Below are 121,896 nucleotides of genomic sequence, written 5' to 3' on the forward strand. Positions count from 1 at the left end.
TAGTTTTCATTTGATTGATAACGTCTCATTGACCTCTAACAGGTCAGCGAGGGGCCGCAAAAGGGCTACATTTCAGTCTGGATTTCTGTGGGTGATGTTATGTAGATGAATTCAAGAAAAAAAATCCTCCCTTAAAATTGTGGTATTTGAGTTTCTCCAAAATAAATTTGTTCCTTCAAATAAGCAGTGTGTGAACATGAGTTTAACAAGTTGGAATTTAAATGGGAGACTGTGGTGGAAGAACAATGACCCTGAATATTAAAGCTGAACTGTGCTATAACGGGTCACTTTTCACGAGATGATAACCCCCAGACCTCCGCAATATTAACCGAGGTGGAAGTACCACTGACACTCGGTACCAATCACCACAAGGGGAGCAATTACCGCAACATTAAATAGTGATAAACACCACTGCACAGTGATCGTCAGAACATCAGAGCTGTCACCGCATCATCCGTCAAAACCACACCTCAGGGTACCAACAGTCAGGTAGTGATACATTACAAGGGACAGAAACAGGTGCTGCTGTAGATTCTAATTACTTTGTTCTATCAATTATGTACAAATCCTTGCATGGCCTGGGGTCCGCCACACACTTCTGTGCCTCCTACACACTCCCTGCACCATCCCAGCTGTGGCGCATGCAGCAGGCAGACTTTCTTTTGGTTCTGGTTTATGTGGATGCCTTCAGGTGACTGAATCAGTTTATTTTTCCAAGACTGAATTCATACAGAGGAAACTGTTCTGGGGAGGGAGGAAAAAAAAAACATAAAGAGGGAGGGGAAAAGATAACATTTTGCATTTCCCACTGACATTTGATTGCATTATGTCCTCTCTAGTAACAAGAGTAGATTCTGTTCTCCTCTACTCAGCGCCGTTCGCATCAGTTTAGACACACAGGTGCTCTGCTGTTTTGTGTTTTCAAGCTGTAACGGTCTTCCAGGCACTTGAGGTTTCTGCCTTTGTTTTGCACACTCCTCAAGTTTTCTCTGCCACTCAGTGCACAACAACATTATGCTAATGAGCGGGTAGACATCTGCTTCCAGCGCAGGTTTTCTCTGGGTGTTTAAGCATGTGTTTGTCACTCATATAGGGGAACTGCCTTTGCCTACAGTAGGTCAAATCTTTCAAATGGATATGTAGGCAAAGGAAGCAGCTGCTACAGTGTATTCACCGCTGGTGAAAAATGATGTTTTGTTTCTCTTTTCCTTTGCCTTCCCTACATGAAGCAGCATCATAGCGGGATAATACATCAGGTTGAGTTTATGGTGTGAATTAATGATTCATGCTCGCGGCATGTCATTCAGCAGCAAACACGAATGTCAAAAGTTTCGCGGAAATGAATAATGTTGCCTCTTTCTTTCTCAAGGTTTCAGAGTTGTTTTTTGTGATGTGTCCAGGGCGTGTGTATGCTTGTTTATGTGTGTATTGGGCAGGCTATACAGTCAAATGTTCAAATATATTTATGAGGACTTGTCAGCAAGCCAGTTGTTGTTTATCAGTATTTAAAGGATCTGAATATTTTGCCAAATAAAAATAAAATGGGGAGGTTTAATCTGAAAGTATGAGAAGAATCTGTGGAATAAGATACTCTGCGGATGCGACAGCAGAGCTTTAATCATGTGAACCTTGCCTGCAGAACGGTGAATACTATACACAACACAATCATAATGTGACAGCAGAGAACCCATGTTGACAGTGCTATTTTGGTGTTTGAAGATGTGGCTGCCAATGATTTATATTTTCATTTTTATGCTCTAAATGACACAATTATTACTACATAGTATATATGAAAAACAAGCTTGATTAATCTCAGTGACAAGCTTGAGGGCATGTTTGTGATTTAGGAACTAAGGGAGGAACTTGGGAGTTATGTTTGACGAGGACTTATCCATTGACCCCCACATTAAACAAGTCTGCAGGACTGCTTTCGCTCACCTGTCATCAGAGTGACGACGAAAAAATAATCCTTGCATTTGTTACTTAAGTAAGCTATTGTAATTCCCTATTATCAGGGTGTTCAAATAACTGCTTAGAAAGTCTTCACTTGATTCAAAATGCTGCAGCGAGAGTACTGGCAGAACCCAGCAGGAGAGATCACGTCGCTCCAATATCTGCTTCTCTTCAATGGCTTCCTGCTAAATCTAGAACAAAATTCACAATCTTTCTTTTAACTTATAAAGCTCTTAACAACCAGCCTCCATCATATCTTAAAGAGCTGTTAGTCCAATATTACCCAAGCAGAACACATCATTCTCAGAATGCTGCTTACCAGATGTTACAAGGTTTTCTAAAAGTAGAAGTATGGAAGCAGCTCCCAGTTTCCGTTAGAGAGGCCAACACAGTCTCTACTTTTAATGTTAGGCTGAAAACGTTCCCATCCAATAAAGCTCACAGGATGGTTCAGGCCATATTCTAATTAATCTGCTACAGGTTTAGACTGCTGAAATACCTTAAGTAAGTGCCCCTGCCCTCATCTTGCCACCATTTCATTTCTATTAAATGGCACTAACATTCTGTCTTTCCCCTGTAATCTGTGCTGTCTCCGTACCTTCCTGTAGGATCTCTGACAGTGGAACTGGAAGTTTGTGATCTGAGCCTCCTGTCCCGATCACATATGTAGGGAGTGGATTATCTTGCCTTCTTATGACAGTCTGTTAGTTTTCTTGTTTCTCTCTGTCTCTGTCATATTCTTTGCTTTCTTTCTAATCTCTGACCACAACCTGCATGTTTCTTCCAGTTAAAAGGGAGGGTTTTTTTTCCTTCTCATCTTTACCCATGCATAATAATGTGCATTATTTGTGTTAGTCTCTGTAAGAATGTCTTCAGATGACTGTGTTGTTATTGATGTTTTGAAATTGAATTGAATCATCTACTTCAGACATTATTATGATGAAGAAAATAGGGCTGAATGGGTAAATGAAGTTGTAAGCTATGAAGTAAGTTGTGTGATAGATACGTTTTCTGCGTGTTGCATTCAGGGGTGCTTTCTGAAATGTATTAGTCATTATTTAGTGTGTCTGGTAAATGTGAAACACACACTGTGTCTCTTCATGATTTGACACATCCGGAATATCATATATGAAGTTTGATTGGGCAGGTGACCATACAGTGTTCGGTCAATTCCTGTTCCTTCAGAATTAATGTCTGTGAATTTATGACAGTCAAAGAATAGAAGATTAAATAGTTTTGTAGAGCATTGAGATGGGAGTTGCTTTTTTATGGGATTTCAAAAAATCCATAAAAGTAAAAATGTGCTTTTTGCAAAAACAAACAACAAAAACATACATGCGACAACATAGAACCATGGGGTATTTTTTTTTTTTTGCAAATCACTGTTGGTGTTTTTTCCTTCTTTTTTTTCTTTTTTTATGCAGATATCCAGTGAGGGAAATATCATATTTACTTAATTTTCCAAGCAAGAAGTGATAATATACAACATTGGTGATATTGTTCACTTTTACATTTTCTATTATAACTTACGTAATGATGATTTTAAACACTGACTGAAAACTTTGGGACCAAAGTATTTTACAACAACACCCTGTGTTACGAAGTGTTTCCATCAGTGAAACACACACACACACACACACACACACACACACACACACACACACACACACACACACACACACACTAGAGGTGTGTCATGTATTTTCTTTTCTTTGTTGAAGGGTGATCTCTCATTTGTCAACATGCATTTCCTGAGTCTTGCTCGTGTTTCATATTCCCATTTGCTTCCAAATACATTTAATCACTTAACTGTAACATGATTTTAATATGGAAACAAGTACTCATTCATCAATTGAATAAAATGCAATCAATAAAATGCTGTTAAGAGAGCAAACTGGTGAATCATTTCTATTTAAATCGGATATGTTCTTGACTACATTATCAAACCACATAAATACATTCAGAAATGTATCAAGGGATTTTAAATCTTGAAATCAGTAGATTCTCTCAAAAGCCTCTTTTGCCTTCCTCAATATAAAGTATAACATCTGATATGATTGATGTGACTTAAGCACAGCAGTCAGTCATCACACCTGCCAGTGAGGAGCAGTCACACACTGTTAACCTCAAGATCTTGAAGTGTTTGTGAGTCAACGGAGCTTCACAAACTCAACCACCGTCTGATTTTGTCAAACTTGAGCTCCATAAAGAGCCCTTTAGTTTCATCATAACGATCGTGCGGCTGACACAAAGGTTATTTCAAGACTTGCTTCGTGTCTGCTTGCTGTAAGGTAAGGGCAATACACATTTTCTACAATATTAAATGAATTAATGATCCAAGAGGTGTTGCAATCATGCCGTGCTTTTCCAGGTCTGGGTGCACAGTTCAGGTCATAATATTATTAATGCTTAAAAAAGATCTTTCTACGAAGAATATTGTCAGTCAAACTTCCCCCTGAATAGCCTTCTTTCTCTATCATAATGTGTTAAAAGGATTGTATTCAAGAGCAGTGAAAAGTGAATAAATGTTAGGTAATATTTTAGGAAGAAAATAGTAAAAACATTTCATGAGTCAAAACATTTGATGTTTTTTTTCCATTGCTGATGTATAACATATTAGATAATGGATAAATTGTTAAGCTGATAAAATTACAAGGAATATAGGTTACTGTATAATAAGGAAAATATTACTGCATGTTACTGACATTCATTTTGGATTACTTTAACAGATGCATTCACATTTACTTGATAAACCATGAAGTATTCAATAGTGTTCATATTCTAGTGTATTCATTTTTCTAAATTGTGACTTGCAGCAAGGATGTATGGCTTAAAGACTTGCACATGATGATTACATGCATTGTGGTCAACCACATGTTACTTGAGCAAACAGGAAGACAAAAATGTGTTCTGAATGACAACAAACAACAGCTGACTTACACATGTTTTTGTGCTTCATTGCTGTTTTGATGCAGGCACCTGCCAGAAAATGACCATGCAACCATTAACTCCAGTGAACTGTGCAGGCCTTCTGCAGCCTGGATGCTCTCTGCTTCAGCTGGATGGGGAAGTTCTCTTGTTTGGCCAGAAAGGTTGGCCTAAGCGCTCATGCCCGACAGGAGTGTTTGGGGTACGGATTAAAGGTGGTGAGATGAAGCTGAGGGCCATCTGCTTTTCCAATGACTCATGCTACCTCCCTCCACTACGCTGTCCGGCTGTCTGCCGCCTGGATCCCTATGACGGGCTTCCAGAGAGTTACCTCATCCATGGCGGCCGCACCCCAAACAATGAAATCTCATCGAGTTTGTACCTGCTTACTATGGATAGTCGTGGCTGCAATCGTAAATTAACGCTGCGCTGCAAAGAGAAAGAACTGGTGGCGGAAGTTCCCGGGGCCCGATACGGGCACACAATGAGCATAGTTCAAAGCCGAGGGAAGACAGCATGTGTGCTGTTTGGGGGAAGGTCCTACATGCCCACAGAAGAGCGGACCACCGAAAACTGGAACAGTGTTGTGGACTGTCTTCCGCAGGTGTTCCTGTTTGACCTGGAGTTTGGATGCTCCTCTGCTCACACTTTACCTGAGCTCAGTGATGGGCTGTCATTCCATGTGGCCCTGTCTCGAGAAGACTGTGTCTACTTCATTGGAGGTCACTCACTCGCCTCTGACTCACGCCCACCTCGGCTGTTTCGCCTGCATGTCGAGCTCCTGCAGGGCAGCCCTTTGCTTTCTTGTGAAACCTTAGAAAATGGTTTGTCCATCTCTAGCGCTATCGTCACTCGCACAGGTCCCTCTCACAAGTACATCATCTTAGGCGGGTATCAATCAGATTCCCAGAAGAGGATGGAGTGTAACACTGTGATTCTGGATGAGAAAGCCATTCGCTTTGAGTGCCTTCAGTCCCCCGAGTGGAGTCCGGATATCATCCATAGTCGTACCTGGTTTGGTGGCAGCGCTGGGGGGGGAAGTGTCCTGTTAGGCGTGCCAACTGAGGGAAGGCCATCTCTGCCTGAAATGCATTACATGTATCAGGTCAGCTTTCAAACTGAGGGAGAACACAAAGAGGAGGAGGGAGCGCAGGCCTGCAGTCAGGAGTCAACAGATTATGATGACTCCACTCCTCTGGAAGACTCTGAGGAGCTCTATTTTGGTCGAGAGCCGCATGAACTCGAGGACAGCAGCGATGATGAAGGGGGCACTTACAATGAAGAGGATGAGGAAGACGAATCCCAAACCGGTTACTGGATCAAATGCTGCCTGGGCTGTCAGCTGGACTCCAACACATGGGAGCCATACTACTCCACTGAGCTCCATCGACCAGCGATGATATTCTGCTCCAGAGGAGAAGGGGGTCACTGGGTGCATGCGCAGTGCATGGAGCTCTCCGAGACTCTGTTGCTCAAACTCTCGCAAGGCAACAAAAGATTCTTCTGCTCGGACCACGGAGGTCTCCCCTACCAAGAAATGACCCCACCCCGACACATTACTCCCCTGAAACGCAGCCCAATGAAGGTTAAAGGCAGAAAAACACTGATGGCTATCAACATGTCCCCAGCCAAAAAGAGCTTTTTCAAAAGACTTTTTGACTAACTCGTGTTTTCATTGTGAAATGTGGATGATAGATGATAGATGATAGATGATGATGTTCAGAATATTTCTGGTTCACATATAAATGAAAAGGATTTCAAATGCACAATGTGGCAATCTGTAAGCAGTGTGAAAAAACTGTGTGAAAAAATGAAACCTTATATTTTATGCATATGAGCTGTATGTTCGCATTTTTCTATTACATTATATAAAGTGTGACTAAAATATGCAAGACTGGGCGTTATTTCTTGTTTTGTTCTTTTATTGGCTTTAAAACTGTCTATTGTTATTTTGTATTCTATTTAACATCACAAGTTTCACCCCCACACGTTCTTTCTGCCATTAAGCCGACAATTACTAAATGATTTGTGATGACAATAATAATAATTAAAAACACAGCACCAAATTAAAGCGTTTTCCTGTCCGGTTTTTAATGTGTTTTTAGTATTTTCATATTACATTTTCAGCATATTTAAATTCACACTCTGGCTGGATCCTTGTGCATAATGTATCTTAAATCATTTTAAAATTCAAAAGTTATAGTAGTTAGATATTAGATGTTAGATATAAGTAGTATTTGTTAAATCTGCTATGAGATTATATATAAAAATGTAATTTATCTATCAAATGTATTTGTTGGAATTCATATGTGGCATTTCAGCAGAGTTCTCTGCGGTGCTTCAGTTTTTTTTATTTGCTGTCTCGCAGTTTATTGTTAGTAATTTATTTATTCCTTGATGACAGTTTCAGATGCAAGTGATGTCTTCTCAAAGAAAATAAACTTCAATTCTGTGCAACTGAACAAATCATACATTTTCTCAACAAACTGAAACATGAGGATCAAGTCAAGTTTTGTCTTTATTTATTCTTTGAGGAAACAGAAACAATGAGTACATACTCTCTTCCACAAGAACAGTTTGTCAAAAAGGAAAATGAAATAAAAAATCTAAGTAAATGTAGAGGAATCTTTGTGTAATATTCTGCTATTATGCAAAACAAATCACCAGAGGAAGTCTTCTGCAACTCCAGGAAACTGTTTACCTGATGTTTACTGTATGTACGGAAGCAGAAAATTGAGACGACACTCAGAAATGTGCACAAGTGGGATTTCGCGAATCATCCATCATCCATCACATAGGAAATCCAATTCATTATGGCAAAAACAAATGTGAGACAAGTTGCAGTATAATGCACAGTAAAACACGGTGTTATTGTAGGACTGTGTCAACTATTCAGTGAAAAATGAATATTTCATAACTGTCATTTGGTTAAACTTATGACAGAAAAATAAAATCAAACATTCAATCAAGTAAGAAAACAAAATTGCCTGTCACAATTCAAAATGGTGAGGGCAGAAAAAGACAATATAATCAATCAATCAAATAAATAAAGTTGCCAGCAAATCAGTTTACATCAGGTCTTTCCGGCTCCTGCCCATCCCTCTCCGCTGTCAGTTGAACCACTAAAGAACTATCCTCAGAGAAAAAGAGGCAGGTTAGACACAGAACTTAAGAAAAATCCCTGCCTGGTAGAGTCCATGGGGTATTAGGCTCTGTAATGGACCATACTGTATTTTTACGATATCAACAAAAAAGGTCAGTATATGCTTTATTTTAGAAGAATTCAAATAAGTATCATCTATCCTCCACTGTGCAAAAACTAAAAGAGATAAAAATTGGTTCAAAGTGACCTAGCATCTATTATGCCCCTCAGGGATCCCACGATAAAGCACTAAAGTAATCTTTTCAGAGGGCACTCATGAAACAAAGAACATTTGGGTCTCTGTGATTGCATTTTGCTTCAGCAGAAGTGATATATTAATACAGTGGCCACAAATGTGGTCTTTTTAACACAATTTTGCACCATGACTTACAGCGCTTTCATCTGTTTCCATAAATATCCCCTCTATATAAATTCATAAATGTGTCATATCCTCGCAATACAATAAAATGCACCATATTTCACAGACGATGAAGATAAATAAAAAAAAAAAGAACTGGGGGGAGGAAAAGCAATGAGAAGATACCTGTGAGTAACTTCCATAGCAGGACCCTTTGCTTGGCCATTTTTGCAGTGCAACTCTATAAGTTGATGTAACAAGGAAAACTGACAACAGGTAAATGGCCAAAACAAATGAAACAGACACGTTGAGTAACCTTATTCCTCATGAAAAGTCAGGGGGCTTATCGCTGTCTGTTGCTGATATTCATCAATAAACGATTACATTTGCCACTTAAATCACAAAAGGAACAGACAGCAATATACACATATATATATACATTGAGGTAAATCCCAAAATTGCAGAACTCTCTTTATTCATCAAATGGTAAAAACCGCCGGATAAAAGGAACAATCAAGTCAAAAATCTAGAACCTCCAGAGACATATTCTCATCATTGTGGTTCTCTACAGGATCAATAGTAGCTTGCAGAGCTCGGGCAGAGTCCTTGTGAGCCTCCATAAATTTCTGCAAGTACTTGGAAGTGTAGAGCCAATGATGTTTGAGCACATCCTCCAGCTCAAAGGCCTTTGACTGACGTGCATTCATCTTTCTGAAGCGCCTGAACAGTTTGTTAGCTGACTCGTTCCCCTCGCTGGCCCAGGCTCCAATGGATCCATCTCTCTCAATGATCTCAGGCACATGAGCAAGGGTCTTGTGTAGATAATTGGTTATCTTTCCGTTGTACCTATATTTGAAGGTAGAGGAGAGGAGGTCAGCAAAGCGCTGAGAGTTGAAGCTGTAGCGGCACAGCTGGTCAGGGCACTCCTTTGCTGGGCAGGTGGCACGCCACACAGGCTTCATCTGTACATACAGCCTCATAAGCTCCCTCAGGGCCTCCCTCCTCTCCTCTGAGGGCACCAGCTCACACACCACCTCCACAGCCTCCTGGGTCATTAGCCTGCGGGCATAGTTCCCATTCATCCTCATTACCGGTTTAAGCTTCATCGTCTTCCTCAGCTGTTTATCTAGGGCTGCCCTCCAGCTGCGACGTTCCTCCCGGCTGGGATTGACCTTTTTGTAAACTTCCCCAATCTCATCCTGGAAGATTTTGTAGAATTCAGTGGCATTGCCAATATCACAGTGCAATGCATCGAGTGTGGGGTGAGTCTCCATAAAGGGTTTGGCAGACACCCCTTTGACTCTGTCTCGCAGCTCATCTACAGACTCAGAGAAGGGGTTCGTTCTCCATATTTCGTAACGTTCAACGTTCTCTTCATGATTACGTGTGACAGAGTGCAGCACCATGTTGTGAGAGGCCTCTGCACGACTGGTGTCGCACAGTGTGCAGACATATGAGGACCCTGAGGCTTCCAGTCCCTCCATCTCCCGCACCATCTTCTCATCATACCCTGTGCCCCGAAAGTGGAAGCGAAAGGAGCGGAGCAAGCCTCCCATGGACAGGATGAGCCGGCTCTCTTTCATTGCATTGCGCTCTGCGACTATGGGCCCAAGGACAGCTGTGAGTGTCTCATGGTCTGACTCATCCACAAACATCAGGCAGAGGGGCTTACAGGACAACTCTGAGTTCGGCTTTGGCTCAGTGAAAATGGAAACCTCCTCCTCCTCCTCGTCTGCCAGGACTGAGACAGACATCACAGTGAAAGAGAAACGTACAGCCTTCTCTGGAACAGCTGGTCCTCCACCATGTTTCTCGCTGACATCACCCATGCCATCACAGCATTCCTTGATCATAACACTAAAGCCTGAGGTGCAAGCACTGTCTTCCATTCCATTCTCTCTCAATCCCTCCATGATGTCCTCCTCCAGATCCTTTAATGCTGACACTAGTGCCACATCATAGCGAAAGCGGCGAGTGATGGTGTCAGCCAGGGCGTCATCCACCGAGGAAGCACATCCAGCGAACCCATTAATAATGCCAACACTGCAAGTTGTCGACACGTTCTTGAGAGCTGGCTGCCATTCAAACTGGTGAAAACCGGGGAGAAGTTCCTTCTCTGCGGCTCGAAGGGTGTGCAAGGGCTGAAATATCTGGCGGCCACTTGTGGCTTTGACAGTGCGGTACATCTTGTGATACTGGCTGCAGCTCAGGAAAGTGTTGACCCGAATGGCCAAGCACACAGCAGGACTCAACCCAAAGCCTCTTCCTGCAGAGAGAGAAAATGAAAGGAGAAAAAGTTTCAGAGAGAGACAGAAAGAGGCAAAATAAAAACATAAAAAGAAAAAAAAAGCAACGGGAAAGGATTGACACATGAAGGGAATTTTTTAACACCAAACCGTGGAAGCCTATTTCTAGTTCTTTGAAAAGAGCTGCAGCATCTAACATTTCCTCATTTGATCCCCCACCCCATTTGGAGTAATTTTTACTATGAGACAGAAAGAATTGCAAATTTAACATCCAAATGTGAATGTATCATTGTCAAAAGCCCACAAGCCCATGATTACAAAATCCAATATTTCCTAATTTCCAAATGTTATAAGGGGACAGAGGGTGAATCAGTGAAGCTGGCAAAAGTGATGTATTGGCTGCAGATGAAAACAGACACCAGCTGGCTTCCATTCCCCAGAGAGGAGGATGGTGCTGTCTGTGTAATTTGCAGATACAAGAGTTGCTGATGTTGTTTTGATTCTAACAGCCCCTTCACAAGAGTTGTTATTGTGCATTAAAGGGAGTGTGAGAATGAGAGACTGACAGACAAGACGTGTGAGAGTGGGAGAGAATCAGGGAGGAGCTGGGCGTCTAACAGCGTGGTTCAATAGACAGAGATGGACAATAATGAAATGCTTTTCAATCAAAAATCTCAGAAAAACTTTCTTCTCCCTCCTCTACAGTGAACTTTTCAACTCATTGTTATTTATGAGATGACTGTTCTCCTCAGAGGTGGGTGGAAATATTAATGAGAAAACACTATCATAATTTTCATTTGTTTATGTCCCTCTGCTGTGGCTATGAAGGGCTGTGATGATTGAACAAAAGGCTTCTAACAGTCTCTTACCTTGCATCATGGCCTCCAGCTCATCTGCCTGTCGATGTTCATTCCCAGATCGCAGTGCCAGCAGGAAGAGAGTCAAACACACAGACTTCAGGTCACCACCTTCCTCTTTGTCTGCAAACATCCTCACTTGGTTCTTCAGATCCTTCAGCCGATGCTTTTGGGCACGCCGGGTCAGCGAGAGCAAGTGCTGGCGGGGTCTTCCACCTTTATTTGCTAGCAGGTAGTTGTCAATTTCTGATGAATGCTGGCTTGCAACTTCCTCCCGCTCGTGGCTCAAACAGTGATCTTTAAATGAATCTAGCTTCACCTGCTTGCAACAGCTTTTGCGGGGGCAGAGCAAAGGCAGGGAATACAGAGCTGATAAAAAGGTTTTGGCAGGCGGGGTGAGATCACCAGGGGCACAGGGCAAGTTACAAGCAGGGCAGTAAGGTCCCAATACGTGGGTAAACTTGGCAATACAGCTGTGGCAGAAGAGGTGCCCACAGGGGGACTGAACTGGATCAGAGAGCAGGTGGTCACATACTAGGCAGGTGAAAGAATTGATGAAGTCCACTGGGAGCTTCTCGAGGATCAGCTTGTTACTCAGGTGGTCATTCTGGCAGTGTGTAATGTTCCTCACCCACTGCTCCCTCTGGACACTGACTTTCCTCCAGGCCTTGTGCACAGAACCGTGATGGTCGCCGAACGGTCTCAGAGCCCTCTTCTCCCCAATAACAATGATGTCACTGGGGTCCCTCCTGGTTCGTTTTACCAAGCTCTGGGCTCGAGGAATGACTTTCCTCCTCTTCCTCCCAGTTTTCTGGAATGAAGTTTTCTTTGGGGAGCAAAGGTAGCAGAGGGAAGAGTGAGGTTTCCACTCAGGGACTTTTGTTCTGGTGAAGCTGCAGAAACCTCCTCCTCGTATAGCCACCATCCAGCAGCGATGACAGAAGGAAAGAGGGTTGATAGCTTCTGTGTCCTCGCTGACGTCTACTTTGAAGACTTTAAGGATGACCTCTGGCCAGCTTGTGAACTTGCAGCCCATTTTACGTAGGGCAAGTTTGCTTGTCTCATCCAGATCTCCATGGACATCATGCACTGGTCCTTTGACCTTTGTTAGGGTCCTTCCGCAAACACGGCATAAACACCTTCAGAAAAGAAATGCAAACTTCAAATTCCCAGTATATTAGGCAAGAACAGAAAAAAATATCAAATATATTCTATTGCTCCAACTCTATTGCACTCTGTTGCAATTTGTACGTCACAGAGAATCTAATGTTAAAGACAAAAATTATATTATATATACTGTATAGAGAGAGAGAGAGAGAGAGAGAGAGAGAGAGAGAGAGAGAGAGAGAGAGAGAGAGAGAGAGAGAGAGAGAGAGAGAGAGAGAGAGAAATACACACACAAACTAAAGTACTGAAGTGAGTAAAATTATACAGGGCTATTTCTACATATATGTAAAATGGCCGATATTTCTATGTGGTATCGTGACATTTGATTACCTGAGGTGGTTCATGTGAGTTTCCATTTCCTGTAGTTTCATGTCCACTCTCTTGCCAGGGCCCTCAACATTTTCCTTGCTTTTTCCCCCAATGCACAGCTTCATAACACTATCTGGACTCACTCTCTGATCTGGATATGAAGCTGCAGGAAGTGAGATCTCTAACGAGAATTCTTTCTCAGGCTGTGCCTCGCTGGGAAGAGGTGCTTTCTCCATGGACTTCACCCTAAACAGTTTAAACTTCCACTGAGAGTACTTAGAGTGGGGATGGCAGAGCTCAGCCGGCATGAGGGATCTGGGACCATCTGTCTCTGGGCTTTCTGCCTCCATGATGTGACTTAGAGTTTAGACCCTAAGGAGGAGAGAAGAGGAGAAGAGAGAAGAGGAGAGGGTACGGGGGTTAGGAGAATGATTTCAGCTGTCCATGAGATAATGGATATAGAGAAAAAGATTTTAAGGTTCAAATCCTCATAGGGGATTTGAACCTAGTGCCTTCTCAGGGTTGAGCCTATGACACAATCTAAAAGCTTTACTTGAATCCAGTTGAATTTATACACCGAGTGCCCTGAAATCCCACAGAGCAGAGAGTAGTGAGCCCTGACCTAGACTGCTGTATTATACCATAAGTGGCATTTAGATCTTGTGTAAAATGCATGAGACAAGCACTGTGGGATCGATACAACACCAAAATCTTCATTTCTTTCATCTTCACACACATCATTCAGAGAACCATTGTGACTTTTTTTTTTCTTTTGACATAGCAAGTTTGCTAAAGGGACAACCTCTTCTATGCAAGGCTGTCAATCATTTATATTAGTCATTTTCTTGGCTGGAGAGAGAATTGGAGCCCTGGGAGCCTCCGACTAGCATTTTAAATGCGAGGCAAAATTGGAGACACCACAAACATAATTCATAATACATAGATATTGACACAACAGAAAGGAAAAAATAAATAAGAAACCATCATATTGAATAAACATCATAAAGAATTATTCCAAACACAACACATTTCACCAGTCAAGTTCCCTTATACAGCACAGCACAGGTTAGATCAATGATTCTGCTGAACAAATGAATCTTATTTCATCTCTTCTCATACGGTCTCCGTCCCATTACCAAGTCTGACAATACAGCAGTCAAACAATCTTCAAGACTATTACATCGAATTTTGGGTCTTACCATTGCACCCCTATAGTGCACACACGGGAGAGTCTTCAATCTAGCCATCTTTCAGCGCGCTCACTATGTATTCTCCCTTGGAGTCTTGAATCTGTCAGTCTCCCTTATTTCTTGGCTCTCTGTGTATACTTCACATGCTGAACTCTCCTTTGAGACAAACAGCTGAGCCTCTGTGCATGTGTGTCAGCTGGGCTCTTACCTTGTTTTTCAGTCTCAGCTGGCGTCAGCTCCCTTGGGGGGCCCTCTCCGCATGAGAGCACAAGGGAAGCCCTGGAGCCAGACCCTGCGCGTTGCATATACTGTATATGTTTGGGTTTGTCGCAGCTTGGAGCCTCTGTTACCAGGAGTTGTGGTTTCACACAGTGGGAATGCTCTTGTCTGCATCCCCGTCTCTTGTATTTATACCCTTCCTTTGATGGGATCCCAACAGTCAATTCCTGCCACCTGAATGAGCCAGCTGCAAAAGAAAACAAAAAAAACAAGGCCAACCCCAAAGCACAGTTGAAACATGTGCATGATGAACAGAATTCAACTGCACACCACAAACAAACAACATTTTCTACAACACACTCGTCCTCAGCTACAAAATCCTAAATGTCATCTTTATATCTCCTTCTTCATATCAATGTGCACTCAGAAAGAAAAAGAGAGGCACTGTTTAACTTTTGGAAGTCCAGAAAGAGCAGAAATATGCTCAAAACAAAGACAAACTGAATAGTGATGTGTGATTTTAACAGCAGAATAAAAATAGTAGGACTTGCTGTTATTATTCTCATTTTAATTAGTGGTCCAACTTTCTTCGTTGTCATCGTTCTGTATTAGCGTGTGATGCATCAGCAAATCCACACTGAGGCTGCTGTGAATCTGAATGATAAAGGCAGCAAAACAAGTGAGTCACATTAGGTTGAATTCTAATTATCGTGTGTGTGCTGTTGTGATGTTTCATTCAGCAGTCACTATTCTGATGAATTAGCGTTCAAAAAAACACAAACAACTTACTGAGGTGTAAAGTAGCAGCAGAGCTTCACAAACCACACAGTATACTGTCTATTGTGATAACTTCTCTTCAGACAATTGCATTGTCATGCATGCTTTTTGCTGCTGCTGTTGCATCCATCCCTGTATTTTTACAAGCATTTCACATAATGTCAGTCCTAAAATAGCACATTTCATTCATCTCTTCAAGTACCGTCTCACTGTCATTATTCTGAATGAGTTTTAATTAGACAGCATTATTTGATGTAATGTCTCAGCAGGTATGGGGAGTATTTGCCCAAGATCATTCTTGTTTGTAATTATCCAGGGGATTAATCTGGTGTATTCACTGCAGGAGCTGGTTGCTGTTGCATTGGATTTGCCCGCCAAGTCATTAGATACACAGTCAGTGGGCACCAAACAACAGTTGGGTCTCTCCCACTCTTGTCAGCTTAACAGGGGAGCCGGATAAAAACTGGCAGGCTATGCAGCTTATATTTCATGCATATGGTCAAGTGTGACCTTAGACCACACTAGCAATTTCTATTTGTTTGGGTCTTTCTTTCTCTCCCTTTGACAAGCATGCCTATTCACAAGAATTGTGAAAGAGCAAACAAGTTGGTGGCAAAACTGCAGTTTTCTTAGCCTATTCAAATCCATCCGCCACAGTTGAGATATCTGAAGTACACAGTGCTTGATTCATTACTTTTCCAAGCACAAGGAAATGATGGATTGTAGCAAGATGTTCTAAGCCTATTTATAGTTGATATTTAGATTTATTATAGCCAAGTAGCCACATGTTTCCAAGGTAAACGACACACCTTGCTCCATGGCAGACAGGGACAGAGCTGCAGATGTCTGTCTGACAAACAAGCACTGACCTCCTGAGACCCTCATCTCTCTATGCCGGCTAATTGACTTGTTATTGATCAACTCAAAGACGGCCTGATTTATGGGAAAGAGGACTTGTGGAGACAGCCACCTGGCATGGAGCGGAGTGTTATGAATGTGAGGAGCAGACCCTGTGGGACTAGAGGCTGCAGTTTAGGAGGACATGCAGGAGTTTGCAATGCACCGGTGAACTGACACCATGCACTGGGAGGGGGTGTTTTTACACCAATATAGTAAATCCCTACAACATGTGTGTTTTTGCATGTGTGTATGCATATGAGCATATAGAAGGTGTGTGCATAAACAAGATGAGTGTGAATAATATCGTGCCCGTGGGGGGGGGGGGGGGGGGGGGGGGGGGGACTGTGAGATTTTAGAGTCTGTGCTTTTCTGTGGGTTATGCATGGCAACATGACCAAATGAATATAAAATAATCCTACGAACCCACGCTTGAGAAACTTCACAGTTACTACTTTTGGTTCTCTTTGTGCAAAACACAGAAAAAGAAGGACAGGGGAACAAGAGTGAAGGTGTACGAGCTGAAAGACAGAGAAGGGGGATATAGTAGTGATCTTGTGTAAAGGAGTTGCACAGGATAACAGGCTAAGCTCAGAATAGAGAACACAAAAGGGCTTAAGGCTGATTGCAAGCTGTGACAAGGAAAGGGGGAAAGAGATCAGCCCTTCCAGGCAGAACTATGTAAGCCAAAGGTCCAAAAGAGATCCTCTGACAGCCGGAGTCACATAGCAGCTTAAGGAAAAGTGTCAATAGCAGAAATGGACAATGAATGAATTCCACAGCAGCACTGGTATCTTTCTCACAGGGAATAAAATGTCAGCGATGTCCACATTTAAATACACCAGCCAAAATTGCGGCATGATATTTAAAAATGTCATGAAGAATGTGGGCATCTTTGTGATTGTATTCAGGGTGAAGGGGACGTTTCGCTCTCATATTCCTGAGATGCGATGTGCAGTATATTGAGCATTTGGTATGCAAATTTCTAATTGAAATTTCATGGCACGTTCAGCAACTTCTTCAGCTTCTCCCAGCCAATCCGCAGTGAGTCGCCTCCTACTGTCCACTACTTCTATCCTTCATCCAGAGACATGATTTGGTAGATTAATACTCAAAGAGGTAGACTTCAGTGCAGAGCTATTCGTCAAAGCTGGCTGCCAGAACAAAACCCCTACCTCACTACTCAAATCTCCCCCCATTCATCGCCCCCGTCTCTCATTCAATGTCTTGTTTCCCCTGTATCACCACTGTCCTTTATAGTGTTTTATTAATAATCAAATATGTGATTATCCCAATGAGGTGATTAATTACTGGCCCTCCCTCCCTCTGTACCACAGGTTGGTGCGCTTACAATCACTCAACAGCCAGTTGAGCGATGCTATCTGGGGGCCTTGCATGACCCCGTATGACTCTGCTGCATTTTTGTCCGCTCATCCTGACTGATGGAGCTTTAACAGAGAGGAGAGACGCAACACAACATCACAGCTTCTCCAAATAACATCCCCCACAAGCTGCTGACAGACTGACACCACAATATCTTCCATGTCCAGTTTTCCAAATATAAATTTTATTGGAAAGTCTAGTCTTGGGATCATATTAGCTCATTCCAAGTCTTGCATTAGCTATAACTTTCCCTGAGGCACTGCAGAGTTGTTTTTGCTTTTTGGACCAGTTCCATTTGGGATATGATAGGATTTAAGTTTATTGTCATTACACATGCACAAGTACAGAGTAACGATAAGTCATTTAGCATACAACCCAGAATTGCATTGTATTAGGCAATGTTCTATACAGAAAGTGCATGATGTCGGTACAGGAAAAGAAAAAGGAACCATAGTTATGATGTGGTTCCTTTTTCTGTACATACATAAAATCACACACTTGTATTTCTATTGCACTGCACTTCTGCAATTATTTAGAAGAAGAAAAATTGTGCTTCATTATACCCCATGGGAAAATTTCTTCAGCAAATTGACCCATCGGTAAGCAAGCACACAACAAAGTGTTCGGGGGGAGCTGATGGGGGCCAAGGATTTTGCCCCTGGTGCAAGTTTGTGGGACGAGACCCATGGGGAGAACATGCAAACCCCACATAGAAAGGCCCTGGGCTGGAATTGAACCCATGATCATCTCACTGTGTGGCGAGAGCATTAACCACTACGCCACCATGGAAGACTTGAAAGGACCTTACCTCTGTCCTGGTGAGTTTGACCAATATAGAGAACAACTTAAGCCAGTTTGTTGTTTCTTTTTGAAGAGCATTTCATATTTACAATTGCAAGATAGGCTATATAGCGGTCAAATAGCATGCAGACATTACAGGGTGAATACATGGCAGCACTGAGCTGGAGTAGAGCCCTCCAAAAAGTGAGACCTGTATCTGAACAGACAATCCAGATGGCTGTTGATCCACTTGAAGTAAACCAAAAGGAATTAAACCCTAAGCCACATTCAGGAGCACTAGAGTAGAATAGGGAATCAAGACCAGTGTCTTTAATCAAAATAACAATGCTGTTTAATTCCGTGTTGATTAAATGCAGATTTCGTGGACTGAAGAGCAGTCCTCTTTATACCAGGGGACCTGCAGTCACGTAAACATCTACTCACTGAATTTGTTTCGTGTTTAACCGTGTATTAGTTCTCTTTTCTCAAACTGTCTGGTGCTGGTTTACACAGAAGGTCTGTCAGCTGAGGGGTAGTATCTTGCAAACAACTCCACAAGATTTCAAGTATTCAACATCCTTGGAGAGGGATTTCTCTGCAAATTGTTAAACACCTTCATAAGTGGGTTACATCCACATTCCTTTTTTAATGAAATGGCAGTAATGCCAAATTCTCAGCTCTAAATTTCACACGGTTTGTCTCCTGACTGGTCATTCTGCTTATTTCTCTTCTCCCTCCTTCCGTTAGTCCCTTTCCATCAATGTAATGAGCAAATCATGGCCACTAGGGAGAGATGTAGAGAGAAAAATTGGTCCCATTATATGTCAAGCAGTGTGAAAAGAGCAGCACTGTTGTCTGTCAACCCTAACCCCCAACTGTTCCCGCTCTTAACTTCCCAGCAAACACAAAGAGGCCTTTTCCCACACATAGATCTGCTTATTATTTCCCTGTCTTTTAACTAAAAAGCCCATTATAGAAAATGCCAGGACAGCCGTGCCCTTTTCTACTCTAGCTCTGCCACTGTTCAGACAAGAGAACAATGGACACAGTAACATGCGCTGATTCAGGACTGATTTAGAGTGACTGGTCTTAAACCTGTCTTATAGACTACAGTAATTATAAGGGGTGAAGGGAGGGGCTGTAAAGGATGCGGTGCATGGGAGGGGGCCTGTGCAGGAAGGTTGTTGTCATTTGGCAGCCAGTCCAGTTGGAGAGAGAAATGACTGCTGAAGCCAGAGCCTGGGTGGTGGAACATTTATCAACCAGTCATCACAATGATTCACATGATGCAGCAGGGAACTATTATTTTACCAGTCCAGGCACTCAAACCAACCTGCTTGTGGAGAGGATGATGATAGCTGTAAGCTTTATGAGCACTGAAAGCGACATATACAGTAATTGTTTGAGAACAATAGTTTGGGAAGGCCTATCTCTTTCCCCAGAATTGTATGGACTCTGTATATTGGACCAGACTGCGAAAGAATTGCACAATTGAGCCCAACACACTAGCATATGGCATTTTTTTCCTCAGCAGCAGAAAGCGGCGGTTCCTCAAGAAGGGGCTGACAAGCATGTTGTCCCTGTACTTGGAGGGTGTAGTAACTGGCGCTGAATACATAAAAGATCACAAATAAATAGACCATCCACCTGCTCTGCAACTGCTGTGGGACCAGGTAGATCAGAAGGTATTGATACAGTTTTGCATTTGCAGGCCTGCCTGTACAAGCAAGTACAGCAGGCTCCGCATAAGCAAATAAACTCCTAACTGAATAGGGAATAAGGGAAATGGACGAGGCAGACTTGTGATAGCCTTCTCATAATAACGATGATAAAAATGCTATTCTTCTATTCATTCTCTCCCCCCACTTCCTTTTTACCAGCTTTCCCTTTTGGCTTCTGCAGGAGGCACATCATTCTAATATACACACATTTTCATCCCATCCTTTTTGTGAGAGAGAGAGAGAGAGAGAGAGAGAGAGAGAGAGAGAGAGAGAGAGAGAGAGAGAGAGAGAGAGAGAGAGAGAGAGAGAGAGAGAGAGAGAGAGAGAGAGAGAGAGAGAGAGAGGAGAGAGAGAGAGAGAGAGAGAGAGAGAGAGAGAGAGAGAGAAATGGGGACTGTTTATTTAGTCAGATGGTCTAACGTGTGTGGAATAGATTTGAGCTGATGAGGAAGCTGTCTGCACAGTGGCAGTTGGCATCAGTAACTGAGTGAATGATGCCGTCTCAGAAGCTGCTTCCTCCTTTCCTCGTTGACCATTTCCTATAGAAGTAAAAAGTAAATCATACTTTATCCAAGGTGGCATATTGACAGTTTGGACACATACGAATCATTATCACCAGTTTGTCTTGCAAAAACAATGTTAGAAGAACACATTTAAATTCAAAATTTTGGTGGAAGGCAACAACACTTTCTGCCAGATTACAGACTGAACTGGTTGTCTGCAGTAATGCAAAAGTAAGATAGTTGTGTAGCAAGTAGTTTTGTAAAGTTTTCAGTCATAAGTCACAAGTATTGGACAGTTACAAATTCTGATCTGATCAGAGGAGGACATCAAGTCGGAGAAATATGAGGCAAAATACAAGGCAAGCCATCCAAAAACTAGACCAACAGACATATGGCTGTCTGCCATATCTGTTCAAAATCTGGTACCAATCCATCAAATAGATGCTGAGATATTTCACAAATTCAGAAACTCTGCCCTGCTGTCACCGAAGGACAAGTAAAAGGATTTCAAGTGGTTATTATTCTGTCACCTAGGACTGTTTGCACAAAATTTCCCTTTGCAAATAAAAACCAGGAGAACAACATGAAGCAATGCACATTGTGGAACACATGCTATGGAAATCCTTTGCGCCATGAAAAGACAAGGCATGGGGCATGAAATTTGCACTTCAAATCAAAATCAAAGTAAATGTAGTGCTCAAGGCCTGGAGTGATTTCAGGCATGGCCTAAGTGAATGTTTGCCTTTTGTCTTTTCAATATCACTAATCTCTTCATTCCCTTTTAGATTATTCACTCATGCTAAAAAATGTTTTCCCAAGATGGCTGCGTTTCATGTCTGTCTTGCGTACATTTTTACCTTCTGCCTCCTCTCGCTTCATTTCCCTGTGCCATTCATTGTCATTGTGAAAGGTGTGTGACTTCCAAGTAGAGCAGAGCCCATTATCGTAAATAGGCCAATAAGTAACTTCACACAACGTGTCCCGAAAGCTGGCGCACTCTATATGCAAAGCAGAGCCACACTGTTAAAGAAACTGGCGCCAAGTGATTATATTTGTAATTTAATTTCCTTGGTCTCACACAGATAAGAGAAGGGAGAGGATACAGTTGGCCAGGAATGAATAGAGTGAAGAGAATGTGACTACAGCTTCATTGTCGGAACTGAGACGTCCAAAAGACACCACTTATGAACAAGGGTCCCGGCAGGGAGATGTAGTAAATACAGAGGGATGTCAAAACCCAATGACACAAAAACAATGTTAATGCCAAGGACTTTAGAGAAAAGTTAAACAAAGCAGAAACACCTGCACTCTGAAATCCAGTGTAGGGATTTAAGTGCAGAGTATACAAGAGACTCTTTTTGTCTGATCCCAAGCTCTGTCGGTATGTTTATCCTCTACACACTCAGTTCTGCTAAACAAATGTAATCAGCAGGGTGGTCTGGGTGGGGTGTCAGTCACAGAGACCATTGGCCCATTTCAGATTCTACCCGCGAGATGAATTGAGTCAGTGCAAGAAAAAAAAAATGAGTGAAGGACACAAAGTGTACTCTCCTGATTCCCCCCGCACCCCCCCCCCCCCCCCTACCCACCACTCCACCCATTTCTACCTCCCTGTCTCTTTTTTTTTTTTTTTTTTTTTCTATTCCTGAGACTGTACTGCAGACATCAAATTTCCTGACTTTTCCATTTTTATAGAGTGTTCACTTATTCTGATGACAATGCAGTGCAGGGTACAATACCGTAGTGGTCAAACTCTGATGCGGCCGACATAAGATCATTCAGGGCTGTGGAGAGTCGTCGGTGAGCGATGGAGAGAAAGAAGAACAGTACAAAGTTCATCAAAATCTGACACTACACGAAGTGCCGCAGAGTACGGGGACAGTGTGAAACTATTTTGTGACATCTCAAATCCTCTCTTCCCCCTTTGTTCTCTTCTCCTCTGATCTTTTTGTCTGTATCTCCCCTGCTGTCTTGTCTTTCTATGTATTTCCTCAGTGCCTTCACTTTGAACCCAATAGCATTAACCTGTCAGGAAATTTACAAATGTTCTGAGTGAATAATGTAAACCACTGAGAAATAAAACTGCAAAAAGCATGGAGTTCTTGCTTTATTTCATAATTCATCATGCTCCCACATGGAGCCAAATAAAACTTGACTTATTAAGTAGTCCAGCACATTCTGGCTCAAAATCCTCTGAAATATGCTTGAGAATATTAATCACACTTTGTCTACCTCACAAATAAAAATCAAACGCAAGCATACACAAACACACACGCATATGCATACAGTACATGCCCAGACTTTTTGTGATTTCATTACTCATCAAATGAGAGCAGTCTCTCCTCCATTTTACCAGACACTGCTGCAGGAGGCACAGCTATAGATGTTACACCAGCACCATCAAAAGGCAAAAGAAGAAACAACAGCTTCTCCAAAATAAAAAAAAACTTTAGGCTCTTAAAATCAGATTAGAAATGCTTTTGCCTTGGCACCTTGCAACTGTTTTTATTCATCTCGCTGAACACAACCACAAACACACATGAGGGTAGTTTATAGAGCAGGAAGGCATCGTGGCAGTGCAGCATAATTAGTAGGACATGGTTGTGTAATTGGTTTCTAATTGAAATGAAGGGCAGTGTTGTAGCCCAGGTTGTGTTCGACACATGCTGCGAGCCACAGCCAGGAAACACTCAATCTTGGTGCCATCTTCTGATTGATGTCTCTGTAGCAAATGCCCTTCAACAATCAGCTGCCACGATCTCTGTGTGTCTATCAGGCCACCGGCCTATCTGTGTGTAACATCTTCCACCATTCATCCGTCATTTCTTCTTTTGTGCCTCACTGTCTCACTATCTCTTTATTTTTTTATCTCCATATTGATTTGGCCCGCCATTCTCTAAAGGCATTCTCAACCTTTGGTCTGCTCCTTTGAGGCAGGTGAAGGAGCAGCGTTTGTGGTCGCCGAAGGTGAATGGGGGAGGGGTTGTTTATGAGATACTGGCAGCCATAAAGAGATGGTGGGAAGGGGGGTGGGGGAGCACTGTGTGCTTTTAAGGGCCCAAACAGAAACTTCCAAGGGAGATAAAGGCAACTTAAGATGAAAAAAGAAAAATCGATTTCAAAACTACTTTTATTTATAAAAGAAAATTAGTTACCAGCGCTCTCATTTTTGACAAATTAGGCTTTCAAACGATTCCTCCGAAAATGACAGTAGGAATCAAATGAGCTGCCGCTGAGAGGCACAGCTGGATGCAAGAGGTCAAAGTCAATGGAATGAATTTGAAGTTTCAATGAGGAAGGTCTTTCGAACAATTGTGTTCATGGATCGCATGCTGATGCAACACGACCTTCAAGGACATTCTCCTCATTTACACAGCAATTAAACACTACCCTGTTGGTAAATTGAAAAAGAGACAAAAATCCTCTGTGGATTTAATAACAAACTCATTACCAGGGCCCAACAGGGCGGAACTACCTTTTAATTAGAGCAACACCTGATTAACGCCCAATTAACAGAGCCAGAGCCACTTAATTCTCCCCCACTTTGGCAGGTTGAGAACATAAACATAAGCAGCCCAGCAACAGAGTGCTTCCTTTTCTCCTGGGAAGGTGTGAGAGAAAAGTAAATAAGGACTTTGGAGACAGTCTGTTGTCTGGTGGTCCACATGCTCCACGGAATAGGCGACTGTATGCTCGGAATGCATGAGGTGAGCTTTTTGAGAAAAGAGACAGATGTAGAACTGGCTGACAAAAACTGTGCTTCAGTACACACACGAGTCCTGGTGGAATGGTGGGAAGCTTTCCAAATAGTGAACAGTGCTCAGCTGCACAATGCGGACTCTTCCAGCAGTTCTGTTTAAAAGATTTGAAACCTTTGTGAGGGAAAACAAAATAGATCCATTAATCGCATTAAAACAATCCTTTTTCACCAGTTAACAAAATTTGAAGTGATTTGCAAAACTGAAATCTGTCTGTGACCCTTCTTTTCTTCTCCGTTTTTGGAGCATTTCTGCAGATAGGTTCCTCCAAATATATCTCAAGTTATCCAGAAACCTTTTAGAGATAAAGGCTTGGTGAATTTCCTGTCACTTCCAGGAAACACAGGACTTCAGACATACAACTGATCCCGTGTTTTTGAGGAAAAGGGAAGTTTCACCCTAACTTGTATGTGTGTTTATTGATTGTGAAAAAAATTATAATTGGTTTAATCTACATGTGTTTTATGTTAGTATATAGATTTCACTTTATATTATGCATTTTCACAACTTCAGCATTCTGAGAAACATACACTCACACACCAGTGCTGGTGGCTGTCATGCAATGTGCTCGACCTCCATTGGAAGCAATATGAGTTTTGGTGTCTTTCTTGAGAACATTGGATGTATTGTTATTGGAAGATGACCCGCGAGAGTATTCTCACTTGGCAGTAAGATGCAAGCTGTTTCCTATTTGGATATGTTTACCTCTCCGGTAATGTCGTCACTTGGATGAACTGCAAGTGAACAATTGAGCAGCGTAAATCCAAAGTTCATGCACTCTAACTAATTCATTCAATTTGACTATTTTCTGCAGTGTTGCAGACCTGAAAAATACATTTTTTTCCAGTGATAAAAAGTTTTGCACACTATTAGCAGCATCCTTAGAATTTTTTTCACGGATATTTTTCATTTATTTTTTAGTCGCGGGGCTGAATGTGGTGCGGTGGTCAGCACTCTCATCTCACAGCAAATGTTCCTCAATCCCGGTCTGTTTAAAAGTATGTATTTGAGGTTACCTGCTCTGTTTAAATAGGTAGAAATATGAGTGCACTGGCAGCTCAGCTAATGGGCCACACTGCAATACTGTGAGTGTATTCATGTACAAATGAGACGGTTTATAGTAGTATGGGAGATACTTTCCATCATTTTAGGTGCGGTAACATAACTGAATAAAAATAACATTTTTATTCACAAGAAACTTATTATTAAAGGTGAACAAATTGAACTGAATTGTAATCAATAGAAGTAAAAGTACTTTGGTTTTCAAAAGTTTTACTGCATTGTCAGGCATTTGGTTCACATCTGCATTTCTCAGACAAATTAAGGATATTAAAAAAAAAATTCTAAAGCTTTTCAAGTTTCTACAAATATGGAAAGAAAAACATAACAAAGCATGACAATGACAATCAGTCTGAAGGACACATGAGCAAATACTGACATCAATAGCAGAGAAGTTCAGAAAAATTAGCAGCAAGACAGTCCATGTGTTGTTGTCTCGAGGACTGAAGTCTCTCATGATCATCACAAGATGGCACTATTTTAACATTCATGAAGTGTACAGTGGTGTCTTCAGAAACACTCAGATAAAGGTAGACACTCAGTGTTTTGTTTTTTCTTATAGTGTTTTCTGTGTTCTTATTCATCAGTTCTCAGCAGAGAATAAAACCAGTCGAAGGGTTTCACATGTTTACAGTTACAACCTCCCATTTGACGCCCACAACCTTCTCACACCACTGTTAGGCCCCATAACATTTTCATTTCAATCTGAAATTGAAAAATAAAGAAGGGAATAACCACAACAGTCAGCCATGCACAAATCTGAGGCCTTTGACTCCTTTGCCCTTTAGGATTCAGTCTGTGTGCATCAGTATGCAACTTGCATCTATACTTTCATTTTCTCCACCATGTCCTTATTTCTGAACACAATTCAAGGTGATGACATATACCTCTTTAAAGCCGAGTCCCTTCCAAGGTTGGCAGAGAAGTAACTGTCGCTGAAAGACCGCTTTGCCGCTCTAAGTTGAGAGGAAATTCTCCATGACTCTACAGCCTTTTCTAAGTCTGGCAGGATGTCCGGTACTATAGTTTGCTCAGCAATGAAGACAGACGGCTCCACGATCAGGAGTAACATCCAACCCAAAGCTCCCAGCCAGTAAGAGGAGCCCAAGCTGGAGAAGTCCTGGCTGATTTCTGTTCTGTGCTGATAGGTGAAGAAAGACCAGCTTAGGAGGAAGAAGAAACCTGGAGAGAGAAGAGGGGAAATGAGTCGAATCATGTATCACTGCTAGGAATTTAAAAAAAAAAAAGTCATTAGGATCAATTATTACATGCCTGCAGCTTTAAAAAAAGTGCTTGCACAATAACGAACTTCAATTCCAAGGGAAGTTAAAAAGTCTCTTGAATAAAATACTGCCCCAGAGGGCCTGTAAATGACTAGGACATGAGGAATTCCTGTGGGCGTGGGATTGACACAAACAATCACACCCTAACGGCTATTTGGATGTCAATTTAGCATTAGAGAATTTTTGCAACTTTAATACGAGAGGACATACTAATTTTGAATTCTTAAGACACTAATTGATATTGCATGTGGTGTGTGTGTGCAGGGTTGTTCCATACCTGTGGAGGCCATGGTGAGCAGCAGCAGAGTGGTGGGGTACAGGGCCTGTCCAGCCATCAGGAGGGAGCGGGTGTTGGAGTAGGATCGCACTGTCTGAGACGTCCAGCAGAGGGCAAACACCAGGCACAGGACGCCAGTGCTCACAGCCAGCAGGAAAGAAACAACTGCAAACACTCGTTCTGCTTCCAGAGCTGCAACATACATACATTAAAAAAAAAATTATAAAAAAAAAAAAAAACTTACATTCACTTTTTGCAGTGTGTATGTGTGACTAATAATCAGCAGCAATACGCCATCACACAGACCAAAGAGTTCATGAACTTGTTGAGCTATTATTTCACTACCTTACATTCTGAAAGTGAAATGAAAGGAACACAAGAAGCAGAGAAACTTTCGATAAGTAATGACCAGGCCAGGGGTTTTCTAAGCATAGGAGGGATTTCCCCCACACCATTTGAACCGTGATGTTATTGTTAACAGTCATTAGGATTCAATACCAATAAAAAGAAAAGCAAGAATTTCCCTGGTTTGAGTCTGAGTTAACATTGGGGGTCTTTCTATGAGGAGTTTGCACAGTTTCATTGTGGATCTCCAATTTCCTCACACAGCCCAAAACCAGCATTTGAACTTAATTAGCCATACATATAAGGATTTGTTGTTGTCTGTCTCATTTTGTTAGCCTTGTATTGGACTGATAACCCTGTCTGCCCATGATCAGCTGTGGTTGACTGATATTAATGAATTCAAATAGAATAAGGATTCATAAATGGACATTCTCTCTTTTACACTTACAACAAATTCAGTTATTTTATTGTGTTTTATTAAATTACTTTAAATTACTACCATGCAATGTTTGTTTTTTCTATTTCTGATGATGTCATTTCACAAAAATGCATTGGTAAAAGATCCTGTTGGTAAAAGGCCTCCATCAGACCCCTAATTGTTTTCTCTGGTGCGCCCCAGGGGAGGCTCGACCCACACTTTGTGACCCAGAAAATATTGGTGAGTATATTTTGTGCATATTTGATATCACAGTTGTATTTTGTGTACAGCCTGAGGATCGTCGTTAGAGCAGAGTCTGCCGATGCGCTTCGTCATCTTTATTCAGCTTGTGATTATTAAGTTAGAGTTTATTGTGTTTATTGCTAACCAACTTGCCCACACGTGTTGGTTTTGATTACTTTTCAACTTACGATTAACTCTGTTGGATTTTACTATTATGACTGGTGTAAACACTGTGCTGTACTGTGAATCTTTGCAAGATACCAATTTTTTTAATTGATTTTTACCTGGCTTGGTTGGCACAACTTACTTTTGTCCTTTTTCTTGTTAATAATCAGTAAATTCTTGTTGAGTATGTATTCCAATAAACATTTGAGAAAAAAAAGATACCTTCAACACTTTTGCAAGTGAATAGTTATCTTTTCATGTACAGTCCGTCTGCTATTATATAGGGCAGAAGGAGTTATACTTGATTAAATTCATAGTGAACATGAAAGAAAAATATTACCCGGAGACCTACTTTTCAGGGGTTTTAACGATTGCAGTGTATTTGCCTTCAGTGTAAGAGCTTCAACGGAGGAATGCAAATCTGAGAGATGGGAGCAAGCTCAAACTTGTTTACTACTGCTGGGAAGCTCTTCTGCAACCCAGTGTTTTGTCATGTGTTCCTTTTAATATTGATCCTCCCCAGAGATCCGGAGAACTAAACAGTCTGATTCCGAGCAGATCTAGTGCCTCATCAGAACAGCCTTATTAAACACGCTGCCTTCCCTCACACATATTATTCAGTCAAGTGACAGCTTCAGACTGATCACAAGCCTTGTTTGTTGACTGCAGAGAGATGTCGGAGAGATTAATGCAGCTGTTTCCCTCACCACTGAAGACAAAATCCTCCTTGTGGTTCATCTGATCGGTTCTGGTGTTGTTCCACTCAGTCCACAGCCCCCTGCCATTCAGCCAGAACGGTGTCCAGACTGCATAGCACACACACAGGCAACCTGCTAATCCCAGACAGGACTGAGCAAACCTGAAGCGACTGATGGAGTCATCCAGCTCAACAAACTTCATTTCTACACCCCTGGTAGAACAGGACAGAGAGAGCAGCAAAGACTGGAATTAGATGAATGATTTACTGAGGGAAAAATGATCTTCTAACTTTATCATTCAGATAATTAAAATCAGGATTGAGGATATAGAATTGGAATTAAAGTACAATCTTACCTTCTTTTTTTTTTCCACTAAGTGTAGTGAAGCTATGAAGTTACTCCCGGATTAAAGTGTTCAAGTACAACAAAGTCAAGCACTCAAGAACAGCCTGACACAATGCTGGTTGATGACCACAAACACTCCCCTGCTTATCAGACCCTCAGTGTAACTCCGCCTCTGCTGCAATGGAAACTCCCCCAGCTCGGGGCAAATATTTCCCCTGACATTCTCCACTTCGATTCACCAGCAAAAGTGAAAGCTTCAGCAACGGCCAATAAATATTTGAGGAAGCAGAACTTTGTTTTGCAGACAGCAAGTGAAAATTAATAATAACGTATCTCCAACATGAAAGGCAAGTGAAACTGTCAGAAAATGTGTTTAGTTTAGAGCTCCGCTCCAACAGCAATGCATTACAAAGACATTTGTAAATGTCATGTAGGAATTGTGTGTGGGAGAAGGGGTGTCACTGGTTGATTATACGTGACTGAACATTTAAAGAAGTCCCACTCTCAATTTCACACAACGCGTTGTGGGTGACAGCGTCTTCCACCTCGGACATTTCTTCCGTTCGTCACAAACCATAACCACCCATTTTCCCCCCGTGCAACGTAACAGCAGCCCACAGCACAGGACGCCCAAATGAACATCACAAAAAAAAACTCTTTTGGAACAAGTTTCCTACAAAATAACAGTTAGATGATGGGACATCGTCATCTTGTTGTGTAAAACAAAATGAATGAAAGGCAAAGAGAATAATAGACATCTTTATTCACAGATCATTTGAGTAGTACATTCTGAAAAAAACAAACTGCATACGACCGAAGACCCAATAAATCTGTACAATCCATAAGTTTGGCAACCTACAGGATTTCAAAGTACAACAGACTGGTTGACTTATATTTGGCATACAGTTCAAGTAAATAAAGATATTTGTACTGCTACATTCCAAAAATAAGGAAACGACGATAAGGCCTCAGGATGTAGAAAAGTACTTTGCCATGCTCTTAAAAGCTGGCCTTAAATGTTGTATGGTTCTCCGTCTCTCTTTGTGCTACTCTTGGCATTTTCACTGCTCAAAAAACAGATTTCAACTCATGTCAGGTGTTTGTGTTACGCTTTTAACCAGAAATGTAGTGGTGCAAGAGGGATGCTGAAAGTGCCGCCTCTCAGAATCTGGCAGCTGTGTTCATGCCCATTTATCCTACGGTTACTTTCCGGCTCTTTGCAGCAGAACCTTGAATACATCAAGAACTTCTGGGTCCTCCCCAGCAGACAGCTCTGGAGTGTTTTTCTCCAGCCAATCGGAGGAACGTATCTGATGCCTGAGAGTACCAACCAACGAGGCCAGATCCTCTGCAGGCTTAGAGGCTTGGCAGTCCAGCAACACAAACTCCTCAGTGGCCACAGAGTCGGTGTCAGGAACAGGACTCTCCTTCTCTTTCAGCCAGTCGGATGAGTTGCTGCTGGGCGTCGACGTCGCATTGACAAGCGCAGCATTGTCTGAATCTGCACTGTCCTCTTTCGCTGACTTTGAGGCCTCCTCAACTGCTTCTTTCACGGAGAGTGAATCAGAGCCTGTCTTTTTCACTTCAGCGACTTTCAGGGCCTCTTTAATTCGCTTCAGGCCTGAAATCACACAAAACATTACCAAAACACCTCAGGTAACTATCACCCAATCAATACCAGTTTGAAATACACAGTAGAATATACGATGGAACAACGCAAACTATAACTTGAACAAATGGAGTGAATACTTGATCTGATCTGATTCTAATCTAATGCAGGAAATTATAATGAATAGCACAAATTTACAAAAGAGCATCAATTTCTCGGTGCACGAATCCATGTGGAAAAAGCAATGGAAGACTGAATGTCTTTCAACACAAAGAGATATAGGGTGGATATAACAAAAATAAATTATCATACGTCACTCCGTCAAACACATTGATCACTGAGTGTGAGATATCACACACATATATTGCACGTGTCTAAGTGTGAATAGTTTTTTTATGCTTGTATGGCATTTCTCATAAATCAAGTAAACCTTCAACCTTGATTTATGACAAGTATAAACAGCACCATATGTATAAACCCTTATTGATCACTTCAGGTGGTGTACTTCACTAGATTCAAGTATTGGCTGTACCAAAAATGCTGCATTCACACAAAATAACAAAAGTAGTTGGTACTGAAATCATCACGCAGGTTTTAGCTTAGACCATGTAGATTTTTCAGGTTGCAATTCACATTGATCTTAAAGTAGGCTGCACTAACTGAGTGTGATGCTTTGACCACTCCACTAAAATAACAGACAGGGGAAGAATATTACAAACACGCCTAAATATAATGAAGTCAACTTCAACAACACGGACAACTACTACTTCAAAAAAAGAACGTGTTCCTAAATTAAAAGCTCTTCAACAATCTTCAGAAAATGCACATATATTACAGACTGAAGCAGAGCTGCTTCTTATTCAAATCAGAATGTACAAGAGGAACTAATAGAAAGGTCTATGAGTGTACATACAGACGGTCTGTTAAAGGGATCTAAAGAACTGGACACATCAATGCTTTCACATAATGAATTCGAAAGAAGGAACAGAAACCAAAAAAATCACAAACTACGATATGGGAATCATAGATGGCCTGTGAAATGCTTTTAGAGTTAAAAACCAGAGGAATCAAATACAAAAGCTGTCACTTCACATAATCAGCTGATCACCCGATACTATAAACACTGGTGAAACAAGCAGTTAATACATACCAAAGCAATCAAGAGTAGATATTAAAGACCATTAGACTGATCGGTGTAATTTAAGAGTAAAAGAGAGTGTCAAAAAAAGCTTTTTGAATTTACAGGAATTCCATTCTGAGGGGAAATACCACTGAAAATTGCCAGTAAAAATATTGCTGTCTTTAATCTGCTTTTACTGTATGAAGAGTTATAAATAGGTTCCCTAATGTTTGATAATCTACTCTAATTTATTTAAGAGTATTCTATGCCTTTTTCTTATTTTTTTCCCTTTGTTGCAAACCTTTTAAGAACTGGAGATGGACGAGACTCTACGAGCTCTAAAATCCATCTACTCAATAGATGCGGCCTTGCTGCACAGTGTGTGGAGGTTGTTTGTTTTTATTTTTAATACCTTCTGTAAGTCATCCTTAAAAATGTCCTGTGCTTAAGCCCGTTGGAGAAATCAAAGAAAATCTTAAAGTAAACTAATGTTACAAAGTTGGTTTTAGCATTTAATTGGATGTGGTTGAGCATTTTCACACTTTTTTCCACATCATTTAAACACCAGTAGAACACTGGTATGACGGTAAAACAAATTGTGTGCACATTCAAATGAACAACTTACCAAGCTCAAGGCGATGGTGCTGATCTGCAAAGACGATGCGGAACCACCCGGGTGTGGAACAGGAAAAAGCCTGGCCACAGCTCAGCACCACCTTGTGTCTTAGAAAACACCTCCACAAGGACAGCTCTCCTTCAAACGATAACTCTCGCAGATACTGCAGGAACAATTTTAAAGATGTGAGGAAAACACAGAGTTGAGGAGAATTTACTCCCATGTGAGCTGCTTTTAGCTGTACACAAGCTGAAAAGACAAAGTTCTTACCTTTCTAAAGTCAGCCCAGAGGTACATTGTAGCAGGACTGTTCAGGTAAGGGACACCCATTCTGAGCAGCTCCCCAGTCACATAGCTGTGAGCAGCTTTCAGTCTGCGTCTGTTCACTGGCAAAAAGTCCTCGCTGATCCAGGCTACAAGATGAGAATGCAAAGTGGGAATTGCGAAGTGAACCGCTGGTAGGTGCAAATTAAATACTGCACCATCTTTCTGTTACAGAGCCCCGAGCTGGGCTGGTGTCATAAACAGAAGAATATAAAAATAGGGACTGATATCGGTTGGAGATGTGAAAAGCTTATGGGAAGAAACAAAAAAACCACATTTGAATTGGTGGAGAAATAAAGCATAAAAAATTTTTAAAAAAAAAGCAACTCAGCACGTGCCTAAACTGATAGCTTTGTATGAAGACGGCAGTGTTTAACCAAATTGGCATCATATTTGTTTTCTTCCTCAAGTTATGTAAAATACCCAGCAGGGCTCATACGCACCTCTGTCTTTAAGTAGCTGTGCTACCTGGTGCTGGGTGGTGCCAGGGAGCCCATGGAAAGAGCCCAGTTGTGTCAAAGCCTCCACGAGGTCTCTGTTCTCAGTATACAGAGTGCCTATTCGGATTCCTGACATTGCAAAGTCCTAAAAAAAAAAAAAAAAAAAAAAAGTACGATTGAATAAATGTAAAAAAAACAACTGGGAAAGCAAACATTTGGTGCAGGAAAACTCCCGGGTCCCGTCAGCAGGATATAAAAAGATTTGCAGTCTCCGAGCCGAGCTGAGCACAGAACGTACCTTACTCATTCCCCACATTACATGTGTCCTCTGTGGGTCGGGCAACCTGAAATAATGGGGCATCATTAGGAGATGAAAGGGTGTCTTCAGCCGTAATTGTGAAGATGAAGGGTCTAATAGAGTAATCAAGCTGAGGTGAGGTTCATACACTACCTGTCCATACCAAGGACACTGTGAAAGGTGACAGATTCTTCAAAGACCGTCAGCATATACACTTCATCCACAATGACGTGGAGCTCGTTTCTAGAGAAAGGATGAGGAAGGAAAAGATCATATAAATATAGACGAAGCCTCGGTTTATATCTTTAATGAACGATTATGACTAAGAAAGTGTAACATAAATGTAAAATGACTGTTTCGATATCTTATGTCAGTTTAAAAGTGCAGTGGTTCATGGTTACAATCGCTCAGAGCCTGGGGGTGTCTAAAGAGGGAATTACTCGAGCAAGATCATTTAGAAAACAATAGATGATGCAGGGGCCTCCTTGGCACATGGCTGCACTTGACAATATGCTGATGGTTAAGGAGAGGTGATAAAACCCCCGACAAGACCGTTTGATATTCCACACACGGGACGAAGTCCTTGGCGGTAAAATAGAAGAGATCAGTGTAGGAACTACATGCAGTGACTCTGCAAAGTGCTTAAAGGAACCACAGGACTGCACACCAGGAGGATTACAGTGTTAGGCCCCAGCGTGAGATAATAGTGGGGCAGGATACCTTTTGGCAAACTCCAAGAAGGCAGTCATGTCCTCTGGGGTGTAGATCTCAGCCAGGGGGTTGTGGGGGTTCATCAGGATAGCAGCTCGAACATTTAAGCCCTTAAAGAAAGACAGTAGGTAAACTGGCGCACTGTATCCTCCTAGTCTCGACAGATAAAGTTAAACAATAAATCTTAGGGTAAATAGGAGCATTAAAGGAATCTATCTGTACCGAGAACTTTGACATTGATTCTGTCTTGCCTTGAATATTCATTAAGGGCCAGTGCTTAAGAAAACAAAGCTTTTTGCGAAGTACCTCTTGCTTGGCCCTTCTCAGACCGTGTTCTAGTTTCCCTACAGTCAGGCGAAAGGGTCGGCTCTCTTCGCCATCAGCCTACAAATAAACAAGCGACAAACAAAATCGTTGAGAACTCAAAAGTATTCTCCAGGCTTACGAGCTCACGTGATGAACAGGGGGCGTAAAAACAAGCATATTAAAACCAATATTTCCATCTCACGCCAATGCAAGTATACCAGGTGCAGTCTTCTTACCTCGCACTCAAGAGGAACGTGGAAGAGTTTTACATCGCTGTATAAACCCAGATCTTCGGTGATAACGCCATAGAAAGGAGTGGGGATGAGAATGGCATCTACAACACAGAAAAACACATAAACACGTGTATATAAAAACTATCTATCGGTCCACCCTTCCGTGCCTCTTCATCGCAGGGTGCTGAACGCAATCCCAGCTGACCAAAGGCAGGGTGCACCCAGGACGGGTCGTCAGTCCATCGCAGGGCAAACACACCCACTCACATATGTGGCCAATTTAGAATCACCAAATAACCTCGTAATCTAGAAAAATCCATGTACGCGCAAAGAGAAAGTAGACACGTCCCATATTGACGCTCTAAAACAGAAATTAACCATTTATTCTTGCAAGCTAACCACTCATCATGCAGCCCAATAGAGAACAGTTTCTTGTAATTCAGCCCATGAATAAAACACTTCAGCGTAGATATGGAGAAATCGTGAAACCAGCAGAAGACCACACCGAGTGTCACTCCTTTCCTGTTGCTGATCATCCAATAGCACAACTTTTTGAAATAATGGAATATGACATTCATATGAAGGACGTATCCCAACAAATCCTGCTGTCGTGTCAACATGGACCAAAATCTCAGAGGAGTTTTTCCAGCACCTTGTTAAATTAAAGCAATTCATTGAACCCAGAACCAGCTGGGTGGAACTGAATAAAAAAGCAGGTGAGTGTATATTCACAGCATTATCAACAAGCATTGGTGGATATTTTCACTGCCACTGTAGGGGCCGATCTATCATTGAGCAACATTAGTTAATTTAATCTAAGTGACAAACTAACCCAAATGAATAAGTAACTCGGCCTTACTGTTCTCAGTTGGGAGTAAATGGGTGAATATGGGCCTATTTTCTATTCGTTAGTCTGTTACTTATGAAGCAAAACAGACATAAAACATTGTTTAAAACGAAGCCTTTCTTGTAATTGTGCTGAAGAATGTACCTCAGTAATTGTCACTGTCACACCTCTAGGAGATGGGTTTTTTTTTTTCCTTGTTTTTTAGAAAAAGCTGGTTAGATTACCACACACATTTATATTCATACAGTAGAATTATGGGTGTATTGTATGTGTGTGTGAAGTGTATGTCAATGTGTTTATGAACCTACCTTTCGGATCACAAATTACTGCAGCAATACACGAGAAGAGGGAAGAACAGCCATTCATCACCACAACCTGAACAAACATGCACATCCACTGCGTTATTAAAGACCCAATTAGGACGCCCAAGGAGGCCTGATAAATATGCCACAAATTCATCCACCTCGTAAAACAACTATTCATTACCTCTGCAAATTAAGCTGGTCGCCCTTAAAACATTGTTTGTTCACTTGTGGCGTTAGGGCATTTATATAATGGTGAGTTCGTCAAATGGATTATTCGGATCTATTGTCGCCATGTTTGATAATGAAAGGCTGTAATTGAGAGTGCTGTCAGCAGGAGTTAGTGCAACTGTATAAAACTGCAGAAGAAAAGCGATTAACTAATAGGACGGACGTCAGTATCAATCACAAGAGGAGACCTTTCTTTACGCTACTTGGAGATTCAAATACAGAGGGACAATTCATTACTTTTTTTTTTATCTTGTATTCTGTGTTTGATTGTGGCAGAAATCCCATTTAATTCACTATAAACAACCAGCAGACACGATGTAGGCCAATGACAAAAACAAGTTTTGCTTGTCAAAATTATTATTATTTTTTTAATAAAACCCCCACCTGCTATATATAGGTTAATACTCCAAACTCTAAAAAACAGCTGTAAATCTTATCTATCCACTCTGTATTTTATGTCACTTAAATACACTGTTGCCTGCTGTATTAATTCATATTGTAAAATGTAATAAATTCTGGAAATCTTGTAAATACCCCCATGTGAAAGAACTTTACACGTGTGCTTATAACACACACACATCTGAATATGAGCTGCATATATGTGTCAGTCCTATCACCGTGTAGGCTTTTCCCCAAAACTCGCATATTAAGCTGTAATATACCAAAATGACTGTTTCCTTAGACCTAATATTCATAATACTTATGTTGCAGTCCTGTAATTACAGCATTACTCACGTTGTCAGCTTCGAGTGGGCGTGGGGAACCGCAGTAGTGAGTTAGGAACTTTGCAACTTCCTCCCTCAGGCTGAAAGATGACAATAAAATCACTGTCAGACGGGCTATTGTGTATCCTAAAATTATATAGTGTCTATATCATTTTACTATGAGCTGCGTGGCAATTGCAATTTAGACGGAAATGCTCCATTCAAGGTGTCGTACAAACTGCGTCCTCTCCAGTCTGAATACTGCAGCAAGGATTCCTCAGCGTGTAGCATGTCAGGCTTGGTCAACTGTCGCAGAAAGTACAATTCATTTATGATTGAGGGCACACTTATTGTTTCAGACAAAAAACAACACATATTACAGAGCATTACACTGCACATTATCACACCAGGTGATCATATGAGTAAAATATTGAGCTTACTCGTCTATGCAGGAGATCATAGCAAAGTTTGTTCTCGCTGGTGCCCATGTTGATTATTCCCTGGGAAAAAAAACAACAAATAGGGTTGTGTGTTTTCAGAAATGTCAAGTCATCTTTGATTGGCATTTATAACAACAAGGATGGAGGCTTACATCGGGGTTGTCTGTGTCATGGTGTTTGTCAATTCCATACTGGATAAAACCCTCCTGCAGAATGCCTTGATGCTGTCGAATGCTATTACCACGGTTGGACAGGTACGCGCTTTGGCCAGGAGCCTTCGGGCCTCTCAGCGTCACCAAGAGATTTTCAGACAATTTGGAGGCCGTGACAGATGCAGGCTGGGACTTTTTTACGTCCTGGGTGGAGGCGGCCTGTGCCGCAGGACTTTCTGAAGGGGGCTTTGATGAAGACTTCGACACAGAGAGAGCAGCTGTGGTCATCTGTGAAGTTGACTGGTGAGCGTGGGGTGAGACGGAGGGGTCGCAGTGTGTTGTGGTCGGAGCGCCTTGTCTGACAGCGAGCATCGCGCCGGTGAGCATGCTGAACAGGCGGAGCTCGTGTTGGCGATCCTGTTCCGCCCTCCTCTCCTCCCGCTGCTCTCTGCGCTCCTCGGCTTGCAGCTCTCTTTCAAGTCGTGTCTCCTCCAGGGTCTGCTGCCAGCTCAGGAAGCTGGCCAAGGCTTTGTCCAGGCTCTGCTGACCACCATATCTACAGCCCCCATGGCCCCATGATGTCTTGCCACCCCGCCGTCGCTTCCTTTGCCTCGCGGAGGTTGGAGGTTCCCTAATGGGCTGGTCGGATGTCTCCTGTGATAAGGGACCTCCAGCTGCCTGACAGGGAGCTGTCCCTGAGCCAGAAATGTTAAGGTCACTGAAACCTGAAAATACAAAGCCAAGAAAAAAACCTATTAATAAAGTTTTTTTTTGTTTTCAAATTCTGAAGGGATTTCTGATAATAGTATTTGGACTGGCTACCTGAAGGGGAGATCCTTGCGTTTGTGGAGCTCTCTGCTCGACCCAGCTTGTCCTCTGCATCCTGATCATCTCCAGATCCATAATACATTTCAGGTGGGGCCACCCCCGAGTTCAGCATGCTCTCATCCACATCTTCACATTTGATATCCAATGGTTCTCCAGGTTTGGGTGGCTGGCCGAACAAAAAGCCGCCTGACGACGTAGGACCAAAGGCACCAACCGGGACGCCCTGCAGATACGCCTCAGGTGCTCCCGCGTTCTGGAACACCTGTTGAGCGATGACAGCTCCGCCCAGGGAGGAGTAAGTGATGGCCGGGCGATTCGCCAGCACCCTGTCCATCACGTCATAGAACTTCCAGGACCTCAGCTTGTGGTTGTCCTTGATGCGTCGGTACTCGAGCTTCATCTTCTTGATCTTCTCCCTGCACTGGTCACCGGTGCGGTAGATGCCCTTCTCGCGCAGCACGTGCGCAATGCGGTCGAACACGCGCTGGTTGCGCAGCGAGGTCTCCAGTTCAATCTGGACCGACTCGTCTGACCACAGCTGGAGCAGCTCCACGATCTCCGGGTCGGTCCAGTTGCTGCCCCGCTCGTGCCTCCTCCCGCAAAAGTCCATCATCTGAAGTTGCGGGGCGTAAATCTGCAGCACAGGACGAGACAGCACACTGAGAACACGAGCACAATACCTCTGTCATGTCATCTTCGAGAGCCCAGAACAAACGCCGGGCTTTTTAAACCCATCTCTAATGTCTTGAATGCATTAGTTTGAGACGACGAACAGTGTCTATTTCAACCTGTTATGTTCGCTCACCGTAAATCAAAAGTGCAGCTCTTCGGACACACACACTCCTGTGGAGCTGTCACCCTCATGTGACATCCGCGCAGCTCCACACATGTCACGGCTCGACGACCCGGTCTGGACGGGTTTGGGACGGGGCGGCTGTGTGCAGCCCGCGATCAAATAAATGTCGGTGTTTCAACAGCAAATTTGTCATAACTTGGGACAAATGGGGGATATGCGCGCTCCGAGACATCTACATCCGGGTTGACGGCACATGCGTGCTGTCCTTATTCCGGGATAACTTTGGTCCGCGTTAGCCGAGGAGCCTCAGAAAGCGAGCTTGTTTGCACTTATACCAGGCTGTAACGGGGTAGAGGCACAACAGTGCGAGTCAGACTCCGGCTGGGAGCTCTGCGTTATGGCCCCCTCTACCGTGCGGTATGCTTCTCTGCTGGCGCGCATGTACATGCGTCCTGCGGCCACTAGATGGCGGTGACACACAGCGGTGGAGCGCAGATTGCCTTCACATAGAGGTATGCCTGAATTTTTCATATGCGTAGCCCGGAATCAATGTATTACCATAGAACACTCACAAAAACGAATAAAAACAAACCTAAGAATGAATAAATTAATTTAGGAAAATCCTTTCGTTGTGTAACATTAGTGGGTATGTTCCTGTGGTGTTGAATATTCTCTATTCACGTGACTTGAACCAATTTAGTGATAAATATCAAGAATTTATGTAATTGAAATTCCCACACCTCAAAAAAAGACCACACTTTGAATATTAAAGTGATAATTAAACTCGTGGATAAGTACTGGTGTTCTTAGGTGAGCCAATTTGCTCTCCGTTCCACCAAAAGACGAGCGATCCGCCCCTTCGGGCGACTATTGTAACACAAATCAAGCGCACCTAATACTCGCTTGGCTCCACCGTGACGTATTTCCTGGAGAAAAGGGTTTGTAGCAGTTTGTTGTCATCTCTTGTCCAATAGTGGAGCGCTTCGTTGTGTTGGCACGGAGCCGCTTATTGCATCTTTAGAACCAGTCTTTTCTTTTTAATTATTATTATGATTATGATTATTTCGCGAGTGTAAGTTATTGCCGGCACGGTGCGGGAGGCTCCGGGGGAAGTGCAAACCTCTAAAGAAAGTAACTGGTGGTGCGGAGGGTTGAAGTTAACAGTAAAATCAGAGCCATGGTGGTTTTGGTGGCAAGTTGGTGGCGGATGGAGAGCAGGATGGGATAACCGGATCCAGCAGTTTGAGATGAGGATGGGTACGTGTGGATAGCAGTATTACTAAAAAAATAATAATAATTAAGATAAAATAAAAAAACGGGAGCAAAGTCGACTGCGTCAGGTTCGATGTGAAGTTGAGAGTCAGATCGCAGGAGAAGGGAGAGTCCGGGAGAAGATGTGGAGGCACGCCGTCTCCATCCTCGCTGACATCTGAGGTAACCTAACCACTGTGTGTGTGTGTGTGTTTTTTATTTTTATGTTGTTTTTTTTACAACCCTCTTAAAATCCACGAGTTTTGTGTGACCAAGGCAGGGAGGGGAGCTGTGGAAAAGTGGGTGGGAACAATGGGAGTATTTGCGAGGATCATTTGGAGTGTCTGTGCCCGGCGCTGTCAGCATCCCTCCCCAGTCCTCCCAGTCAGGTGCGAAGCTCCCAGTCTGGATAACCTGCTTCTCTCACTCTGCTTCAGCCTTTTTTTTTATTATTATTGACCAGCTTTTACCCGAAACGCCTCCTCTGAACTTTACTGTTGGTAAGATAAGCAGCATGTTTGTCTTTAAGTGGTGTATTTACAGTTTTGTTCTCTGCTGCATGTCTCATTTGACTCAGCTAATTGACCAATTATGTGCTTTCAACCTTCTTTACACTGCTACATTATCTTTCTTGTTATTCACCCCGAAGCTTTAATAGTAAAAAAAAAACTAAAAACTAAAAAAACCTCATCAAGTACTTTTATCTGTGTAAGGTGTGAATTGGTGTAATAAATATCTGTTAGTTCTGCTTCCCAGGCAAGGCAGAGATTGTTAATACATTGCTATGCACTGTTTCTCTTTACAACTGCATCAAACACTTTATGCGCCCGTGTAAAGCAAATACCTTTGGTATGTGGAAACAAGCTGAATAACTACATCCTGAGCCATCAAACTTGTCTTGTCTTATGTTGTTGTTGTTGGTACCTCTAGTTTATATGCCACCAGGGTCTCCACAGGAGAGAAAGTCAAGGTCACTAATTATTGAGGCAAACAGCATGGCTCCAAGCATCTCTCCCAGTGGGATTTTACCACATCAAAGATTGGTCTTACGCTGTGAAACAAAAGTTTTTTGCTTCTTTTCTTTGCGATTGCCTGCTTATATTTCAAACCAGCCACACTATCAAAGTTACTACACAATGTTGTTCTTATGCTGCTATAAGAGGAAGTGTCATTGTCTGCCCAGAAAGGCAGCTCTGTGGCATCATTGGTCTGTCACCGGTTCCAGGTTTAACAGTGCTGAACAGAAGTCTGAACAGAGCTCCGGCAAGCATGTATTTTATATAAGGCATAAAACAGGACATAGAAGTAGGAAGACAAACTTGTCAACAATATAACTCATCTATAAACTAGGGCAGACAGTGTTGTGGATGAGGGGAAGTTTTTACACAGGGAACAATGCCAAGATTCAGATAGCTGTTAAAAATTGGGTTGGATGTCTCTGTGGGACATTACTTACAAAATTGATTCTTTCTCCTGGACACATTGCCACTGCCCGGGATAACATTTTATCAGGCTTTTCCATCGGACAGATCAGGCTGTAGCGGCACTCAGTCATTGCCCGCTCGCTCTGTTCACAGTGTGTCTCAGGTGATCACCTGCAGCTGTGCACTGCTGTCCTCACAGAAAACAACATGCCTGCGCAGTACTTGTGCGTTTCCAATCGCACTTTAACTTGGAGCAATTTTCTCTCTCGGGAGAGGATACTTGGCTGTCAGTGATACTTCACAAATGCTGCAGCTCAGTTGTGTGCCTTGGTTCTCTGTGAGAGGGCAGCCCAGAGCACATGGTGGGTGTTGATTTGGCTGGTGGGCAGCCTGAAATAGAGCTGGAGTGCCGCATATGGTCTGTCACAGCTCGTGTGCATATCATTACCCGGATAAATTGGCTGTTTATCCCGATCAAGAGTAGATAACTTACTTTATCACGCTATGTTTTTGTCGTCTCTCCTTAAAAAAAAAAATTATGCACTGTATTTATTTCATTGGAGACTTTCATCTAGCCTTTTCAGCTTCTACTGCTGTTCATTAAGCTGTTGCTGTGGAGCAGCTGGGGACAAGTGTTATCCAGATGGATGTTGGAGAATTACTTTGGCGATCCTGTGCTTTTATGTAATGTGTTTGACTCAGTGTCATGATATTGATGATATGGCAGCATTTGAGTTTTTTTAATTAGCCTTGAAAAGGATGGGCCAGTCATTTAAAATAGCTTCTGCAAATGATTGTTTTTTTTTTAATTCACTACCAGTGTGAATGTCTAAGAGGTTTAAACATAAAAATGATTCACTGAAGAATGTGATTTCTTTTGTAAACAGTTTCTCAAAGAACAGAAGTGTGGAGTAATTCTTTTACTTTATGAAATTGTTTTATATGTCTGCGTATGGATATGTATGTACAGTATATGAGTCTACGAGTATGTATATATGTATGTGTATATATATTGTATATATGGATATTTAATATCCATACTTGTTTACTTGACACTTGTGTTTACATATTCGAAATAGATATCGCAATCAATCAATCAAAAGATGCCTCAAATTTATTGAGGCTGTTTTTGTTTTTTTACAGTTGGAATCAAAAAACTATTACATATCGAATAAATCAATTGCCAAAAAAAAAAAAAACCCGTTAAATTAATACATACGTGTCTGTCCATCTGTCTTCTAAACAGCTTCATCCAGCTTAGGGTTGCTGGGGGCTGGAGCCAGTCCAGGCCGCCTACGGCTACGAGCAAAGGCAAGGTGCACCTTGCCAGTCCATCACAGGGCAAATACAGAGAGACAGACGACCGCACACAAACGCACACACTTCATTTATAAGGTCAATTATGAGTCACCAATTGAAGTTTTTGAACTGTGGGGGTGGACATAGAAAAAAGACATGCTTTCAGCCACCTGCAAACTGCAATGAAAGGCCAACCCAGACTGGCTATAAAGAAAGAGTGCCAACCACCAACTAACCCAGCGTCTGTAACGTAAAGGAATATAGATACTTGGTCTGCAGCAGAAACAATTTACACAGATCTGTCTTTGTTTTAGACCTTGATATGATACTCAATAATTGCAAAAGTCGACCTCATGATATCTCTCCGTTAACGATGTTTGATAACAGTCATATATTTCTATTTCCATTACAAGTAACACTGTTGGACCTTATGTTATAATCAGTTCCTCAGCCGTCTGTATCACAACACGCTTAAGTCTTCCCAAACCTGCAAATCTCTTGTCTGCAGAGACTGGTGCCTTCGGGCTTAATGAGGTTATTTAAACTATAATTAATGTATTGTGTTGGTGCACCGTGGTGATTCATCTTCCCCCCTCTCTTCCCCTCGGTGGAATAGTTAGCTGGTGTCAAAACTGAGGATTTATCTGTGGTTAGCTTGCTCAACAGAACTTTGTTCTGCCGGCCACAGTGCAGCTCCACTTGAGCAGTTTGGAGGTGAAGTGTGCTTCTCAAGGACACATCAGCCGTGGGTGCATGGGGAGAGGAAAGGATTGTTCGCTAGGAGTTTTTTTCGACAGAGAATCTGCAGAGTTTTGATGGAGGCACCGTGTTGCTTCTGCTCTTCTGTTTCAGCATAAAAAACAAGCAGGAATCTTTGATCAAAGTTTCACTCCCTCCTCATCATCAATGACATGTGAAAGCATTTTCAAAGGCCTGTCAATAGTTTGAAACAGATGGTGAATAGAATAGAATAGAATAGAATAGGTATTATTGTTTCTAGGAAAGAAAGAAAAGGTAAAGTGATGTAATAAGCTAAAATATATGAATAGTGTAAACACCATAACTAAGGATTTCGTTGCACCTCAATCCTTGTGTGAGGAAGGGTTAAAAGGCTGTCATTTTAATTTAACATACCATTGGCCACTTATCCACCCTTGCATTCCTACTTCATTTCAGTTTGGCACAATTCCCAAAAGAGGTTGTGCAGATGACTTTTTTTGTTTTTATTGTAGTTTTGAATTTAAAGTCTCGACTCGCTTGTGGTTACGGGGTTGAAGTTTCATCTCAGTTTTCGGTCTTTGATGTATATTGTAAGAGTAAGCAGCCTCTTGTTAACTCCACTTCTGGCTGTGTTTTGGGAAAACGCTTTTTGGGGCGTTGTGTTATGATGTGCTCGTTATTTTCCTGCGACGGCGCCTGGAAAAAGGGTGTAGACCCCCACCTGACTCTCCTCCTCTCTCTCTCTCTCACTTACTTTCCCTTTATTTTTATTTTTTTGCTTTTCTTTCTTAGCCATCTCAATGACAGCAGACCCTTGCTCTTGTTTTTGTAGCTCCAGCATAGCATCTAATGAGCTCAGAAGAATTGCTCCGCGGGAAGAGTGACAGCCCCTGGTCATGTTTTCACCACTTTCCCTGTTGTGCTCAAATCACACCCACCCTCAAATGTATCCACGAAGCCACGGGTCTATTCAGCATGCCTATCCCGTTTGAATAGTTTGGATGCGTCTAAATCTCCTGAAATGGAATAATTGTTTTCGGAATGAAGCGCGACGGCATTTTATGTGGTACGATTTAACCAGTTTGGGCCAAAGCTTTTCAAGGGGAACTTAATGCAAAAACAACAGGCTTTAATAAGCCCACTGCCCGTGGCCATTAGTCGCTTTCAAGCTTAAAATTTTTATTTTTAAAGTCCTCAAGCAAGAGCTCGTTTTGCAAAAACCATTTGCTCCATGGATGATCAATACTTATAGCTCTGTTTCCAAAACGTATCAATCCTCTGCAATGTGTTACACACTAAATCCATGCCAAAAGACAGTTTTTTGGTAAAAAACAAAAAACTGTTGTCCCTATTTAGGCTGCTTCCTGATATTGTCCTTTCTTTGACTTTTTCCAACTGTTATTGTGTGAAAACTAAGCAACCAGGCTGAGCTCAGGCACAGCCACCTTTCTATTTACAACATCTACACTGACAACAAAAAGTCCTGTAACAGATGGTGTGTCTCCCTGAGAGCTATGATCTCAACATCATTAAGTCAGTCTGGGATTGCATGAAGAGACTGAGCAACTTCTCCAGCATACTCCAAACAACCTGCTTAAGTATTTTTCGAAAGAGGAGCCTCACAGAATGGGTAGTGGTGTGTTACAAAGAAGAGTGTCACCTTCAATTTATAGATGTGTGATGGTGACAGCAGATGACCTTCGCTATGTTTCACATCCCGCACAATGAAACACCTATAGGTCAGTTCAGACAGTGCCATCCATCACAGATCAAGTGTTTGCCCATACATGTTTATATTAATATGCTTTATTTATCGGTGCCTTTGTGGACAGCGAAGATCACTGTGCACAATGAACATGTTAAATACATGTTGAGGTTAATTTAAAAGCTCTCGCCCAAACACGTTATTGAGGCAGATGTTTTTCTTTTCCTTTTTTTCATTTTGCTTCTCTCCCGGGATAGTAGATGTTCTAACTACTTATCTGTTCTATAAATGCATTTGTTTTTCAGAGAGATGAACTTGCCATCATTGCACAAGTTCAAAAAAGAATGACTACCTTCCGATCTCTCTTTTTCTATCTACTGAGAAGATTTAAAATGCAGCTCTTGTTTCCTTTTCACATCAGTGAGTGGTATTACATGGCTTGGCTCACTGAATTGCACTGTTGGTGGGACAGAACAGGCATTTATTCCTGCATTATGTTCTTTCTCTTTATCTCTTTCAGGGTGGACTGATATACGTAGTCATAAACCAAACCTTATCTTTTTTGCACCATGAATCAGTTAACTTGCCTCAAAGAATTCCGTTTATTGGGTGACTTATAGGCTCCTTTGCTGTGAACGTACGACAAATCAAAGACCAGATGAGAGCTGCAGTATGAAAGTCTTTTTTCTTTGAACATCTGCTCATATAACAGTAGTTTTTTTTTAGTTTTTTTTTATTGAATTTGTTATTCTATTCAGTTAAACTATGCTATATAGAATCTTATGACGTTAAAATTAACAGCAATGGCTGAATAAGAATTAAAGATGTCCTCTCCCTTAGAAGCCTTTCCTCTCTTGTTGCTATTAGCCGCGTATTGGTTTGCTGGGAGCCTTTCCTGTATTGCAGCAACATGCCTGCTGTATATCATTATCATACATTACCATTTTCTGTCTGAAATAGATGAAGGAGAATTGAAAAATGATTTTGTTTTTGGCAGAGCCTTTGTCAGTTTTGACCTAATATTTATGCTTTGCACATTTATTACGATGTGGTGCTTTTTTTTTCTGAGCTTGACAGTGGACATTGAACTGAGGTTGATGGGCGATAAAGTCCCTGGTTGGCTGTTTATTTTTGCTGCGGTTTTTCGGTCTGTTTTCTGAATAATATCTGCAGTAGGTATTTCAGGTCCAAGAGCGACCCAGTTAGGAGGGCCACGTTTTTGTTTATAGCTTGCTCTGTCCTCTCATCTCTAGGCCGCTGTTCTACTTTGCTGCTGTGAGGTAGAGCAGCCCCACTCTGCATGGGAAGCAGTGACAGACGGACGGATCGACTGCCCTGTGAAGAGTTCACCTTTTAATGGATGCCAGGGTGGCCCTGATGCTCTTATGGACAGGTCTTGTCCTGCTGACGCTTGAACTGAAGTGGATTGAGGCTGCAGAGATCTTCACAAACACTTGGGCCGTCCAGATCAACGGGGACTCTCAAGAAGCTGATCGCATCGCCAGGGAACATGGTTTCATCAACCACGGGAATGTGAGTTCTTTACTATTTATTAGTATCGCAATCACTAACGCTGCTGTACTACACTCTCGTGTCTTTTACCTTATTTCACCTGGTCTGAGACCGTAACTCCATGCATCTGTGGCTTGTACAGTAGGTAAACATCACTATTAAAAAATGATTGCACATCAAAGCCGAGCATCCGAGAGCCTGATATGACACCTTCAGGCTTTCCTGTTTGTGCAGCAGATTGTTGGAGTGTGGCCTCCTCCACTTCTGGTAGAGCAAGTGGGGCATGCGTGACTTCCAAACTCCCTGGCAGACAGTTTTGTTTACAGCGTAGCGTCAAAAGAAGTTGGGGCTAACAAGGCTGTTATTTTAGGGTCTAAAATAGTTTTGTGGCATTAAGTTAAGATATAAGTAGTTTGATGTTATTACTACAACTTCTGTCTACTGTTTTGTTTGTTTGTTTGCTAAGCCATTTTAATTACGTTGTGTCACATAGTTTTCACATTGGAGAAAGAAATTGGAAAAAAGAGTGTCAGGAGTGAAGAATGGGGAGGGCCGAGAGAGAAGCAGAAGTTGGTTGTTTGTTTTTTTCAATGCTGCCTTAGATCCTTTGAATATCAAAATACTTCCAAGGCTAAGCATTTTCATATTTGTGCTGAGCACTTGACAGTGAGTTGCTATTTGGTCCCCCCCCCCCCCGTTTGCCCTGTTGCTCCACTTCAGACTTAAGTTCATTTGCATGTGTCTTTGTGGAGCTGCCTGAGCACTACACACACCAGTGAACAGCCCTCTGGATTACTTCTTAGGAATATGTGTGGGAGGTTCTGCAATATCCCCATCCTACCTCTACCCACCTCAAATAAAGAGGATTTTCTAAAAGAGAGCTTTGCAAAATTAATACAAGCTTATCTTCACTTTCTTTAGTTTGTCAAAGAGTTCTGTCTGGCTTTCAAAGCCAGGTGTTTTTTTGTGTGTGTGTGTGTTTTTTTTTTTCTATAGCCTCTTTGAACACTCGTCCTATGTGTTTATCTGAATCTGGACATGATTAGACTTGTGCTATTATAACTGGGGGATTTTCTCCTCCAGCCTAATATATTAAATGATATCCTTGAGACTTACCTTAGAGCTTGTCTAAGATTTATATTCTGTTCAGATTTGGAGTTCTTTTATAATTGATCTGGATCACTGCAGTTGTTTCAGATAAAACAGTGGAAAACCAGTGCACTGTCGAGTGAACGAAAACCAGCATTAGGTTTACTGTCCCATAGGAGTTTTTGCTCTCCTATGCTTCTGTTAATTCTCGATGGAGAATCAATCCAGAGTCCAAGTAAATTGAGTGAACCGCCATTCGGTATTCAGCTCACAGAGTACACATACATATTCTAGACACACAATGCAATAAGAGCAAAAAAGGAGTCGCTCTCCACTGAATGAGGCAATTCTTCCTTCTTTCTCTCATATTTCCCAGACGTGATCACTTTCCCTATAAAAACTTTAATTGCCTTCTTTCACTTGTTTATCTCTTTCTCCCATTTTCCCCGACCACAATGACACATTGAGCCACCATTCAGCTGATTTAAACTCATGATTAATGGATTCATTTTTAGCTATTTTTGTCAATTACTGATTGCATCAGAGGAGGAGGTGCTGAAAGATGTCAGAGGAATAAATCCTCCCTGTTGCCGAGTCTGTGATGCCATATGGCAGCTTGTCAATTTAGTGCACATGAAAAGACAAGCCACTCATGTCACCCCAACCAACCGCAGTGGTTTTGGGTTCATGACACACCCCGAGGGAGCCCCCCTTTTTATTTTTTCCCTCTCTTGTACTGAGAAGCAGATATTCCAATAGTGGGTGCGATGCCTGCAAGTTGAGGGAGGGTGAGTGTGCATAATGAAAGCAGAATTGGAAACGGTGTAGAAAGAATTCAGACTGTTGTCATCATTTTCCCAAGAAATAAAGAGCAACAGGAATGAGACGCAAGAATATCTGGATGACTGCGTCTGGAAGAAACTTATCATAAAGCAGAAATATAGACTGAAAAGCTTCAGCATTGAATGACTGGAAGGTTGAAAATTAGTATTATCCACTTTCTGGAATTAGATTTGATGGGAGTACTTCGTCCCTCATTGTTTCACAGAGGCACCCAAACAAGTTTTATTTTAGTCTCGAGTCCCCGAGTGGGTGCAATGAGAGAATCATGATCTACAGGCTATGCTCAGTATCTATGCTCTGACTGTATAGTGTGGGTTATATGAGGGAATGGGTGAGGAAAGACTTTGTAGGGCTGGGGGCTCAGAGAAGAATTGGCTTAGTCATTTTCCCATCATCCTCGGTGGTTTCCCCTAAAGGGCAATTGATGAGAGCAGAGGTTGATGTATAATCGGAAAGTAATAGGATTTTTATCACTAATGTGATTAAAGGATCATCATGTGACTGATTTTTTTTAAATTTTATTTACTGCAGCGCATACAAATATCAAATTGTCTTGTTATGTCGGTCTGTATTTGCATTTCCACCTTTTATAGTCCAGCCTATGTTTTTTCGTGTAGGTGTAAGAGAATGAAATTGTATCTGAGTGACTTTGTATGCATGTGTTTAATACGGTGGTTTATGAGCAAATGTCACTGAGGCTTCCTAGTGTGCATCAGCATTTTGCAGCTTGTCACGGAGCATTGTTGTATCTGTTTCTTTGTAATATGTTGAATATTGGGGGTTTCTTTTAACAATGCTTTGTGCTTGTGTGGGCGTTCCAGACCAGGGTTTAGAGCTAAATGTCATGTTGTGCTCTTGGTGAGCCGAGTCAGAATCATTGTTTTTATGAGGATGGGCAGGCTCTGTGGGCGTTGACAGACTGAATCACCCCAGAGTAGACGTCTAATGCCAGAGCCGCTTTCCATGTCTCTTTGTTTCTCCGTCTCTTTTTACATCCCTCATAGGGGTCTTCTGGTCCCCTCCTATTTATAGTTAACTCGGTTAAAATGCTTGGATATAGTGTAATTTCCCATAAATAAATGAAAAAAAGCTGTCCTCTGTCTTACTGGCTAATCTGCTGGTTGTTTCTATCCTCAAATTGCAGGGAACTGTAATGGGTGTGTGTTGTTAAAGTAACAGGTCGTTCCCAGCTACTGTTTAAATGTTTGATCGCAGTAATCCTGGTTGAACTAAATGAACTATAATATTATTTCGGAACCCATTAATAAGTAATACAATCCAAGACCACTGTCCACTCTGCACATGATACCCTGCGAATTGGGGGGAAACGGCAACCTTCCCTGTCCTTTTTGCTCAATCTATCTTGATTTGATTCATTGAGTTCTATTGGCATGAAATGCTGCAGAAATGATTTCATCAAAATAAATCTTTCTCCCTCCCGATTTCTCTCTGTCATTTACTGATCTGAGGGATCTGAGGGATGTTCAAAACACATCAGCTTTGGGAGCGTGCAGAAATGACACTGCTGCTATTAATACTGGGCTAGAGGGTTTATGTGGATGAGAAAACTTTGATTACTTTCTATTCAGATGTGGTTTGTGAAGTGAGCTGTAGCAGATAGACTGGTTACATCACGCAGTGCCGCTGCTTTTTGTCATCTATGTTCATTTGCCTTAAGTGGGATTGGAGATCACGTGTTTTATTGTCTGCCAATAGATGTGTGCTTCCATGACCATTCATTCATCCGCTGGTCAATGTTTTCTGTCCGGGCCTTAAGCTAATAATTTCATTAAAGAATCACCAAAAGAGTCTCTCTTCAGTTACCCAACACACTCCTGCTGTTTCCTCTGCAGTGCATACTTCTTCAGAGACGTTTGTATTCTCAAACTTCAAGACTTTTGTTTCACTTATGAAACCTCAGATTACAGCATTGTGCAGCATATAGACAGGCACTGCCTGTACCTGCAGTATTTGCAGTCTCCTATTTCCCACAGGACGTTGAAGGGAAAGCAGAAAGTGTCTCTCAGAGTAATAGCCGGGAAGTCTCACCAGTGGCGCTAATGAATTTCAGTGGAGAGTCTGCAGAGGTACACATACATCATAATGGTATCAAGAGATTAACATGAGTAACATTGTTTCCTTCCGGGGTTCCAAGTCATTTCTGATCAACTTGTTTATGTTTTCTTTAGTTTATCATTTTTAGGAAGTGAACATTTTTTGTTCTGGAGAAGAAAACGTTTAGCATCATCTGGAACAGACAGGCCACCCTGAAAAAGCTGCCCTAATTGAATTTAAATATCCTGTCAAAATTTCAAATTCACATCAAATGAAACACATTTTTTTAGTGTTTTGGTTGTTTCAGGTTTGCATTGAATGGACAAGATTCAAACAAACGCTTGTGTGAGGTAGATGGATGCAGTGCTGCTTTTGTGTTCACATTTTCAGATTGCTGGCTAATGAACGCCCGTTGCATTAATCGTTCGGTTAGAATATTAACAGTGAGTCTGACTGATTGACGGAGACCTTCATAATAATTTATATGAGCTTTCTCTGGGCCATTTCCTCCCAGGCATCATTAGGGTGTGTGAAATGAGCTTCCAAAGCCGTAGTAATGTCAGAAGAGCACCAGATCACATCTCATCAACATCAATTGTTTTTAATTCATCCTTTATTTATTTTTTCTTCTGTTGCTCATTCTGTCTAGACTTGTCTTTACTCAGTGTTAGTATATCAAATTCTTCAATGCTTAGAAAATATAGCATGAGCTCTTTTTCTTGCAGCTGGCTGTAACCACTGATTACACACGTTTGTGTATGCTGTATATATTATCACAATTTCAATTGTCTTTCTTCCTCATGTCTAACCTGTATGAGTGCAAGCACAGTTCATGCCTCTACAAAGCCGAGGTTCAGTAACACTGTGTCATAGGGCAGTGAACTTGTGTTCTTCTGGTTCTCTGTGCTTGTAAACTCATTTTTATTCACTGTGCTTATCAATGGCTACAAAACCCTTAATAGTAAGGAAGCTTATATCATGAAAACGTTTGTCTTTTTAAATATTTGTATAAATCCCTTTTGCATAACATCTTGAATATTCATGGAAGTCACAGCTTTTTCTTCCAGACGCTGCCTCATTCTCAAATCTTTGCGACAGATGAATTTTAATTAGTGTGTTTGAAAGTGTGATCAGATGTTCAAAATCTGCACCACACGATGGAGCAAAAAAAAAAAAGTTTAGTTAAAATTTAAAGGATAGAGTTTTTTTTAGCATCTCTTTAAACAGTAGCCGGGTGTTCGTCTAAACACTGCAAATGGTTTCTGCTTGCTGCAATGGAGAGGTTGTCACTTTCTCTGACAAGGCTACACGGTATTAGTTAAACATGAGTTATGCCGTTATCCTGTCTCGTGTTCCAAATGGTTCTCAATAATTAACCAAACATAAGTATACGAGGCTGATGCCTTTGTGCTTTGTGCTTACTCGTTTTCTTCCTGTACCTAATTTTATCCCGTTCTTTTTTGCTTCATTATTTCAGAGGTGGAGCAGTGTGTTGAGCGTGTTTATACTCATGGAGCATGAATGCAACATGAGTATAAAGATCCTTTTTGCTCAGTTCATTCAGTCTTTAAGAATAGATTTTGTATGTGTTAATGTCTGGATGATGATAAATATGCAATGTATTGTGCTGCCTTTGTTTTTTTTATTAGAATGCATTCCAACTTTTATGAGATGCATCCGCAGCTTCTTTCAGAAGTTGATGTAGGCCGTCTTAGTTTCAGTTTTCTATGCAGACTTAGATTTTATGTCACCACTCTGCACTGCAACCTCGTAGCAGTAATGAGGGGGAACACAGAAGTAGGAAAACTCTACATACACTTACCAAACCAAAATATAAGTTTTGCAACTAGTTGTGTTTCTGACACCATTTATATGTCTAAATTCAATTTAATTCAACTTTATTTATATAGCGTCAGATACAACAAAGTCATTTCAGGGCATTTTTACAGAGAAAACCCCAAAATTCCACATCAGCAACCATAAGCGACTGTGGAAAGGAAAAACTCCTGCTTTTATAGGAAGAAACCTTTGCCGAACCAAGCTCAGAGATGGCAGAGAGAAAGAATAGGACAGACAAACAAGACAGAGATCCACTCGCTGCAGACGGATCAGGGCAGGAGATTTCAGACCACGAACTTCACATCCACTGTCAATAAAGTCACATCGTCTTTGTACTCTCACTTTTACTTTGCAATAATGTAGTGCTTCCCAATCCTGAGAATTGGAGCAGAGAGACATCTCAAACATGCAGAACACTACAACCCTGCTCCTCAAGGAGCAGGGCTGGGAAGAACTACCGAAATGCCTGTGGCAGTCGCGCACGCCACCGCCGGGTTCACCCACAGAGTCAGAGGTTCTAATCATCATTAGTTTATTAAAGTAAAACAAAACTGAACTGAAACACCAGACACACACACACACACACACACACACACACACACACACACACACACACACACACACACACAGAGCTCCTCTTGCAGGCTTTGCTCCAGTCGCTATCTCCCCCCTGTCACTCCGTGTGTCCAGGCGGCTCCTTTATGGGCGGAGAGGTGAGGCAGCACACGTGATTCCCATCAGGGGCTTAATCACCTCTCTGCCACAATGCCATTACCAAAAATACCAAAGAGAACCTGAAGGGATCATTCACTTAACTGACATTATTGAAATGCGAGACAGTATTTTTAAGTAGCTTTGCAACTGCCTGCTAGCATGACCCATCTCTATTATCTCCTTTTAACCTTGCTTCTCTCTTCAACACTTGGATGTACTTCCTCTTCTCTCTTTTCCTGTGCATGCTTGTATTATTCATGTTGAGGAGACATAAATGTCTTTTACAGAGCTTTATCGAAGGTACTCAACTTCTTTCGAGAGACAGAAAGCAACTACCCATGAAGTGAATCAATATATCATTGGGTGAAAATCTTGGGTTTAATTGTAGTCGAATGGTTTTTGGTTAGGTTAAGGTTAATCGCCTGGAAAGTGAGTGCGAGTTCCTCTATTTGATGGAATGCGTGCGAGTGTGTGTGGTTTTTTTTTTTATGTTTTGTTAGTGGAGGATTTGGCACGACCTTTAGCTTCTGCTCTCTGCCTCAAAGCCAGACTGTAAAGCCCATGTGACTATCCGCAAACTGGCAAGCCACACTACAGCCTGTTCTGGCATTGGGTTGCCATGGAGAAAATTGCCAACTTATTATTTCCAGCAGATTGACTCCAGTGTTGGGAGAGGCGGGTCATTTTTTTGTTGGCAATACAGTCTCATGCCTTTTTCTCTGCATCTCATGGCCACAGTAGTCATGCCAAAAGCTTGCAGGCTCTGTGCGAGAGCATTGTGCTGTTAGAACAATATACAGTATATTTGAAAAATAATTAGAGATTTGAAACTACAAACTCCTTGTGAAAAGCATTTGATGGGGAAAATAAGAATATTGCATTTGCCAAAATCATATTTACTTGTTTTCTTTCTATTCTTAAGTTGTATTTAATTAGCTTTGAAAGGACCTTTTATATTGCTGCATGGATTGTATAAAGGTACATGCTGTTAATTATAATAGAGGTCAAAATAGACAGTATGTAAACTACATCACAATGAACCTGCCAGCTAAGGATCAAGAGTATTCTTTCCTACTCCTATGTAAGCATTAGAGAAACTTATTTTTTGTGGTATTTTTTGGCTTTCATATTTTTCTTGTTAGCTGTTGGTGACATTTCAAATATAGCAGAAGGTGTAACGTCTTCCCATCAGTTATAGTCTGGTGTAAAATATAGGGCAATTGAATATTCCTCAGTATTGTTTCATTTATTTTTGTTTCACATTAATTATGATAATTGCAAGGAAATTATTTACAGCACGTATTTGACGTTTCCTTTCCAGAGCATCATCTCTTTTTATCATATCCTCTATAATCCGCTGTAAAAGGCTGTTTTGAAAAACATTCATTTCCGTTATATCTCTTTGTGTTTCTTGCCTGCTATCCTCTCTTTAATCTTTTCTTCCCTCAAAATGTCCAATATTAGCTGAACGTTCGCCGGCCAAGTCTTCTTTTCTCTGTCTTCCTTCTGAAGCTTCTCTCCTTCTCTTACTCTCTTCATCCTCAAGCATCGACTTATTCCAGTGTTTACTGATCTGAGCAAAGTGTACCTCCTTGTCCCCAAGCCGTATCTCATTTAAATGCACCACTTCATTATATGGAGCCGGCAGCTTCAGACCTTTTAGCTATTTCCAAAAATGTCTTCTAGAAATGGGTGGGCACGGTGCCAGAAAACCACTGAAATCATTACTCAAAATGTTCTAAAAACTATGTTTTAGAACTCAAGACCCTTTGACCTATAAAACTCTTGATTCCGCGCCTGCTACTAACAGTCCACTATAGCAACAAATTTGCAGCCAGCGTTTGGACTGCGGGAGAAGGTGGGGTGTTTTAGTGGAATAGGTGGCTGAATGAGCTCCGAGACCAAACTGCATAGATAAAGTGTGTGGAAAAGGATTATGTCTATGGGGCTGCACTCTGCTCCGGTGTGGGATGGGGCCAGCCATGCATGTGCATTGTCTGCTTTCTTTCAAGTCTCTCTTCTCCTTGAAGGTTTTTCTTTTTTTTTAAAGAGTGCTCGCAAATCTAGTCTGCCCATTATTTAGTGGTTTTGAGTAAACTATGATGGAACTCCACTTTTGCAAGCAATTCTGTTTTCTCAAAGGGGAGAATGTCAATAGGAAATAATTCATCTTCATCTTCATCTGCAGGCACTCTTGGTATATTGTGTTCTTCCCTAAAACTAATAAAAAGAAGTACACTCTTATCCACAGTGGATTGTAATTGATTAAGTCTCTGCAAAATGTTTTACGGTATTTATCAAATTAAGAGTTGCTTTGGCTGATCAAGCCAATTGCATATCAAAATATACTGGTATATACCACCTGAGACCACCAGATGACACTGTATGACAACAGAATGGTGCTACAGTACCTCTGAAAAGCCTCCATTTCTACCATATTTGACTGACAGCTTTTTCTTCTGATCAAAAAAGAAAAAGCTACTGTAGGTGGCCTCTTATACAACATTGATCCATCCGTCTTTTACATCACTTTATCTTGTTCATGGTCCCAGGGCACTGGAATAGAATAGAAATATTTTAATAGCTATTGATCTAACTATGGGCAAAGGCGGGGACAATGACCACAGTGTAAACACAGTGAGACAGACAGTTGCGGACACGGGCAATTTAGCCTTTTGGACTTTGGGAGGAAACTTGAGGGCCCAGAGAAACGCCACACATGCACAGGGAAATGCAAACTCCACAACCTTCTCGCTGGGGTAAGAGTGGTAACTACTGCAACACCCTCTTCTTTGTGATGCATTTTTTTGAAAGATGGCACCCATATTTAGGAGTGACTCATATTCTGCACATTACAGTAATTTGGGAAAAATGAAAGAACTGAATTTAAGAATAGAATTCTGTGAACCATTTAAGCAGGTTGCCTAACATACTGCTCATAACTTCTTGACGTCACTTCACAAAACAATTACTTTAACTTTAGTTTTTCATCACAAGTAACTGCTGCTTCTTTTATTTTTATTGAATCTTACTCTGTCTTAGGTAGATTATCAAAAACGTAGAGGTTTGTAATACAGCTGTATATTTAACTTTATAATTAACCTAGTAGCGTTGGCATCAAAGTCATGCTGTGGCGGTAAAATTTGAGTCGATATTTCCACTGAGAATTGCTGCACTTTTTCTTTAACATTAGCAGGATTTCAGATGCGTTTGCAGATTGGCCAAATAAAACACACCAACATCATCTGTTGCTATTTTGGATGAAACAAAATTTAAAAAGGAAATATAAGCCAAATGGAGGACACTGGGGAAACGTCACTGTATTAAGCACTTGGAGGTATCGTTTTAAAAATAACATTTTCAAATACATTTTCAGGCTCAATAAAAAAGTTTTGACTTGAATGGAATCCTTTTCATAAAGTACTCTTCAATGCACTATTAGGAAAAAACATTTGGAGTTGTAGTTCTGTATAGGTTGATTTGAACTAAACTAAAAATGAGTTTGGTACCTCTGGTTTAAGGGATTAAACTATTTCATGCTTTTCTGAACAACTTTAGTTTTTCAAATTGAAATGGGGTGTTTGGGCACCTCAAGCAATTTCATTTCTGTGATAATTTACATACTGAGATGTCAGAATTTAATTAGCTTGTTGGAACTATGACTTGTTCACACTCATTTGTATAAAAGGCCAGGTGATTGAAACTCTGGAGGCTGGCTAAATGCAATTATGTATGCAGTAATTAAGTAAAGTTTGGAAGGCCAATAACGAGATTAAACAATTTTATAGATTATTATTAGCGAAAGGTATACTTGGAGAAAAAGATAATGTGAAAAATATGAAAAGCACATCTCTCCTACTGTTAGGCTGCCTGGAGTGATCATGCTTTGAGCTTGTTTTGCAGCACTGCGCACACCTCCCTGTGAAGAGTGGATTCAATTAAATACCTGCAAACTCTAAAAGCAAATGTAGTGCAGGTAAAAAAAACAAAATTAAGATGACAAGAGGATGGATTTCACAAGAGGATAATCATTTAACACATGGCTCTTAGTTCACACCAAACACTTGACTGTGACTCTCTGTCTTCCCATCAAAACAGATATGTAGGAAGACTACAACATCCAAGACTGCACTTTATTCTCACCATGTTTTGTCCCCAACTAATATTTTCAAGATATTTTATTTTTTACGTTTTTGTCTTCTTTGTAACGTTCTAGGATGGCTGTACAAAATAAGATTGAAAAAAACAAAACAATATAAATAAGACTGGAATACCCTAAACCCTGGCTATCTACTTACTGTCTCTTAGAAAAATGGTAATCTTCTATTCCCTGATTTTCTAGAAATATGATAAGTGGAACCTCCATTTTTACATGTTCAACTATTAATTAATACTGTATATGTCTTAAGGCTCATTTATGCTCTACACTACCTATACACAATTCCACAGAGCTCTGCATTCCTTATGTCTGTATTTCTATCAATCTCCACCAAGCTTACATATACAGACCGTGTGTGCGTGCGAGCGTGCACGCGAGCCTGCGTGCGTGCGAGCGAGCGAGCTTGTGTGTAAAGCCATTCTTTTTGGCATTACAGTGTTAGATCTTAAAGATTTTATCACTTTGTTTCAGTTCCCATACAATCTGAATTGATAGTTTTCAATAACAATTTCAGTCAGTGTCCTCTTCATCCACAATATCTTGTTAAAATCCTTTGGGACACTTTTACTGCTCTGGGAAATAACATACAGTTGAGTCATGTCACTGTAAAATGCTTCAATACAAAATTCAGCATCCCTGCTTTGCTCAAATGGTCACATCATTTATTTTTATGACAAAGTGTGGATCGTCATACACATATACAGCTATATTCCCGGCTTATATAGCTCGCTCAGCTATCTGCTGATCAACACTCCTCTGTTCACCCTGATAGCAGCCACACCACTGCTCATTCCAGCTCACTCACCCACGCACTCACTCCCCCAGTTTATCGTTTCCTGGTGAGCTGGCATGCTGCAGTTAAATTTGAGTGCCACCTAAAACTGGCAAGCCTGCAAACATAAACATGCTCTTTAATGCGCTTGTGAACATGGATTTTCTGTCCTTCACTAACAATCGTCCCTGTTTGTTTTGGTCTGTCCCACTTCCCCATGTTTTGTAGCCTGTGTCCCCACATCCTGACCAGCGCCCTGTCACTGTGCCCAGTCTACTTCACCAGTCACACTGCTGTGTGATTTGAGATGGACTTATTACACTGAAATCCCCAGAACTCTCAAGTCCCGGGTGACTCAGTTTCTAAATCCTGCATGTGTGGTCAGAAAAAATATCTATATATGTTTATAAGTGAACTTGCTAAATTGTAGCTGTACAGTTGGATATAGCAAGTATCAGTTTAATGGATAGGTGCACGGTGCAACCAGTGAAAATGCGTACTCTCAGATACTTGGCATTCACTCAGGCAGCTTCATGAGGGCTTGAACTGAAATGCATTTCCGACACTCTTGAAGTATATCCCACATACTGTATGCTGAGCACTCGTTGGCTGTTTTTCCTTCCCTGGGTGGTCCAACTCGTTCCTAAGCTTATGAAGCTCAGGGTCATGTGCTACAGCATTCTATCACACTCTTTTTTTGCTTAAATAGCCCTTTATAGACGCGAGGTGGGCTTTGTCGCTGCATAATGTTGTGATAACCATGCTCACAAAGTGTTGCCGTGAGTTCCTAATAAATGAACAACACTGTCACCAGCAAAGACTCTTCATTCCATCACACCTCCTCGTCTGTGCTTCGCGGTGGGTACCACACATGCAAATAGCATCCATTCTTTCTATTTCACAAAAACACCAAAAATTTCCCTTTTGGACAGCTCACAATGAAATTTCCTGCTTTGTTGTTCAGGTACTGTCTTACTTGGCCAAAGCATTTGGCCATAAGTCTGCTTTGAAGGAGGGATTTGCATTGTTGTGGGTTCTTATCTGAGGCACATCAGTGACTTGTGAGGCTGCTGATTTTAGCAAACTAATGAGATCAGATCATTCTCCCCAATGAGAATGAGCCATAAAATAACTAAACGATAACGTTCTTCTCTAGTGCCGCTGTCATCTTTAGAGCCCGTTAATTTTTACATGGTATTGGTGGTCTTTGCTGTGCTGAAATAAATTTTACAACTTTATTTTTTACCGACTTCATTAAAGTAACAAAAGGCTGCTGTTTTTCCACTTTGCAAAATAGTGAAATAGTTTCTGCTAAGTGCCATCACAATCACACGCTGTACGACGGCCCCCAAAGAAAAGATTTAATTGTCTGGACTTTTCTGTTTATCAATGCCACCTTGTCACCTTTACACTGATTTTCCCAAATGCATTAAGAAGAGGATTCCTCCCATTACCCCTCAGCAAGGAACATCTGTTAATTGAAAACCGCTGTAGCGGACGGTCTAATGAAGCTGGTTTAGGTTCAGTCAGGAGTGTGCATAGATGTCATCAAGGCAAAGAGTGATTACCTCAAGGAATCGAAAACATTTCATTGTGCTTAACACTTTGTTGCGAGCCACGTTTTTTGAAAGTGTGTCTGTGTGTCCAGAATTATTGCCAATAATAAACAAAATTTAGCGACAAAGCACAGTTTGTATGAATAATGTCACAGTCTACATCTGCACACTTGTCCTGTTCTCGGAATAAATGTAACTGTCAGCTTGATGGCCTTTACATGGAGTAGTCAGGTGTACAAAACAGAATTACTTTATGCGACATTCAACGACGGAGTCAACGGTTCAAAAGTATGCAGCGTGATGCGTAGTCAGGTAAATGTTGCTGCAGCAACTCAGGCGTATGAAATCCCACATGTCAAACTGTCTGAAGACATTTTCTGTGTCGCTGCAGAAAAGCGCCACATCTGAATTGAAGGTATAAAGTGTGTGTTGTGGGAGCAGGCCATTAAATTTGAATTATGGCAAATCAATACAATTGAGCTCCTTCAACAACAACAAAAAAATCCTCTGGTTTTGGCAACAGTCAGGAGGACAGAATCTGAAAGGCAATAATAAATTGAAATGGAAAAAAAACTGTCTTGTTTGCCAGGATTGAACAGCTGAAGCTGGCACTGTCATTGTTAGCACCATTACTGTCACTACAATCACTGCCACTGTCAGTAAATGTTGTGACTACTGCTGCTAATGCCCGCCACTAAACAAAACTATGAGTAATTTTATTGTTCAAAGTCAAATTTGTACTTAACTCACTTTAGGCCGTCATAAGTACACACATTTCTTAATGTGTTAGACTTTTTCATTAATCAGAAGAAACAGCCTTGGTTGGTTCTCAACTTGTGTTAATGTTGAGCCACAACATATCAATAATGTAAAATGACAATATCTCTTGAAGTGAATTGCCAGCTTTTATAATTAAATTAGATTGGAGGAAATTGCTGCCAGGCAACCGATCCACTCTGTTTATTGTTGAACAAACGCTCCACTTTTTTTGCAGTTCGGCTGTAGCGCCTGGGAGCTCCTTCTTTATCCTGCCCACAGGTTGAAAAGCACGGGCACAGAGATGGCCTCCGGCTCTAGATATGGGCTGTCACCTCCAAGCTTTCTGCATGCCAACAACAGGACTGTTCAAACTATAACAGCCACATACAGAGCTTGTCCTTTGCACCATGATGGTTTCTTTTAAATCATTTATTTCCAGTTTGACATGTTCTCTGCAGTTTTCTTTTTTTTTTTCTCTTTACTATTATCATAAGATCTCATCACATTTCCTTAAACCTCGGTTCGTGGGAGGAATCCAATTTTAGCTTTTGCAAAACATTATTACAAACGTAATATGTGTGGGTATCAAAGAAGGGAATTAGAAAATATGAATTAGAAGTACAGCAGTTCAGTTGTAGGTGAGCTGGGAATTGTCGCCCAGAGATATGAGTGAGAGATCAGATTAGTGCTCGGCCACTATTAAATTCTGCTGTGAGAAGCCCTGAACACCTCATTTCTTCCCTCTTCCACTCATTAAACAGCAACAGCAGTGAATTTTGAACTTTGAGAGTGTAAAAACAGTAAGTAATTTGACTGAGACTGAAGACACAGGGCAAGTTATTAGGAAGTCATTAGGTTTTTTTGTTGTTTTTTTTCCGTCGTGGGCCCAGACTCATGAAATCGCTCATATCTCTGAATAACCCATGTTTTCTGTAATTTGATATTTGAGCATCTAATTTTTCACATTTTCATTCCTGCTTTGGTTGCCAATGTAATAATCCCGGATTCCTCTTGCAATTTCTTTTTTTTTTTTTTTATTTCACAGGAAACCAGTCAATTGGGAATGAATATTTTAAGACCCTTATGAATTGTAAATCAGCGCTCAGTACACAGTTAATTTTGATAAAAGAGATATGGACAGAAATTCAGTGGGAGGTTCACGATTGGATGTGTGCACTGCATTCAAAATGGCTCAGGTCTCCTTTTAATTTTAGCAGATATTGATTAAATCCCCACCAGCAGTGATGGTATATTATAGTTGAATAAATGTTTCAGAAATTTACTGGGAACATTCTCACTATGTACTTTTAAATAATTTGCACACATCTGCCTCATTATACATTCACGCTCCCTCCGTGACACGGGTTTTTCAGCAGAACTCCTGACGCATCAAAGTGGCAAACGATTCATCTACCACACAGAGGGACCGAAAAGAGCTGGTTTACATGTCTTGAGTCAATTCAGTTACGGATTTCGACACGTTGTGGTGCCTGTGATGTTTCATAAGAGACGTGTTCAGCTGTCAAGGGCCAGCATGCCCTGTGTGCCTGCGCGTGCGTGTGTTTGATTTGACATAAATCTCAGAGAAGCCCAAAAAAAAAAAAAAGAAAGCCTGGCGATCATGGCGCATGTCTATTAGAAGCATACGCATGACCATTTGTCCTAACCCCCCCGTTGTGATCTGCAGTGCTGAAGGGATCGCGTGGGAGGGGAAAATAATGTATTAATTTTGTTTTAATGAGCAAAACACAAAAATAGAGCGAATGGTTCGTCAACCAGCAACAAGAATATTCACTGTCATACACGGGCATGCTCCAAACTACAGTCCCCTTGCTTTTGTTCCTTCCTTTTTACTGAAATACTAAAGAAAAAGCGGACAAGTCGATACGCCAGAGGAAAAACAAAAAAGTTGTGTAGAGAAGTGTGTGCTTTGTGCTGCTGTAAAAGTCTGACCTTTTGAGGAAAGCAGAATGGAGAAGTAAAAGGTCTGCAAGGCAGGAGATATCAGACTATCCCGTGAAGCGTGACACTTGGTCAATTGCAGACTGATGCGATTTAGCAAAGACAAGACAAAGAGTGATGGCGAAATAACAAGGCTGCCAGCCCTCCTGACGGTGCCACTATTTGTGATCAGGTCGCCTCTTCCTGGAGTTTACAGGAAGTAGGGGGATTATTATAGCATCAATGGCTGCTTACAGTGTCACCTCACTCATGGTCATGCATTATTTATGTTTGAGTAAACAAGTTGTAGTAAAATATCTCTTTTTATTTCTCTTCGAAACAGATGATAGGATTCATTATATCCTTGTAGAGACAGAGATACAGAATGTTATATATTTGACATCAAAATCTGAATATTTTGTAATTAGTGGCTAATGATCCCTGGGGTGCTATTAGGAAGTTCTGTATGGACGGATGGTTGCGTAGGTGCTGCCATGCGTCGCTCTGCACCCGGAGATGGGAGTTGTGTGTGGTACTTCTAATCCAGCCAGATCATTCTCGGGCTGAATAATGTAGAAAGTGTGCCTGCCATGTGGAAAGAATACAATTTGCAGGAGAGGATGAACGCGGAATACTTTTGCAGTGTTCACCCCCATTTTCGTTCTCCTTTTCAGTCCTCTGTGGGCAAAAAGCGAGCGTGGTGCCGCATGAGCAGTTCTCTGAAAAATTTAAATGATGCAGGAGTTCTTCAAATTACATTCAGCAAAATAAAAGCGACATAAAAGAGTGAAGTATTTGACCCGGAACATATCACAAGCTCCTCATTCAAATTGCTCCAAGTGAAGAATTTCTGATAAAGAGTTTGTCTCAGTTTTTAAGTTATTTAAAATGTGACCCGGGACAATGGCCTCATCAGGGCTACTTTATTTAAAACATCATCGTCACTCTGTGTACAGTCTTCTGTCTTCTTTGTACATGAAGGCTGTGAAACTAAAACATACCTTTGATTCAGACTTGAGTTCCTGAGCCCTGATGAAAGAAAAAAACAAATCCACAGATTAGATTCATGTCTTTTTTCCCAGGGACTGGATAGCGACTTTATTTATATGAACTAATGAGTCTCGCTAAGGAAAAGAGCTCCCACTGCTTAAATGCTTCTTCATCAAGATGCTGTGTAGAATATAGCAAGCACTATGAATTTCTGGACTACATTATGCTCGAATGGAAGTGACTACATTATTCATGTCTACATTTTGTGTACAGTTCGAGCTATTGTCGAGATCCCACCGTCATAATTTAAACTCTGACTGACTTTGTACTGCAAGGGAGGCTGCAAGCTATTCTGATTCAATGTTTTCAATGTATAACTGATTGGGAACAATATCCTTTAGAAGCCTTAATTGTTTTAGACAAGGTCTTTAAAATTTAAACTGTTTCACTTCATAGGCATCAGGCATTATGTGGTTTTGTCTATAACTGCTCAGAGTTCTGCTTATTTTGCAGGGTTTGCCAAAGAAACAGTCCCTCAGTTTTGCTATCAGGTCAACCAACACTACAGCCACAGCACGCACTTCTTGTGGCCACCTTTCAAAGGCAGCATACATTTGAGTAAAATTAGTTTGGATACAATTTTACCCAACTGAGATATTCTTTAATGCTTCTTTTGATTAGGTTTCATTATAAAGCTAATGGCTTTCTGTTCTTGGTCCCGCTGTTGGTCTGTATTGCAGGAGGATTGTGAGGGAACAAACGGCACAGCACAGCACAGCAGGCTGTTCCAATCCAGCCCTCAGAAAATGTCTGTGGCTCAGTTATGGATGCATAAAACGAAATTGAAAAAACAAATGAGGTTAAAGAAAAAATAATGGTTCACAGATGTTAATCCCCACCCCCCCACACTCACTCCGTTTTGCAGAAATTCCTCCCTGTACTCTCATCCTAAGAGCAATGGAACAAGTCCTAAATGTAGAAGTGGTATGATGAAGCTTTAGAGAGCGCTCCGGCCATTTATCATTGTTATGACGGCTATCATGGGACCTTGCACAACGGTCTTTTACTGGAAATGCTTTCATGTTTTCTGTGCTACCAAACAAATTCCTATGCCTCACACAGCTAATATGAGTGTGAGTTTAGTCCCTGTGTTTCTGCCATGTTAGATTTATACACCCCTCTGTAATGCAACATCTTTAAACTGTTAAATCATAAAGAAAAACCCGCTATGCCTGAATGATGTTTCCCCCTATGAAAAACAACACTTTTTCTGAATTATAGTTCACCAAATTTAACTGTCTTGTTTTCAACGAGCCCTTGTGATTCACTGTAAAATGATTATAGCCATTTAGCCTATAGAGCTGGGCTCCTGCTGTTCGCACTATGTTGAGATCGAAATGGAAATAAATGCCATGCCCTTTGAGGTGCCTTGGACAGCACAATAGCAAAGCTTCCCTGGCACAGCTCAATGCTATGCGAGAAATCTGTCTTTATTAGTGTAATTTATGCATGAATACTTTGATGGCTAACAATACTGTCAGACTCCATGTTAATGCCTTGATGATGATAAACAGAAACACAAAGAAATTATGAAACAGAGCAATCAAACACAAAATGTCTTCCTCTCCGTCAGCTCTGGTGTGGGTGTGTGTTAAAGGGCAGGGGGTTTCACACTTGGATGAGCATAACTATTAAGGGAAATGCAATGTTCTCTTTTGCCGTTGTACTATTGAATGTCTGCGTAACAGTCAATTCTGACTGGAGGGCTACGGTCCTGCATGCATTTGAAGTCTTCCTGCTCCAACACCCCTGTATTTAACGAATGCGTCACAGATCTCTGCAAAAAGCTCAATAACAAGCCACTTTTTCCAATCAGGTGTGATTTAGCACTGTCACATTGTGACCGTGTAGGAGGCCAGGAGTTTCTACCTGTGCTTGCGACTGATACTGATGTGACACAGCTGGAAGCGTCCATATTGTCATGAGAAATGTGTTGATTGTGAAATGATGATATGGATTTAGATTTATTCAAATTTTGTTCATGCATATTTACGTGAATAACTATGTATTTTGTTTCTGTTTCTTTTTTTGCCCCGATTAATAATGATGATTGACTCTATCAGATTTGGGGTTATTTACGGTGGTTATTTCAGGCTGCCATGAGGATGTGCAAAACCAAAATTCCTGTTCTCAATACACTGAGAACCCAATTCTAAAACTCAGAAGACGCTAGGTTTTGATGTCGTCAATAGTCTGTACTTTTGAGGTTCAAGGAGGGGCCGAAATGTTCCATGAATTTGAACGAGGCTTGGTTCAAAGGCAGAGCCTCCTCTCTTCCAGTCAGCATGCTCTTCTAGTTCAGCGGCTCTCGTTCGACACGTCTTTGAAAGAACGGGAGCTGCAGACTTGATTCATGAGAGTCTTGTTCTTTTGTCTGCAGGACCACTGTGAAGACTCTTGTTTTTCTAAGTACCCACTCTTTGTATGTGCACGTAACTGCAACCATATCATATGTAACTTTAAACAGTACTTCATTACCTACACTTGGTGTAGATCTCAGTGTGGTGACTGCTCATATGCGATCACACATTGTGTTTATTTATTTTTTTCTTTTATCACATTTTCCCCAGATATTTTTGTAATATTCAAAGTATTCAAATCTTTGCAGGGTTGGTTATATTAGGTGAAAACCATTGGGACACTGGCAGCAAAACTCAGTTGCATCCAAAATCTCCCAATATTGTACACAAGATAAACTTTCTAATATCAATACTCTCATTTAGAGGTAGAGACTTTCCCAGCTGGGGTTGCATATCTTGGTACTCTACAATCAAAGACTTAACTTGTAGTTTCAAATCCAGAACCTTGTTACTGTTAGAAAACCATGCAAAAAATTCCATCTTTGATCTTTTACAAGTTATTCAACCCTTTCGTCCATTGAGCATTCCTCCGATCCTCCGCGCAGGCTTTATCCTATTTAGAGTTATTGTAGTGGAGAGTTTCAGCTGACATTGTTTGAAAGGCAGGGCAAGCCCTTAACAGTTTGCCAGTCAATTTGAAGTTAAAAAGAATAAAGATTAAATTAGATGTGAAATTGTGTTGTTTTTGATAAAACAATTTTAACAAATTGAAAAGGTGATTTAAAAGAAAGATTAAACTGTAAGCAATGATAATATTAGAGTGTAGTTAATGGTGCACTTGACTATGCTTGTACCGTATACATAAGTCTATGGCAGCAGTGGCACATACACAGGATAAAAAGAAAGAGAAAATTGAGTTGTCGCTTCTTATAATTAACTCTTTGGAATAGGCTGCATATTCCTATCTGCATTTCCTGCCAACTCAATTATGTAGCATCTTAGTATTAAAACTGAGAACTCGGAGAGACACACAGGGCAGTTGAATTTGTGAATGAAGGTGCCAGGTGAGGGCTCGCGCTGCCAAGTGTGTCAAACATGGGACACATATGGCAACAGGGTGAGATCATGATCAATTACGATGTGCAGCAAGCCAGTTTGGCAGATGTTTGCACCAGTTATGCCTGAATAATAAGACATTTCGTGCTTTGTAAAAGCAGAGCAGATCAACGCAGCGTGTACAATCAGTCTAAACAAAGAATAGTTAAATTCATCACTTTCAACAAAGAAAACACCACAGACCAGTCCCTTTTTATGTATTGAATGTACTGTATGTCTAAAGATGTTGAGTGTCTCTGTTACCATGGTTCCAGTGTGTATTAGCATTCCATTTTGAAAAGCCGTCTATTTGTGGTGGTAGTTCCTATGGGGTGCAGAAAATTAAACATAGCCACTGAAACAGATGAAAATGAACTACAACAGACTGCTATTTAGAAGCACATACTTGGAATTCATTCCGAGACCCCCCCCCCCCCCCCCCCCCCCCCCACCCCCCCCTCTTCATGTTGCCTATGTTTTTTTGTTTTGTTTTGTATTGTTAATGTTCCCTTGGGGGGAAAAAAGTTATAAATAAAAAATTTCCAAAAAATAATAATGTTGTTTGGGCTGCTTTAGTGCAAGTTTTTAATTGTTAAGTGCCTTGTTTCAACTATATTTTCCAATGTTACACAAATATTGCTTCAGCTTGTATCAGACCAATGCCAATATGTATATTTTATGTCCACATTTCTTAGCTGCTGCGATGCATCTTTTCTCCTGCGTCACTCATTCTTTCTTCATTAGCTACAGCCGTCCCTTCTAGACTATCTTTTGCTGCTTCAGCTGCCACGGCAGCAATGGTTGACGCCTGAAAATATTAGAATGGAGTTAATTGGGCAGCTAATAACACTGGTCAGTCTATCAAGCTTGTTTATTTTTCCTTTTCCTTTTCCTTTTTTGAGTTTCAACTATGTATGTTCCTGCGTTCATATCCGATTCTTTCTATTTTTGTGCTTTTTGGAGTCTTTTTTCAGTCTTCATTCCATCTAGAAAACAAACATTCAGTGTTAAAGTTGGATAATTCTCTTTTTTATCCTCTCATTGATCATCATGATTTTCAGTAATGTGAGGCTTGTTACCCGAGGCAACCATGTTGCATTTAAGCATTAGCTAAAAAACACCCAGTCCTGTCAAAACACCTTGCATGATTACATATCAGTTATTTGAAAAGGTGGACTTGAGAGATTGACCTGAATGTGGTTTGAACAAATTTGTGCAGAGTTGAACACTAAACATTTATGAACTCCAGACTATTTGAATTCAGGAATTCAGCCAGCAGTCCTTTTTCCACCCGCACATTATCTTGTGTAGATTGAGTGTGTGCATGCAGAGGTGGGGCTATTTACTGATCCGTTTGTTGTCCATGTGTGTTTGTGGAGGAAAGTGAGTGAGACAACAACCGGGGAGCTTGGATGGAAATCAATATGCCGCCTGCCGTTCCATGATAAAATAAGATTTGACACATTTTAGATATGCAGAAAAAGAAAATTAGTATGTGGTCGTTATGTTCTTACTGTGGCAGGCTGTCACAAATATATAATTGGATGTGGAAGACTGAATGAGAAGTGTGTGTTGTGCCTGAAAAGCCAACGTTTCAATGTGTATTTTATCAATCTGTCTGTCATCATATCTATTTGAAATGATGTATTTCCATTTATTATTGAAATACTGATAATTACAATTTGAAATCACTGTAAGTTATATAAGTTGTATTAAAATTTACATAAACTATATTCGATTTTCTATGTATGTGGCATTATTGTTTTGCGGGTTTTTTTTCTTGGACATGGAAATTTGTCTTCAGGTTGAAAGATGATTAAGGAGAGTGAAACAGGCATGCAAATTAATGACGATTGATGTGCTTTTTGTTTGGTAGTTTTCAAAACAATAAGATGATTAATTCCTCAACCTGGTGCTCTGTTAAAAGTCCCGACCAAACAATAGATGTACGTGTACTGTTGACTCTGAGCAAACTGGCAGTAGACAGCACAATCTCAAGGCTAAAATAGCAGTGTGCGACTGGATTACCAGCGACACACCTAACATACTACAGTCTTCGACCCATTGCAGCATCCTGCAAAGTGCCAAGGCGGAGCACACAAGCATTCCACAATTCAGAAAACTGGAACAAAATCAATGATGTCCAGGAATACTGCAGATAATGCTATCATTTGGTAATCTTTTGTGCAGGTGAAATAACATGGGGGAAATATAATACACGCGGTGAATGTGTCAGTACTAATAGATGAAACCAGAGGAAGAATCCGTTGTGGGGTTGAGTAAAAGACTGAGCAAAGGGATTAAATTGACGAGAGCTGAATGGAAATGGAAGTGGAACCTATTTACTTCAGTTGCTGAAAACTAGTGTGACGGAGTCTGACAGAGGCTGTTCCGCACCAGGGAATTCAACATAGGTGATGTGGAAAAGAGCAGTGGGCTGAATTACACTCTTCAAATGAATAATCCAGTAGCCTCGCTGAATCCCAGCACTCCATAGCAGGCCACCGTCTGAGGAACAAGCCAGAGGGGACAGCTGGAGGCCGGAGTTGTCTTTTTTTATTGACCCCATCACGCATAGATACGTGTGTAGGTATGAGTGTGTTCCTTTGTGTTGTGCGTGCAGGTTTTTCTTCATTGTGATGCTTAAGTGAGAATGTAAGGTGATTTTGCTCTCTAGGGATTTGTTGGGTTGTTGGGGGTTTTTTTGTTTTGTTTTTTTTCATAGGGTTGCATCGCTGTGCTATATGTCTGGAGGTGCTGACAGCTTCCATTTTCCCGAGCTGAGCCCTTGAAGTGAAGGGCACGTACTCGGCAGAGGACGTTTTGCACAAATTCCTTTTCAGTAGTCCATCACTGCGGCTGTACACCCATAGTGCTTTTCTCAGTTCTTCTGACTCCCCTCTTGCATCCATTGATAGATTGACTGATCTGAGCCTATGAAAAATCAATAGGACAACCCTTTCGAGTGCCCTTCACATTGATTTTTCATGGACTGTAGTTTTTAGGCTAACAACTAGCAGGTTTCTCATTCTTGGGGAGAGTGTGCTCCTTTGTGACCTTGTGGACGATAGAATGAAACAAAGCAATAGCGAAGCATGGAGGTATTATTAACATAAATAAGTGGTGGAAGAAGAGAAATGTTTCTTTTCATGACAGAGTCAAATGCAGCCTTCGGTGCTGTTCACCTTAGATAGGGATTGCTCTAAAATTTTTATGACATTCCAATCAAGGCAACATGCTGCCTTTCGGCATAAACTGAAGGCCAACAGCACTCAGGTTGTACCTGTGCAGCCCAACACTTTTGAATACTAAACACAGTAGCCTTGCTCAGAATTTCAGTAAATCTCATGACTCAATAAGGTGTTGTCATTTATTATGGATCACTCAAGCATTTTTGTCTTTGTTTGCTTCAGTTGTTAAGTTCTCAGCTGGGCGCTTTTCTGGACCTGGGGACTAGTCATTCTGTTTATCTGAGTGTATTTACTCTACCCTTCTCCCAATGCTTTGAAAATTAACTCAGTTTGATCTTAATCCTCAGCCTCCCGCTGTAGTTGTTTTCAAGTATCAGGAAATGTGCTTTTCCTCATGGCAAGACGAAGGGCTCTGTCACCGAACCAGTATGAAAAAATAAAAGGGTTTACGAGTGCATTGAAATGTGTGCTCGTACATCGCTCATTCTCTTTCTTACCCCCCCCCCCCCCCCGCATGTTGTCTGTCATTATTTTTTGCCCTCTATATCTATTTCCTGCTCAATGAATTGTAACAGCAGCATTTCATGGACGGATGCCGAGCTACCTTCATCCCTGGGCTTGTGAGACCATCGCTCAGAGCAGGTTAACACTGCGATTACTGATATTACCCATACAAGAAGAGACAGCTGCAGGAAGTAATGGATTCAACTCTCCCCTGACTACATGAATATTCAAGACTCGAGTAAAACACAGTTAAAGACGAATCTGTACTAATTTGGTTCGCACGTTTCCCCAACCAAGCCAGGGATTCGAGACTTGAGAATATCATGAGTCTCAGAACACACGGAGTGATCTGCAATCTCTTTCTCTCACCACCACCCCCCTCTCTCTCTCTCTCTCTCCTATGTCTGTGTATTTATTTGGCTTGCACATGTATGAATATCTTTGAACACTGATGTGTTTGTGAGTCAGAAATGCTAGCTGGATGTATTGGTGTTTTTGTTCGCAGGGTTTGCTTGAAAAATGATGTACGTAGCTCTGCACCTGCCTGTACATGATTGTGTATCGCATTGTGTGATAGTGAGTGTGTATGGTGGATTTTTGATAAGCTCCCTCTCCCTACTCCGTCCCTTATCTCTTCTCTGAAAAATCACACCACACAGATAAGCTACAACAGAAATTGTACTTTTTCTACTTTTTTTAAACTTTTTTTTCTTTTTCCCCGTCTACAGCAAATGCATAAGATTCATAAACAACGACCATTTAATCCCCGTTCTAATCTAACTCTAAATGTCGTTGCACCAAGATATAAGAGATCCTGTTTAGACTCACCTTGACTATTCATGGATGTTAAAAAGAATTAAAAACTCCCAAAAAACTGGATGATGTAGTCGATGAATAAGCTTTCAAAGCTGTAGTAGCTTACAGAGCCAGAACAAAATAAGTTCTGTTTATAAAATTAGTGAAAGGACAGGCATCAATAGGGACTGTCTATTTAAATCCTCTTAGTGACGCATGCCTGCTGAAGCCATTTCTTGCTTCATTTTTCCCTTCCTCCATTCATCTTTTCACCTGTGAATCACGTTTTCGTCCTGCCTTTTGAATTTTTTTTTTTCTGCTGTCATATACCTACGTGAACTACTCCACCAGGAAAGGTTGAAGGTCTTGGTCGATACACCAATGATGTAACATCTCTTTACCTTCAAGAAATTCTTTGTTCCATTTTTACTTGAGAAAATGTATAGCTCTTTCTTTTTTTTTGTCAGACCATTCACACTGCCCCTCTCTTTTTCCCTCATAACTGCTGGAGGGACATTCTTCACAGCATTTTGTTCAATGTTTACTTTTCAGCCACATAATTAGCCAAAACTGTTTTTGTGGCTCAGCTTCTCCCCAGATAGGAAGTCTCCAAGGCTTAGCGTGTAATAGAGGCGGGCAGTGTTCAATATTAGAGTTAAGATGCAAACAAATAATTACCCTTCATTTGAAAACACTCAATTAGCATCTATTCCAGTGTAAAATAATGAGCTTCTCCCACTAAGAGGAACCCCAGAGCTTCAGCTGTAATTAGTCCTGAAGATAGGAGCCCAGTGGCTCAGTGGACACCAGCAAGATGACTGTTTTAATAACGAAAGCGCTGGTATCACACCATACACGGACATACAAACAGCACATTTGCCATGTATTTAAACTGTAGGCAACCCAAAAAGCGCGCATTATTCTCGAGGTTGCATTTATGTGAGTTTGGTGTAAATAAGCAACATAAATAAAAGGGAAGGCGGCAGAGAAAGCGAAGAGGCTTGTGGGCTGTGTGGCAATCAATGAGCTCTGCTGTGCCGTTGACATTTCTATCTCAGATGTGCAACAGAGGCTGCCGCTGAGTGCCTTCCTCGAGTACAGAGAAAGAGGAGAGCATTGTGTTTCTCACACATTTATGCGCTTACTAAAGCGTTTTCCATCAAGGTTAGAGGGAATTATCGAAAGCATCATAGGTTGGGGATTATGGTCCTCTGTATTTAGAGTGAATTACTATTATTGCTGCTGTGTGTCTAACTGGCCATTGATGCCTGTTTTTCTTTGAAAGATGAGTGTGATTGACAGCAGTTCCAATACGACTGATTGGCCACCATGCACTTTTTCTGGCCTTAGGGGAATACACTTAATGTACAACTCTGTCACAGTCAATATCAGCATATTAGATCTTTAAGCTCCCATGCTGGGGACTGAATCATTGTATTCAATCCCTGGTGAATGCATACAAACACACATTGTACTGTATTAGTCAGCTGGAATATACGCATGCATACTCTCATTCTCCACAGTCTCTGCTCTGCCACCTTGCTGAATATTGGAATTCTTTTGAGTCTCCCCGCAGAATTACAATTTGGTGATAACAAAAATTAGATTTCATTGTGTACCTTTCCCAGCAGCTCTCACTTGAGACAACTACAGTGTGCCTGGCGTGAAACAAATTTCATGCACACTTCTCAACAAGTGCAGAGCATAATTCCATCATTACTCGCCTTATGATTATGAAAAGAAAACTTTCTTCCATTTGAAATCAGGTTGTAACATTGGAAGGTTGCCGAAGCACTTGTCTGCACGTACAGTGCGATGTGAAATAACATTAGATTACATCCCAGTGAAAGTGTGTGACATTTCTCATTTCGGCACCACTGATCTGAAGCCAATCCCCCTGGTCAATATTTACCTAACAACTGTAGCTGGGGGTGGCTGTAGACCAAGGCAGTCACCGTTGTACAGATCAGGGCAGGATGGATCAGAGCGTGGGATGTAGAATGGGACTGTGACACTGCGTTCAGTCACCCTGGAGTCTTAGCCCTCGCCCTGGCTGATAGTCAGCAGATTGCGCACATTCTCTGCTGGACGGTAGTAAAAGTAGGTCCTCTGATATTGAACATCACGAGCTAAACCGCGTTGTTTATTTTTTTATTTCACTGCTCAACAGTGAATGGTGGTTTAGGAAAACTGCATTGGTAAAAGATTATTAGTGAAGAGAAAAGCTCAATTGAAAACATTGATCTGGTGAGTGGGCTGAGAAAATTGTGAAAAAAAAACAACAAGTTGCGTCTTTGTGTCTCATGTAGCTTTCAGACTAAAAGGATGTTTTTGATGAGCGATCTTAATGTCGGTTGCTCTTAAGCTCAGCCAACTTGTTAACTCCCACATCCATCTGTATTTCAGAAGTGCACACTCTTGTAAGTTCAAAGTAGTTCAAGTTGCAATCTCGAAATGCTTGACATTCACATCAGATGAACCAAGTTTATACATCTGTAAGTTCAGAAATTATGTCATTTAAATACGCACAGAATTGAAGTTCTTCGTGTGGTTGCACAGGAGGATCCAAGCACTGCAGACTCAGATGAATAATTTTTCCATGTTTAATCCTAATTAACATAATAACTCTGATGTAAGAGGATCTGTCTTGGCGTATACGCCTGCAGACTCATAGATGTATTCCTGCAAAGTCCACTACAAGAGAGTCTGATCCCATTGTGGTAGCTGCTGTTGCATTTAGATTCTGGTGCTGTTTTGTGCCTTTTATTCACTCTTAACACAAGTCTGGATCTCAGGAGATGGCTTATAAGTGAATCAGCCAAAAATGACCACAAGGGCCTTTTTCATATTTAGTATTCACTGCTATAACTTAAGCCTTTAAGGTGTCATGGGAGAAAAAAGCTTCAGGGATCACAGAGCAGTCACAGAGCTAAATTACATCACAGGTCATTTGGAATTGCTGACTTGAAGATATAAGTCCAATATAAGTTCGCCTTTTGTGTCTACTGGCTCCACGGGGAAATATGTGGCTCCTTAATTGCTCAATGCTCTGCTATATTCAACAGTTAGTGACTACGTAGTAGTGGATGTTCTGCCTGCTCGTGAATTGCAGAAGTCCCTTGTGTCATTCAGACTGAGAAACGTTTCACCAGAAAATTCACTGCCTCCTGCCCCTGCCTGCTTTTTAATGTTGTGGACACAAGTTTTGACAATTCCTAACTGCTCAAAGTGTTTCCCTGTCAAATAATACACCAAAGGGATTTCAAAAATATGAAATAAGAAAAGGTGAACACCGTGGAGGTCAGGTGTTTGGGCGAAAGAAGAAATGAAACCGTTTTTCTCATTTTGTTATCTTTCATGAAAGTACAAGTTCTTTTCACTGTTTTTGACTAGCAGAGTTTTACTGTGGTCCTTCTTTTTACTACGCACTCTTTCCCCATTTGTTAGCGTTTATGCGAGTACAGTATGGTTTAGGATCATATGAAAAGTGAATGATATAGCTTCCTTTGAGATGTAAATACACTCAAGAGCCGTCTATATGGTATCTGAATGCCCGACCTTTGTTTTCCTATTACTCTTGAAGATTCTGTCTGAAGCCAATAAAGGTTTTAGGATGATTCATAATTAGACACATTTAACCGAATCTACCAGCTTTGGTGATGTTTTTGACCTATTTTAATGCATCGGGGGCAGCTTGTGCCGAATGTTTGCCAATAAGTTTAAATGCAGCGAAATAATTTCCACAAGGAGGTCAAAAAAATATCTACAATCGTGAAAAAAAATAATGAATGTAGTCCCATCACATTAGAATAAAAAATAAAACGGACTATTTGTGGTGATAGCAAGTCTGTACTAAATCTATTTAAGTCATTCCTGCCCAGCGTCCTACCAAACTGCAGGCTTTGCAAGCGCACTGTGACCTAAGTCATGGATCAGACTGTAACAATTTCTGAACTCAGCAAGCAAGTAACAGAAGAAAAGCAAAGTAAGTCGAGCCACCTCTTTTCACCTCCGTCTTCAGAAGCAGCACTGCTACACAAAGCAGGAAAGCAAAGTGACAAAAACAAGTTTGAATAAAGCCTGAGGCCAGACTGCTGGTATTTCAACAAAGCGACAACCTGGGCTCAACATTTACACCCACCAACCCGCCAAATGGGAAAGAAACTGTCTTGGCGTGTTTCTCGGCCAAATGTCACGAGTCACGACGAGAGATGCAAATTTTCTAGAAAATATCAGAAACCTTGGGTGATGGTTTCCTTGTTGGTGGGCCATAAGCACCTAGGGTATGTTGTTGATTCTGTTTTGGTTTAATGACCTTCATTGTGGCCGCAGGAGCACCATGAGGTCACATGGAGTTCAAAGGAGGCCATGTGTGATTGACCAGGACCATCTGGACATGGATTATTAAATATACTTGGCAGAGAAGAAAGACGAAGTTTGTAAATGGGGAAGAGATAGTGGCATAAGAATAAGGATAACAATTTTACTGCCACCCTCAATATTTAAATTGGTTTGCAGATAAATGGTAACACCTTAATCTGCTTAAATGAAATAATAATCAAAACTCCCAACAAAAAAATTTGGAAATTTTTGAAAATCGTATGTGACCTGTAACTTTCGGAATCCAACTTGCACACACACACACACACACCCACACAGATAGATAGATAGATAGATAGATAGATAGATAGATAGATAGATAGATAGATAGATAGATAGATAGATAGATAGATAGATAGATAGATTATTTATTGTATTTATTTTGTTCAGTTTTTTTTGTTTTGTGTATAGATTTACACATTAACTTTTAAGTCGAATCATTATTGTTGACATTAATTATTTGATATCTGTGCACATCTGTTCAATGTGGTAGTAGGGAACAGAAGATAAGAGCGAAAGTGTCAAACATTTGCAACTTCTGGCACAACTCGGGGAAGAGTGTAACGGGCAGTTTGCCTCTAATGCAAACTCAGAGCAAAGTGGCAGGGTGACTAATGACCTACAGTGCTCTCAATTATTATCGCTCACACACACACTCTGACACGCACACCCCACCGTATGATTTCCTCTTGTTCAGGCTTCGGTGAAGTATGACTCAGTCGCTCTCATGGGCATTTACACCAACATTTCTGTCTTAATCTCAATTTGCTAAGATCCGTATTCGCCAGGCCTAAATGAGGACATCAGCAGCACTCTAGGAAATAGGTTGTCCCACAGAGAAGCCACCCTGGTTGGAGCATGAATTAGCTTTCTGCCCCACTGCAGTCAATGTGAAAGTGAGTGTCATTAATTTCTTGGGTCGCATCTTTCATCACACCTTGTTCTCCGCATCATTCGGGAGCTTTTTTGCTCTGATATTTTTTAAAGACCAGGCGTCTGTAAGGTCATTTGCTTATTATCTAATATAATGGCTGCGTCATAAAGTCAGCCTCAACTGAAGACCTGGCACCACAGTGTCTTCACAGTGTTCTGTCAGAGTAATATGAATGCACCTTTATGCCCTCCTTAACTACATTACTTAAATTACTCTATATTGCTTATTTGGCATGTTTATATCTGCTTGCTATCAGGGCATTTCATCACTATCTTTTATTGGGGGACTTAAACACATAAGCTGTTTTCCATGTCTATACAAGTTAAGAATTTATTTATGTGGATTATTTTTCTCTTGCCTATCACATTTTTAATCGCTCCATGATTGTATTTTCGCAAAACTGTCACCTCACAAAAGGCGCCTTATTCATGTCTTCAACCATAATTGCATCTTGTGTGGACTCCAAGTGGAACCAAAAAGAGAATTTTCACAAACACAGGAATTTCACTGATTGACTGACTGATACACACTTTTTAATGTTAGAAATACCACACTAAGTGATTCAAAACCAAGTCCTACTTACAAATATTTGACAAATGAAGTCAAATTGGCTGGCGCGAGGATGGCAGCTTTATATCAGTGCTGCCAGACTAGGCCTCTAAGCTCCAGCCTCCAGTCTGGTCGGCTCGCAGACAGCCTGCCTGCGCAATCAGCTTGCAGCCCCAGGAGAGCCTTCCATCCTGCTGCGTCTGCTCTTCTCCGTCCTCACACATCCATCCTGCCTGGTCGGCCTGTCAAACCCTGCTTTACCCCTCCCTCACCCCTCCTCCTCTTGCTTCCCTTCATCCCCACTCTCCTCCTCCTCCTCTGCCCCCACTCTTCCTCCGCTCCACTGGGCTTGTGAAGGTGAGCCAGTCCCCAGTGGCACTACTGTACAGATTGCATTGCTTCCTCTTCAAATGGAGGCTCCTCTCTTGTGAATTCCCATGTAAAGAGTGGTTGGGATGTTGTTCATCTTCCTCTTTAGCCACTTTTCATTTAGTTATTTTAGTTATTATGACACATTTTTTTCTGTATATCCTCATTAATTATTATCTTGGTTACTCTCTGGTCAGTTGTCCTTGATATGGCTCCAAGAAGCTCAGACCACTTGGTGTGTTACTTAAAAGCAAAGGTGATAGGAACACCCCCCCCCCCCCCCCCCCCCCCACCACCCCCACCCCCACCCCCACCCCCAAGCTTTTAGGCTTGTTTGGTGACAGCTGTCAGTTGTCCTTAAAAGCTCTTTTATGAGCAGGACGTGTGAGGGAACAATGACAGCCATACGCGACATGCTTCGAAATAGCCCTAAAGTAACGTTATACGTCTAATAGATGTCTCTGATCACTTTTGATAGATAGCGTCTATCTGCAGCTGTTTCATGAATGCCTTTAGGCGCACTTCTCTACGTGACATTTTTACCAATCTGATGAAAGCCTAACTTCCTACATCCTAATTCCAGGTTAATCTGATGTTTGCTGCTGTGTTGAATAAACATGTTCTGTTCTCGTTTTGTCATTTACAAAGCCATGCCGAAATCATTGGATTTTTTTCACAGTCTCACCGGAAGGTTACAAGCACAATACTACCCACTAAACCCCTTATTACTAATATGCAAATTTAATTTTACTGCTTAATTAAACCAAAGCAACACACATCTCACCACACATCTATCTCCCTCTTTATTAGCTCCACAAGACTGCAATATATTTAAAGATGTTTCTGATCTGCTGCCACTCTCATGTAGGTTATTAAGTTGCCAGTATATTACTTTCATGTGGATGCAGTCCTGTTGAATGTCACTGAAAGGTAGAACCTCAAATATATTCATATATAATCATCTGATGTCTTCAATTAATTGGACCATTGTAAAGTCAGTGTTTCCAGCAAATGTTTTACAGTAGATCACAATAGAGTCCACAAGTCAGCCTAATGAAGAGAGAGAGAGAGAGAGAGAGAGAGAGAGAGAGAGAGAGAGAGAGAGAGAGAGAGAGAGAGAGAGAGAGAGAGAGAGAGAGAGAGAGAGAGAGAGAGAGAGAGAGAGAGAGAGAGAGAGAGAGAGAGAGAGAGAGAGAGAGAGAGAGAGAGAGAGAGAGAGAGAGAGAGAGAGAGAGACTCATGACCCAGCAACTGTCATCTGGCTGTCAAAAGACACTTACAGATATTATGCACATGTCGTGGTATAATAAAATATTAGTTCATTTGTAGTGACACACACATTTATCCAAACAAATGGAGAAACAGATTCTGATGTATTTATGAGTATTGGCAGGAAAAGCTAGGATCTGAAGTTGAAATGGACATGTCTGGTTTAAGCTCTTTCCCGAAGAACACTCTCTGCCCATTTGCTTGTGTGCACATGAATGCCTTGGTGAGCACAGAGTGTTATCTGGCCATCCTGTTGCTGCAGGTGAACTCATTGCCTTTCTCTTTGTGTTTGTGCAGGTTTTTGGAGATTATTATCACTTCAGGCACCATGCTGTGGAGAAGAGGGCTTTGTCGGCCACCAGGGAATGCACATCAGACTGCAAAAAGAACCACAGGTAAACTATTGTCAGCTCTCACACAGCTCATTGTGGAAGTCCACGTTGGCAACAAAGGCTGAAAGACAGATTGGATTACACACAGAGAGTGTGTATATCACAAAGGAAAAGGATTGCCAGCATCAGTGACAGCCTGTCAAACTCAGTATTCTTTGCAGTCCACACTTGTCCTTCCATCTGTCCCCCTGACCCAGTCCAAGGTACCACATCGCTGCAAATATGCAAAATATATTCTTCCAACAAACACAACAGCTGTAACTGTCTGTGCTTGGCTCTGCTTTTATACCGTCATTTAAAATCATTATTTGCAACTATGTTGGTTCAAGAAAACTGGCTTTAATCAAATATCCAAAAATGGGAACATTTTCTAAATCATAATTTCAACTCTAATTTGGACATCTGGTTCTGAATTTAAACAGTGACCAATCACCAATTTCTAAACAGCTCATGAGAAGTTGAAAAATATGAGTTTTAGTATGTACCAGACGTAGTGCCGCCAGTATATAAATGCCAAGATAGAAGAAGGAAGTTCTTTTTTTCCGTCAAGGGATTAGGAGATAAAAAGTTTCACTTTGCACTTATCTACAGTACGGTGCAGCTTCACTTTTTCTACACAATCTGTTCGTGTCCACTAATCAAAACAGCCTGTATTGGGTTTTTGTATTTGTGTTTCTGTTTATTTAGCCGAACAATAACCCTTCTAAATTGTTAACATACAAAATCATTTTGTACCAACATCGAACGTTTTGGGTGGTTTCTTTTCTGTGATGAAGTTCATGCGCTTGAGAAGAACTCATTAATCAGCATTGCTAGATAACACTCTTTACACTGATTCACATTATCAACATTGCACTTGAGTTTTGAGTACATCGAAATATGCATCTCCACCCTCCTGATCAAAGCCCCTTTAACCACAGAGAAAATACTGCTGTTCAACACACTAGATAAAAAAATAAAAAAATAAAAAAAACATTTACATGTGAATAAAAATGGTAATTAGATGAAAAAGTTATAGAATGTCACACTGCCGACTTATGAAGGCAGCAGGAGCTTATATGAAAATTGTAATTGTGCTGTCGATGCCAAGCCCTCTTTTGGGTTTATTATTCAATAAGAAATCCAATGAAGGGTTGTGCGAGGAAACAAAGCAAATGCCCTATTCCAATTGGCATTGTGCGTGCGTGCGTGCGTGCGTGCGTGCGTGCGTGCGTGCGTGCGTGCGTGCGTGCGTGCGTGCGTGCGTGCGTGCGTGCGTGCGTGCGTGCGTGCGTGCGTGCGTGCGTGCGTGCGTGCGTGCGTGCGTGCGTGCGTGCGTGCGTGCGTGCGTGCGTGGAGGCAAGAGCTATTGTATGTGCCAAGGTTAATACTGTACATTCTTGAGTGCAAGAATGTCTAACCTTTTGCAAACTGTGCTCTTGGCCTTTTCTGTTCATATAAAGATGAGATGCTGACAGAAGAAATGACTCTCCGACCTGAGTGGGTAAAATGTCACAAAGGTCAGATCAACAAAAGCAGAAGAACCTCACAAATGTCACTCAATCTTTCTTTGGTATCTCAAACGATGCAGTTGGATCGGCAAAGTCAAAATGGTAGAATACATAATGGGTTTTTTTCATTTACAATGATTCGATGATTTAAGTTCTTAAACGCCGTCAAAAAAGGTTTTGAATTCTTTGAGATTATCTTGGGGTTTTTTGTAATATTCATAGAATGCAATCTCAACTGAATCTAAGTTGGCAACTTTATCAAGTACCAATGTTAATATTCGTCAAGTAAAACTGGTTGGCTAGGTAAAGTTTTATCACAGTGATAAATAATGATAAGCTTTTTCAAATCTGCTACATATTAGACATGTATTGGGTTTTATAACGAGAGAGAGATCAATCATTCCTTCACTTGATGTGAAAGAATTGCCTCTGTAAAGTCAGGGCCAGACTGACTGGCAAGCTGGAAAAGTCAAATATGTGTCAAGACCTGGGCAGAGTGGTATCACTGCGTCTGCACACGTCTGCCTTTCCCTTTTATTATTTTCAGCTTTGCTGGCACCAGACTCGGCAGGGTGCTTCCGCCATGTTTACACTGGAAACAAGGGAGACAGCAGTGGTAATTGCTGCATTTAAAGTGAATTAAGAGGCACCTGACTGTTGCTAAAAAGGGGGCCATAACTGAGCGAGAACAGACTCAGGCCATCTGTAGCAAGGAAGATCTGCCAAACAGCCCAAGGACTACAGCCCAAGACAAGCAGGCTGAGGAAAGGACTCATGTGGTCTGACAAGCGCTGAGGCCTCAAGACATCATTAGTGGAGATATGGTGACATTCCCTGGGACCAGTGATGTCAGAGGTCAGGCTAAATGTACACTAACAAGTCTCTGAGCATATGGGTTCACAGGTATCTGTCTGGGCGCTGCAGAAGTACTATGGCTCACAAATGATTGTGGGATTTGAAATCTCAGGAAATCTACAGTAAATGGGATCTGGTGTTGTAACAGAGGTATAGATTTTGTCGTTGTTACTGAGGCGGATTTATTGACATGTTAAACGCTAGCCCTAAGCTTGGTATGCAATAGTAAGGGACAAATTACAGAATGGATTGCAAGTAAACTGCACAAATTAGAAACACTTAACTGAAACATGATGTGTTTTTAATAGCTGGCAGGTAAAGACCAGAGCCAATCAGCAAAGATGGACACTATCTGTTCTGAATGTCACTTAACAATACTAAATGAGAGATAGCATTTTGCAGTTACAACTTGAGCCCTAACAGCAAAGCCTCTGTGGTAAAACCTTATCTCATTTAAAAGCATTTTTCACGAAGGAGATTCCATCTCACGGGTTCATCACTGCCAGAAGGCCATTAGTTCAGGCTAAGACACCACTTGAACCTTCAGCTTTTAATGGCATCAGATTTCTGGCTGACAAACAACAGTTTACTTAGGTACCAACTCAGCCAGAAACAAAGAAAACCTTGACATAAAAAAGTATGACCATTGCCAACAACAAAACAGTTGGGTTTATGTGTGTTTGTTCAAGTTAGTATTTATTTGTGTCTGTGAGACCATCTGATCTTTGTGGAGGAAGTGGAAGAAAAGGTCATGCTTCGCTTGGTTCAAAGAAGACAGCTTTAAAAGGAAATGAAAACGTAACACTTGGATTTGGATTAGTCATTGCTGAGAATTGAGCTTGTTATTATGCTTCCTCTCTGTAATCCAGCAGCTGTAGCTCACATTACCTCCATTGTCTCCTCTTCCCTGCTCCATGGTGCTAGCATGCCACTTATCACCATTCCCTTTGAATAATCACACAGTGGCAAGATGACATTGGCAGCTGCATAAGCGTTTACCATTATGCTTGCAAAGGTTGTTTGTCATCACCGCTCCACACCCCACATTCGCTCTGTGAGAGGAAGAATCGATTTGCTTTTGGGTGGCTGGTCTTGGTTTTGTAGAAACTGCAGTGCAAGGCAGGTTACCGCATATCATAATTTGGAGGGACCTGCATTACGTCTCCCTCATCTACTCATTTGAAGCAGCCCGTCTGTGTAAGAGTACAGGGAGCAGCTCAAGGCCACACTGGACATAATCAGCAATATTCTAAATTTATTATCAGCAAATCCCAACACAACAGACTGAAAACCAATAATGCATTAGTCTGAGTGTCAATATTTTCTGATATCCGCTGCGCCACCCTCCTACCCAATCACTACACAAGAGAAACTAAGTTGATTGTTTTATTTGAGTTGGTTTATCTCCGTAAAAAATGGAAATGTTAGTCATTTCAAGATTACTCCCACAGTATTACCACTGGAGAGGTTCCGCCTCCTTGGTGGGGGAATCAGTGATTTACTGAGGCAGAAGAGTGTATGAGGGACCATCTCAAGATGAAATACTCATAATAAAATAGTCATAAAAGTGAAAGAATAATTTGAATTATTTGCCAGGGATACCGATAATGGGATGCAGTTCCTCATGTGGCAAGCTGTTACTCATCGACTTCCACCCAGGTCCACTGGCATATGTCATCTCTCTCACATGTTGTCAGGATTAGGGTTTAGTCAATTTCTGTTATTCAAGGTACAATTTACACTGTCGATACCTCCTAAGGCTAATTAATGGACCTCACAGTGTCTACTTGGAAGTTTTAAGCACATTTTAATGTTCATAATATGTACTATCTCATTACAGGGTTTGAGTATAGAGACAGGAGATTTGCTGAAATGAAATATCCAAATCTACAAAAATCGGTTGTTGTTATTTGGGGGGTTCAGATATTTATTATACTTATTTTAATTTTTTAGAGATAAATATTAATCTCTTGACCAGGAGTAATATTGGATGTGTGCATTGACAATAAACTGGGCTGGGTAAGGAACACAAAGCCTTTCAGAACAAGGGCCAAAGCCGTCTCTAATTTTTGATTAAGTTTTTTATTCAGTCTTGTTTTATATTCTAACTTCTATTCTATTTATTCTGTGTGTTCTTTTCTGTGTGAAGCAACATCATTTCACAGTGGGATTAATAAAGGATTTCTATTCAAACCAATTTTGTGTCTGTGGGAGAAAAAAAATATTATACTATTTACAATATGATCCTTTCATTAGAATGCAAATGTTCAGATAAATTGAGATGAGCAGAAATAATGCTGCCTTTCAGAATATACCTGTTGTCTACCATTCTTAATCACTTAACAATTCTGTGAGCGTCTCCATATATATGAATATTTATTTGCGATAAGGGTGGACTGTGCCATTCTAATTATTCAGGTTATTAAGAAGTAGTCCCTTGTATCTCTCTACAGCCTTGAAATAGCTCTCATTTTTGAAAAGATTGATGTCGCTCTGTTATACACTACAGTTTAATACCTTTTAAATGCTTTCAATTTGTAGTCTTGTTAAGTATCTTGAATATCTTAAATTATTCCATTGAATTTGGGTAACAAATAATTCCACCCAGTAGCTCCTTTTTGGGATTATAAAACGGTGAGATGGTGGCCAGTTAAATAGCCACTATGTGTAGCAAAACATGTTGATGTTTGCGCATTGCTGTCGCGTTCCATATACATGTTGGTATTTCAAATCTCGCCGACTTAAACCAGAGCAAGCTTTTCATTTATATGGGATTCAGTCCTAAGCTGATTGTGGCATTTCTTGTCAGACTTCAAATTAAAAGGCTCCCTGTGGAGTTCACTGGTAAACAAGCATGTTTATGTACACTGCTACTCTTGAAAACACATAGCGGGTATCTTTGAGCTGGAACAGACAAATTGCACGTCCTTTCTCATTATTGCTGACAAAAAAAGTGTATTGTGAGTATTATAAATAGCTTTTCTTTTTTTTTTTTTTTTTGCAAGCTTTGGTAACCGTTTTTGATTAAAGCGCCACATGGTTTTTTCCCCCCATTTTTTTCTACCTTCCAAGCAAAACCAGCATGGCCTCTTCTTAGTCATCAGACAGGAAAACCCTTAGGACATTGTGCAAGAGATGGAACAAACAGTTTATTGCTCAAGCAGATTACAGTCCTCGCCCATGTGGAGATCCCTCCTGTTTCATGATTGCTTCTTCTGTGCAGTTGTGTTTGTCTAGTCTTTGTCCTTGTCCCAGACCGCAGGGTAGTGCTTATTTCTCTGTGTTGTAATTATCCGGCATCGCTTGGCCTCCAGGAAGAATTGGTTTACACCTTGTTTTTCCAAGCTTTTGAGAGTGTGTGTGTGATCTTATGAAATTGTTGCTGTCGTTAAAGGGCTTATCCAACATAAATTTTACTTGATCTCAATTATCTCAAGATGATGCTAATTGACTCAGCTGTAAAGTGATTACGCTGATGTTTAATTATCTACCATAATTAACAGTATGAATGAAAGACTTTATATTCTTTCCGATATGGCAGTATCAAGATTATCATCTGATTCATGTATCGGGTTGTAATTTTGTCCTGTTAATAATGTGGCGGGCAGTGGGCAGCGGTGCAATGAGGTCACTCGTGTGCAGTTATAAATGTAATGAAATAAGATAAATGTTAATTAGCTCAGGGTCATTTGAATAAGGTTAATGGTTTCACTCTCCAAGGCAAAGTTTTCAACTGGGTGTTGAGCTCCAGCCACGGCAGCTGCGCTGAGCACATCTTCATTCAAGCCACGCACTTTACAGAAGCGTGAAATCATGAAATCCACCAAGTAGAGGAGAGTCGCCACGAGAAATAACACTGAGCAAAGCAAACAAATGGCCAAAAACATCAAATATCGGGGTGGAGGGGGGGGGGGAGTGAAATGCCTAAATAACAACTTGTGCTGTGACAATCTGCCAGGTACTGTAAAAGAAATCCACCAGTTTTTGAACAACTTCACTCCAGTGTTCTACAGAGGTAAAAAAGGAAGCAGGTTTAAGCTTTGCCACCTTCAACAAAAATTTGGAAGCATTTACTGTTGACAATAACATTTCACAGCGGCGTTTACCTCAACTGCTGCTGCAGAAGATGAGGCGTTTGTACTGCGAGCTCACTCTATCTTCTGTCTGCAGGTTCCCTTTGTAACATGATTGCGTCAGTCGAGCTATTGTTTTGAATGGGTTAATCATTAAAAAGCTGAGTTGCCTCCTGCCTAATTACAACAAACTGTAGCGAAAAGCACTTTAAAGCCATCTTTCTCTGTGGTTTTCCAATAAGTTCACCCTTTGTTCTTAGATCACACACATTTTATTTCAATCTTTGTCCAAATCAAAACAGAAAAACATTGTGAAAACTCACATATTTCTCTGTTTGCTCGACAGCATTGTGTAAACATCCACCTGTATCCTCCCGTCTCCAGCTTTTTCAATGTGCAGCACAACAAACACACCAGATGTTGTCTTTGTTAATGAGAACTTGACAGATGTTTGTGACGGGGGCCGCGGTGTTCTGAAGCACATTTCTGAGGAAGCGTTACCTATTAAATTTAGAAAAATTGCCGCAGTTATCAGAAAATGTTTTCCAGCTGGGATATGAAGTGCTAAGATGTTGTGTGCACAAACGGTACAATGAATCAAATTCTGATGATCCTTTCAACTGTCAGTCACGACCGTGGAGGAATATACCTGTCAAAATGTGGAAATACAAGTATGAGTACTAAAACTGGGCAAACATTTAATTACTTTTTTTTTTTTTTTTTCTGTGACACATCTTTTGATAGGAATATGTTGATCTGTTTTCCTGCTCCCACAGACACTGTAAAATGGCATTTGCTCTACCTGGGATAATAGTACAGCTTGTCACCTTACCTTACCAAGCCTGTGGAAATCACAGCAACCAAGATGACTTCAAAGGCCTGAACTCAGGCTCGCTGTACAGTAGCCACTTTGCCTTTGCATCTGAGCAATGAAATAAATGAGATTTTCCTCACATCTCTGCTTCTCTTTCTAGTTATTACGTTTTGAGCACAGCTGGGACCGTGCTTTTCAACATCTTCTTCTGTGGGGAATCGCTGCAGTGTCTGAAAATAGAACATTAGTAATGACACAAAATCATGTGAGGATAAGTGTTTAAACTGTGAATATTCTCTTAGTGGGTTGTGTGTGTATCTGTGTCTTGGCACCACAGGTCCTGTGGGCAGAGCAGCAAGTGGTGAAAAAAAGGAAGAGGCGGGATGTCTATGAAGACCCAACAGACCCTGATTTTTCCAAGCAGTGGTACCTGGTGTGTAATTCTCTCCTTTCTTTACATAAAACAGCATACATGATGTAATTTGCAATAGCACCCCTGCTAATGCATAAAAGCCACATTGAAGTACTGCATTATGAAAAAGAAATTCAAGTAGGTCCACAGTCAGAGAGCCTGTGTAATGAGTTTTCATTTTTATTTAATTCTTTCAGAATGCCACATTAAATTGTGTGGTTCCCGAAACGGGCCCACTTGGCCTTCAGTAACAGCTCTGTAATCACTTCTTCACATACCTGAATGAAAGATACATTCATTGTTGTTGTGATTGAAGTTATCAGTTCGAGTATGGTCCGTCAAATAATCATGAATTGAATCGCTGGGTGTTGGGCGAAGCCTCATTCTTGTCATCTCCACCTTCTTCACAAGGCTCTCTGGGTGTAATTTATAATTCAGTGCATCCGAGGATGTTAGGTTGAAAGTCAAATTACACGTCAGCATGGCTCCACCACTGAACTGTATCACCTGTGAAACATTGATAGCAAATGGTCCTGGCTCTATGTCTCTTTCATTATTCACACCCTCTCTCTGAGATGCTTCAATTTGCCCTAATCTCCCCCTTTCTTTCTCTTTTATGTGCACAAAACCTCTGTCACAGCAGCGGATTAATGACAAGATTGACTATCTCAGGCATAAATCACCAATGAAGAGAAGTTGTAAAACAACCTCTGCCATTCAGCATTGGAGTCTTTATCCTGTGTAACCTATTCTCCAGAGTGCTGACTTCAAAAATAATTAATTAATTAAAATCAATACAGCTCAATTAGCGGAAGGCACAAAGTGTGAAGTTTTGTCTTGGTGGTAGACCAAGTTCTGTTAGTCTGCTTCTTTTTGAGAGCATTCCCAAACCTCCATCCATATTTTACACTCAGCACTCACAGCCACACATACCACACAGAGGGGGAATTTAAAATCGCCAGTTGGCCTCAAATGCCAGGGTTTTTTGGACTGTGGTAGAGTGCCCCAAGACTAACCTACACCAAGAACACATTCTTGGTGTGAGGCGAGTGAGCCAACTCCCACCCCGTTGTACAGTCTCATTGCCAAACTATTATTTCAGAAAAAAATCAATGTATGATCGTCATCTAAGATTGATGCTTTGTGGATACTGTGCATAATTTAGGACTATATCCTGGGTTTCAACACTTTTACCCAAATATATTGTAAATCTCCCAGAAGCCGACATGCAGGAGCTGTGTGGAAGTAAATCAGCATGAAACAGAGCAAGGGGCAGCAAGGATTTTGTCTTTCTGTCCCTCCATTCGTCTATGTTTATCTATAAACATCTCTGTCACCTCTGGCACTCGCCTGTCTTCACACTGCTCCCCGTACAAATGTTCTTTTATTCACCCCAAACACGTATTACCCCCCGGTATGCCCTATTTCTCTCCATTCCCCTCCTCCCGAATGCTTGCAGACTGTTATTTCCTTGTGCGAGAGGTGCTCCCACCATGATTTCTGACCTGCAACAGGTTGTCTGTCTTTTTCCTGACAGCATAAATGGAGTAAGGATGTTCACACTGGGCAGCCCAGCCTGAGCAGTTAGACACGTCGGGTGATGCATTAAAATTGGATTTCAAGTGTTAAAGAACCACTTCCCTTGTTTGTTTTTATTTGTTGATGTTCAGTTTTGAAGTGGGCGTTCCTGTGCTTTTATACAGTAATAACATAACTTTGCAGATGGTTTCGGTGCTTCATCAACTGATAGAACGTCTCTGCTGGGTGACTTCAAGCAACTTGATAGCTGAACAAAAGGATTATGTCATTTGCAGTTCAACCCAACACATCAAGACCTGAATACAAAAACTGCCTGGGCTCAAGGCTACACGGGGAAAGGTGTAGTGGTGACCATTCTGGATGACGGCATTGAGAAGGACCATCCCGACCTCGTCAGCAATTATGTAAGTAAAATAAAATTGCACAGTAGTACAGAAAAGGGTGCAGCTCTACTTGTATTCACCCTTTGGAAATAGCAACAAAGAAAAAGAGATGTCCTCACTGCTGCTGAAAAGAGAGAAAGGCAGCATTCGTTTGGGCAATTGTGCAGCTGAAATTGCTCTGCTGGCCTTGGAAGAGGAATTCGTAGTGGGCACTTTATTATTTTATTTACTTTATCTTTATCAGGTCAGAGCCTGACAAAGGAGCAATGCCAATATTTCTGCTTCTCATTCTTGGTATTTCTTTTTCCTACTGACTGCATTTTGGCATTTCAGTGTCATAACCTTTACAGTGATGTATCAACAAAAAAAGAAAAAAACATACAAAGAACAAAAACATCCATGTTTGTTTATAGCAATTGCAGTGAATTAAATTAGACACAGCGAAATAACGTAAATCAGGGACAAGAACATTATAAATGAGCTCTTGAAGTACTATGTTGGTGTCTTCACCTTTTTTTTTTTGTTATCTGTCTGTAGGACCCTGAAGCCAGCTATGATGTCAATGATGGCGACAGTGACCCCCAACCGAGGTACACACAGAGAAATGAGAACAGGTAATTTGGTTCAAATTATTCTGCATAAAATCATGCAAATGTCAATATACCCTGAAGCTAGAAAAAGTATTTCTAATGGGATGCCCCTTTTTACTAAGAAACCCTTGTTCAACGCTGGCTGTTTTTCACTCCACACTGCTTCATTTAAACGTCCGTCGACAGGGAACGGCATTGGTGAGAAAGCAAGTTTTTAGAGCTTTTGGTCCAGTGCTTTTGGAGAAAAATTTACATTCGGAAGCCAATTATATAACTTTGAAAGCACTGGTGCAGTCATTCTGCAGTCTTGAAAGACTCTCGCCTTTTTTTCCTGCATCAGTACACAAGCCAAGCTGCTGGAGCGGCATTTCAAGGTCCACTTTGTACAGCCCCACAGCTACATTTGCACAGTTGTTGCTAATACAATACTTTTTTACTTGCCTCCAGCGATTCACGCTCCTCCCTCTCCCATCTTTGCTGATCACTTTAAAACATGTTTGCTCCCTTTAATGACGGAACACTAAAGCTCCAGCTTGGGTGAATCCTACCCATTCATCCCCTTTCTCTATTCCCATTCCTCCAAATGCCATGGTCTTCTGCTTTCGTCCAATCCCCCTGGAGGAGATGAGAAGCTCCTTCCCGCCTTCGGAATACACAGCAGGATTTGCCTCAAAGCTCTCTCTTTTCTAGGACGTTGCCACAAAGCTTTTTTTGTTAGTTTGTTTGTCTTCATCGCTGTTTTCAAAGTGCAGCATCAACTAGAAGTTGGTCGGAGATAAAAGCTAGCTAAATAGGTTCACCGTTTTGTTTTGGGTTGTTTTTTTTTGAAGAGATTGGAGAAGCTATTGTATGGAAATAGATTCATTACTGCATAGTTGTTCTGGTTTGAACTGTCCCACGGCTCATCTCTCTAAGCCGCTTTAGCTGCACAGGTAGCGTTATTTGTTTTTCTGTCCTCAGCCAAAATACGATCTATTCATCTCCAGTATTCATTAATCTTGAAAAGGAAAGCATCAGTACTTTTTTTTTTTAAAGCTGGGGCCTTGTTTCTTGTCCTTGCCGACAGCTCGGGCAGTCATGCAGAGCGACCCCGGCCCTTTCTGTCTCTGTAAAGTAGATCCCACTCCGCCCTGCTGATGGAACAAAGCACTACTGGAGGGGGATTACTCCCTGACTCTGGTTCACGTCAGCTCCCCAACTACATAATGCTATTACTTCAGAAGGCACACTTAATAAAACCACAGAAAGGAGGTTTGCGCTCACACATTCTCTATTACCCCTGCCAGTGGAATTGCCACAGCAATTATCTTAGACAGGACCAATTTATGGGCATGAAATGAAAAGCAAGGGTGTGTCACCGTGTCTTCAGCGTTGAGCGTCAGTGTTTAGAGTGACCTGTGGACAAATGATAACCAGAGGTATGTGAATCACCATACAGTAATATGCGCTGACAGAGAGTAATGCTTGCAACCCCCTCACAATGAGATTATATGAATACATTCATAGGAAAACAAAACGCAAAGGAGCATCCCATGCAGGCATTTTCCAACAGCATGAATGCCAGTTCATTTGTACTGATGAAACGCAAGGATGATTTTTTTCGATTCTCATTTCCTGCTTTTTCCACACTGATGTTCTGTTTTGAGTTGTGAGTTTCATGAATGCGGGGGGGGGGGGCGGCTTTGTTGATGGCAGGTGGGAAATCTGGTCAAACAGGTAATCCATTTATGCTTAATCATGAGAATGTTTTTCCTTTACTTCCCTCCTGTCTCCCCCCTGTCATTTAAGTGTAATGGAAAGCGTATGGTGTTGGAATTTATAGTGGAGGATATCAAGATTAAATTCACCTCCGGTGTTCAACCTGCCAGGAGACCTGAAGTATTTTTTTCATTAATCACTAAGAAAGCAGAGGCTGTGCAGTTTACTCTATGTATTAGAAAGAAAACTCATGTCACATGAAACTCTAAATAACCAGTTTTATCTATGTATTTGTTCTGAAAGCGATTGAACAATAACATGTCTCGTTTCATAAATCAATAGGGTATCAATGACATTAGTTTAACTATTAAATTCTAACTTAACCCACAAAAGCAAATCTTAGAATGTCTGCACACTGTGCATTTTAACTTCTATTTGCATAATCACAATATGATATGATATTTACTGGTTGGAATAATATGATTTATGTAGGTCAGAGTTATATATTGTGAATAAAATAAAAGCTGAAGCATATTATTGAAGTCCATGAACAAGATTTCCATAAATTATTTGACTAAAAAAGGATTTTATTAGTCAGTAAGTTCTTAGCAGCTTGATTAGCTCTGCCGTATTTATGAAGCAGGTTGTTGTTTTTTTCCATTACCTAACAAGGTGAAATAAATGATGAAAAATAGCATAACCGTGTCTATATTTGTATTTATGCTTATGTTCAGTCATATTATTTCTGTACACATCAAAACTACGCTTTTCATGTATGCAAAGACATTTTCCCCCCCAGATTGTCTGTGAAAGCACGTTTATTCCAAAACAAATACAAACAATGAGAAAGAGGCTTTTTGCTTCTCAAAACGCACACACGGTCAAAATCAGACAGCTCGCTCACCTCGCCTCGTTTCCCTTCAGTGTTTTTCTCCACACACCATAAACGGTGTCTGTCTTTTTAACTCCCCTATAGAGACCTAATAACTCCTGTAGGGAAGATTTCACAAGTGGGCATTAATTGACATCTACATGCCTGTATGAAAGCATGTAGTGACAAGCTTTATTAAAAAATGATTGGCATTCTACAAAGCTTTTTGTCCTTCATTACAAATCAAACCATCGTCACTTAACATTGATTAAGGCTATGCGAGTATGTGTAGTGGCAAATCTGGATGGCAGCCTTGCAAAAGACCAAGAAAAGTGTTTGCACGCTTCTCTTGCCCCAGAAAAATTGATTTGTCCTTGGTAGCATGTGGCAATTTGTTTCTGTGACCATAGAAGTGCTGAGTTCAGCAGAAAGACACTGGGTAGGAAATAAAAATGGTGAATGCACTAGTTGTTTCAGAGGACATACAGTTTAATTTCATTAAATTCTTAATTTCTTCTGACATTAGTCAAGGCTGGGTAGATATATCTGGCAATAGATGACAATGAGAAGCCTTGGGGTTATTAAGTGGTAAAATAGCAAGGGACGTTTCTGTATTCTGTACTGTTCTTTTTTTATATATATATATATATATATAGCTGAAGCTGATGGGCTCAGCCCATCCAGTGATCAGTAATAGTCATGCATGCAATTTAAAATTAGAAGGATGACGTGTAACTAACAGGAGGTAAAGTGTCTCTGTGCCTCACACATAATCTAAGAAAAAAATGTATGTGTCAGTGGGGCTCACTTTGTATTTAGTGGGCAAAAATAAATCTCAATCCAATTGGAATTCTGACTGCCACACGAGAGAAAAGGAGAAAAGCAACAGGGTTAAATACTATTTGTAGACACTGTTTGTGAGGATGAATGGTGCCAGGCAAGTGGCTAAAAAGCCTCACATGAACCGTTCCCTAGTGTGAAAATGTGAATGAAAAGGGTTGTACTGTTCTGCAAATCCATACCTCGGCTGTACATACACCGCATGCATGTCTAAACCCGCATTCAGGTAATAAATCTGTTATCAATGGGAGATGCAGGACAGGTCAGATGAGCAGGGCACAAATCAAAGAAGACAGCTTCCTCCTGCGTTGTCTGCTTTAGCGCCTCTGTTACAGGGTTTGACACGTTTGGTTGCGCTGCCTTGACTTTGCTGCCGACACATTTTGAAACTCCACATTTTGTGGAATTGGCATTCCTCAAGAGTTCACATTCACACTCAAGTTGTCAAGTGTGTTTTTTACATAAGAGCTTTTTCCTTTCCAATGAAGAGGTTGTTTTTTTTTTTTTTTTTTTGATTGATAGCAATAATTGCACTCGGTGTGTATTTGATTAGTTGCTTTAGTTTCTCAATGTGGCATCACTTGATGGAATATGCTCTCTACCAACACATAATTTTATAAACGTTGCTTTCAGCAAGTCGTCAAAAGAAAGCTTGGGCGAGCCTTATTACGAGGCTTGATTTGTAATGTTCAGGCCAGTCCTTGTCAAGTTGATAAAAGTTTACTCAGACTAATTAATTGCTCTCAGAAATGGCAATGAATGACATTCAAGAATGGGATAACAACAAATAACATGAAATGTGCTCACAGAAAATATTTTCTCCTTTTCATTTTGACCCTTACAGATGAAAATAAATGCTTTCCAATATTTATAGAGTTTATCAATTATTGTTTATAAAGCTGCCACTCTTTGTCTTGTCTGAATACTGTAGTCTTGCTTCCCTTTTTCTTGTTTATTCTGTTGGGAATAGATTGTTTATTTTCGAGACAGCCAGATAAGACTTTTCAGAGATGTTGGCAGGACCTTCACTCCTAAACTCTGGTCCTCTGTTTTATTGTTGTTGTTGTTGTTTTTACTGCCTGATGTCTTGCTCCTGTTTTTGCCAAAGGAAAGGTCTGTGTGATTGAAAGGTTTTGTTCTCTAAGAATCCCTGCAAAGTATAGCCTGTAGTGATTGGAGGTGACAGTGCTAATCCAAACCCCATTACTGATCACCTGGAGTCAATCAATATTACCCCTTTCAGCTGACTAGATACTGATGAATGGGATGTTAAACCAATTGTGTCTGCAGTGTTTGGAGAAAGTCCAGGTTAAACATGCTACTCACTGCTGATGTATTTGTTTTTCTTCCGCGTAATATACTTAAATTGGGATAAAGACATTTGAACTAATTTAAACATTATTGCCCGGACAAAATGATGTGATGTCTTTAGGTTGGATGCCAGCGTTGTGATTTTATGTAGTTGCCTCCATTGCTTTACCTTATGGTGGCTTTACTCACAATCGTTGGAAGAAATAAGTTTGTTTCCTCACCTTTTCAAAGCTCCATAAAGCAGAGTAATAATAAATTTTACTTTTAAATGTGCACAGCTGCTACTCTGTTATCGCATTGTTTAAAAAAAAAATAAAAAAGACTTTTGATCTCTGTCCATTTTTGTGGAGATTTTTATATCCTCTCGGTCTACACAAGTTTTCTTCCACATAAAAATTGCCTTTAGGTAGGAAGTCTATGAATAGTTACTGTGTCTATCTGTACTTGCTTCATGACGGACAGGCAACTTTTCCAACGTGTTTCCCTGCCTTCTGCCTATCGCATTGATGAATGAGTAGTCGTAAGTGGGCTAAAATGAGAAAAGTTGATCGTGTGTTTCCACACATCCCAGCTTTTAATATGTTCAACAGAATCATCTGCGCGACCCTTTAAGGACTCAGATGAGAGACCAACTGCGCTCATCCACACAATGAGCGTATCTGCACTTCACACTCCAGTGTAACCATTTGAACAGACCAGCCTGCGGCCACAGCTGAACTGAGCTGAGTAGAGCAGAAAATAGCCTAATCCTGTTGGCAGCTTTAGTGAACGGACCTTATTCAATCCCTCTAAAACAGATAGAAACTAACTGAGCAATGCCAAGAGACAGATCCTACAGTTTAGCCAAGCATGGTTTAGGCATTAGTCATACTTGGTGATGCATATTTTAACACACATACGGTAAACAACACAACACAAACAGCGCATGAATGTGTACGTAGGTTTAACATAAATTCTCCACGCTTAAACAGACATCTTTCAGTTCTAAGAACTGAATAAAAAAGTATGTCACCTCAGCTTGGAGAAGTAATGTGTCTTCTTTGCCTACTTGCCAAAAGTAATGCCTGCAGGAGTTTTGAATCATTTGGGGACCTTCGATTTAGCTTTGCGTCTGATTTTAGGCATGAAAATCAGTTCACACATTATAAAGAATAACACTCCGCCTGGTAAATTACTAGCATAATATGTTTTCTGTGTCTCAGGGGATTTTTTTCTTCTGTGAACATAACCTTAATGATGTCACTTGGGCTTAGGCTTAAAACTGCACTATAAACCTGGAGGTGTGGTGTTTGAGAGAAGTGAGCATTAAATGAGACAAGTGGGGTATATTGAAAGGGGTTTGAGTCGAGACAGAATTCTAAGAGTATATTCCCAAATGCAGGGCTTGGAAGCAAATTCCAAGTTTAAAAAGGTTTATTAGAAAATGTGTATCAAAGGGGAAAGAAGTTTAGTAAAATGTTGGTAGAAAACTTGAGGAGGTAACAAGGACACGACACCTCCTCAGCTCAATCTAAAATAGTTAGAACAGATGGGATGGAGACGTGAAGCTGAAGAAAAGCTGCCAGGAGACTCGGACCACCTTTGGAAGCAGAAAACCAATAAACCTAGAAGTGCGTTTATCGCTCAACCCAGAGAGACAGATCATGAGCTAACAGCCATGAACAGGAAGTGAACAGATGTAGGAACGCAATGACTGTCATTTTAAATCCTCTGAAGAGGGCTTTAGTCAATGAAACACTGACCACATACAGTATTTCAGGGCCACACGCACGCTGGGAAGGAGTGAGAGCCTGGTGGAAGAGCATGGTAACATCTTTTGCTCATGCAAAACTCCAATGAGGCGCTTGACCCATGAAGAATGAAGTGTAGACTTCAGATCTTGACTCATCTGCTCTGCCTGGTCATTGGACTAAGGATAGTAGAGGACAGATTGACCAATGCTTTTGGCTCTTGGCAATAGTGAGTCCTGAAATGGGAACACACTGAATGTGATAATGTTGCTTTTCTGCTTTGAAATAGAAATTATGGTATAAAAAAAAACTGCCTCACCTGATAGATATATCGAAGATTAGTGTTAGAACTCCAGGAGAAGACGGATAAAGCATTTTCTCAATTCTCTTTTTGCCAAAATTACAAGTTTCACAAAAAACAACGAGGATATGATTATCCTAAATGACATGACCTGGCATTCATTGTGACCTGCCAGGTTTGTTTAAAGCCGTTCACCTGGTGAAATGTGTTGACTATATTTACAACAGTGAAAAGCTTGGCATGCTGGAGTACGCCAAATCCATCAAAAAAAAAAGAGGAACTTACTTTTTCATTTGTCACATTATTGTGTGCACAGTACAATGTGTAATTCTTCTTTTAAGTTAATAAAAGGTACATCCCCACAGGAAACAAAGAAGAAATAATTTCGACCTTAAAGGAGGCTGCAATGTACTTGCTCTCATGATCTTCGTCGCTGGAACAGAGGGAGAAGACAGAGGCGCTGAGACACAAAGACGGACAATACCACTCTTTTAATACAAGTGGGAGGTGGGGAATTAATAAAGGACATGCGGATACAATTGGGTAGAGGTAGAAGTCATTAACAGGATGAGCACGGGGTCAGGAGAGCAGGACAGCTAAAAAGAGAAAATGGCATTGAAAAGGAATAGAGTGAAAACATGCCTAAAGAAAGCATAAATATTTGAATCAAAATCGATGAAAAGAAAAACCTAAGAAGACCTCAGTCTCTTCCCTCGCCATGACAGCATTCCAGTGTTTGTGTACATTACAGTGATTGTTGCGTTAATGTCTGATATTCAGGCCTCTGTTGTTTGACGTCAACCATTATTTCCGATTTAATCACTTTCTCCAGGGTCTCCAAAACTTCACTTTATCCACCTTAAGAGCGCTGTTAAATTTTTGCTGCACCCAATACTGACAGGCTACTGCAGTGAAGAAGATACACGGAGACAGCAAGAACCGTGATTGGTCAGCGTGGGTTGCTTGTGTTTACTCCCTCGAGTTTCCAGTGGCAGAGAAGATTGTTGAGAGTAAAACCTGAATGGAAAATTGTAACAATAAAACTCTGTTATCTGCTCCTTTTCAGTAACACTCTTCATATAGCGTGTGTGTGCGCTGACTGAAAGGACATAAATATTGAACCTGTGTGAAAATTTCCCAGTAATAAACCAAGGTGACCATTCCCACTGTCATGCATATCAGAAAGTTAAAGAAAAAAATAACACACACACACATGCACACAATAAGTTAACATGCCAGGTTTATAATTAAATATGGGGTTTGATGCCAATTCAATGCTGTCTCTTCCTTTCCAACATGTTTTTATGGTCTATTTTCAACCATCTAAGGCATGGGATTTCAAATGAATTTGGGATGGTAGGAGTCTAGTTTTGCTATTTTAATAGCAGAGTCCACTGAATGCGCTTTGTATCTCATTGATTCATGGCATCTGTTTCAAGCACAACATTTAAAAAAAAAAATGAATTCCACCTTTTACACTATGGAGTATGTAAATAGACTTGTGTAGAGAAAATGGGATCACTATGATGAGCTTAGAACTCCATAAGAAATAAGGTGATGTCAAGGTCAAGGTATGCTTTATTATCCCCAAAGGACAATTTGTGGTACACCCAGCAGTACAACATACAGTTAAAGCAAATAGCATTCGTACAATGCACACACTGATACACAGTTAATGAGCAGACCATTTGCAATTGCAAAAAAAAAGTTGTCTGTTGGATCTGCACGGAGGTAAACTGAGCCGACGACGTGGCAGTGTAGCAAGCACATCATCACCTGCTGAACCGCTCCTCTTTGATGAGGGTCATTTACAAATGTATATTGTTACTACCAATGCTTTCCATGTGTGATTGTTCACGATTGTCCTGCCATGTGTAAATCCTGTTGTTGTCTGTTGCTGCAGGTATGTAATGGCCTCAGACAGAAAACAGACCACAAAACAAACAACCGCGGCGAACAAACACATTTTTAGCTCCCTGCTGTTTGTGTCATCGTTTGTGGGCAACAAATTGAATGCACGCACACATCGTGAGCCACAATTCTGTGTAGGCACAACATTGAAATGAAAAATGCAATGATTTTCCGCTTTCATAAGATACCAACATGCCAGCACTTGACAATTCCTTATTTACCTGCACCGCAATGAGGTGAAGAGCATTTTGTTTTTAAAAGAAGCAATGCTGGAAGGGAAATTGCATTTGTCTTTCACTCGAGAAGGCACACTTTGCATGTTTTGCAGGATAAAACTCACAAAAGCCTGTTCTAAATACTTGTATAGAATATTAAGGACTATTTTTCTTTACTTCTTCTTAAGTTTGAATATATATGTAGAGTAACATTATGATTGTGTGGATATTTAAATGATGTAAAAGTATCACACTTGTGAAGGTTGTTGCCTCGTGCTGTAGAATTCTGTGTACCGGTATATGTAAATGTTGGTTGGATCAGCTACTATCAATAGACTGCAGACTTGAGTATGTATTGACTCCTACTTTGTCCAATAAATGCCAGTGCAGTGTCTTCACCAAATATGTTGGATTGTCCTGAGGAGGAGAGATAAAAGCTTTACCTCGCCTTCCCTTTTGCTTCTTTTGATAAGATAAGAGAGGTCACATTGGCTGTGTGAATAGATCATCTCTAATTCAGTAGCATTTTATCTAACCTTTCTTTAAGCTTGCCGAGACTTTTTTTTCACTGCTTGTATGGATAGTATGTGAATAACCAAGGATATCGAGTGCTTCACATACTAATGATTTCTTTAATATTGCTGTCTTTCGAGACGTTGATGCACAGTTTTCAAGTGTTTCATTGTCTTTCCGCGTCCTCTGGTGCGAAATTCAGTTTTTTCATTCTTTTCAAAATATGCCAGCCTCACTGTTTGCTATGTCTCTGATACCTCTTCCAATTTATTTTAAACGGATATGTAATGGAGGCATTCAGTAAAGTGTCTCGGAAATCATTTAATTTCATGGACATTTGAAAGATAAAATTGCGGCCTCATCGCAAACCCCTTTGTCTGCCTTGGCACGTCTGAGTCTCCCTGGATATATTAAGCTGTCTGGCTTTTCTTTATTTTTTTTTTTTCCTGAATTGAATCCATTTCAATCATTCACACACATGCAAACACACACACACACACGCACACATGTGTGTGCGAGCGTTCAGATAGTATTGAAAGCAGCTGAATTGTGTTCCATAGGGCCTCTCTAAAAACATCTTCCCAGGCCTTGGCTCTGCGCTCATGATGCCTGCCCTGGCTGAATCGGCCGCCTGGCATCACATCTGTGACTCAGTGGTGTGAGGATATGTGCAGTCCCATGCAGAAAGGATTTTTTTTATGATGCTCTGGATGAAACAGTAGCTGTACCTGCTGATAGTTTCAGCCAAGGGAGTTGTAGGCTTCCACACAAAGGCCTGATTACCATGTTCTCACATTTGAAGTGTTAAAATACCCCCTTCCATATATTGTTTGATGCCGTTAAGCCTGTGACAATTTTTTTTCTTGTTGAATTACAGAAATCCTAATCCTTACTGAAAAATTTGTATGTCTTTTGAACAAAAGCCATTGAGAGTTGACACACAAAGTTTTGCAGTGTATTTGAACTGACAGTATCTCTTCTCTGCATGCATGTAGCTTTTGGGCCGAGCCATCTGGCCGGCCACAGTGCTGACTTTGTATGTTTTTGTGTATTGATGATACAGACCCTCTTGCCTGAAAACTCAAAGATTGTGGAACAACGTGTCCTGTTTTTTTTTTTTTTTTTTTTTAAATGAGTTGCTCTGCTGTGTTCACTCGGTTGAACTGCAAGAAAATTAACAACACTGCAAAAGAGAAACTATAAATTGTTTTAATTGCTCAAGATAAGCTTCGCTCTAAAACAAACAACTACATTTATCAAGTTACTATCATTACCAAAAAATATTGCACATAAATTGGAATGTGCGTTGGTGGCTGTGTCGACGTGACTAGCTACTACTCTAAATTACAGCAGATGCACTTAGTGTGTTGTGTCACTTTAGATATTGATTTCATTTGCAATTGCTTTATGTTTACTTAGAGTGGATGCTGGGTCTACCAGGTCTTAGCGCAGTTTCTTCAGTCATTAAAGACAAATACACCCTTGCTGCCAGCGTCAACATAAAATCTTATTACTCATATTCCTGTGACGGAATAAAAAAGTATACCCATAGTGAAACGTGTGGTCTAATCACTTATATAGTTTTTATGATTTACAATGACTGACAGTCACTATTCAGCACCCACACCACACTGCTTTTGCATATAAAAAGCTGATTGACTTATGTGGATGAGCTCGTAAAGCCAGTCAGTCAGACATTTGTCAGACACGCAGTTGTGAGCTAAACAGTAATGAGTGGGCAGGCCTGTGCCTTTCTAGTGTTCTGATTAAACAAAGGCGACTGCTCGGTACTTCACATGCGAACAGAGATGCCCCGCTGCACAGAGAACAACATATCTGCAGTCTCATTAAATCGGAGTGTGGACTATGCCTCAAGCTTTTTCGTATGCTAAATGCATCTAAATAATCGGATAGATGAACTGGTTTATCCCTGTGATTTTAAGGATTTTGTAGTGGAGTATTTTGGTCAATATGGCCTTTGAAGATGGGATTTTTTTAAGCAAGAATGCTAAATACATAGGGTTAGAAATTGTTTCTGCCACACCACTGCCTTCTCACAAATATTAGGAAGTGGCTGCAATAGTTTAGCGTAGTGTATGCTGTTGTTGGGGTTTATGTCAAGCCATTGGCTGCTGCCACCACGACAGTATGGGACCTGTTCGCAAAGGAACAGTGTAGTTTAACCTTTTGTTAGCAATGATAACACGTTAATTGCCCTAGTGATGTATTACCACCTGCCGTACTTGCTAAGGTCCTTGTTAAGGGCATATCAGTCAGTGTTAAATAACTGCTGTCAGGCTGCTTGATTGCCTATTTAAACATCATTTTAGTGTTTGTAGTGTTGACATCCACAGTCATGAAATGAATGATTTTCTTTGTGCTGTAATATTTGTTCTGGTATCTAAAATTGAATGTATCAAAAATCAAAGAATTAAAATGGAATTGACCATAAAACAGCCATGATTGTGTGCTAAGATGGTTTAAAGTGAACGAAACTGAGAATTACGGGGGAGGATAATATTTCTCAGAGAGACATGCCGTTCAATCAAGATCCCAGCTGGAGGTGTAGCCCTGCTTTGACCCTGTAAAATGGCTTTGTCCTCTGCTTCATCATCAGTGAAGTTTTGAGATCGAAAAAGCAGACAGTTTTGGCTCTCCTAAACACTACTGTGGATGTAATTAGCGTTGTCCCGATAACATTCGCACGGCGCGTTGCAGAGACGGCTGTGAAACTGTGCACTTCCTAATCAGATACCTGCAATCAAGAGACAATCTTAATGACCTGTGTTAAATGCCAAATGCTCATTCTGCTCCATCCATTCACAGTCTGATCGCACCGTTTCGACAATAAAACTCAAAGAAACTAGTGAAATCCATCACAATGACGATGACCAATTTGTTTGGGGTTGTGACACATTCAAAACTGTAAAGGTTGCCATTAAATCTTCTAAAACCAAATCTGAGAATGGTCTTGATGAAGAGCGTTTTGGGGGTTGGAGTGGTTTCCATTTGTGAAGTGTGTTTGACATCTTGACAACACTCAACAGGGAACCTGTCTGTTCTCTGACTCCCAAGACTGGTTTGAGGAATTAATGAGGGACTCGGTGAATAATTCACGTCCATCAATAACATCTCGTGTTTCTTTAGAATTGCCTGTGGCTAGTTGAGGTAAGGTTTCAGGCAGGTCTTTGTGCTGTATTTGGCCTCGGGTTTCAGTCTGGTTGTATTTGATTGGTTGAGGCAGCCTCTGGTAACCCTGTGGCTTGTGTCACATTGAGAAAAGTTTTCAAATATTTTTTTCTCAGAAGAATTAGTGGGAGTCAAAAGAGGAGCTCTCCAAGGTACTTGTGTTAAAGAGAAGAGGAAGGTCAATGTATTGTAGGTTCATGGTTTCTCTCAAGTACACAGACATCAAGTGCTGATGGAAAAGACACTGTTCCCTGAATTTATTTGTTGAAAACTTTTCGATGTTTTTAATACTTCTCTAGCATGAATCATTCCTACCAAAGTGAGTATTCATAAAGTCCTTTGTTGAAATTATTTGATGAGTTTCTTATGAGTAATGCAGACTTTTTGGATTGTTTGATAAGACTGAGTTTCACAGATGTGAAAACTTTGATGAAACCGTTGCTTATCTCTATAGAGATACCGTCTATACTTATTGATAACTATTGCTGTGTGGTTAAAAACTTGAACATCTCTTGTGAAACAAAGCCAATGTTCATGTTTTTCTGGCACCTCCTTGTCAGTCAAAAGCAGTTGATAAGATAAAATATATTATAACTCATTTACACACTAAAAAAAAAAATAGGACTCCTCAGAAAGAACACATCATTCAAACAGTATTGTTGTCAATTTATGTATGACAGTTTCAGTTTCTGCTCACACTGTAATTCTTCACTGAGGTGGTTGTGTGTGTCTCTGTTTGTGTGTTCTGTGATACTCAGGAGTTTTGTGCAGCTCCACTGTAACCTTGTGTAAGTGCAGGTCCAGAACACTAAAGTATTCAATAGTTTGTATTTTTTGTTGTTGGGAAAATGTGCCCTTAATTCTCTTCATTGCATATCATTCTTACCACAGAGTCTGAAATTGTAATGCATATCTTGTGTTCCAGCTATGAGGACGACGCTGCAGTTAACAGGAACGGCCATTTGGTTTTTGTTTTGTTGTAATTAAAACAAGCAGTTAAGCGCCAGTGTTGTTTTGACCAGCATAGTTCAGCAAATACAAACATCAATTGCTTTTTGAACAACTGTATTTCAAAGTCAGCTGCTTGATGTTTAATCCTCCTGTTTTGTTTTTTTTGTTGTTGTTGTTTTTTTTCTATCACGTGTTTCTTTGCAGACATGGAACTCGCTGTGCCGGAGAAGTCGCCGCTGCAGCCAACAATGGTGTGTGCGGTGCAGGCGTGGCCTATAACGCTAAAATTGGAGGTGAGTGAGGCTTACAACCAATGCTTTTAATCAGACACAAAGTTTTATTAGTATAATAATAATTTGAATTGGTTACCTAAGATTGATCTAGTCTGGGATTTGAGTAACAATCAAAGTTTTATAGAAGCTGTGCAGTAACATTTTAATGAGTCAGTAATAGATTTTAAAGCCTATTTCCATAAGGATTTTTGTGGTCCAGTGAACTTGTTTTACTGGCAGGGGGGTTCAGAAGTGTTATGCAGAGATGCAAAGAACAGTTGGTGGCCTGATGTCATTAGGAAGAGTAGACTGATAATTGGGTTCATAGTTTTTGTTCAAATAAACTCTTATCAAAAGGCAAATTGGAAGATGTTCATCGCAAACTATACAGGTTGATAGTCCATCACAGGGCAAATGCAGAAGGAGAGGCAACCATACACACCGAGGGACCATAGAGTCGCCTATTAAACTCAAATACATATAAAACCCACACATCCACGGGGACAACATGTAAACATGGAACAGTTCGTGTTTACCTTTACCAACTTTTTACTAATGTTTGAGAAGTCTTTTTCTTGGTGGGTTACACATTCTAGCAGCTCAACAGCCCTAAACCGCTGTAACAGGATTCTTAATGATGCATCAAACTATTTTCTACCATTAAAAGATCTGGATTTACCTGGAATGTTGGGCTGTGAAGCTGTTGTGGTGCATGCAGTATGTAGTTGAGCATCGTCTTACTGAAAGATGCAAGGCCTTTCCTGAACGAGACATTTTTTCTGGATGGGAGCGAGTGTTGCTCCGGAATCTCAATGTACTTTTGGTGGTTCCTCACCAAATGGTGACATTTTCAAATATGTGCATCTGATATGTTATTTATGTCGCAATGTGAATGCAATACAGAATCAGGGGCAAATTATTGCTTTCTATTCTTTGACATTCAACAAAACGTTCCTGGTTTTGGGGGAATTGAGGTTGTAAATTGCTTCAATGATGCTCCTTTGCGTCTGTAAAAACTAATAAAGGTGTCACTTTAATGACTCATTTTTGTTTTTTATGGCTGAAGATGAACGCCCATTCTTCTCGACATTATTGGGATGATTCCTCATTGCTGGCTGGGCATACAGTATTAATATGTTAATGTCCTTATTATTGTGATTTATTCCGTTTATGACAGGGTGAGTCTGATTGTTCTTAATTCATTACAGCTAATGCCGTGACTCAGCCCACCTTCTTCTGGCTTTTTGCCTGACACTCCAGCCTTTTCTTTACCAATTACATAAAGAGCATGTTCAATTTTTAAAGTGTTTAGGTGAGTCCTTTTCTGATAAGGGAACAACTTGAATTTATGCAAATGTCAAAAAACTTGACTTCTTCATCTGGCGGACCTCTTTTCACACCGGCCTGTAAATCATCTGCCTAAAACGCTGGTCAGAATAAGGCTCAAAGGGCGAGCTCTTATTCAAACAGTAATAAAACTGTCAACGTGTGAAGACATCTATTAAGAAAGAAGACATGTCGCGCAGCTCATTTAAATTAAAGTCGTGATCACAAATTAAGTCTTTTTTTTCCTCCTGAAAATCGTTCTAGTTGATAAAGTATTCCAAGAAGGCTTTTACTAACTTTTGTCATCAAACAATCTGTCACTGCCATGATGGCAGCCAACAAGACTCAGCGGAGTCGACGGAGCCCTGAGCAGTCCAATTCACAGATGTTACTCATAACTCTCCTTCTTCGTCTTCATTACCGTTCATCTCCCGGTAGATCTGCACATTGGCCCCGTTCTCATAAATTACCCCTCAGTGAATGTATTCATGTTACGGGGTCAGTTGTTCGTTAACAGCTGTGGTTTCGGTCCAAACGTGCAGTGGTGTTTGCAAGGGACGCTGAAATGTGCCTCTGCTTACAGAGTAATGACTGTTTAAAACCTGTAATTGACCCGACTTGGCTCACCATACATGTTTCTTTTCTGCCTACTGTACCTGATACCTGTTTTCCATCCATCCACCCACCCACCCACACACACACACACACACACACACACACATGCGCACACTTAGAGCTGCTGCTCTCCGTGCTACCTCTGACTATGTGGAGCTGCAGGGAACTCGCTCCGCAGCGGCTTAATAAGGAATCGTGGAGCCACAGGAAGTTGATGAGAATTGTTACGACAGTAATTATCATTACTGCTGCAGCACAACCCCCGCATAGCGATAAGCGAGGAAACATTCTGCTTTATGTTGCATGTTTAGCCAGTTAACGTTATTTCAATTCGCTCAGTATTCAAACTTGTGTTACATTGAATCCCCACACCAGCAGAGTAATCACTTCCTTGGCCACATCCCCACCGGACGTACGTTTGTGCCTGCAGGGCTGTCGAGAATGGAATTATTGAAGTCTTAATATGGATGTATTCGGTCATAGTGTTGATTCTCAGGTCCAGCGGTCCTCTACCAGTAATGGACCTTATTTGAGGGTGGCTCATTTCATGCCTCTCTACAGATATTAATGTTCAGACTGGTGATCTGAGGCTGCTCACTTCAAAGCCTACAGGGTTGTGTTCAGGTATGATGAAAGGTGGCATTTAGTGGTACGCTGTGGACCCCGCAGTCTGTTGGAGGCCCTTTTAAACTCCTATTTTTTATTCACGTGTGTCTATGTATCCCTTTCTCTCCTTTGTAGTGTGATTGACTTGTCTACTTGTCCTTTCCGTTCGTGTCAGTGGGGTCAAGAAACCGACTTTCTTACTTTAACAACCTTTTTTTATGAAATGTTAAAATAGTGCAATATCTGCCGCAACATCTGTGGGTGAAGCTTTCTGTGCTTACTCATTAAAACTGTGGCTCTGTGAAGCCTTTGGTTCTACCCGTGAAGTCTTTTGTTTCTCCTGTTTTCTGTTTTGTTTTGTGTGTGTGTTTTTTTTTTTGTTTTTTTGCCGCTCCGGATGAAATGGGAATTTGTGTTCTAACCCATTCCTTTCAGTTTTCACATTTTATCATCTCATGCTGTTTTTGTATTTCAGGTTGTTACATCTCTCCACCTATCTCATGATAAAACTCATACGCAAGCTGCCTTTAGCATCTGTCATTCTGTCGCATTTTCTTCACCACTTCTCCAGCTTTGTAACCCAATCTGCGCCGCATCGCATGTTCCTCTTTACAGGGGTTCGTATGCTGGACGGTGAAGTGACAGATGTGGTGGAGGCTCACTCTCTAAGCCTCAACCCACAGCACATCCACATTTACAGTGCCAGCTGGGGCCCCGAGGATGACGGCAAGTCGCTGGACGGCCCTGCCAAGCTGGCCAAGGAGGCTTTCCTTCAGGGAATAACCAAGGTCAGTCGGCACACAAGCTCAGACTTTTAATCTGCTAATATCTCCTGTTTCTCATTAGCAATATTGCCATCAAACTTGTATTAGATCTCGAAGGTGTTTGATCTAGATTTTTAGGAGTAGATTGATTTCAGCCAATTAGCTCGGTTCAATACAAAAACTGGTAAAAGGCATTTTTTTTTAATATATATACATCTGTCTAGTTTCTGTTTTCTATATACAAAACCTGATGTGGATTTGTGAGGTCTTCTCTTTTTACGTTACTACTATTTCTGTGAAATGGGTCAAATGCAACTGTGTGGCAGACTGATTTTTTATAATTTTTTTTAACAGGTGTGTTTCAGGGTAAAAATGCTAAATGTCAATGTGTGATCATTGTCAGTGTTTCATCGTAGTCTGGGCTTTGACTTAATAGGCTTTCATGAATAATACAAACTTTTACCAGGACTGAGCCTGAGCAGCATCAAATTCACATAAGTTGTCACCAGCCTCGTCTTAAAGGCAGCCATTAAGTGATTCACCCTCAAATCTTACATTTTACTGTGTATATAATATTTTTAGGAAGATTCACTAATGTAACATTAAAAATGTGACCTTAGGTGTGGAAAAGTTTACTTGAGGCATTGCAGAAAATCTCTTGTGATTATTGATAGGTTTGAGTTCACATTAGGATACGGGAAACACAAATCAGAGGAGAACAGAGATCAATGCATCACTGAGACCTTCAGAATCTCACTATCTTTCTGATATTCTTTGAAAGTCACCTTGAAACTGGACTTAGCACATTTTTTCTTAGAGGTATAAAGCATTAATCTGTGAGGCTCAAAGATGCAGGTAGGAGGATTTTTTCTTTTTTTTTATTTCACTTCTAGTCGGCTGCTGGGTCCAGCTTCATGCGCATTCGCTGTATAGACCTGAGAGAATATTGATCTTCTCACCTAACACTGACGCAAGAAAACCAAATAAGTATGTGTCCCAAAATATAAAACTGTTCCTTTGAAGTAACATATACACAAGGCAATTTATCATTTCAGCGTCAGAGGCAGTTGGGGAAATTGTGGTTCACGACATTTAAGTATTTCTGTTCCAAACGTTAAATCAGAGAAGGTCTGCTCATATTTCCATCTATACAATCACACTGTAATGTTGTCTAATGGGGGATTTGAAGCTAACTGTGAAAAAGGACCAACTCAAAGTTGTTTTGTTAATTAGCCTCTGAGTACCATTTTAGGCTTGGACAGAATAAAATATTAATAATGCAGCATATCATCTCAGCGTAATGACATCATTTGTCATGTGTCGGCATGGTACATCAAAAGACGTAAGCAGAGCATCTTAGTGATAGATGTGAGATGGGACAGGAATGAAATGGAGCAGCACTCACCGATGCAGACAATAGTTAGAGTTGAAGGCCGATGTAATTGGATTATAAATTAACAAAACTTCAAATTGTCAGTGGAAGAGAATTAGTTGTACTGTGCATCAAATCCAAAACCAAATGCCGCGACTTGCATAACACGTTGGGAAGGAAAAACTGTCAGACAGCAACACAACAGGACCTTTCTGGTTCACCGCATGTTCTCCTGGCAGTGAGATAGCCCTTGGCACTGAAGTGTTATCGTCTGGCCTCTGTAACCTGCAGCAAAGGCAGCGTCGGGTCATAAATTGGACTTGAAGGATTTCGAACAGCTTCAAGACTCTAGCATTAGGGTACGCTTCGATTCGGATTGCATCAAATACTCAGTGGGAGGATATTTATCCCATCTTCTACAGAGAGATCATTTACGTGATGGAGCTGTAGGAATCCATTAGGAAAATTAAATGGATAATCCTTTTTTTAAAAAGAAAAAAAAAAACAGTCTAAACAAGCTCATTTAAAGTCTGCGTTCAGGTCCAATTAAGGTGCCTTTTTACACTTATGAGCTTAAGATTTTGGTGATTAGCCATGCCAGAGAGGCAGTGTTGCAGTAACACAGATAAGGAAGCGTATATTCCAGTATTTTTGATGTTCTCATAAACGTAACCAACACTGAGATAGTTACCGTTTATCTATCAGGCTCTAAACAGACCGAGGGCTGAACAATCTTGAACAACAGCTATCTTCCAGTCAAAGGCAAAGACAGGAAAAAAAGAGAGAAAAAAAGATGTCATCTTGAGGTGAAATATAACCGTCTTGTTTTTCCGCTTTCGATTCTATCTGGCAGTTAATTGTTATTTTATAGTTTTTCTTTCTATGGGTTGTAACAAAGGTCCTTCTTCTTGCTTTTACGTCTGTCCTTCACCATACATACGACAGTGTGGGGTTTGTTTTTTGTGAAATAACTATGTTATCCGCCCACATGGTTCAAAGTGAAGGTCAAGGAAAGAAAGTTTGTATCAGTCACTTTCATTGTGACATTCACTGTGCCTGCTTTTACACTTTGATTAAAGATTTGTCTTCATTCTTCTAGTTGTTTTGGAATTAATGTGCCATATAAGGCCAACTGAAGTCAAAACCATGGGCGTAGATGATTATACAGATATTTGTAAATTGCTTTATTAGACATCTGCAAACGAATACATCCTTGGACCTTTAAACAACTGCTGCTCAAAGACATACAGACAAAAAGGTTTTCGAAAGATACTGATGCAAGATGACAGCAGATTTGAAGCCAATTAAAACCTATTTAAATATTAAGTCTGTAAAACTGTAGAGGAAGGGACACTGAGGTCATTCTTCACCCGGAGGCTGCTTTAAAGCTGTGGAGTCCTGACAGCGCATGCCCCCCTGCCCTGCGTCTCCGGCCCGGCCCTGGGGACAGGCAGCAAGAACTGGTCAGCACACCTCAAGCTATAATCGACAACATATCGAGAGAAAGAAGGTCAGCCGTGTAGGAAGCAGGTCCACCAAGCCCAATGCCTTCCAGGCAATGAAACTTAAAAATCAATTCTAAAGGTCATCGGTAACCAGAGCAGGCGATGCAAAAATTGTGCAAATGTGAACAAATTTCCTCAGTTTTGTGTTTATCATAGCAGCAGCTGTGCTTTGTACTGACTAAAGGCAGTCTATCGATTCTCATGGCTTTCCAACAAGAAACGAGTCACACTAATTTGAGCGGGTGGAGACAAATGCATGAAAAATGGTCTGTGTGTCTTTGAACAAAAGAAGCAATCTAATCTCCGTGGTGCTCCTGAGCTAAGCGAGGACACCCTTTGTTACTTTGCTAAAATGGTTGGGGAATTTTTAACCTGAGTCATAAAGCTCTCCCAACATCTCCAGCCTGCTGCTGGCACTGCATAGCCAACTGGGTCGAATGTATGCCTCCTATGCTTTGTGTTTTACTGGCACAGTGTCTCTGCCAGATTGTTCTTGTTGTCGTTTATCAGCATTGTAATTATATTCAGCTTGAGTAAATTTGGTAATTACATTCCATCTATTTGTTATCTGATGTTCTACTGCAATAAGTCGCCTGACATTATGATGCATTAATAAGAGTTGTGCCTACAAGCGCTTCAGTGTCTCTGAAAGGAAGCACTGAGATGATAAGGCATTTAAGCAGTGAGACAAACGTCTTTGTCAAAGGCAATTTTTCACACTTCAACCACCTCTTGTTAGTGTCTTTCTGTAGATCTCCCCTGTTCATGATTCCATCTCTATCAAGGCGTATTTGTCTCTCTACCACAGGGGCGCAGCGGACTGGGCTCCATCTTTGTCTGGGCCTCAGGTAATGGTGGCCGGGAGCAGGACAACTGCAACTGCGATGGCTATACCAACAGCATCTACACCCTGTCCATCAGCAGCACCACGCAGTCCGGCAATGTGCCGTGGTACAGCGAGCCCTGCTCCTCCACCCTCGCTACCACCTTCAGCTCTGGAAACCCGGGGGAGAAACAGATAGTGGGTGCACGCACGCACACACACACACACACACACACACACACACACACACACACACACACACACACACACACACACACACACACACACACACACACACAGGATTTGATTATGTGTAGGATTGAATGTCAGATCTTAGAGAAATAAACACGATTCCCTTACTTGCCAAAAGTTGATGCCATTTCAACGGAAGTAAACAGTGTTTGAGAGAGTATTTCCATTAATCTTGTCGCTCCTGAATCAAAAATAGGCATCAAACTGTCAAAATCAGAGTGACTGATGTGGAACATACAATGAGCCAAGCTGACAAACATCGAGAGATGCCACATGCTTCCTTCAAGCTGCTTGTCAGATGAAGAAAGCCTTGCCTCAGGGACACAGAACAACATAAAACAACCACAAATCTGCCATCCCCTCCAAAATACACCAGAGGCATGCTGCAGGCAAGCAAATGCTACTCATCAAATGGGTGAAATTGAAGTCATTTGAAAATATACAGCAGCTCCGGCTTTGTATTGATGCTTTAGCAGTCAAAGGCTGCTGTTGGATGTATTAGAGCTGGTACAATTTTCTTTTGTCCAAAACTAGTGTTTATGCTCATTTTGTTGGATGTTTGTGTGCTACATTTGCAGACCAGCCTTTCAAACGAATGCTGTGCAGACTAACAAATAGCTCATTTAGTGGTTAGATTTGGTCACCTGTCATCTCAAGAGATTACCAAAAATTGGCAACTGCAGACAGAGACAAACAAATTTGAATCCCAGCACCTCTTACTAGCATAATACTGTTTACTGCACTCTGGTGCTGTAATTAAAGCTTTCAGGTGTTCGCACATAGAAATAACCAAATGTAATGGTTTGCAGCAAAAAAATACAAAAAAAAAAAAAAAAAGAACATGTATTCTGAAATCCTACAAAAAGGTAACAAATTGTCATTCAAGGCATTATTATTTTCACAGACCACAAACTGTAAACTAGATATAGCTTTTAATTTAATCACTCAGCCCGTTCAATTACACCGATTGTTGTTTTGTTTCCAGATGCAGAGTTTGAACAATTGTTAGTAATCACTTTGGCAATTATGCTTTCAGATTTAAAACAATTATCACTATAGGGATTAAGCTAATTATTATTATTAATAATAATAATATTATTGTTGTTGTTGTCGTCGTCGTCGAGGTTCTCTATATGTCTTTTACTTCATCTATTGTTTATGTATTTTTGTATTGGAGTCTCAAAAAACTGTAAATGATCTACCACAAGTTGTCAAGTCCTAAGAAAATGTTGTAGAAGTTCAATTCATTTCCACTGAGGCTCAACTGAGGATGGTCATGAATTGTATAAAACAAAAACAGTCAATCTCCATCTGAACTATTCCCAGTTGAGCAACAGTGAAACAAATTATAACAAATCAGGTAAAGTTGTGAAAGTATAATATTAACGGTGTGCATTTCCATATGAAATGATGAATTGAAAAGAATGCAACTAACCATGGACATACAACTGAAAATTTAAAAGGAGTGAGAAGGTGAAACCTTGAACTGGCAACCATTCTCAAAGGCTTTTGATGAATGATTTATTCACTACTCGATATCCATGATATGCGAGTGCTTTAGTCCAGATCTGCGATCTAACAGTTGGGCTGTGTCTGCATCTACCCTCGCTTTGTTTACCCCACCGACATGGAGACATCCTTCCTCAGATAATGGTCATTAGTGCCTCAAACTGTCTGGGCAAAAGTTGCACTTCAAGAATGCATGCCTAACCTTCACAGCTCTTCCTTGCTTCTGGCTTTTTTCTCAGTTCTGACGCATCCTCACCGTGACCCAGACAGGCCTCATTAGCTTTCTGGTGCTGGCAGAGACCATGAGCAGAGGTGTACCCGGAGTGCTAACATACTTTGTCCCACCACATCCTGACCTTGCTGGTCCGATTTGGCTGACATTCATAGCCCTGGCTGCGACCTTTTGGCTGGCATTCACAGACCCGGGACTGGGTCTCCCTATTCAGTCAGTCTTTCCACCCCTCCCCCACCTCCTCAGATAGCTTCAGGGGGGAGCTCCCATCGTCCCCGACCTTTCCCTATCGAACAGCAGCACTCTCTCACCGTGAACTTTACTCATGCTGAAGTGGGGGAACTTGATCTGTCATATTAAATGTGTAACTCCTTCTGTATTCCTCTACGCCTCTCTCTCTCTCTTCTCGTCTCCAAGGTGACCACAGACTTGAGGGAAAAATGTACAGACTCTCACACAGGGACGTCTGCCTCAGCCCCGCTGGCAGCCGGGATCATCGCTCTGGCTCTGGAAGCCAAGTGAGTGCAATCTGATTCACAACACGACTGTAATCAGTGCTTTTAAATGGGAAGATAACCATATCAAGCCTTTTTAATTTTCATCTCATTGTAGTCTCAATGTGTTTGCCATTGTGTTCTTTAGGGAGAAACAAGCACTTTTATGTAGTCACGTGTTGAAATGTGCAGACACCTCTGGGACTCATAATCTGGCTAAATCCCAGCACAGAAATTCTCTCCACACCAAATTAAGCTTTTGATAATCAGTTAATTAGCAAGACAAATCAGTAGCGGCAGCCCACACAGACGTCTGAATACCTGTCTGGCCGGTAGGGGAGATTTTAAACTCCAGACTGTGTCTCATTATCGCTCACTGAGAACTTCAGGTGTTACAATCCAAGTTTTTCTCGGCAGCTCTCATGTGTTCTCCGTTATGGCTATATGGCCATATCTTCAGTCATCTCAGACACGTGTAAAATCCTTCTTATCAGTTTGCTGACCTCTGAAAACGTATTTCCTCTGATTTCCACATTAGAATTATCTGACAGATGTCACATCACACCCAGTCTTACCTCCCAGCCTGGTCAGCTCAGGTATATATCCTCGGCCTCCCTGGCATTTATCTCAGCCCTGTCACATACAATATCATCGGAGATGGGCACTAACTGACAGAAGTCAGGTCTCCAGCAAGAAGTCTATCGCTCACTTTAAACATCAAGACCGTGTTTGTTCGTGAGCTGCATCTCTGTCCTGACAGGCTGCTTTAATAACACTGCAGCGAGTTCATCAGACTGGGACCTCACTGGAATTCACAGAGATGCAATCATTTAATAGGCAGAGTGTTTTGGCTTATTGGTGTTTTATTATTTCATTATTTTCCCCCTCCACTCTTGGCGGAGGTGACATTGAGTGGATCGGGAGGATCTTGTCCATTAATAACACATGAGCGAATGTGAGATGTGAATGCTGATGTGGAGAGTGGCGGAGGTGATGCGCCTCGATGCAATTCTGTGTTTCTATTTCTGTCCACGGTGGTGTTGCACTCGGTAAGCGCTGTGATTCATGGTTTGATTATCTTAACCCACAGAGCAGTATTTTTCTCTTTGGCAACTCCAAAGCCTCTCTGATGGATGCTCACTATGTGTGTGTCTTAATAAATCTATTTTGGAAAGAAGAAAAAAAAAAAAAAACAGTTTTACGGGGCCTCTGCTTTGTGGAAGGTGACCTCCGTCCCTCAGTCCCACATCTCATTAGAAACTATCATTACAGAAAGGTCTGGACACAGTTCTCCACAGTACTGCATCCACTGTTTTACTGTGTTTCCTGACCTTTCAGCACACTAGGTTATGACGTATCCTTGAACACGGGTGTTTTACGCTGATGTTAAAACCTTAATGTTAGCCCATACTTTTGATATGGTTGCCTTGTTCGTCCCTCAGGGTTGCCTCTCGTCTCAGTATTGTATTTTAACAGTCTCTCACCGTCCTCACTTTGTACTCTGGCAGGGATTTTATTTCAGGTGTGTGTACAGTATTCTGACCTTTTCCCCATAGCTCCTCACATTACATCCGCTGTATTGTTGTTCTGTCGAGGTCAGCAAAAACCGACTGCTCTCATAATGTGCATAATGTAGAAAGTCGTGTCTTCAGCTCTAATGTGACAGAAAGTCAATACATTTTTGTTGCTTTCCTTCCTGTGCAGTATGAACCTAACCTGGAGGGACATGCAGCACCTGGTGGTGAGAACATCCCAGCCTGTGCACCTCAGCGCTGGAGACTGGAAAACAAACGGAGTTGGACGCAGAGGTAGAGACTCGTTTTAAAGTGAATTATACTTTCTGTTTTGAAGTTGTGGATGAAACAAAGAAATGCACTAGAAATCCTTCATTTCATTTTTGTGAGCTTTTGTTTGGCTTGTTGACAACTTCACAATTCCCAGCCACACAAGCCTCCTCTACCTGGGAGTCATCTACATAGATTTTCTTTACAACAGCACACGTATAATCTCCAGAAATCGTAGGTTTTGTGTGTTGCTTTGAATAGAGAAATGCTGTGTTTGTATTGCATGGTTTTCTGATGCTACCCAGTAGGTCTATGGTTATACAATCATTCTTATTTTCTATATTTCCATCAACAGAAGTCATGTTTGAACAAAGCAGTCATGTTCTATAAGGCAAATATCAGCCAGCCACTCCACACATGAGCCATAAACCTTGAACATTACCTTACATGAGCTTACCTACTGCAGTTTACAGACATGAACAGGCAGCACTTTTATTCTCAATACCACTCTATCTACCACTCTCTAAGGGTCCTTGGGATGCTGGAGCCAGTCCCAGATATGGGTGAAAACAGGGTAAACTAGGTTGCCGGTCCATCACAGGGCAAACAGAGAGCAACAGACAACCACACACACTCATATTCACGCTTGCAGGAAAGATAGTCACTGATTAATCTCAAGCACACCTGTTTGGACTGTGGGATTAAACCAGATTAAACCAGAGTGAACCCACAGGGAAAATATGCAAACTTTGCTCGAGATAGCGTTGACCACTACACCACCGTGTGGCACCTCCTTGAACCAATCAGAAGTTCTGTTATCAACAGCCTTGTATTTAAACCTGTTTTTAGATTAGTAAATTTCCAGAACCACAAACATCATACTTTTCTATCGAAAGGCTGAAAGGTTTGAGCAAAACAGGCCTGGCTGAGCTTCAGGAGGGAATTCTTTGGAGAGCCCACTTTCGACCACGCCATATCACATTAACGTCTCATTTGTTTCGATGCGAAAACTCTTGCAAGCACACGAAGAACATGCAAACTCAGAAAGGACTTCCAGCCTGGATCTGAATCCAGGATCTTCTTGCTGTGAGGTGACAATGCAGCTGAGCTGTTAGCACCTCCATCTAAAATTGGAATTATCATTATAACTGTAGGATTTCTATACGCAGACAAAAAAACTTCAAGCAAAATTACCAGCAACACTCTGGACTCTGGCTGCAGGCTTCATACAACACGGGTTTGTTTTGAAAATGGAGTGGAAGGTAGAGCGCTGGAGAGTTTTCTGTCTTTTATGAAGATGAAGTCTGAAGTGTGGTCCTATTTTCATTTTTATAAGAGTGCTGAGAGGAACTGCTTTGAGGGTGTTTGCTCTGCCTGAGCAACATGCAGAAAGAAAATCATCGCTAAGGGGGCAACACACTGGTACCCACAGGTCCAAGTAACAGTGCTGGTGCCTCATCGCTCTACAGCAGCTTCAAAATAAAATCACTCATTTCAAATTAAGAGCCCTGAGGCTCATCACATTCCAAGGAATTCCATACAACAGTACCATATAAATTGAACCTGTATTAGTAATAAATGTTTGCAGAGTAATAATGAATTTAGGATGAGTGCCCGTTTTTATTTGTTGTGGTTTTTATTACATAAGATGATGAAATTATTTCATAGTGTTTCTTCAAGAACATTTTCACTGTATTTTAACAAAGACGAAATATTACCAGCAATCTTCAGATCCTCGGCCACAATTAATGTAAGAATTTCATGCAGTAAGTCCTCTGGAGGTTCTCAGGAAGATTCAGGCACAGGTACTGTATTGCTTTATTGGAGAGGATTGCTGGTTGTCATTTTTCTCACTGTACTTTTAGCTCGCTCCCACCCACCGACATGTCATTTGCTCTTCCTCCCTCCATTTTTCTTTCTCCTTAGTGAGTCACGCGTACGGCTATGGGCTTCTGGATGCAGGTGCTATGGTGGCTTTGGCAAAGAATTGGACAACAGTCGGACTGCAGCACCAGTGTGTCAACACAATGCTTTCTGAACCGAGGTTAGAGAGAGGACTCTGAGCTGTGTGTGTGCGCGAGAGTGTAAAATACAGAGACTTCTAGTTTCATTAAAAGCCCTACCTCCTCTATTATCCCTAGCAGCATGATAGATGTCAGAGCGTTCTCAGCAAAGCCCAGGCACTCGCCTAAATTTGAATTGTCTCTGTCCATTTCTACAACGACACAACACTAACCGTTCCCCCCCTCCAATTGTCAAACCTGCAGAGACATCGGAAACAAGCTGGTGTTCAGCAAGAGCGTGGATGCCTGCTGGGGACGACCAGAGTATGTCAACTCTCTGGAACACGTTCAGGCCCGCCTCACTCTCTCCCACAACCAGAGAGGAAAATTGGCAATTCATCTCATCAGCCCACTGGGCACACGCTCCACCCTGCTGTTCCCCAGGTACACAGTAAAACATACCACACCAGCAGCTGAACTCTAATATAAATTTCCCTTTTTTCCTGTGCCACAAGCGCAGATAAACTCAGCATGTGTATGTGTTTGTGTGGACTTCAACTTTAGTTGTACACAGATGCTCCCACGGGCATTCTTGAGGGGGGGAAACACACTTTCTGGATTCAAACACAAGAAAAAAAAACCAACAAGTATGCCGTATCTGCTCTCTCCTTCAGGCCCAATGACTTCTCCTCAGAGGGGTTCAATGACTGGGCATTCATGACCACCCACTCCTGGGACGAGGATCCTCAGGGAGAGTGGACCCTGGAAATAGAAAATGTTGCTGCAAATGGGCGTGACTACGGTAAATCTGCTCGTCTTCATTAATTCTTCAGTCTGGTCACATCATGTCAAACATACATTGACGGCAGCGTTAAGTGCCCCCTCGCAGTCTTCTTGCAGATTTTGCTTCTCTAAATAGCCGCTCCTCTACCGTCCGATTCCTCCTCCCATTGATTCAGTTTGTGAGGTTTGTGGTTTTCAGTGATGAGGCTCAAACACATTTGCAATAAAATTTAACAGCCGCTAAGCAGAGAATGCTTTTCCTGCAAAAAAATAAAAAATTGGCAACCTTTTGATTATCAGCGTGTCAATATTGTGAGAATATTTCTTCGTGCCAACAAGTGGACAGCGTTTCAGTTCAAAAGGCAAATGGCAGCATATTGTCAAGAAAAGTTAACATGTTACATCCTCGAGTTTTCTCCTGGTTTTGTTTACTCTGAGCTGCAGAGGGAAATGAGATCGGGACGCCTCTCTTCCTCTGCTGGTGTTGATCCTCTTCCAGTGTTATGTTTGGCCCGCTCACGTCACTTGTTTCCTCTCTTTCCACCCCCATATCCTCTTCTCAGCCAGTTCTCTCTGTTCCCTCTCCCGAGAAGTGCTAAATTGATATTCTCTTCTAACACCCCCCCCCCCCCCCCCCCCCCCTTTGTCCTCTCTCAGGTGTGTTGAGTCAATTCACCCTCATCCTGTGGGGTACAGGACCCAGCATCATCAACCCATCATCCCCTGACTTTCCTCGGCCATCCAACAACAGCTGCAAGACATTCGACGCGCAGCAGATCTGCATTGGTGAGATCATTCACTTCCTTGAAACTTGGCGCCAGGGCCACTAAGGGTGCGCGGGCTCATTTGTATTGGCGCTGGCACGCAGGTGTTATGTCAAGACAGGGTTTAGGTCAGAGCCCATTGGGGATTTCAAATGCTGGAAAGCAAATCTTGTGAATACAGATTGGCCGTTTACAAGCCTCTCGTGCGTCTGCTTATGTGTACACAATGACTGTGCACATCGCCATATGTCATACCAGAGTGTTGGAAGTACTGAGAACAGCAGGGGAGAGTGGAACTGCCACAGTGCGAGAGGTGCACATTGTCAACAATTGTCAAGAAGGATGGCTTTCTCTGAGAAGAGCAGATGAGGCTGAAAAGGAGTTTTTGTCTCAGTGACTTCATATTTCTTGATAATTCAGTTCATACACAGATATATCTAAAAATAAGATGTGAAATGGCATTAAAGTTAACTGTTCTGACAGCCTCTTCTGTACTCAGCAATCAAATAATACCTTGGCTGCATAAAATGATTTGAAGAGTGCGTGTGTGCAAAAATGATAAAGTATGAAGCGAAATGTGTATTAAGGATATTTCACTGTTAGAATTAAACTTTCGTGAAATTAACATCATCTTTCACTCTGATTATATATGAGGCATCTGTATATATATATTCCTTTTAAAGTGTCTAGTTTTCTAGAAATTAAATTAAACAACTCAAAAGAACTCATATTTCAGTTGACACAACCTTATGTTTCATTTCATTATAAAGTTTCTAAAACCAGTGCGAGGACAAAAAATGAAAGACGCCGCATTTATTACATGAGTCAAACCTTTTCTTTGGGGTTTCAGTGGTTAATTTCTTCAGGGATCAAAATGAACATAATTTCCTGATCAAAAAGCACTCGCTATTCAGGCTGAAAGTATCAGACGATTAATAAACTAATACACCAAAATTAACACAGGAATCTATGATCATTATTATTTTGTCCAGCGAAATTGTCTTTCGGGGAAATTACAAAATATTTCTGGCTCTTTTTGCCTCATAAAAGAAACAATCACTTGACGCCATGCTGGCCTTTTTTTTCTATTACTGTATTCTGGCCAGTCATTACCCAAAGCAGTACTTGAATAATCAGTAAACAGAAAGAGTTTAATGGACCCAAAGTCTGAGTATTTGTGCTTTAGCAGTTTTCAAGCATTGTCGAGTTATTTGTGGATCTCATTTTCATTCCTTCCCACGTTTTTTTCCCCTCTTTCCATTCAGAGTGCAGCCCTGGATTCTCCCTCTTCCTGCAGGGTTGTTTGAAGTTGTGTCCGCCTGGTTTCACCTCGGGGCCACAGCTTCTCAACCTCTCCCTGGAGAACTGGGTGGACTTGTCCTCCGTCCAGGCCTGCCTGCCCTGCAACCCCGCCTGTCTCACCTGCTCTGGAACCGGCGCCGCGGACTGCCTGTCCTGCCCTCCTCACAGCCACCTGGTCTTCACTTCCTGTCTGCACCAGAACCAGGTCCAGAGAAAGTCCCCTCTGACAGGAGGACTCCAGGCAGATGGAGCTCAACCAGAGGGGGAGATCCCGGCAGCAGCAGTCCACCACAATGAAGAAATGGAGGAACCTCCGGGGCTCAGCGTCCCCCCGTCCAACCAGCTCCCCACCATCGTGGCCGTTCTCAGCTGTGCCTTTATCCTGGCCGCCTTCGCCGGGGTCTTCCTGTTGCTGCAGATACGCTCAGGTGGTGCGTCTTTGGGTTGGAGGACCAAACTGCCCTCTGGGTTTTCAGAAAGCAGGGGGACGCAGGTGGGCTTTGGTTTTGACTTCCGACAGGGACGGGAGAGGAAGGCACGGATATGCTACAAAGGGATCCCCACCGTGTGGGCTGATGAGGACCGGCTTGCCTACGAGTCTGAATCAGACACCGAGGAAGTGGACGGTCACGGCGAGAGGACTGCTTTCATCAAGACGCAGAGCTCGATCTGACCAAAACCCGCTTCTGGTGGCGTGGCGTCTTACGCCGCCGCAGCCCGAGTGACATCAGCCTTCAGATCTGACTGTATGGAGCTGTGTCCTGAGGGAGAACCGCACAGGCTTAGAATAACAAACAGACAAAACACGGGCCTTAATGCCCCCTCAGCACCTCGTCCATTAAAATCATCATGACTTGTTCGCTCATCTATTTATTTGAAATTGTTTATTTATCTAATTTGATTGATATTTTTGTGCCAGTTGTATTTATTGCCACTTAATTCTTCGTGACCATTTGATGTTTTTGCCTTTTACCTACTTTTGCTTTAACCATCTTAACTCAAGAAATAGTGCATTTCTTTTTTGTAAAGGGGCTTTTTCAAAAAAACTTATCTGAAGCTTGGGTACTTGCAAGAAATAGATTTTAAGTATCCTGCGTTTTAGCAGCAGGCAGAGGTCAAGCACATAAAACATCTTGCAGCTCGCTCACTGCTCCGGTCCGGGTCACAATCATTGGCTCCCAAAGTATTAAATCTCCTATCCTCACAGATTTTGTTTCACTTGAACCATCTTTATATAAAACACACATTTAATAAATGTCTAATGTCCTTTACAGCAGAAAAGCATTCATTTAAGCTGGTGAAATAAAATGCACAGGCATGAAATGTATGCTGGACACAAAATATGCAGGTCATTTAAGTAATTGATCATAATTTCTGAGGGACCTGAGTTGACTAATAAATGATGGGCTTAAATCGGGACGCTGTAAGCTACAAGGTCATTGTCAAAGTTATCCGGACATTCTCGAGTGGTGAATTATTTTTCGGAAGCTTTGTGGGTTCTGAGGTAAGAATAAAGAATTCAGGATGATGTCTAGTAGTGTGAGGCTAGTACCACAAAGAAGGAGCTCTTTGGGAATGTGCCTGTGAGGAAAAGTACAATGGACCTCCTGGAGATCATGGTGGTCTGGTCCTGCTTTGAAGCAGATTTTTTTTTTGATTTTTTTTTATCGTCATACTGGAGACATGAAATGTATCAAAGGAAAGATAAAAAATCATTCTGTATTACAGTCGACCGTGGCAACAAGTGTTTGAAAAAAGATGGGTGTGAGGTGAAGGTCTTGTGTTTTCCGGCAGAACAATGAATCACAGCAGACATCCGGCCACACAATGGTCGTGGTTGAAGAGGAAAAAGATGGCCAGCAATGAGTGTTGACCTAAATTGAACTGAAAACCTGTGGAGGGAGCTGAAATCTGCTGCAGACAGGACTCCTGGCGACACAGAAGAGCCTCCCGCACATTGCTGTGGAGAAATGGCAGGAACTACCGGCAGGCAAGCGTAAGAAGCTTTGAGATGTAAGAAGAAGAAATATTACGAGGCCACTGCCAAAAGTTCTGCAGCCACACATTTGTGTCCAGAATACATTTTTGTATTATCTGTTGAGATTTTTTTTTTTTTCCCAGATAATATGATTCTAAAACACGGTTTAAATGCAGATATGTGTCCATATGTGCTTATTTGCTGACTGACAGGGAAGTAAGTGTTTGCCTGCAATACTTTGACATCTTGGACTGTATCTGCAGCCTCCCTGGGGATGCTGTTCTGTCACGTCTTATCAGCTGATCTCGCGCCGCCCGACAGCCTCGGGAGGAGCACGTCCCAGGTGTACATCAACACCCCACACACACACACACACACACAC

General features: G+C 41.2%; 5 protein-coding genes across 6 annotated transcripts; 2 read left to right on the top strand and 3 right to left on the bottom strand.

The window, feature by feature from the left end:
• The first annotated feature begins 4,051 nt into the window (after nucleotides 1–4,051).
• On the top strand, nucleotides 4,052–6,970 carry rag2 (recombination activating gene 2). The gene is made up of 2 exons (XM_080475878.1): nucleotides 4,052–4,244; nucleotides 4,929–6,970. Exon 2 carries the CDS (start codon nucleotides 4,943–4,945, stop codon nucleotides 6,542–6,544), a length of 1,602 nt encoding a protein of 533 aa, XP_080332004.1. The 5' UTR covers nucleotides 4,052–4,244; nucleotides 4,929–4,942; the 3' UTR covers nucleotides 6,545–6,970.
• Nucleotides 6,971–7,382: 412 nt separating this feature from the next.
• Nucleotides 7,383–14,533, bottom strand: rag1 (recombination activating 1). The gene is made up of 4 exons (XM_080475471.1): nucleotides 14,359–14,533; nucleotides 12,982–13,332; nucleotides 11,497–12,623; nucleotides 7,383–10,647 (listed from the first exon to the last, which is right to left on the bottom strand). Exons 2-4 carry the CDS (start codon nucleotides 13,308–13,310, stop codon nucleotides 8,900–8,902), a joined length of 3,204 nt encoding a protein of 1,067 aa, XP_080331597.1. The 5' UTR covers nucleotides 13,311–13,332; nucleotides 14,359–14,533; the 3' UTR covers nucleotides 7,383–8,899.
• Nucleotides 14,534–25,315: 10,782 nt separating this feature from the next.
• Nucleotides 25,316–29,142, bottom strand: LOC308116943 (uncharacterized protein). 2 transcript variants are annotated; one of them, XM_080475472.1, is made up of 4 exons: nucleotides 29,032–29,142; nucleotides 28,686–28,888; nucleotides 26,808–26,999; nucleotides 25,316–26,429 (listed from the first exon to the last, which is right to left on the bottom strand). In XM_080475472.1, the coding sequence occupies exons 2-4, from the start codon at nucleotides 28,876–28,878 to the stop codon at nucleotides 26,116–26,118; spliced, it is 699 nt and encodes a 232-aa protein (XP_080331598.1). In that variant the 5' UTR covers nucleotides 28,879–28,888; nucleotides 29,032–29,142; the 3' UTR covers nucleotides 25,316–26,115. The 2 variants fall into 2 exon arrangements, with proteins under 2 accessions (XP_080331598.1, XP_080331599.1); XM_080475473.1 differs by having other exon boundaries at nucleotides 25,453–26,429; nucleotides 28,686–28,784; nucleotides 29,032–29,138.
• Nucleotides 29,143–29,762: 620 nt separating this feature from the next.
• On the bottom strand, nucleotides 29,763–39,229 carry accs (1-aminocyclopropane-1-carboxylate synthase homolog (Arabidopsis)(non-functional)). The gene is made up of 16 exons (XM_080475756.1): nucleotides 38,988–39,229; nucleotides 38,177–38,816; nucleotides 37,355–38,079; nucleotides 37,203–37,262; nucleotides 36,998–37,068; nucleotides 36,794–36,863; nucleotides 35,834–35,900; nucleotides 34,682–34,779; nucleotides 34,446–34,523; nucleotides 34,149–34,249; nucleotides 33,582–33,671; nucleotides 33,429–33,474; nucleotides 33,134–33,275; nucleotides 32,637–32,779; nucleotides 32,376–32,529; nucleotides 29,763–30,642 (listed from the first exon to the last, which is right to left on the bottom strand). Exons 2-16 carry the CDS (start codon nucleotides 38,793–38,795, stop codon nucleotides 30,224–30,226), a joined length of 2,883 nt encoding a protein of 960 aa, XP_080331882.1. The 5' UTR covers nucleotides 38,796–38,816; nucleotides 38,988–39,229; the 3' UTR covers nucleotides 29,763–30,223.
• Nucleotides 39,230–40,349: 1,120 nt separating this feature from the next.
• furinb (furin (paired basic amino acid cleaving enzyme) b) lies at nucleotides 40,350–121,682 on the top strand. Its single transcript, XM_080475998.1, is given in 17 exon segments — nucleotides 40,350–40,412; nucleotides 46,631–46,910; nucleotides 79,350–79,395; nucleotides 79,398–79,447; nucleotides 87,014–87,109; nucleotides 88,903–89,031; nucleotides 89,548–89,624; nucleotides 103,335–103,423; nucleotides 106,565–106,737; nucleotides 110,399–110,611; nucleotides 112,824–112,924; nucleotides 114,605–114,708; nucleotides 116,611–116,728; nucleotides 116,952–117,131; nucleotides 117,362–117,489; nucleotides 118,128–118,256; nucleotides 119,500–121,682. Coding segments are annotated over 16 exon segments (2,520 nt in total). The 5' UTR covers nucleotides 40,350–40,412; nucleotides 46,631–46,733; the 3' UTR covers nucleotides 120,210–121,682.
• The last annotated feature ends 214 nt before the right edge of the window (nucleotides 121,683–121,896 follow it).

Source organism: Lipophrys pholis (assembly GCF_963383615.2).
Source record: "Lipophrys pholis genome assembly, chromosome: 11".
In the NCBI taxonomy this organism is placed as follows: Eukaryota; Metazoa; Chordata; class Actinopteri; order Blenniiformes; family Blenniidae; genus Lipophrys; species Lipophrys pholis.

Excerpts from the sequence above, each read along its gene's own strand:
- rag2 (XM_080475878.1), top strand. The coding sequence starts at position 4,943 with ATGACCATGCAACCATTAACTCCAGTGAACTGTGCAGGCCTTCTGCAG.
- accs (XM_080475756.1), bottom strand. The coding sequence starts at position 38,795 with ATGATGGACTTTTGCGGGAGGAGGCACGAGCGGGGCAGCAACTGGACC. Across the intron at positions 38,080-38,176 it reads CGCAAGGATCTCCCCTTCAG|GTTTCAGTGACCTTAACATT; the intron begins GTAGCCAGTCCA and ends TTGTATTTTCAG. Across the intron at positions 37,263-37,354 it reads ATGACACAGACAACCCCGAT|GGAATAATCAACATGGGCAC; the intron begins GTAAGCCTCCAT and ends TTTTTTTCCCAG.
- rag1 (XM_080475471.1), bottom strand. The coding sequence starts at position 13,310 with ATGGAGGCAGAAAGCCCAGAGACAGATGGTCCCAGATCCCTCATGCCG. Across the intron at positions 12,624-12,981 it reads ACTCACATGAACCACCTCAG|GTGTTTATGCCGTGTTTGCG; the intron begins GTAATCAAATGT and ends TCTTTTCTGAAG. Across the intron at positions 10,648-11,496 it reads GCTGGAGGCCATGATGCAAG|GAAGAGGCTTTGGGTTGAGT; the intron begins GTAAGAGACTGT and ends CTCTCTCTGCAG.
- LOC308116943 (XM_080475472.1), bottom strand. The coding sequence starts at position 28,878 with ATGAAGTTTGTTGAGCTGGATGACTCCATCAGTCGCTTCAGGTTTGCT. Across the intron at positions 27,000-28,685 it reads GGAGGATTTTGTCTTCAGTG|CTCTGGAAGCAGAACGAGTG; the intron begins GTGAGGGAAACA and ends TGTATGTTGCAG. Across the intron at positions 26,430-26,807 it reads GCTCACCATGGCCTCCACAG|GTTTCTTCTTCCTCCTAAGC; the intron begins GTATGGAACAAC and ends TTCTCTCTCCAG.